The sequence below is a fragment of the Nuphar pumila genome, chromosome 10 (assembly GCF_984573655.1).
Source record: "Nuphar pumila chromosome 10, dmNupPumi1.hap1.1, whole genome shotgun sequence".
Lineage (NCBI taxonomy): Eukaryota > Viridiplantae > Streptophyta > Magnoliopsida > Nymphaeales > Nymphaeaceae > Nuphar > Nuphar pumila.
Genome location: NC_143258.1, coordinates 106,844,510 through 106,958,069, shown reverse-complemented (window position 1 = coordinate 106,958,069; position 113,560 = coordinate 106,844,510). Strand labels below are relative to the sequence as shown.

At 36.4% G+C, this 113,560-nt stretch overlaps 1 protein-coding gene across 1 annotated transcript; it reads right to left on the bottom strand.

Moving 5' to 3' along the window:
• Positions 1–29,044: 29,044 nt before the first annotated feature.
• LOC149827806 (uncharacterized) lies at positions 29,045–87,785 on the bottom strand. Its single transcript, XM_090019646.1, has 13 exons — positions 87,730–87,785; positions 84,586–87,495; positions 84,391–84,498; positions 84,216–84,316; positions 83,924–84,014; positions 83,483–83,593; positions 83,317–83,382; positions 81,734–81,793; positions 81,052–81,603; positions 80,215–80,334; positions 79,987–80,106; positions 29,856–30,020; positions 29,045–29,373 (listed from the first exon to the last, which is right to left on the bottom strand). Exons 2-12 carry the CDS (start codon positions 87,445–87,447, stop codon positions 29,955–29,957), a joined length of 4,257 nt encoding a protein of 1,418 aa, XP_089875772.1. The 5' UTR covers positions 87,448–87,495; positions 87,730–87,785; the 3' UTR covers positions 29,045–29,373; positions 29,856–29,954.
• Between the last annotated feature and the right edge of the window lie 25,775 nt (positions 87,786–113,560).

The window sequence follows — 113,560 nt, the reverse complement described above, 5'->3', positions numbered from 1 at the left end:
TGGATTTGTATGATCGATGTTGGACTCGTGTGGGTTCTATTTAGACCACTTCGGGTTAAAATCATGCATGCCTTGATCAAGCTCAGCCCCTTAATCTCAGCAACCAGAGAGCATGGCTTAGCCACATACTTGATCGTGTGTAGAAGAACAAATCATCCACACCTCTAAATGAGTGCAAGTCTTTTTTCAAGGTTGTGACTTTGGTGATATTTTTTTTTTTCGGGCTAGGCCGAGGGCCTATATATCACCCACCATACATTAGCAGACCTCCAGTTGGTAAAAGTCTTGAGGTCTTCCCTGCTTGTTCAAGGGCGCACCCAAACTTTGACCTTGTGGCAAGGGATGACCCCATCGGATTTCGAACTGTGGTCGTCCCATATTGAGTGACAAACCATGACGCACCTAGCTAGCAAGGCAAAGCCCTTGTAGGCACTTTTGTGATAATTCTAAACAAAAAAAAGGCTGCCCAACTAAATAAATAACCAATAAAATGCATTATTTGTCTATTGTGGTGCAGGGTTTTCAATGGATACCCTTTTTTATGAGGCTAATATCTAGGGGTGTCAACCGGCCCGGGTTTACCCGGACCCAACCCATATCAAACCTTATAGGGTCCGGGTATGGTGATAAATAAGAAGCCCCCATTAATACCCGGGTCCAGATCCAATGATCCTATTAATATATACATGGATTCGGATATAGTTTTTGAAGTTCTATACCAGACTCAGGCCTAACCCATGTTCTGATTAATTAGACCCATAATTTTTCAATGTAAAAATGATAAAAAAATATTATTTTATCGGGTATGGCCTTATTCATGTGTATGTAATTGAGTGTAAAGGGTTGAGTAGTTAGGAGGTTATGATTGGAGAGGAAATTGCACACTTTTAGTGTGCTGCTACACCTGATCACCTTCCATCTCTAGACGTGTCTAGAGATGGAAGGTGATCAGGTGCAGCGACTTCCTAACTTATCTTTAGAGTTATTGGACGATGATTTCTTTGTGGGTGTTGCGGGTTATCTTGATGCAACCCTACTGGAAGTATATGATAGAACAATTAATCAAGACAAGGTTCACTTTGCTCGGTTGTGTATCGAAGTCCCTGTTAAATTTTCTCTAGTTAAAGAGGTTGAGGTTATGTTAGAAAATGGTAGAACCTTTAAACAACCGGTTGTGTATGAATCAATCATATAATTTTGTTTAGTGTGCGGATCTGCGTATCATAGAGGGGGACATCATGTTCAAAAATCTAATCAATACCAGAAATCTCATACTCAAAGCTCTAATTAATGGACTTAAGTTAAGTCCAAAAAGGTACGAAAGAAGAAAGATCTCACTGCACCAACTGACTCATTTTCTTAAATGAAAGATTGGACTTTTCATATTCTACAAATAGAGGGTCTTATCCTAGTAAGGGCAGTTGGTCCAGATGGTATACCTATCGAGGCTTGAAAATGCTTGGGAGAGAAAGGTTTAGAATGGTTGATAAATCTTTTTAACAAGATTTGGCGGACAAATAAGATGCCTAATGAGTGGAGGAAGATTACTTTGGTGCTTCTATATAAGAATAAGGGTGATATACAAGATTGCACAAACTATCGTGGTATAAAACTCATGAGTCATACTATGAAACTTTGGGAGAGGGTGATTGAGTCTAGGTTGAGGAAGGTTGTCATGATATCGGAGAATCAATTTGATTTTATGCTTGGAAGATCAACTATGGAAGCTATACATCTTCTTAGACAACTTATTGAGAGAAATAGAGAGAGGAACAAAGATTTGCATATGGTTTTTATTGATTTGGAGAAGGCATACGATAGAGTACCTAGGGATGTTCTCTGGTGGACAATGATGAAGAAAGGTGTTTCTTTCAAGTACATTAGTATAATTAAGGATATGTATGAAGGAGTAGTAACCAATGTTCGCACTTGTGGAGGGGTGACAACCAATTTTCCTATAACGGTTGGGCTACATCAAGAATCTGCTTTAAGCCCTTTCCTATTTGCTATAGTGATGGATGAGCTTACGAGATCAATTCAAGAAAATGTGTCGTGGTGTATGTTGTTTGCTGATGATATTGTTTTGATTGATGAGTCTAGAGCTGGGGTTAAAACAGAATACATGAAATGTCGATTTAGTAAGCAATGAAGTAGTGATGGGAGTGTAGTGAAGCTTGGTGAGCAAGAAATACTGGTGGATGACTGATTCAAATATTTGGGATCTATCATGCAAAAGTATGGAGAAATTGATGGATATGTAAATCATAGGATAAAGGTTGGGTGGATGAAATGGAAAAGTGCAACTGGAGTGTTGTGCGATCGTAGAATGCCATTGCGGTTGAAGGGAAAGTTTTATAGGACAACTATTAGGCCCGCTTTACTATATCGTACGAAATGTTGGGCTGCCAAGAGACATCATATTCAAAAAATGAGTGTAGCTGAGATGCGTATGCTGAGATGGATGTGTGAAAATACAATAAAAGATAAGATTCGGAACGAGGAGATACAAAAGAAGGTAAGTGTTGCACCTATTGAAAATAAGATGAGAGAGAATCATTTACGGTGGTTTGGACATATTCGGTGAAGGCCTAATGATGCTCCAGTTAGAAGGATGGAGAAATGGGAAAATATTTTAGTTAAAAGAGGTTGGGGTAGGCCTAGGAAGACATGGATGGAGGTGATAGGAAAGGATATGAATGCTTTGAACCTCACCGAGGACATGGCATTGGATAGAAATGATTGGAGGAGAAGGATTCGTGTGGAAGACCCAGAATGATTTTCTTTTTTGGTTCATATCGCCGACCCTAATTGTTTTGGGATGAAGGCGTAGTTGTTGTTGTTGTATCCTAGGAAGGAGAAATGGAGAAATCCTTATCGGCTTTGTGTCATTTAGCCAGGAGGCAAGCCCCAGTCTTCCTCATTCAGTGTGCTCCTAAACTTAGGCTAAATACAAAAGCTTAAGCCTGGTTCTTTTTTTATAATGGTTAAAGTTAAAGTAAGTTGATTTAGCCATATACCTTTTTTGTTTTCAATTAACATGAATTTGAGAGCTTAGGCTGACAAAATGTACACTTTCTCTTTCTCTCTTTTTTTAATGTTGTTATTGTTTTATGTATATTATTTATTCAAATTTGTGCCAAATTATAACCTAAAATCGGATAGCACTTGACATAGTCAACTTGCGAAAGTCATAACTTCACAATCATATATCAAAATTCAATGATTTTTGATGCGTTGGAAAGCTGATTCAATTGTATTCATCTTTTATATTTGAAATTGTATGATAATCAAACAAATTTTTTTTTTGGCAAAATTGGTTACTTATTTAAATAAGTTTGATCTTATTTTTTATCTTAACTAAGATCATATTAATAATTGTTGATTAAAATTACATGTTTTTTCTAATTACAAATATAGATTATTTAAAATTTGATTTAACTAGATATGCTTAGATATTTTAATTGATTATTTATAATCTTATATACTAATTTAGAATATTGATTTGGTTTTGAAGATTCCATTTGCATATTTAAATTAATATGTTATATGGATTATGTATAAAAGTGTATAGCTTCTCTCATTACTAAGATTATTTCAAATAAATAAAAATAAAAATGAGATGTAGTTATTTTTCATAAAATAAAATAATAAAATTTATAATTAATTGTAATTATATGTGGATATGTCATACTCTATTGATTTTATTCCTTATAGTATTTAAATTTTATAAAATTTATTGGTTATTTTTAGTATCCTAACCTACTATGTTTTCCAACATGAAAAATCTCCTAGAGCGCACATCCACCCATTCGTCTCTACAAGTCTGATCTCTTACTTGAAGTTGAGGCGAACTCACTTTGCTCTTGAAGAAGGGCGGGCAAAGACTTGGTTCAACGTCATGAGCAATTAGGAGAGCACAGTTAAGAGACTTGATGAAAGTCTTGATCTCCCACTAGTCAAGAGCCCCACTTGACAAGCAGTCACTTAGGATATGAGATAACTCATTGAAAAGGTTTTTAGGGAGACGACATCCCTTCCCAACATGAACGATGAGCCTTTGTGAGATAGGAATGTCTATAAATCATGCAGGACAAGTTAAAGGATCAACAGTTGTAGGAGTTGATGCCCCAAAATTCTTTATGCCATGCAATTTCATTCTCGCCATAGACCTTGAAAATATCTTTGTTCTTTGCTTAGCAGGAGCGACCACACCACACCAGCTTCGCTCTTCTAGAGGAAGAAGAGGTCATCATGTCCATTACATCACTTCTTTTCCTACTCAATCCTCTACACTTTTGCTACTACTTTCTTCTTTATTCGTTTACTCTTTCTTTCCCTTATTCTTCGCTCATCTATTTCTTTCTTTCTTCTTCTTCTTCTCAATAGTATCAATGTTAGTAATCTGATTTTTTCATGAATATCGCTATATGGAATGATTTTTGAAAAGCTATTGTGTACCACTTTTGCAGGGATGTTGATGTCCCCCTGTTAATGTGAAACATGGATCCCATGCTAGGTGGGTCGCAATCCTGATGGATGATTGTGTCCCATCATTCAAACAATTTTAATGGTGTGTTTGATAGCACATTCCACACATTGTGCAGGATGCCACACACATGCAGTACGATGTCAACAACAAACAATGAATGCATCTATGGAATGATGTTTCATTGTTCTACCCCCCATTATGCTGGGAACAAGGACAACAGTGATGCGGGTTAAAAAAATAAATTGTTGGGAGGGGGTCACCCTCCCTCTCTCTCTCTTTCTTCCCCTCTCTCTTTCTTCTCCTTCTTCTTTTTCTTCATCTTCTCTCTCTTATTAGGGTTTCAATTAGGGCTCTTAATAAGAATTTTTTTATTAAGGATTTGAATAAAAAAATTTTATTTAGGATTTTTTGTATTTAGTTTGATTAGGGATTTTCCTTGATTTGATTAGGGCTTTGAATCAAATTTCTTTAATTAAGATTTTTTATATTTAATTTGATTAGGGCTTTCCTTTTATTTGATTATGGTTGTTCTTCTTTATTTTTATTTGATTAGATTTGAATTAGGGTTTTTATACTTAATTTTATGGTTTGCTTATGGTTTATTTGATTTTATGGTTTATTTGATTTTATGGTTTATTTTTCTTATAGTTTAGGATTTTTTGGTTTTATTGATAAAAAATTGGAAGTTTGGGAAATATTAGACTTATTCGGATTACACAAAATTCTTTTTGAAATTATGGGAACATCGTATGCAAGTTTAAACCATCCTTTGCCCGAAGAAAAGGTAAAGTCAAGACAGAGTTTAGATTTTCGTAGCTCAAATCGGACTGTCGCAGATTCAAATACATAATTAAAATAAAAATGTGTACAAGTACTAATCAAAAGAATAAATGAAATTGAAATAAATAGATCTGAAAAATACCTTTTTCAGACTCAGGTGTTCATTTAGTATTTAGGCTCCTTTTGTTTCGACAACACCTCCGCGTAGATACGAGGGTTCTTCAATGGCGTCGAGAAAGAGTGCTGACAGGGCTTGAGTATGTTTGTTCTGTAGGGCCAACACTTTAATATCTAATTTCCATATGACCAGGCTCTACAGGAAGGGTCCTATTTTTAGGTTTTTGGATGAGATATGGATTGCTAGATTCTCGAATATGGATCCAACCCAAATTGGTTCAGGCCTATCCCTAAATGAGGATAAAGCCTATCCAGAACAGTCGCTCATTTTTGGAAAACTTGCAGAAAAGGGGAAGACAATTAGAGATAAGATAGAGATAAATCAAATGGCTTATCCACATATTCGGTGCAGCGGACGACACTCTCATTTTGCCATCCCCAATAGCGGATGGTGTTCCCTTTTGTGGTCCCCTAAGCTACAGAGATGGGATAAGTTGGACAAGACTGGAAGATAAAAAAACATTTTGCCATCCCCAATACCGGATGACACTCCTATAGAATGGCACTCCTATCAGACATCACTCTTCAACAATATTATTATTTGTGCATCTTAGAAAAAATTGGGTGTCTATAGATGCTCCTCTTTATCATTAATCGATGTGATTTGATTTATAACAAAGAAATAAATACGCTCAAATTTTAAAATATAACTGGGTTGTCGAAATTGTGCTTAGTCTCATCGAATAAGGTCAGGTCAGTTTGAAAACTATTGTATTTTAAGGACCATTTGTGTCTCGCTGAATGAGGTTATTCTAGTATTTTTGGAGAAAAACTGGGTCACCGAGGCCATGATTGGTCTCATCGAACGAAGTCAGGCCAGTTTGAAAATTATTGGATTTTGGATACCATTTGGGTGTCAGCGAATGATGTTAGGCTAGTATTTGTAGAGAAAAAATAGGTCACTAAGATCGTAATTGATCTCGTCAAACGAGGTTGGGACAATTTAAAAACCACTTGGTTTGAGAGACCATTTAGGTCTTATCAAACAAGGTTAGGCCAGTGTTTTTAGAGAAAAACTAGGTCATCGAGACCATGATTGGTCTCGTCGAACGAGGTCGGGCCAGTTTGAAAGCCACTGGGTTTTGGAGAAGGTTTGGGTTCTACTAAACGAGGTCAAGCCAATATTTTTAGAGGAAAACTAGGCCGCCGAGAACATGATTAGTTTCATCGAACAAAGTCAGTCCTGTTTGAAAACCACTAGGTTTTAAGGACTATTTGGGTCTCGCCGAACGAGGTTGGGCGAGTGTTTTTGGAGGAAAACTGATTCACCGAGACTGTGATTGGTCTCACCGAATGAGGTTAGGTCAGTTTGAAAACCACTGGGTTTGGGAGAATGTTTGGGTCCTACCGAACGAGGTCAGGCTAGTATTTTTAGAGAAAAATTGGGTCGTCGAGATCGTGATTAGTCTCACCAAATGAGGTGGGGTCAGTTTGAAACCCACTAAGTTTTGGGAATCTTTTGGGTCCCCCTGAACAAGATCGGGCTAGTGTTTTTGAAAGAAAAGGAAAGCAGTACCACTGGGATGACAAGGGAAATTCCGCTTTCCAGGAATCAGGGGCAATCAAGAGGAGGTCGACCCAGACATGCGGCTCGCCATCCCCAAGTGAAACGACGATCATGGAATTTTGTCCCCTAAACTAGATGACAGTCCAGAAATGTCGTCCCATACTGGATGGCCATCTAAGAACATCATCCTGTGGGAAACCGATTTTTCTCGGTGAGGTATTTGACTTTCAGTAGGAGTGGATTTATTACTTTACATATTCGCTTTGTATGTTTGGGTTTTGTCTAATAGTGCATCAGGATCCCTGAGTTTTGTCATGGATTCGGCTACAGTTATTGTCACCCTTAAGAAGAATGATGTTGTTTCAATCAATCCTCGTCAAGTCCACACTCACCACCATATTTTTCAAGGGCGACTGGTAAAGAAGATATTTTTTCTTTCTTTTTTTAGTTATCATCTTCTTGTTTTTTTATGCTTTCCTTGTACAGATCAATCACAGATACAAGGGAGAGATCAGAAGTTTTTATTGTTTTGATGAATGGTATACTGAACTTTGAACAATTCACTAACAGTTCTTGAAGGATTTTGGAATTTATCATGCCTGTCAGTTATGAAAGATGCCAATCAATGGTGTCCTTCTTTCTGCCCTCATGGAATACTAGAACCCTCACACAAACACTTTTTGTCTCCCTTTTGGAGAGATGATCATCACCCTTGATGAAAGAATTCATCTTTTGGGACTGGTTTATTCCCCTTCCTGGCATCCTTTAGATGGTTTTATGATAAGTCACATTGCTATGAATTTCACAAAGCTCTTGTCTTCCTTATTTGGTCATTCATACTAGGACCTAGTCCATCCTTTGTGGGGCATACAAAATTGGTATCCTCATATCATACTTGAAGATCTCAAATCAGCCTTCCGACCTCGTACCCTCACATCTGTTGGTGCATGTGCAAAGAAGCATTTGTTGGGGCCTTTTACTTTTGTGTTATGGGGCTTCTGTCGTTTCCTGATGGTGATCATCTCATGGACCTCAAATAGATGTGTATGCTGAAGAGCTGGTATATTAATGGTCAACGCTTGTATATTGGCATGACCGTTCTAGCAACAATTTATAGGGGGGTGAGTAAGTTTTTTTATGTTGATATCTTGAAGTTTATTGCTTGCAAAGTTCTTCTTCAAATATGGTTCTTTGAGCACTTTCAATCTGAGCGACCTTATGATACCCTTCACTTGAAATCGATAGAGACCTGATATCGCCTTATTCGAGATCATGAAGGCTCCGACTTCTTTTGCTTTTACGAAGGTCTTCTAGAGTGCATGTCCCTTGATTCAATAATATAGGACATACTAGGTCATCATCGCTACTTCATTTTGAGGATTACTCACCGTCCCTTAGTGCTTCCAGATCCCTTTTTCAAAGTGATTTACTACTTAGCTCACTGTGTTTGCCAATTCTTTGCCTAACAAGAGGCCCCATAAAATGTTGTAACTGAGCAACCGTTCATCGAATTTTCTTTTGGTGATCAATGTGATTTTCATTTGGGATTTATTCGCAATTCATGGGATGAGATGATGCCTCTTGTTCATCGAATTTGTCATTTTACCACTGCAGTCTATGATGCGTGATGGTCAAATATATGCCCCTTGTTCATGCCAAAAGCGCCATGGGAGGAAGACTAGTTTTTTTGCCTTTTCTCTGTTCTTCCTTCAAATTTATCATTTATATAGACTTCACCCAAATTTCTTAATCAATGATATCTTTGAATTCTATTGCATTCCTCTTTTTGTTTTTTGTTTTTGTACCTGGGTGGATTTGGTCCATAACAAGAAAGACCATGATAGATTGGAAGATGGAACAATCGGTGATCATCCACATTAGGGGACGATGTAAAGAGAACATTGATCGCACGATGCCCAAAACACACACTATTTTTTAAGTGCCCGCATGGTAGAAAAAATAAAGAGAGAAAAGGGAAGGAGAAAAAGAAAAGAAAAGAGAAAAAAATGGAGGAAGAAAGAAGAAGAAGAAGAAAAAGGAAGGAGGAAAAGGAAAAATGAGAGGAATCTTGCGCAGGATGACCGTTGATCGAACTACGAGGAGACGACCCACAGGTATGTACTTGCTCATACCTCAAGCAAATGACAAAATATGATGTTGTTAGTGTTCCCGTGAGACAACGTATATGATACGTTATTTGTGGGAATGCAGAAAGAAGCGTCAAATGAGGTTGTCAAATGCTTCATCTGGTGCTTTTGGCTGCCAAACAAAACAAAAAGACAACAACGGTAGCTACGCAGTGCCGTTCGTTGCTACTGAACGCAAATTAATCACCAAAAAAAGGAATTGACAGCAACGGGAGTTGAGAATGGATGTGGGAAAGAAACCAACGGTAGCTAACGATGGCTTTACGGCGTCGTTCGCTACTGCTGGTGATGATACGTTCTCTACAAAGCTGATGTAACAACTGCAAATTTTGGAAATTATTAAATAATAAAAATATAAATTTTTTATATTTAATGTCAATATAGAATTTAAATATATGTTAAATTACCATTTAAGTAGAGTTTGAGAATTTATTGGATACAAAGTTAAAATAGGCTTGAATTTTACTTAGAATTTAAAGCTAATTTAAATAATGGATTTGGGTTGAATCTCAAGCTAAAAAATTATTTTGAATTGGGTTTTAATTTTTAATCAGATTTAATCTGGATTTAAGTTGGGTTTAATTTAAATCTAATTATGGAGTTCATTGTGAATTGAATTTTTGAGTTTTAATTTAGTTCGAATTTCAATTGATCGGGTTATTTGAAATTGGAGTCTTATTGAATTTGGATTTCAATTTTTTAAATTTAAATTCAAATTTAGACTTAATTCAGATTTAATAAATAGATTTTGGATATTATAATTGGATTTGGAATTTGATTTGAATTTTCATCTAAATTAAGATTTGATTGAATGTCAATTCGAATTTGTTGTCAAAGTGGATGCAGCTAGTGACATTTTGACTATGACCATTTCTCATAGTTTGAAGAAAGCTTGGGGTGGAATCAAAGATAGTTGTTTCGTTGCAAACTGTGTGGATTTCATCACAATGGCAAGCTCATGCTTGAATTTTTCATGGTCCAAGTTTTTGACATTGATGAAAAACTAGTGAGTTTTGTTATTGACTAAAGTGAGCTGTTACTAGGGTTGCTGAAAAAGGGAAATGTCTTTGGATAAAATTACACATATATGTTTTGTTGAACATTTCGGGTCTGGGTACAACACCATCTACCTAAGGACTGAGCTCATCGTGGGCGTCGATAGGTTGAGGAGAACGTTGAGCACCCGCACGTCGCATCCATGGCATCTACTGATACATATTTGCATTCAGGTTTAATTTTGTGAATAGGCCAACATGCTTTTCAAAGTTTTTGTGATCATTTCCCAAGCATGGTGACAAAACGTTTAAAACAGCATATATAGCGAGCACTGCACACCTAATTAGGTAGGTATGCTCAAGGCATTCTTTTTTCTTTTTTTTAGAGAAAAGGCAATTTAGGCCCAAAGCTGTAAAAAAACACAATCTAGGCCCAAAACAGGTGATGAGCTATCACCAAGGCCCATGAAAACATCACACACTTGTCCTTCTAACGCTGCAAAACCTGCTGTAAAAATGCAGCCCTGGCTGAGTTCACATTTTAGCCTATTTCACTCTCTGCACTCTCGACTTATTCTAAGCTGAACGAGCTTCTTGTTTATGGCTGAAGAACTTAAATTCATTCCTATGCGCCCAAACCTGTTTTCAGGTAGTAGCGACCCACCACCTCCATTTTTTTCCCTTCCTTACATTGCTGCTATGGGCATGTAGACCATGGTTTCAAAACATCATATGTAGTTCCTTGACCCAATCCCATTAAACGGGGAGGTGACTTGTAGTCTGGATAGCATGCCCACACAGTGGGCACCTGCTAGCTAAGCAACGGCTCGTTGAAGGCTGGAATCTGTAGTGGTTGTTCCATGTAGCACCACCCATCCTAGCAATAGCCGACCTTGGAGGCAAGTCGCCAGCTGGTGGAGTAGCTAGAAGTGGTGGCGCTTGAGTGAGAGGGGTGGAGAAGAAACCTGTGTTGCCGTGAGAGGCAGCGGGAGGATGCCCCTCTGTTGGGCCCTTGCCGCCGGAGGTGCTGTGGGAAGAGAAAGCAGGAAGCCACCGTTATAGACTCCATTTTCTCGTTTTCCCATTGGAGGTGGTCTTCACCATCAGATAATTGAAAACTTTCCAAAGTGCCTACTGATGCTCGGTCTCGCTGGCATGGAGACGTCCCAACTGCATCCGCCAATAGTGTTCTACCGTAGGTCTCTGCTGTTGAAAATTTTGATACTTGCGGTATGCATTCCTTGCTCCAAGCTGAAGCCAACGGGAAACTACCTTTGATACTCGTGGGGAGAATACTCGTGTGGAGTTTTGACATGGGCAATATAACAGAGCCATGGTCAAACGTGGTACCTCTTGACCTCTATTGAGACGTCCAAATCAAAGCATTGATTTTTCTCTTGTAAATAAATAAATAAAGAGTCCAGACCTGACCCTTGTGGGGAGAATACTCGGGGTATTGCTTTTTGTTTTTTTCGAAGAACCGAGTTCAGACATTTCCAGCTGAGTACTACTACATCATCCACACATATACCGATCACTTTTGAGGGTTGTACATGGAATATTATTACGCATGAAGTTCTTTGATAAAAAAATTGCAAATACAGGCATATTGTAAAAGGTCCCCTCTCCCGCGTATTTCCCTGCCAATCCTGTTACTGACCCGGTCTTGTCCAGAGTGTAAAACCATGATAGAGTCATAGTCTAACAGCAAAAAAACAAAGTCTTTTGGCTCCAAAATGTCAAACAGTCACTCCTATATATATTTGAACCCCCACAAGCCAAAAACCCACGCAACTACCAACTCCTCCATCCATCAAGTCCTCAACTCTGTCCTTCAATTCACAAAACCATCTGTCCTTTCACAGGTTTGAGCCACATCACCAACAGAGAAAACCAGCCCTCCTCTTTATCTACTGTTTGTTTGTGGAGATTCAATGGAGTTCTCAATGAGAAAAGTATTCGCAGTATTGGCAGTGACTTGTGTCCTCTTATGCATGTGGGTTCAGCCTCTTGAAGGGATCAGACCACTTGAAGAAATGAAGGAGAGAGAAAGAAGTTGGTTGCTGTTTGAGTTACTGCCAAAGGCCCCTGTGACTCCATCAGGGCCTTCATGCAAGACCACCGTCCCTGGAGGAAGCAAGCGTCCATGCTAACACATTAGGACGGCGCAGGATATGTAGATTACTTTCTTTTATTGGTTTTTCATCTTGTTTTTTTGCTCTTTCTCTGTCTTAAACATCCATTCATTTGTGTATATGGTCAAGATTTCGATATAGAAATAACAAAAAATTGAATTAATTCAAGTAATTGTCATAATGAGAAATAGCTTCTTTCTCACTTTTTTTTTTGAAAGGCAAGCTGGGATTAGGCCCCTACCAGATATCTCTTAAGCCCCATGTGGCAGAGGGATTCGAACCTGGGCCTTCAGCTTGGCACAGGACCCTACCAAATTAATTATTTCGCATCCAAGGATACGATCAATTAGTCACCTAATGGACCCACCTCCCTGCTTGATAAAACTCCGGGTCGAGGACATGACCACCAAGCCTTACATGCCCCAATCGTGGTAAAGAAACGGCAGCCCTCAAGCACCATCAGGATATGACCCTGGGCCTTCAGCTCGACACAGGACCCCGCTTTACCATATGGGTTGTTGAATGCTAAATTTTATCTTCTTTTGGAATTTCATGTCATCTGTAAAAAGTGATGGTCTTTTTGTTATTGTATATTTACCGAGGGGAAACCCAGTTCAGGTGGTGGGGGGCTTGGGAAAGATGACACCCTGCTACATGGCCTACCTTCAAGTAGTTAAAGGCCCTCATATGCACACCAGGGACCATCATGTTTTGGCCTTTAAGGCAAAAGACGTGCACTCCGGGTATCGAACCAATGACATGGTCTGCTTGACTGGTGCTTGTAGAGAATTGCATGGTTTTGATTTCCTTAACCATTGCATGTTACACCTCAAGCCCAAAAGACAAAATGGAAGGTTTTTTCTATTTGTTATGTTAACAAGAAGTTTGGTTATTTTCCAAATAAAAAAAATAAATGTTTGTATTACAAATTTTAAAAGTTTGTTCAAAAGAAAATGAAAAAAAACAATTCATACTTGAAAAGTAATGTGTGACTATTGCTCACAAGGGCTTCGCTTATCTGTAATTAGAGGCGACTTGTAAATGTTACCAAGTTGACAGTAAGCCACAAGTTCGAAACCCACGGGTGACTGGGCCATAAGGTTGAAGCTGGGAGATTTTCATGAGTTTTAGGTTTGTTAATTAGGGATGCCAATTAAATGGGGAACAAACTTTCTGCAGTTGGTACTTGGTATCATGGTCACAAAACGATCAACCTTATAATTCCTGCTTAATTTAGGGCACATTGATTCTTACTAGAACTCATTGCACCTCAAGCCAATGTCTCATGTTAGGTTTCAATGTTAAAAACGTGTATTTGGCTATTTAAAAAGTGGAAGCCTTCATCTTAATTTATCCATGGGAGTTTCAATCTAAGCATGATATTTAATTCTCCCACTATGAATTGTAATGGTAACGTCCTTCGATTTCAATACCTTATGACCCACCTACCTACCCGAGCCCTATAAAGTGGTCGCAGTGTTCTTTTGCCTACTGAAAAACAATGACATTTCTATATAGATCTTAGGTACGTAGTATCATCAAACAGCCTTTTCCCACTAGGTTCCCGACGCTAGAAAGGCTGGAATCAAGTTTGAAAGTAAAACTTTGATCAGAGATACCACCTAGCTGGACCTAAATTTATCAAAGAAAATCGGATCTCAGGCAATGCTCAATTCTTTTATCAATAACAAATTTGCTGGACAACTAGAAGCTGACTACATCTTTGCCAGTATATGATGCAAATTCGGGGAGAAGCTTCTCAATCAGCACATTAAGATGAAACTTTCCATAAGCTTTTTTTGTACTCATCACCAAATTTATAAATGGGTCGGACTTCATTCAGATCCAGTTGCATTTCTGAGTCAACCTCAGGTTATATAGCCTAATTAATCAGATTCAGGGTCGGATGAGAAAAGAGCAATATTGAAACTAAATCCAGTTAGCTAAGCATGCATGTTTTATGCAAAATTGGGTTAGTTACGTGGTTAGCCTGTCATATTTGGATTCAATTTGAACTCAAGATTCAAATTCGAATGTAAATCTACATACCAATCAGTAACCGATTCTTAATTGGATTCATTTTGCTTTACTGAATCTGACAAATCAGATTTGAATCCAGTCATATATCAGATCTAAATCCAATCATATATAGTTGCATAACCTATACTACATAGTATTAAATTTAATAATTAAATTACAAAAATTAATCTTAATAAGTCTACCATTTTTTTAGTTCTTAGATTCAATTTGGGACACCCTATGGCCACACTAGATCTAGTACCTGAATCCAATATATCTCACTTAGTCATAACAATTATAGTACAAATGGTGTATTATATATCATATATAATTCTTCATTACAAAACATGCATCAAATAAACTTGCATATATCCAAGTGTTATATAAATATTTGAGTATGATATTTTTTTCACATGTTATGAGTTATTTTTTAAATAATGATGTTGACTTTTTCATCATTTAATCTTCAAGTATAAGCTTTTTCACACATGTTATGGGTTATTTTTCACATAGCTAATGTGCATTTTTCATCATTATATAAATCATGATTCTTTTCACATATATTATGAGTTAAGCCATAATATCATGAGATTTTACATACTCTAGTTGGATTTTTCCTTTATAATATATCTTAATCATGAGGATATTTACATACTACATTATTTTTTATCATCATGCACTCATTTTACATAATTATATGGGTTTTCATCATGTCAAAATTTCAATCATAACCCTTAATGTGCAATGTATACAAAAAAATTTATTTCAGTTTTCACCATCCACTGCATCCTCAATTATGCAGTATATAACTCAAGAGCACACCATGGTGAATTATTTTATAGATACATCATAAGTTTGTTATATTTATTTCAATACATCATAATATGGGTCTCAGTTTCATAATTAGTCATGAGATTTCTTATGTCTCTTTCATGAATATACCACAGAACATCATTATGTACTATAGATTTTTATCAACTCATGAATTCATGATAAATTATGATTTGTCATACGTGACAAATGCTCTCGTTTTTCAAGATTTCACCATAGACAATACTTTTGTTACCCATGTGCATCATCATCACATGCAATATGCTTTAACTCTCATCAGGTTAACCACCAATGATTTTTTATTGATATATCAAAATCGAAATAGTCACTAAAAATATTAATACAATTATATTGCATACCATGCATAAAGCTTCTAAAGTATGAAAAAAAATTATTCATGCATTTATACCAGCAAACTATAGGGAGCATGATTAATAATAATTATTTATCATCATATGCAAATAAATAACTACATACATATGCAAATTATAATTTAGCTCTCACTTTATTAACATATTGCAATTAAGCAATATGTGCACATTAAGACGTCATAAACTAGAAGCAATATGCATTAGTAATAAAGTTAAAGTCCTCATATCCATATTCAATTTGGATATGCACCAAATTCATATTCAATGAAAGTTATCTTTTTCAATACCATTTGAGTATGCTAAACATGCTAAGCTCATTCACTTTTCAAGGCTTTAATCATATCAAATATGATAATAAGCAATCAAACCACAAGTATGTCAATATATAAGTTTAAATTCATTAACGGATCCAAACAAAAACCTATATTCAAAGACAATGTTTTCAAGCTTTTGGGATATGAACAGAAAGCTTTTAGAGAGTTATCTTTTATCCGTGCATGAATCTTGAGAAAATAATGGTAAGACCATGTTGATGACAAGGCTTGCTGATAATAAGTTAGCTGACCACAAGTCATGGTGACAACAAGTGGTGTCATGATGACAAGTGGGCCATTCTTGATGACAAGTGGGTCATTCCTAACAAGAAGTCTTTTATTCATGATAACAAGTCTACTTTTGGGCCAATGATGATGACCAATTCATTCCTTACGACAATTCAAAGATTAATAAGGACAATTAACTTGTCATCTCCAATAAGTTAAAACTACTTGGCAATGACTTCCTATCTAAATGTGTGTGGTTTAGTGTGTTGAAAAGCTAATATTATATACTTTCATTTATAATTTATTTGTAAAACCAAATTCGATCTTTTTTATGATAAAAAATACACTCAAAGTGACCCTTACCTAAAAAACAAAAATTGTACTGAACAAGTCATCTTGTTTTGATAATAACTTCCTACACCTAGGTGATTTTGTTTGAAACCTCTAGTTTAATTCATCTTTTAGATGACGACCTCACCTGGCCAAAATCTTGCTGTATATTTAAGGTCATTGATTGATGAACTAAAAGTATTGTGGGATGACGGTGTTACCACATATGATGCCCACAAAAAACAAAATTTTAATATGAAGGTCGTTGTTCTATGGACAATAAGTGACTTTCCTGCATATGATATGTTATCTGGTTGAAGCACACATGGGAGGTTGACATGTCCGTACTGCATGGCAGATACAAAAACTTTTAGATTGACGCATGGAAGGATTAGCATAGGATTAGCGACGAATTTAGGTCGTCGCTAATCCACAGGTTTCTTGTAGTGTTCGGCATGGTCCATTTGCTAGGGATCGACTGTTGGATCATCACAATCGGATCAAGAAATATAATTTTTTATGCTTAAATATTTATGAAAATTCTAAGTCATTGATTTTCAACCCTTAAAAGATACTTCTTATACATTGTAATTGGATGATCCAAGAGTTTGTTTCTATAAAACAAGCGACTAGATCACATCCGTATGATGAATTTTTTGAAAAAAAAGTAAAAAAACCTATGGAAATCTTGGTTCATAGCATTCAACATATTTGGTTGGTAAACATATTTCAATAGTGCGTAGGTGCATGATCACTTTCGAACATGACCAAAATTAACTTGCACTGAGCTTCCACCGTGCACGCGATGGATGCTTAGCATCATTATTTCCACATAAACACTTTTAGCATCGACAAAAAGTCGCCGCTAAAGGTCCTATACCTTTAGCAGCCACTTTTTGTCTCAGCTAAAGGTGTTATTTGATGCAAACTTGCACTGAGCGTTCATCGCGTGAGTTTATTCCGGTCATGTTTGAAAGTGATCATGCACCTACACATTTTCGTGTGTGTGTGTGTGTGTGTGTGTGTGTGTGTGTGTGTGTGTGTGTGTGCGTGTGGACCCACACCCATGTTTTGAAATTCCCATGTTGCACCTGCACCTATGTGACATATCAGTCACATGTTAACAACCGAATTCTCAAATTCCTCAATAATTTGTGGTTCTAGATTATCATTAACTATATGTAACAGACTAAATTTGTCTAAGTAGATTACGCCAGGTTGTTTTCATACTCTTATTGTATAAGGTTAAGGTGTCATTGGCTAGGTTTTTAGCTGCGTATCAATGCAAACAATCACTAATACTTGAAGAGTCACATAAATAACCTCATTTTGGACTATTTTAATTTTATTATAATTTTTTTTTGCTCCCCTTTAAGTACAATCCTGGATCCGCCACTGCTGATCATTCCTGTATTTTCAAGTTATTTTCAATTTTTCTTAGATTATTTTAGAAATTCATAGCTAATTTGTAGTTTTTAATATATATTCCTGCAAATCCGGCTTCATGTTTGCATCAATTTCCCTCCAAAGCTCCATGGGCCTAATCTGCATGCTGAACTTTTCTTTTTCCTTAATTTCCTTTTAGGAAAACTTAAATAGGCGTTTCAACTCTTTTTTTTTTCTTTGTCATTTCACAGTATTTTTCCTTCTCTGTTTTTAATATCTTTTGCATTGTGAATAAAAAAAAACTTCTAGCACATTCTGCTCATAGTGCAGCCTATATCTTACAAAGATACATGTATGATCCGATACATAAGTTTGTCACACAAGTGCAGATTTTTTTTTAATAGGACACAAGGACATGGATTTTTTAATTGTTAAATATTAACAAAAATTCTTATTATTTAATATATAAAATATATTTTTAGAAATATTATGAAATTGTTTGGAAAATAATAAAATAGTGTCTGCACGTTCAGGTATGTCAAAACATGTCAAGTCGTATCTCCCTGGACACGGACCACAAATGATTTGTCACTGTGACATAGGTTATAGTTTGAGAGAGAGAGTCGAACAAATCATATTTTTTCTCTCTTTTTTTTGTGGAATTCAGCATTGTAAAGAGGGGGAATTTTCAATAGACTTTCTTAACGATGCCAACTAAAAGGGCAACGGACCTTCCTTTCGGGAGTTGGTAGCATGGTCATTCTCTTAGAGTGCATGGTCTAAAATACATATCTTGCGTGTATGACAACCCTAGATCTGAAATATATTTTGTATTGTTAATTATGATACGAGGCATTAAAGTGGATACGAGTCTTCAGGTGATCAATCCATATTCATGGTCATGTGTTACTCATTAATTTGAATCTTATTTGAATTTGAATTTGAGTGTAATACCTATGATTTTTTATAATTAATAAGTATTAAAAATATGAATTTATATTTTAAATAAGGCAAAAAAATAGAAATTTAATTAATGTTAACTTGAGATTTAATTTGTGTATTATAAAGACTCAAAATTTAATCAAGGGATGAAATCATATTTAAATTCAAAGTTAATTTAGATTAAATTAAATATGAAATTTAATTTAATTCGAGAGAAATTTAAAGTAAAATTGGATTTTTATTTGGATATGCATTTTAGTAAATGGGCATGGATTGGGTTAGGTTTTACTTAAATGAGTTTGGATCTTGGTTGGGTTGAGATCCAAAGTAGAAAAGCTCTTAGGATTTAAATTTAGAAATTTAATGAAATGTAAAATTGAAATAAACTACAATTGATAAAATTGTAGGAGTCCAATGGGTTGGATGCCCCCCTATGTGGGCCCAACCAAATGGAATCTCCTATATTGCCAAAAAAAACAAAAAAAAAACTGGAAATTTTTAGGAAAGACCTCCTTAAACCTCAAGTCAAAGAAGGCGAGAACTTACCTAAAAAGAAATAAGTCTATATAAGTCATAAGAGCTAACTTTGAGATTATTTTAAAGTTTAATATTGTTGGTAGTAAGCATCCCTAGGGTAGGACCTCCCACCCTAATGGGCTCTTTTAAATATAGCTGGAACCTCTTCAAGCGGCAAGCCTTACGAATATTAAAACATACTAAATAAATTGAAATGGCTTAAAAACTAGAGTTCTCAAAATGTATATTAAATATTTTATGATAAGGAAGGATAACAAAATTTGTAATAGGTTAAGTTAGAAAGTTTTGTTTAGAATGGGATAGGAAATCTTGGGCTGGAAATAAGTGAGAGAAAAAGAAACCATAAAATTTATAAAATGGAAGAGGGCTCACACGGCCTCTCTATTTTGTCTCTTTTTTTCTCTTTACTCTCTCTCCAATTTTCTCTCCTCTTCCCTTGTTTTTCTTCTCTTCATCTCAGGTCCGGACCCTCTTTTTCTCTAAGAAAGTGGTCTTCATCGAAGCGAAGAAGTAGCCGCGAAGCAAAAGAACCAGCCTGCGTGTCTTGGCTTTTGGTTTTTGTATATTCAAGGTAAGGGTTTCTAATCCAATACATGTAGACTAGAACTCATATGCACAAGCATACTTCAATTTAAAACCTTTTACAAAACTCGTATATCAGTACAAACACAACCGGGACTGAAACACCAAAATCAATTTTGGAAAAAACCTTGATATCGGTGCTAAAAGAAGGTTTTTACCAAACACAATTTTGAGTAAACTCAATATCAAATCTAATCAATTTTGACCACGATACAAACTTGATTTGTCACATGTAAATCTGAATTATGAAAAAAAAGGTTTTAGAAAATTTTACGAGATGTTTTGGTGGCATTGGAGTTGGATCGGATTTTGTTTGTGAAACCAATACCCGACTACATGAACTGGTCCATACATAGATCAGTCATGCAAGTGCGACTGTAATAGGACTCAGATCAGTCCATGGCTGCACTGGGGCTGATCAATGGTCTAAAAAAATTGTTTTTTGACAATCTGGACATCCCATGTACTTGTAAGTGACCATCGAATAGGTCTCTTCAGTTTGAGTTGGGTTAAAGGCACAAAATGTATTTGCATCGTCACCATCTTCGAATAAAGTATTTTCTACGGTATCATCTTGAATAGTGCATAGTAGAGTAGCATCCAACACTCCAGTAACTCCCATCATATGAAATGGGTTCAACGTCTAATTATAAAACCCTTAGAAGAAAAGGATGAACCAAAATATAGCTACTATACGAAAACTAGGCACAAAGAACCAGCCAGACTAACCTAGTTGATAAATCATGAATACGGAAACAAAAACAGCAATTGGAGCAGAGAATGTGATTACATTATAAGGTCATAATTGAACAGATCGAGCAAGTTTGAATTCATGTAACATGAATCCTATTAGTCCGAAAGCACTGTGGAGAGCGACAAAAGTCCACAGACTGCCTAATTGGCACCAACAAGTAAAATCTCCTTGTGCTTTTGGGACCTATAGTAGCAATAAAGAATGTGCTAAACTATTAGTAGGGTTAGAAACTGCAGCGGTTAGGAAATTGTAGCCTTTCAAATAAGAACTAGCCAATCCATGGGTATACCATGAAGTTACAAAGGTTGTATATGTGAACCACCCTCCTAAAGCGAAATAGGTACAACGAAAGAGAAATTATAAAAATGAAAATACTGATCATAATAACTATAAGTATAGAAAAGAGAAAGAGCCCTATTTTTGTAGTTCCTACATTACACTTGGGGCTTATTGGCAAAAAGGGATCAATTTATATAGTACTTTATAGTTACGTTGGCGACTATATCAATGTGTCATTGTCTCAATAAATAGAGAAATTCTCATTGAAGTTCAATATGAATCTTTGGGCACTTATCATGAGATTTATGATCACTATCTAGTAGTAAGAAGTATAAAAAAGGGAATGCTTTGTATATACATTCGAACCACTCTTGGTCATATTTCTTTTTATCGAGAAATAGAAGAAGCCGTATAGGGGTTTTGTTGGTCCTATTCATATTCATACCGTACCTGATATGTGATATCCATCATAATCTAGTTCGGTTTGTCTGATATCATAATTCTTGAATTTGTAAGTGAATCAAGATTGAGGAAAGGAAGTCTTAGTATCACTGACTCAAGCCCATTGTCGAATCCTACTCATCAGAATATGGAGGTACTTATGGCAGAATAGGCCAATCTAGTCTTTCACAATAAAGTGATAGATGAAACTGCCATAAAATGACTTATTAGCATATTAATAGATCATTTCGGAATAGCCTATACATCACACATTCTGGATCAAGTAAAAACTCTAGGTTTTCATCAAGCCATTGCTACATCCATTTCAGTAGGAATTGATGTTTTTTTAACACCACCTTAGTTCAAGATGTTGAACAACAAAGTTTGATTTTGTGAAAGCACCATCATTATGGGAATGTACACATTGTAGAAAAATTACTTCAATCAATTGAGATATGGTATGCTAGAAGTGAATATTTGAGACAAGAAATGAATCTTAATTTTAGGATGAATGATCCTTCTAATCTAGTCTATATAATGTCCTGCTCTGGAGCCAGAGGAAATGCATTTCACGTACACCAATTAGTAGGCATGACAGGATTAATGTTAGACCCTCAAGGACAAATGATTGATTTACCCATTCAAAGCAACTACAAGAAAAGTGTTAATTAGCGACAAAAATTTGCGATGGATTTTTCTGTCGTAAATTTGCGATGGATTAGCGAGAGAAAACTATCTGTCGCTAACATTCAAAATATTTGCAAAATTAATGACGGGAAAAAATTTCGTCGCGAATCTGTCTAATTAGCGACGGATTCGTGATGAAAAAATTGTCTCAGATCCGTTGCAGCTTAACGACGGATCAGCGGCAGAAATTTTCTCTCTAATCTGTTGCTAATTAGCGCTGGATTTTGCGACAGAAAAATTCAGTGGTTAATTTTCATTTAAACTGAACAACCTAAGGCACGAAATTCACCCTCTCTCTCTCTCGTTACAGAGTGGCTTTGGATGTCGATGGTGGTGGTGGATCACTTCGGAAAAAAAACACAAGAAGAGGAACCCTACCATTTCTTCTTCTTCTTCTGTGCTTTGTGGGTGGTGATTGTTGGTTGTGCGCAGAGAAGAGCAGGATCGACATCAACATGTCTGGGTGGGACGTGGGTGCCATCTTCTACAGCGACCACACCCAATTCCCCTCTGAAGGGCAGAAACGCCATGGCTCCCAGTCCAGGCACGCCGCTCTCGTGAAGTTCAAGTAGTTCATCCGAAGCTTCACTAGCATCAAGATCTTCGATCGTTTCCTCTCCTACCGATCTTCTTTTCCCCATAATTTTTACTGTATTTTTCGCTCAATCGACTGATAGGACACCTGGAGTTTTCCTAGAGAGAGTCTCATTCAAAACCCCAAATTCCTCCTTGTCGAAATGGAAGATCTCGACTCGTTCGATGTTGATCTCACTTCGGAGATCCGGAAGCAGCCTGCTGATTATTTACCCTTGGTGCTCATTTCTTTCAAGATACCCGTTTTCCCTTTTGCCTCCCATTCTGTTTGCTGGTTTGTTTGTTGATGTTGATTAGATGGTTGCAGTTTGAAACGGCTGCTGCCAAGGTTCACGCGAGTTTGCGGTCCAAGGTAGCTGGGGAGACTGGGGAAATAGAAGAACCCAACATAGGGGATGTGCAGATTCTGCTGTCTTCTAAGGAGGATCCTTTGTCGATGCTGTCGCTTGGGGTTTGTACAAAAATTCATTTATTGCCTTACACTTTTTTTGGGTCATTCTTTTATTGGTTGGTTGATTTTGATCTTGGTATTGTATAGGCTGACTACATCTCGAAGCTTGTTAAGATTTCTGGAATCTCAATTGCTGCATCGAGAACAAAGGCGAAGGCGACATATGTGACATTGTTATGTAAGAACTGCAAGAATGTGAGGATTGTCCCTTGCCGTACTGGGCTTGGTGGAGCCATAGTTCCTCGTTCATGCGACCATGTTCCCCAGGTATCGATTTGTATTGGTTTTGCTTCCTATTTCTTTTCAAGTTTCTGTTGTATTCTAAGAATTTTTTTTCTGAACAAGATCTGTATGAATGATTGGCGTCTTCTTTTTTCCAATTATTTAGCCTGGGGAAGAGCCTTGCCCCATTGATCCCTGGATTGTTGTTCCTGATAAAAGCAAATATGTCGATCAACAGACGCTGAAGTTGCTGGAGAACCCTGAGGTAGATAAACCTCTTCTCTTTCTTCATGTATTACTGATTATTTTATTTTTTGAGACTACTTCTTGCTGGTTTTTGAAATCATGGTAACAATCCTGATTACTGATGATTGTTTGGTTCTTTACAAGTTCTACATATGTCCCATCTTTTTAGCAATATCTATAAGAATCTTTCCTTTTCACTTCCCGATTCATTAGGGAACTATGATTGTATGGAGGTGCTATGAATGAACTTACCAAGGTGGATAATACCTGAAAGTTTAGCGGCAAGATTGTTTGCCACTTGCTAGTCATGATTGGTTCTAAATGCACTATAGTTATTCATAAAGCTAATAAGAAAATGACTCTTTTACTCATCGGGATTCAATTCTGTTTGTGCTATTTGGTTCTTTCTGAAATAATTACACTTGTTGGAATTTCATGTTTGTGTTACCATAATTAAAGTTGGTTAATTTTTTAGGTTATTTATCCTTGTATGCACCATGTTAAAAAGCCATTTTGAAATTTTCTCCCTTTTCTGCATAGTGGGGATCAGGTGCAATGGTATTGCACAAAATACAATGTGATGCCCCACCTCGCTCATGTTGCTGGGCCCAACAAATACAATGTGATGCCCCCACCTCGTCTGATCCTGTACCGTCCAGAGCAACGTCGCCCGCATCCTCAACGTTGGCCGCACGGCGGCTGAGCCACCGCCTGCCGTTAAAGAGGTACGCCTCGGCTTGAGGCGCGCATCGCCTCAAGGCGTATGAGACGCATGCCTCAGGGCTCTTTTTTTAAATTTTTTTTTTAATTTTGTGACGGATTAGCGACGGATAATATCCGTCACTAATGCTTTAGCAAACTAAATAAGTGCTTATTTAGCAACGGATTAGCGACGGCGATGATCCGTCGCGAATTCGAGACGGATTGGCAACAGATAAATTCTGTCGCAGTTTAGCGACTAGGATTATGCGACAAACTCTTTTAGTCATTAATCCGTTGCTAATCCATCGCTAAACACGTTAGCGACAGATTTTGCGACGGATCAGCAAAAATTACTTAGAAAGGACACTCCCCCAAAAAAAAGGAAATTTAGAAAGTAGGCACTCCCAATTCACCACCAATGCATACACACTCAAGTAGAAGAGCTCACCCAAGCTTAGAATGTTCAAATGGAGCATTTATATTGTTTTTCGCCTAAAACCCCATCCAGGCCTGCGCCTGATAGGTCATCTGGAACAAAATAGGCTCTGCGCCAGATAGACTGATCTTGAATCGTTGATTGGGCCTCGTCTTCAGATAGACTGATCTCAAATTCGAATTTATAGTGTTTTCCACCTAAAATAACTGATTGTATTTTATTTTGGTAAATAGATAACTGTGTCCCATTTGCCACCTTCCTTGGGACTAAAATGCGTTGTAGCACCATTGATACACTTGGGGACAACTTAGTTTAAGAATGTTAAGCATAAGGGGGCGTCTAAGACTCCTCTGGAAAATTGTGTATTACATCTATAAATACAATGGAACCTCTAATCTCAGTGTGAAACTGAGATAGAGATAAATATTCTTCACCATGGATGTAGATCTATTTTGTATCAAACCACATTAAATCATGTGTTTTATGTGTGATATTTTAAAGAGCCATCTATCTATGAGGTGGATGGTGTTAGCTTGACATCTCGAATCATTGATGGGACGAGCCTGTGAAGATGTATGCAAATTCTTTAGGCTTTGCCATGGTAATTATCCAAATAATTATAAAGAGCAACACTCCCATGCTAATTATTTACTGAAAAGACTAATCGCAAATTCCTCATTACACAAGCCCACATGCCCACAAGGGCTCCGCTCATTTTGGTAGGGGCAACATGTGAATGTTAACTAGTTGATGGGACATCACAAGCTCGAAACTCACAAGTTGCATCCCTTGCTGTAAGCTTGAAACTAGGCTGGTGGGCCGGGGGGACCTCCTGAGGCCAGCCAATGTGCAGCCAATGATGGGGTTTTCCCTTGGCTTAGCAAAAAAAAAAGGAAAGACATTACACATCTCACTTCATAGAAATGTGCATGGGCCCCACTTTTAAGGCTTGGAAGTGAGATGCACGGTTCCTAAGTTTACGGCATGGGTTCAAGACTTGAACCTGAAGCTGACTGATCAGTATCACGATTTTGTCGTTCAAATGAATATATCTCAAAAAGACCATGCTGCATTTATTTGTATCAAGAATTTCCTAAGAAAAACTTATAGTTTGATATTTGATTTTTTTTTACCACCACGGGGATTGCCCGCATGGCCAGCAGCGTGGTTGAAATGGTGCTGCCCCCCCCCCCCCCCCCCCCCCCCCCCCCCAATGCACCGGCTTATCCATAGCTTTCAGAGGTAGGCCACATAAGGCAGGGTGGTCGTGGGGGCTCCACCCGGGTTTTTCCTTCGGGAGGGAGGGTTTCTCGTCATAAAAAATAGATATTTGAATTTTTTTTTTTTTTGAAATTTTTTTCTTTTATAAATTTAAATAATTTATTTTGTTTGTCTACCATGCGACTTTTATGGTAAAACCAAGAAAGATGTCAGATTTCCTAACAGATTTCACATTATATGTAGCGTCGCTGCATCGTGGGCATGCAGCGACCTGCCTGAGCCATCCATCTTGGCATTTCTAGAGATGGGTGCGGTGTCCATCTCCAGAAATGTTGAGATACAGATGGTCAGCGGCAGTGGAGCTGCATGTTAAGCATACATTGCCGCTGCATAAAAAATGACCTCTTCCTTGGTTGAATTTGGTGGTACCTAAGATCTGGGGGCAGGGGAAAGCCCTACAAGGGTCTTTTCCTGTCTAAATGAAAAAAAAAAAACGAAAAAGAAACCTCACACATTTTTGTTGAAGGTTCTCTAGTCAATACCATCATTGGCTTGAAAGACTTGCTCATGGTTAAACTGACTTTGTAGGAAAGGCTTGCACTTTTCTCCACTTGAGTCTACAAAGGCTTCGATGAAACAAAAAACTTTGAATAATCTTGCCACCTTCTGGATTTGGGGTAGGGGTGCAAATGGAACAAGTTTGGTGGACCTTTGATCCGAATCAAGCACTTTATTTATGGATATGAATCATTAAAGATTTGAAAGAGTATTGAAATGAGTTTGTATTTTTCGCATTAGGATATTTTTTGGATTTGGATCAGTGTTTCGTATTGAATCTGTGTTCAGTAGGGATGGCAGTGGACCGGGGGAAAGCGGGGCCCCGCCCCGCCCCGTTTGGACCGGGGATGAAGGGTATGAAACGGGGATGGAGGCGGGGATGAAGGTTAAAATCCATCCCCGTCCGGGGGTGGAGGCGGGGATGGACTGGCACGTTCCCCCGCCCCGCCCCGCCCCGCCCCATCCCCGCCCCGGCCCCGCCCCGGCCCATCCCCGCCCCGCCCCCGGCCCATCCCCGTCCCGGCCCCGCCCCATCCCCGCCCCCAACTCAGATGAACTGTTTACTAACCCTAACTCCCTTCCCTAATTTCCTAACCCTGGAGCCGGGCGACGTTACTGTGCACGTAGGACGCCGGGTTCTCGATAGCGTACCGGACTCCGGCCTGGGCGGCGAGGTGCATCACGTGGGTGAAGGCGACGAGGTCGAAGAGCTTGGCCAGGAGCCGGGCGTCGTTGATGTCGCCGGCGATGACGAAGACGCCGTGGTCGCCGAGGATTCGACGGCGGGCCTTCTTGAGCGAGGGGTCGTAGTAGTCGTTGAAGTTGTCGAGGCCGACGACACCGTCACCGCGCTTCCGGAGGGCGAGCGAGACGTGGGTGCCGACAAAGCCAGCGGCGCCGGTGACGAGCACGCTCATCCCGCGGGGTCGGGGACGGGGGCGGGGTCGGGACGGGGACGGGGCGGGGGCGGGGCGGGGACGGGGACGGGGTCGGGACGGGGACGGGGCGGGGGCGGGGCGGGGACGGGGACGGGGCGGGGACGGGGACGGGGCGGGGGTGGAGGACATGAAACGGGGATGAAGGCGGGGGTGGAGGATAAAATTTTGAGGCGGGGCGGGGGTGGAAACCTTGTCCCCCGCCCCGCCCCACTGCCATCCCTAGTGTTCAGATTCAGATGTAATCTAGTTCGTTTGCACAATTTACATGTAAAAAACTTTTATTTTAGTCGTCATTTATCAGGTCTAATACCATATGTACTTTAGATCTGGGTTCCATCTTACATCATAACTTATTGGGATTAGGATTGACTGCAGAAGATTTGGATTTGAATCAGGAAAAGGATGCACCCTGTGCCCTTTCAAGAATCGGGTCCAGATCTATGATCCACATACCTTTGGTTTCAGATCTAACCTGAGCCCATTTGAGAATCGGATCCAAATTTGTTGTCCACATACATTCAGGATAACATCCAACCTGATATCTTTTGAGAATCGGGTCCAGATCCATGGTCCACAGACCTTCAAGATAAGATAAGACATGAGCCCTTTCAAGAATTGGGTCCAAATCCATTGTCCAAACACCTCCATGATATGATCCAACTCAAACCCTTTCGAGAATAGAGTCCAAATCTGTGATCCACACACCGTCAAGATAAGATCTAACCTGGGCCCTTTTTGAGAATCAAGTCTAGATCCATGGTGCATACACCCTAAGGAAAATATCTAACCTAAGCCTTTTTGAGAATCAGATCCAGATCACCTTCATGATAAGATCTAACACGAGCCCTTTCGAGGATCGGGTCAAGATATGTGGTCCACACACCTTCAGTATAAGATCTAACCCGAGCCCTTTCAAGAATCGGGTCAAGATCTGTGGTCTAAACACCTTCAGGATAAGATCTAACTCCAACCCTTTCAAGAATCGGGTCAAGATCTGTGGTCTAAACACCTTCAGGATAAGATCTAACTTGAACCCTTTCAAGAATCGGGTCAAGATCCGTAGTCCACATGCCTCCAAGGCTTTTGCCCTACGCAATACTCTCAAGCTAAAGGCTCTAATGGCCCCAAAGGGGGTTGGCGTAGTAGGGTCCAGCCTTGGCCACTAAACGGATGGTCCAAGTTCGTTCCCATGGGTGTCTCCTCTCTGCGCAAGCCAATGCCCAGCATAGGATCCAAGAATGGGGGTCCTAGCCTCAGAGTTTTATGCCACCAGCACGATGACCAAGTATGGCAGGCCGAGCCAATGTGACCAGTTCTACGTGCTGGCTGGGGTTTATTCCGGTTATAAATCCAAAAAAAAAAAAAAAGGCTCTGATGAATTAGTCTTAGGGCAAGCCTGACTACATTATGGTTCCAAGTGGTGGATAGCTAGCTCGAATGACATGAGTAAAATGGCTTTAAATGTGATTTCAAAACTCACGAAGACAACATAACCTAGATTCACGCAGGCCTGGACAAGGACACCTGTCATGGAAAAGGACGGTGGATACCACTTTTTTGTTTTTTTCAAGTGTCCAGGGTATCCTGTCCTCTCCCCTGTTTCAGGGGAGGGCATTTCCCACTCATTCATGCGTCCTGCGTTTGCATGGGCGCACATGGGTCCCACGGGACCCGACTACAACCACTCTTACCCCACCCCTCCCAACGTAAATTGATATCGAACCACAAACAGTGAAAATATCATTTATTTGCTCATTTCCAAGGACACCATGTCAAGAAACACAATCGCTCCACTTCCTAATAATTAACATAAAATATTATAATATAACATTTGTAACAGATGACACCATTTATTTGCTCATAAAAACATTACAAAAAAAATTCAAAACAGAAGCTCCCACAGGAAAAAAAACAACAAGGCAAAAAAGGGAGTGAAATCAAGAACAGGCACGTAGAGGAATCGAATGAGAACCAAAAAGGGAGTGAAATCAAGAACAGGCACGTAAAGGAATCGAATGAGAACCAAGAGTGAAGCACAAAGGCATAATCATATGAGTGGCGAGTCTCCTAACTCCTGAAAATACAAAGACAAGGAAAACTCTTTATAAGAATTCTAATAGGAAAAAAAACAGTGCAAATAAATGAATTAAGAGGAGGCTTTTCTCTGGACATAAAAAAACCACTCGTTCAATTATTCACACCCAAGGCAGAATTACGCAGTGTACCTCTTCGAATGCAAACAAAATGAGCATGATCAAGGGTGGGAAATTGCATTATTTTTTTATTTTTTGAATACCAACTCTAAAAACAGCTAGAAATTTCTGTTTTCGTTTTTCTAAAACCAATTTACAATTTTTTCTAGGCAAGATATGAAAATTTACTAAAATCCAGATTGGTCCACACTTATTGGTACCGAAAGGCCATGGATCATGGCTAGTAGATTATATTCATTGTTGAAAGAGATCCAAGCTCATCAAACTTTTATATTTTCCGTCTAGCTAACAAATCAGGCGGACATGATGTAGACCAAAGAACTAAAGAAGAGGACGCTAATACCTGCATTCCTGGACAGGGCACATCCTGAAATCTGATTTCACTTGATAGATGCACGCATAACCTTACAGCTTCCAGAATGACAGCCTTAATATTTACAAGTCATTGTATTTTGAAGAGATTTTTGAGTTTCACAACCAGCCTCCACTCGTCATTATTCAAATCTTCCTGCATATTCCATTAAACCAACAAAGACGTCAAGGTATACTCTATAATAATCACAATTCGGAAAGAGTACAGCAACCCGTATAATAAAAAAAAGTATCCACGAAGCCTGGACACATTTAAAAGAAAGAAATCACACATATGGAAGAAAAAAAATCAAAATGAGCATGCAGGTGTTTCCTGGAATGTGTACGGGAAAGTCAGCAAATGAACATGCAGGTGTTGCCTGAACTGAGTACAGACCTTCCCCCCTCTTTCATTAGAGAATCATGATGCTGGTTTTATTATTCACTCTACAAAAAGGACAGCAAGAACCTAAACTTTAAGGGTATGGATATAGAAGAGGGACTTCCCAATAACTCATAGGAAGCGGAAGCAGAAGCCCCATTTCACATCAAAGGAGACTCTGCAGCTGAGAATGAGAACATGGGAAAAGAAAAAGGTTGCCTACCTTGAAAGATTCAGATTGGTGAGAGATAAGAATAACAATTCAACTATTAAAAAACAAACATCTAATAGAGCCATCATCATCAGCTGATAAAGGCTGTTGAAATTGTAGTGAACCAAGCCAGATTTATACAAGATTACTCAAACCAAATGCACAAACTTGAAGCACACACTAGGCTAGAAACCACCAGATGAACTATCAAAGCATGCTCAAGACTCTCATGTCCCACATGGATTACTGTATACTAGAATCCTCCAGCCAATCCAATGAGCAGAACAGTCAATGTTACCACCTCACATAGACACTAAGGCAAAACTGACCAGTGTTGCAAAAAATTGTATCGCAAAGCATATCATTTCATACGTCCTTAATGTTACTATTTAGGGGCAATTTCATCTTTCAATACTTTATATGCATATTATCATTTCTTGTATTCTATAGGGTTAGCTTTGTCATAGAAATGTTTTACTTGTAATATAACTTGACTTCTTACCCCAGAACATTTGATTCCATATGTTTTGATCTCCAGCCTAAAACATCAAATGGACACTCTCCCCTAGGGGCTGTCAAGTGTACGGGATCTACTCACAATTTTGTGCGAGAAGACCTAGTGCCAAGACTCAAATGCAAACCACATTCGCATCCTCAATTCAATGTCATGGTAGGAGATGGAAGTCATCTCAAGTGTGGGCAGATTTGCACAGATGTAGAGTTAAATTTGCAAGGGTCTCAATTCATTCTTAACTTATTTGTTCTTCCAATGCCCGGGGCAGACATTGTTTTGGGAATGTGTTAGTTGAAGTCCTTAGAGAGCGTAATATGGGACTCCTTGAACATGGAAATGGCATTCATCAAGGCGGGAAAGTCCATGATTTTGAAAGCTAATGACACTCAAGGTGGAGAGGTCGTAGATGGTGAAGAAGCTCTTAGAATATATAGAGCTACTCACATGGCCATGTTGAGTGAGACACCATCAAATACGAATTCACTCTTGATTACTTACAATTAGGACCTCTACTCTCTTCCCCTTAAGAATGCTTATAGAATTTAATATACCTTTGCTTCCCAATGTGTAGCATTGTCCACTTGACTCTTGGATGAACTCGGTTTCTTCCAAGCTTAGCTCTTCCTCTTCTTCCGAGTTTTCATCCAACTCGTCCTCTATAACCATTAAACATTTAAGTGCTTTCAACTTGCACTTGTGACCCGCTTTTCATTCCTCTTTGCATACAAAACAAAGCTCCTTCCGTTTTAACTCATCTATTTGGGCTTGGGAGAGACGTTCGGTTCTAGTGTTTGTACCTTCCCGAAATTACACTTCCTTGTTCGGCATTGGTTTTGAATTTGGCTTTGTATCGGAATTCGGATTTGAGAAACTCTTGCGAATTCCCTACATTCTTCTTTGCTTCTGTTCAATAACCCTTGATTGCATGTAACACTCTTCAAGTGTATGAGGGTTTTGAGTGAGTAGCTCATTCCGGATCTCTTCTTTTAATCATCTAAGGAATGCACTCAATAGAGCATCATCGTTCCAAGCATCACATAAGGAACAAAGATGCTCAAATTGAGCTTGATATTCTTGGACCGTTCCCATTTGTTTAATTTGTTTCATTTAAACACCATAGTTCATATAAGGAGTACGTCTAAAGCGCTTGAGCAACTCCCACTCTAGCACGTCCAAGTTGGTGTTAAAATGTATCATTCGACAATTGTAATATTATATATATTTTATATATATAAAGGATAATACATATTCATATATGGTATATATGCATATGTATTATCCTAATTATATATATAAAATATATATTTATCTATTTATAGGCATAGGGGTAGTTTAGACATTTCATAGTTTTTACGCTTTGTAATTTTATTTTTAATTTTCTTTTTTATTTTTCCCTTTTTTGTGGTTTGCGCCACCTAGGGAGGCTCCCCAAAGAGTCGTTGGGGAGCCCCCAACGGCCACAAATGTGATCGTTGGGGGCTCCCAACGACCACAAATGTGACCGTTGGGGGCTCCCAATGACTCCTTTGGGAGCCCCCTTGGTGGCCCTTCTCTTGTGTTATAAATAGGGGTCTCCCCCTTTGTATTCTTTACTCCTTAGAGGAGCTTATGCTCCATTGTATGGGGTTTATACCCCCTTCTTCCTTCTTCTTCAATAATATTCAACTTATGACTTTATGTCATATTTTTGCCCCTTGTGTGGGTTTATGTGTTAGCACATTATGTGCTTGTGTTGTTCCCTTTAATAGGTTTATTCGCACTTCATGTGCATGTGTATGGGTTCTTTATTGAACCTAATGTATTCAAAGCCACTTTCTAACATGGTATCAGAGCCAAGTTGAGATCGAGTTGCTCTTTGGTGCATCGGGAAGCGTGGTATTCAAGAAAAATTTAAAGAAAAATGGTGAAGTATTTATTTCTCTCTCTTTTCTTTCTTAAAGTTATTAGGTATGCATTCTATTTCCTTAAGTATTGTATGAAGAATTTAATATGTTTTTTTTATGTGTACTCTTTGTCATTATGTCTTTTTATAAAAATTTGAGTTACTTGATACTCTATTGAATCTTTTTCGTATACATACTTTTTCGTATGTTTTTCTTTGAAAAAATTGAAAATGATAACTTGTTTGGCGAAAAAAAATTAGATATATGATTGCTCAAAACTTAATGGGTCGGTAAAGATTTATGACCATTGAAGCCTTGAATTTATATTTTAAATCTAACTTTGTTTATAAGAATACCTTTTATATATGGTAAGTCTTTAAAGAAAGGTATGTTAAGATTAAAATATTTGTGAGATGTAGTTTTTCGAAATATGCTAAATTCCTTAATAAGTTTTGATTCACTTACCCAATGTGTCCTTTTTATATGAGCAACATTTAATTAAGAAAGTTTTTTTATATAATTCCGGTTGAATTAAGTTTTAAAATAGTCTTATGGAATATGGTGATTTTCTTTGCATCTTTATACTCTTAAAAGATTTTTCAATTTGATTTAAAGAGCTTGTCTCATTATAAAATTTATGGTCTTCACTAATGTTTGTTGCGTACTTATTACATTAGGAGTTCGTAATAATCTATTAAGTCATGTTTTTTGATAAAACTTAAAAGCTTTTGAATTTTTCCTCAATAAATGTTTAATTTTATAGATTTATGCCATAGTACAATCTTACTTTATCATAAGGTTTTTTTAACAAATCTATTATTCTTCTTTGTTGGAATTTCTCTCACTTTAGTGGAGTTTCCCCCTTCTTTGGGAATTTTGTGTGTTTTGAGCTCTCTTTAAGGAGCCTTTCGGTCCTTATAATCTTCTTGTCAGTATATACTCTTTTATGAAGATTTCATGGTTGTTGTGAGAAGATTGTTTGTGAGTATCTTTTTCCTTGCATAATATCCTTCAACGATTCATTAATACTTGTAACTCTTTGTGGATCTTTTGAGATTGGTTGTGAGCATCATTTTTTAAGTTACAATAGTGGATTTCATAAGATTTTTCAAACTTCACCATCTTTATGAATGCCTATATTGGCCTAAGTTTGTTATTTGCTTATTCAAGATTATTGTCATTTAAAAATCTTGCATTGCATAAAAGTGCATCTATTATCATTTGGTGTGCATTTAATTGCACTTTATATCTATCATAGTTGAGGCTTGTTTTTGACTTTTTGATTATTCCAAATCGGTTCTTACGCATGATGTTGCTTAATATTTCATAATTGTGTTAGTTGCATAATAAGTCTTTTTTGTATAAATGACTTCTTTTGAAGATTAAGCATAATTCATGTTTATGAAAAATTGTTGTTATAAAGCATATTATTGTGATTGATTATATTAGACCTTTGATTCAATTTTTAATCGGTCCTCTTTTCTTTGAAAAATGATTCCTAAAGTGTTTATTGCCTTTTTGTAGCATTTATATTTGTCCATCACATGTTTCTTTAATGCATCATTGTTTTGGCCTTATTATTGTTTTATTAGAGATGTTTGTTGAGGTGAGTTATGGACACCTCGTGTTATATCATTTTAGATTGTCCAAATTGCCATATTATAGATGGTGGTTGAGGTGAGTTATGGGCACCTTGGGACTCTAGAATGATTTGGTATATGATCTCTAATTATGAGTGTGACACTCGTTGTTATGTCTTTTTAGATTGTCCACTTAGCATATTATAGATGGGGGTTGAGGTGAGTTATGGGCACCTTGGGACTCTAGAATGATTTGGTATATGAGTGTGTCACTAGTTTGATGTTGGCCATTGATCTTATGGATGCTCTTATTTATATATAAATGTGATGGATATATGATGTTTGAAACCTTAAAATATTTTAAGGTATATTGAAATCAAGGTTTTAGGGATTATTGCCCAACCTTCCATTGTTTATGAAAATTATGAGTGCATTTGCACATTTGTGATTTTGTGCTTTTTGTCAGTGTTTTAAAACTCGTTGACTCGGCTGACTCGGCTCGGCTCGCCCCTCCAGCGAGTCAACCCGGCAAGGCAAACTCGGTTTGCCAAAACTCGGCCTTGACTCGGGCTTGACTCGGCCTGACTCGGCTTGACTCGGCTTGACTCGGCCTGACTCGGGCGAGTTTTGGGATGTTTGAAATTTGTTTTTTGAGTTTCAAATTACAGTTTCGAAATATATAAGTACATATATTTTAACAAGGGTTACCCCCAGATTTTGTATAAAATAAAAATAAAAATCATTTAAAGATAAAAAAGCATTTAAATCCATAGAATAAAATCACCATGTTGTTCGAACTACTGTTCACCCTGTGTTATCAACTTATTCTAGCAAAATATTTTAAAGAAATGATTCTCACTATATATGGTGGGTCAACTGTGCCTATGGGAAGTCACATTTAGGTTTCATCATCCATTTGTTATGTGAACAAGCATTGTACATATTCAAATATTAGTAGTCTTTTTATAGTTGTGCCATTAATATATTTCCTGCATAGTTTTATAGATGAGAAAATTGCTTATTTATGTTGATATTGGGCATTCTGTAAACTTTCAATATGCACATATATCCCTGTTTTACATTTATGGATTTGTTAGAGAGGGAATTAAAACTTTTAAAACAAGCTAGCATATATGATTGGCCATTTTAGGAACCTTAGGTAGTAGCAGACTGAACTCATGGTGACCAAATCCTCTAATTCAAGTCATGAATTAGTCAAAGTGCTTGTATAGATATCAAATTCAATTATTCAAGCAAACCTCTATAGCTCTTTGCAGTTGTTTTTATATTCTTACAGACATTTGGAGACTATGTTTACTCAAAAACATGGTTTTAGACAAATTATATATTGTTTTTCTTTTAAAATCAAAAGTTAACAAAACCCGGTCCGAGTCACCGAGTTGACCCGCCGAGTCACGAGTCAATAAAGAACGAGTCGAGTTCCGAGTCACGGGTTTTAAAACCTTGCTTTTTGTGCACAAGTGTTCCATATGTTCTTGGTGTGCGTATGTTCACACATTTATTTTCAAGAATATTGTTCTATCGGTTGTTGTATCTTGTTGAAGATACTTTTACATAGTTTATTCAAAAATGTTATTTTTATGGGTATTCTTTTTTGAAGAATATTGTTTTATTGATTCAAGGTTTGATTTATATATATGTTTGTCATTACAAGTTTGATTACCTCAAAAGTCTTCTCCTTTTATGCCCCTTATCTAAGTGTCATCATATGTAGACAAGAATTTTATTACACATTTGTGTGTTGGTAACTCTTTGTTGGCTTTTGCTCTCTTGGTCTAGTAGCTGAACACACTTGTCTTGAGTGTTATTTTATGTAGACAAGGCACGTTGATTCACACCATGGTGTGTGATTTTAGTCCATGTTGGCGTTTGTGTCCTTGCTCTAGTCGCTGAGATGTATACCCATGGTTGGCTTATTTCACTCATTTCAAGTGTCATCTTATGTAGACAAGAGATGTATTGTGTTTTAGCTCATGGTTGGCTTGTTACTCTTGTTCTAGTAGCTGAACATACTTGGTTTTGAGTGTATTTTTACGTAGACAAGAGATGCTTTTGGTCCATGTTGGCGTGTATTCTCTTGTTCTTGTCGTAGATGCACTCATTTCAAGTATTATTTTGCACAAGAGACTCTTTTGCACACCTTTGTGTGTGTCTTTGGCCTTTAATGACATTGTATTTATGTTCTTGATCTAGTAGCTTATACACTTGATTTATAGGTTTTGGAGGACTAATGAGGTAGTTGTTTGTAATGGATGAACTATTGTTGAAATTTGCAAAATTTCATTCATGACTTGTGTTTTAAGATATTCAAGTGAATCATATTTTTGATATGCATATTTTAAAATCAAGTTGATTTTTTGGCATTTAATCTATATATTAAGTGCTTATGGTATTTTGGCCACTTTTGTATGCAAAATGTGTCCTTTTTGTCAATTGAGTGAGATTTTCCTAAATGGGTAAGATTCTCTACTCAAATAACACTATTCGTTTTGCCTCGTAAATGGATTTAAAACCTTGTGAACTCTTGTGTTTATTTTTCGTCTAAAGTATGCTTGGAGACTTCGTTTCTCTTATTTGGCACTTCATTACATGTTTGAAGCATGTTCATTAATGATTCCTTTACGTATTAATTCATTTCATGATAATATATGCATATGTTATTTATGGCTTTTTAGGATCGCATTCAATAAAGTATATGTTGCTTATGCCTCTTCGTAGGATTATTGTGGTGTCCCTTAGTGGACTATTTTGTTATTCTCCCATTATGGGGTTGTGTTTGTCCAATATTGGACCTTATGAATGCATTATGCATTCTTGCAATATGTTTTCGCTCACTCTTTAAACATGATATATGATTTTGAAAACTTTGGTTTTCTAAATTTTCTTTTCATGCTAAAGTAATTATCCTATTATGCATAAATTTTGCACCTTGTTAGGAATGTTCTTTTTTGAGTAAAGTGCAAAGATATTTTTTACTTGTTCTTTGTTGTTGTTCCTCAGGATCTTGAAGATAAGAGGAAAAGAAGTACCTTGGATAGATCATGGAAGGTGCTCATCGTTAAAGACATTGGAGGGAGACATTTACAATGGCATTCGTCCTGAAGGCTCTTGAAGCCTTGAGATTCTTCCTCTTGCTTTCTTCAATCTTTTCGTTCCCCCACGCAAAAAGCTTGAGGGGGGGTGTTAAAATGTATCATTCGACAATTGTAATATTATATATATTTTATATATATAAAGGATAATACATATTCATATATGGTATATATGCATATGTATTATCCTAATTATATATATAAAATATATATTTATCTATTTATAGGCATAGGGGTAGTTTAGACATTTCACAGTTTTTACGCATATTCCATTTGGAATATGTTTGTAATTTTATTTTTAATTTTCTTTTTTATTTTTCCCTTTTTTGTGGTTTGCGCCACCTAGGGAGGCTCCCCAAAGAGTCGTTGGGGAGCCCCCAACGGTCACAAATGTGATCGTTGGGGGCTCCCAACGACTCCTTTGGGAGCCCCCTTGGTGGCCCCTCTCTTGTGTTATAAATAGGGGTCTCCCCCTTTGTATTCTTTACTCCTTAGAGGAGCTTATGCTCCATTGTATGGGGTTTATACCCCCTTCTTCCTTCTTCTTCAATAATATTCAACTTATGACTTTATGTCATATTTTTGCCCCTTGTGTGGGTTTATGTGTTAGCACATTATGTGCTTGTGTTGTTCCCTTTAATAGGTTTATTCGCACTTCATGTGCATGTGTATGGGTTCTTTATTGAACCTAATGTATTCAAAGTCACTTTCTAACAGTTGGTTGACCATGTCTTTGATCATACCAACAAAACCACCTTAGAGCTTCGCCTTCTAGGTTCATGACCGCGCACTTCACCTTGTGCTCTTGTTCAACATTATGGCTTATAAAATATTGCCTAACCTTATAAATCTAATCCAATGACTCCTTGTCGAAAAAGATTGAAAATAACACTTTGACGAACCGTAACATGGGTTGAGCATACTCATGACATTCATTTCGCATGTGCGGGTAATTTGGGGTATGCGATGCATCATACAATGAGTGAACATGATTCATGCCCAGACCTATATCATCATATGCCCCATAGGGTTGAGCATTGAGCTCAAATGCATGCCCTTCCGAATGCAAACTCGACTGGACCGATCCTGGCTTACTTTTGTTGTGCCGGTCATTCTAATTAAATTCAACATGTGCGGGCACACCGTGTGTGTGCACGCCCTGCTGAAGCTCATGTTGATCAAATCTGAAATACGCAAAGGCGCGTGGCACATAGGCCTATTGCAAGGCATGGCCTTGCGCATTGCTGCTTTGCACATGCACACGAGGTGCGTAGGCGCTCTGCGCTTGTGCATCATGCGTATAGAAATTGCGCATGAGCACGCGTGCGTCGCAGGTGCCCTGCGCATAGGCGTCGTGTGTGTGTCATGCGCTACCTGCGCATAGGACTTATGCAGTTGTGCTTTGTGTGCTGACTCACTGTCTGTCTCTGCACCCTGTGCAACTGCATCTAAATCCTGCATTTGGTTGTTTGTCGTTGGCCTTGAGTTTGCTCAACAACAATGCCAATTGTTGTGGCACTCTAGTCATCTGGTTGCACTCTAGTCATCTGGTTCTCGATCCAGCTCATCCTGTTGTCCAGTGCAGTCACCTTAGGCTCCTTCCAGATTTTCCTCGAATCGTTGTTGCAACTGCTAAAGTGCTGCATCCTTCAACGGAGTAGCCTTCGGCGACATGGTGCTCTGATACCACTTGTTGCGCCTCATTGATGACGCTTCCCAAGATCACACACCGTAGGGGCTGTTTTACAAGCGCACGTAAGCACAGAGGAAAAACCAATAGTCGGCGCACACAGGCGCGCGTTTTGTCACTACAATTGCTTGTGCATGCAAGCGCAATATACAAAATCGTTGGATCTGGCGCACACAGGCGCTAAGGCATGCAGTGTGGCGCACGCAGGCTCACACAAGAATGTGACGCACATAGGTACGTATAATCTGGATAGCGCACTCGCAAGTGCAAACAAATTGCAAAGGCATTGCCTAAGTCCTACAGATGCCTTCGGTCTCACGCACAGTTGCAGATGATGTGGTGTGGCAGTGCGCAAGTACTCCATCAGGCGCAAGGGATGATCTGCGGTTTCAAGAAGCAAATCACCTCAATTCTGCAGAAAAGATATGTGCACTCGGCAATTAACGTGAACAATAGAGAAAGATGATCGATCAAGTGTGATTTCACTCATCTGAATAATCAGATTAGACAATCAAGAGTTATAAACTCTTACATGTGTCGAGGCGATGTTCAAATGAGTCGATCAGCTGAAGACGTCCACGATCCGCATGTGATTGGACCGAAGAAGAGGCTGCAGATGAAATCAGATGATAGATGCACCACTTGACCCTTCAAGATCACGAATTGATCTATCTAAAGTGATCTAGTTCTATTCGATCTATTCTAAGAATTAAGATCTACTCCAGAGACTAAAGACTAAAGAGAAAATGATGATTTCATTCAATTTTCCAATCTCCTTATTTTTACACAAGATAGCACTATTTATAGTACTTACAACATAATGTGCCCTCTAGGGATGGGCGACCCACAGATCAAATCTTGTTGGCCACGATCTTATGCGCGAACTTGAGATTGTGCCCTCTCTATCCCGCTCGTTGCTGGTTGGCCTGTGCGTAATGTAATATAGTGTATTTTCACACTTAGTCATTTTGAGATTTTTCGAAAATTTGGCTAAGTATAGAGGAAAAATCGATAGATTCTCGATTTTAGGCCAATACTTTTGAGTCTGGGCTTGCCCCAGGTCTCATTGGCAAGGCCTAAATGAGCCATTTAAAACGTGAGAAAAAGTTTTATTTTCAATCTTTTAAATTTGAGCGAAATTCGAGTTATGTTCAGACGAATTTCAGAGGCGAAATTCAAGTTATATATCATTGGATGCATCTCAAAATTATGAGCATAATGATATTTTACTTTTTCGAATTCAGGCTATGGTTAGACCAAAAATTCCCATTTTTCAAAAAAGGACCGGCTCGACGGGTCAAGTCCGAATTTGGATCGGGCTGGATCCAATGCTTATGATCCAAATTAATATGGATTTGGACTCTATACAAGACCCATATTAATCTGGAATTGATCTATCCCATGACCCAATTGGATTTTGGATATGGATTTGGATCTTGGATTTGGATCTAGATCCAAAATCCATGCCTAACAAAAATCCAGCTTTAAATTCACTTGTTATATTTAATTTGAAGTTATTTAGTGTTAAGAAGACTCCCAGAGGGATAAGGTGCCTTCTGGAAGTTTTTGGGTATTTATTTATTAATAATTAATTAATTAATTTTAATTAATTCATAAATTCACTTTTGGTTAGTTGATTAGGACTCCTAAGTAGAATCATAAATGGTCTTTAGAAAGCTAAAGAAGGTTTGAGAAATTTTAATTGAATTAGGAAAGAAGCTTGGAAAAGTCAACTTTAGAGTTTTAAAATTTTTGGAAAGTGAGTGAGAGTCCCATAAGGGGAGAGCTCTCTCTCCGGCCCATTTATAAGGAACTGGAAGGATAAGGCCCTTTTCACATATTTATAGCAGAGAGAGAAGGAAAAAGAGAAAAGAGAGAAAGAGTGAGAAAGAGAGGAAAAGAGGAAGGAGGAGGATGAAGAAGGCTTTTTCTCCAAACTACCCATCCGATTTTAGTTTTCATTTGATCTACGGTTAAGGTACGGGTGTTCTCTCTTGTCTCGGATGAGAGAAAGAGCCTAAGTAAGCTTTAAGCAATGTTTTTATGAAGAACCATGGATTCTATCTTGATCTTTCATGGTTTAATCCATGGGAATCGATACAGGAAGGTTAGATTACGTGAGATTTATATTCCTACGATATTTATATATATATATATATATATATATATATATATAAGCATGTATACGTATGCATATATATGTTTTTGACTTGTATGGATACTTTGCACAGGTCTGGACAATTTTGTCCCATGCTTTTAGCGGGTAGATCTCGACAAATCTGGCCACTGTGATGATGGGCAGATCTGGCCAGATTTGAGTCCCTAGCCGTTCTGGACAGATCTGTCCCCTGGACAAGTGTATATATATGGACAGGTGGACACGGGGCTATGGTTCTTAAAACTGAACCAGATCTATGAAAATAAAATGGTGCATATTCAGTTAAAATGAAATATAAGAAATTTTTGGTGTTTTGGTCACAGGACAGTCTGTTGTTCAGTCTCAGACAACTGTCCAGATTTGTGTTGGACCGTTGTTGAAGTGGAAAACATTAATCACACACACACACATATATATATATATATATATATATAATGACTCCAGCCGACTGATCGGCTGGACTGGTATACTGTTAAAAATAAATAGATCTTTTTCCTAAAAAAAAAAAATTTGTATAAGCATGGTTTATGAATTTGAGCATACCTAAATGTATATATTTGGATTATGGATTCGTGAATGATTCTGCATGAATGCAAAGTGCATGAGTATGCATATGCCCAAGCAGTGGCGGAGCCAGGGGTGGGCGGTCGCCCACCCCAAAATTAGAAACCGAAAAAAAAAAATCGAATAAGTGTCAGGTATAATATCAGTAATAGTTTTTTGCACATTATCCAATAATTTTGTTACTTTACCTTATATTTTTACATACATTAGCTTAAAAGAGTCTTTGATTAGCCCATAAATGAATTGATTCGGACCTAAATTCACACAGGTCTGGACTGTAGTCCGACCTGTATGCAGCCTTAGACTCTCTCTTTCGCTCTCTCTATATGTCTCTCTCCCTCTGCCACCAAGGCCGAAATAGAACAGGAGAAGACGACCATCTCTCTCTCTGAAACCGATGGCCTGCACCATCAATTTTCGGCGTCTAGATGAAGGGCTGGGAGACCAGAACAGCAACAAGCGGAAGAGATCGGCTGCAGACGACGGTGGTCAGCCCCTCACCATGGAGATCGATGACCACCTATCTTCGAAGAGGGCAGCCCTCCCTTCCGCCGAGGACCTGGACAGACCCACCTTCGGCAAGCCCACCTACGATGGAGTCATCGCTGGGAACTTCTGGCATTATCCCTGAGACCCGAAGTCTGCCCACCCAACGAAAAACTTCTGGCTCCGCCACTGTGCCCAAGTACGCACACCTAAATGAAAGTTCACAAGGTATGACTGTGATTGGATTTATATATATGCATAAAGTGATGATACTGAATAGGCATGCACACGTGCCATACAAATCTATTTTCTTTTTTTTGGCACATGTAAATGCTAAACCTGTTTTTCAGCCTACTTAATTTACCTTTTTTATTGCTGAACTGACTGACAGCCTAGCCGAGTTGTGCTTGGCTGGGCAAGATCAGTCTCTGCCAAGCCCAGCCAGTCGGCTGGGCAAGGGTAGGTCTGGCAGCACTGCCAGGTGCTAACAGACTCTACTAGGCCCAGCCGATTGGCTGGGCAGGTGTTTGCTTTTAGAAGAAAAAAAGGATATAGATTATTTCTAAAATAAAAAGAGGGGTTTAGCTTTAAAATAATTTTTTTATGCTTGCTGGACAGTCGACCTGCCAGGCCCTGGTGGTTGATACACAGGCCCGGACTGGGCTTGTGTAGGGGCTGCCAAACCAGCCGACTGAGTCGGCTGGGTTGGAGCCGGCCCCAGCCGACTGGGTCGGCTGGGTGCAGATGATATTCCAAATTTCTTTTTTTGTGTGTGTGGCAAGCTTTTGTCTATGTTCGGATGTTATTCCATGTCTAACTTATGCTTATAAATTTCAAATTTGGTACTTACCAAATTCTTTTCCGTTCATGCACATCCTTTATGTATTTATGAATCTGGAACAAAATTTCAGCAGGCATGATAAATTCCAAAAAAAACTTATTGGAATTAGACTTGGTTTTATGCCTGCAAAAGAATGGAATTTTGCACATGCCTACACATTGACAGACTATGCTTAATCAAAGTATGATTGTAAAGTGCTTTTGATTGTATTTTTGCATTAAATGATTGCATGAGTGTTCACATGTTTAATTAAAATGATTCATGAATAAAAGCATGCATTTGACTTGAATATGAGAATTGAATGAAAGCATGCATTTAACATGAATGTGTGAACTCATGCATATGCATATGAATATTGTTGTTTCATGCACATCTCTATATTGGCATACATGATTGTGCATTGAGAAGCATGTGAAATGAATGTGACATGTTATTCATGATTTTTGCATAAGAATGCATCGATGATCAAAATGGATCATCGTAGGTTGTGCGAGCCTTGAGCATGTGTTGCTCCTTGTTTAATTGTTATACATTGCAAAAATCAAAACTTGATATTAATGTTCTAATTGCATTGTTCTGTGTTGCCACGGGCGGTGGTCCTGTGAAGAATTTCACACATAGATTTGTGAACCTGTGTTATTAATTTTGAATGGTAATTTGCAAAATAAGAAAATTGAATTAATAACAAGATAAATGAAGAGAACAGTATAATCTATGTTTCCTCAATGTTCTTTCTTTAGTAAGAAAATCTTGGACACTGCGGTTTGGGAGAACTGTGAAGATATTAAAACTCCGTGTGCATTGTTGTGCCTCTGAACCCGATATTGAGGTTTTTCTCCTGACCATGGTTTTAGAGAGAGTCTTCTATTTTACTTGGGACTGGTGCGTAGACACAACTGTTGTTTTGGTATACCAAGAAAGTGACACTTATGGATGTAGAGGTCCTTGGAGTCCCGACATTAGATGTGGAGGTCTAATATTCTGAAGGTTGTTTCGGTCGATGGCTAAGTTTAGAACCCAGTAATAAAATACAACTTGTGTGTTAAGTTACTCTAAGAACCCTACTTGACCTCGAGAATTCTTACATGTTTGGAGTATCCACAGGCAACGGTAATAAAAAAGAGAAACTTAAATGGTGTGCATCCTAATAGAAACATGCATATAATAAGAGAACTTGATAAAGATAATAATTTATTCATGCATGTGCACTGACATCATGCATTTTCCTATTATGCATTAGATCATGCATATTTACTTGTGCCTTACTTATGATGTATGCTTGATTGCATGATATTGTAATCTGTTACATAATGAATGTATTATGAAAATTGATTTAGTAGTAGCCTTCTAAAATATTGCATGAATCTTATTTATGTTCTTTTTGCTTATTTGATTAATTAAAAGGATTCATACACAGAATTTTTTTAATTTCTGACACCCCTACTTTTATGTTTTTCGCAACCTTAGAGGCCCATTGAGGCGACTTGCTTTTGAGATGAACTACGAGCGGACTACATGACTGTTTAACAGATTCTCTTGGACAACATGACTTTTTTCTTTTCATTTGATTTTATTCACTTTGATATTTTGCATTTGCCGCAGACTTTGTCATTTATAATTAATAAAGTTGGCTTGGTTTGGTGTGGAAGATGGGTGTAAGATCTCTTGTGGTTATGGTTGTGTTAGAACTGTAAAGGCTTCTGGTCTCTAGGAGTGTTTTCTGCAATTGTTTAAAAAAAATGGCACTTTTGAACGGTTATGAGTTGGGGTCGTTACACGTAAACTGCTCACTCGGGTAGCTATGGGTGTGCGCAACTGTGTTGTCCGCATGTGCGTAGCCGGGTGTGCATCACACGTGTGTGTATCCGTATCCCTGAATCCTATTTTTTGAAAATTGTTGTTCGTACGACCTGTATCCATGTCATTCCATTTTCATATATGTATCTATGTGACATAGCTTTGCATGCATTTCTGAAGGAATCGGGACTCTGATTTTGATGAAACAAAATTTGATTCACAAGTATTGAATGAGTAGAATATCGCCTCAAAATTTCAACCTCAAACAATGCACAAACTATCTATAGCAGATCAATCTTCTAGATATATTTCTGCAAATACTGATACCTATTACAAAATAATTTTTTTCTCTTGTTCGGTTATTTTTCACCGGAATCCAGTCGCACATGGCCAGAATTCACGTCTCAACACTACTATGTGTCTATGAGAGTGGTTGGAATGGAAGCTCGATACGACCTCTTAGAGTCAAGAGAGCACCTCCATTTACCTGAATTCACTCTCAAGACGGAAAATCACTCGAAGATGACTATAAATCACCAGAATTTAACAATACTTCAACACCCTAATTTTTTACCAGTTCAATCAGATCTACTTCAATTTTACTAAACTCCACTGAATCTCACTCCAATTCAATCGAATTTCAGAGAATCCATACCTCTAATAGTTTATCTAGCTTCAACTTCACAATCTACTTGGAAAAACATATGAAAATGAAGAGCTCACAGATTTTTTGCTTCTATTCTTCACAATTTTGATAGACCGACTTGGATCTTTGGCTGATCTTAGTAGATTCACATATGATCTGATCCTTCACTTCAATATAAGTTCAATCAATGGCTGATCTTGTTAAATTGTAATATCAAATCAATGTAATTATATATATATTTTATATATTTATTTATTTCTTGTAATAGTCGTAGGGGTAGTTTAGTCTTTTTACACATTCAATTTTTTAATATGTTTGTAATTATTTTCTTTTTATTCCTTTCCCTTTTTCTTTTATTTTTTCCCTTTTATTGTAATAGGTGGTGTACACCTTGGAGGGGCCCATAATCTAGTCGTTGGGCCCCTTCCAACGGTCACATTTGTGACAGTTGGAGAGGCTCCAACGACTAGAAGTGGAGCCCCTCCAAGGCCTCCACTCCTCTATAAAAAGGTGTATTTCCCTCCTTGTTTTCTTATGGCTTTGAGTCAAAGCCCAAGTGCTCAATAAAGTTTTTCTAATATGTTTATGCTTTTGTGCATTTGTGAGATTTAGTGGGTTGCGCCTTTGTGCACAAGTGTTCTAAGAGTTCTTATTGTGCATGTGTGCCGAGTTTATTATCAAGAATATTAAGGTCTTGATCATAGTATCTTGTTAGAGATACTTTAATATGGTATCAGAGTAAGGTTGGAGAAAGAAAGATCGTGTGGATTCTCACTTTTTTGGGTGCCTCGAGAAGTGTGCTTCAATTTTTTGGTGATTAAAGTGGATCCTCTTGTTCATCCAATATTTTAGAAGACTCTTCTATCAAGAAAGGTCTAAAAATCCTTTGTGGTACGTATTCTTTTTCATCATCTCTCCTCTCTAATGGGTGAAAAAGACTCATTTTTCTCTCGGCTTCAAACTCAATGGGTCCAACTATCACGTTTGGGCCGGAAACATGGAGGCTGATATTAAAGGGAAAGAGCTTTGGGGCTATGTCCAAGGCTCGATTCCCGAACCGGAGCCAAAGATAACCTTGATGGAGAAAGGAGAAATAAAAATCCTTGAAGGCGAAGAAAGAGCCAAGGCTCTTGAAGACTACACCAAAAAGCATGAAGAATGGGAGATGAGGAATTTTAAAATCCTCTCATGGATTTTTTTCATTCGTAGAAACAAGAATTAACGCCAATATTATCAAGTTTTAAAAAAAAAATTCTCAAGCGTGGGAATACCTTGAGAAGATGTACACCTCCAAGGACTTGTCCCATAAGTACTATCTCCAAAAGAGGGTGTTAACTCTTCATCAAGGGGATATGACTATAAGAGAGTATTTTGTCGAACTCTCTTCTATTTGAGACGAGCTTGCAATGCTCGAACCCAAGTGGAGTGGAGAAGCCATAGAGCTTCGCCATGAAGAATTGGGAGAAAATAGATTTTTCAACTTTTTGAATGGACTTAGACCCGAATTCGAACAAATTCGGTCTTCTCTTTTGTCTGCCTTCACTTCCCCCTCTCTTAAAGATGTAATTATTAAACTAAGTGGGGAAGAGACTCGGATGGGTATAAGCAAGAACAACCCAAGTATTCTAGCTACACCTTCCAATAATGAAGAAAATAAAGGTGTTAATGTCGTATCAAGACCGAAGAGCAACTTAAGGACCTACAAGCTGTTAAAATGTATCATCCAACATTTGTAATATTATATATATTTTATATATATAAAGTATAATACATATTCATATATGGTATATATGCATATGTATTATCCTAATTATATATATAAAATATATATTTCTCTATTTTAGGCAATAGGGGTAATTTAGTCATTTTACGCATATTCTATTTCGGAATATGATTGTAATTCTTTCTTTTATCTTTTTGTTTTTATTTTTTAAAATATGATTTTTGTGGTTTGCGCCACATTGGAGGACTCCCCAAAAGAGTCGTTGGGGAGCCCCCAACGGTCACAAATGTGACCGTTGGGGGCTCCCAACGACTCCTTTGGGAGCCCCCAATGTGGCTCCTCAAAGGGTTATAAATAGGGGCTCTTCCCCTTTGAATTCTCTACTTCTTGAGGGAGCTTATGCTCCATTGTAATGGGGTTTTTACCCCTTTTCCATTTATTCTTCAATGATATGTAACTTATGACTTTATGTCATATTTTTCCCTTTTTTGGGTTTCATGTATTAGCACATTATGTGCTTATGTTGTTCCCTTTAATGGGTATGTTTGCACTTCACGTGCATAGGTATGGGTTCATTATTGAATCCAATGCATTCCAAGTCACTTTCTAACATGCATTATTGCATGTTTATTATTTATATGTTTTTTGCATATTTTGTTCAAGTGTTGTGAGAGTGCCATCGTGCACTTCTTTTATAAAGTATTTGTGCTCGTATGTGTATTGTCTCTTCGTAGACAATTTAACATGGTATCAGAGCCCGGTTGAGATCGAGTTGCTATGTGGTGCATCGGGAAGCGTGGTGTTCAAGAATTTTAAAGAAAAATGGTGAAGTATTCGTTTCTCTCTATTGTTTTCTTTTATATAGTTATTCGGTATGCTTTCTACTTCTTAGAAGTATTGTATGAAGAATTTAATATGTTCTTTATGTGAGGTCTTTGTCATTAAGTCCTTTTATAAAAAATTGAGTTACTTGCTACTCCATTGAATCTTTTTCGTATGTTTTTCTTTGAAAAATTTTAAATGATAACTTGTTTTGCGAAAAATTAGATATATGATTGCTCAAAATTAGATTTAAATGGATCGGTAAAAATTTATGACCATTGGAACTTTGAATTTACATTTTAAATCTAACATTGTTTATGAGAATACCTTTATATGAATGTTTAGTATTTAAAGAAAGGTATGATAAGATTAAAATATTTGAAATATAGTTTTTTGAAAAATGTTTGTCATATATGAAAAATTCCATATTATGTTCTCTTACCAAATGTGTCCGTTTTATATGAGCAACATTTAATTAAGAAAGTTTTAAATGGTCTTATGGAATGTGGTGATTTTCTTTTCATCTTTACACTCTTAAGGATGTTTTCAACATTTAGAGAGCTCTCTCTCTTTTCAATAAGAGATATTTATATTTTTATGTTGTGTTGTCTCTTGTGGGTTTGGGTGTTTGCCCTTTTGTTTGTTCATTAGTGAATATTGTAAGTGCTTAATAATCTATTAAGTCATGTTTTAAGTCATGTTTTTTGAAGTACTTTAATGGAGTAGGTAATAATCTATTAAGTCATGTTTTTTTATAAAACTTAAGAATTTTTAAATTTTCCCTCAATAAATGTTTTTATTTATGCCATAGTACAATCTTATTTTATCATAAGGTTTTTAAATCTATTTTGTTGAGATTTCTTCCACTTTAAATGGAGTTTTCCCCTTCGTTGGGAATGTTATTTATGTTTAAGCTCTCCTTAAGGAGCCTTTCGGTCCTTATAATCGTCTTGTGAGTATATACTCTTTTGTGAAGACCTCATGGTTGTTTATGAGTATCATTTTTAAGTTGCAATAGTAGATAAGCTTTTCGAACTTCACCATCTTTATGAATGCCTATATTGGCCTAAGTTTGTTATTTTCGAACTTCACCAACTTCACCGCTTAATTGCACCTTATATCTTTCATAGTTAAGGCTTGTTTGTTCCAAATCGGTTCGTACACATGATATTGCTTAATATTTCATGTTATGTTTGTTGCATAATAAAGCCTTTTTGATGTATAAGACTTCTTTTGAAGATTAAGCATAATTTGTGTTTATGCAAAATTGTTTTGGTGGATTATATTGGACCTTTGATTCAATTTGTTAATCGGTCCTCTTTGTAAAAACCTTTTGGAAAATGATTTCTTATGTGTTTATTGTCCTTTTGTGGCATTTATAGTTGTCCATCACATGTTATTTTATGCATCATTTATTTGGCCCTTTTATTGTTGTATTAGAGATAATTGTTAAGGAGAGTTAAGGGCATCTTGTGTTATGTCATTTTAGATTGTCCACTTGCCATATTATAGATGGTGATTGAGGTGAGTTATGGGCACCTTAGGACTCTAAAATGATTTGATATATGATCTTTAATTATGAGGGTGTCACTCATTGTTATGTTATTTTTAGTTTGTCCACTTACCATATTATAGATGGTGGTTGAGGTGAGTTATGGGCACCTTGGGACTCTAGAATGATTTGCTATATGAGTGTGTCACTCGTTTGGTGTGGCCATTGATATTATGGATGCTTCTATGTAAATGTGATGGACATATGGTGTTTGAAACCTTAAATGTTTTAAGGTATATTTAAAATCAAGGTGTTTTGGGATTATAGCCCAACCTTTTATTTTAAGAATCTTATGAGTGCATTTGCACATTTGTGATTCCGTGTGTTGTGCTCTTTGTGCACAAGTGTTCTAAAAGCATTCTTATTGTGCATTCATGGTGGGTTTATTATCAAGAATATTAAGGTCTTGATCGTTGTATCTTGTTGGAGATACTTTTACATGGCAATAAATTTATGATTTTGTGGTCTTGTGTTTTTTCACAAGTATTCTAAGTGTTCTTGGTGTGTGTATATTCACACATTTGTTCTCAAGAATTTTATTTTATCGATTATAGTATCTTGTTGAAGATATTTTTTACATACATATTATTGCTATGAGAGTTCATTTTAAAAAAAGGAGTATTGTTTTATTCAAGGTTTATTTTCATTACAGGTTTATTGCCTCAAAAGTCTTTTCCTTTTAAAGCCCATTATCTAAGTGTTATCATATGTAGACAAGAATTTTATTACACCTTCGTGTGTTTTTTTGGCCTTTGTTGGCTTTTGCTCTCTTGGTCTAGTAGCTGAACACACTTGTCTTGAGTGTTATCATATGTAGACAAGACACGTTGATACACACCATCGTGTGTGGTCTTAGTCCATGTTGGCGTTTGTGTTCTTGTTCTAGTCGCTTAGATGTATGCCCATGGTTGGCTTATTTCACTCATTTCAAGTGCCATCTTATGTAGACAAGAGATGTATTATGTTTTAGCCCATGGTTGGCTTATTACTCTTGTTCTAGTAGCTGAACATACTTGGTTTTAAGTGTATTTTTACGTAGACAAGAGATACTATTTAGTCCATGTTGGCATGTATGCTCTTGTTCTTGTCGTAGATGCACTTATTTCAAGTATTATTATATGTAGACAAGAGGTTCTTTTACACACCTTTGTGTGTCTTTGGCCTTTAATGGCTTCATATTCTTGATCTAGTAGCTTATACACTTGATTTATGGTTTTTGGAGGACTAATGAGGAAGTTGTTTGTAATGGATAAACTATTGTTGAAATTTGCAAAATTTCATTCATGACTTGTGTTTTTTAAGTAAATCATATTTTTGATATGCATATCAAGTTGATTTCTTAGCATTTAATATATATATTAAGTGCTTATGGTTTTTTGTCACCCTTATATGCAAAATGTGTAGTTTGTCAATTAAAGTGTGACTTTCATAAATGTTTAAAAAAAAAAAAAATCTTGTGAACTCTTGTGTTTATTTTGCCTAAAGTATGCTTGGAGACTTCGTTTCTCTTATTTGGCACTTCATTACATGTTTGAAGCATGATCATTAATGAGTTCTTTGAGGATTAATTCATTTAATGATAAGTATGTGCATATGCTCTTTATGGTCTTTTTTGGGCTCTCATTCAATAAAGCATATGTATGTTATACCTCTTCGTAGGATTCTTGTGGTATCCCTTAGTGGATCTTTTTGTTATTCCCCATTATGGGGTTATACTTGTCCAATGGTGGACCTTATGAATGCACTATGCATTCTTGCAATCTAGTTTTGCATATTTTTTTTGCTTCCGCTCATTTTGTTTTAACATGATGTATAATTTAGAAACTTTGGTTTTCTAAAAATTTTTTTTTCGGTTCATTCTATAGTAACCATCATATTATGCATACTTTTTGCACTTTGTTAGGAATGTTCCTTTTTGAGTAAAGTGCAAAGATATTGTTTACTTGTTCTTTGTTGTTTTCCTTTCTCAGGATCTTGAAGATAGGAGGAAAAGAAGTCCCTTGGATAGAAGGTGCTCATCGATAAAGACATTGGAGGAAGACATTTACAATGACATTCGTTCTGAAGGCTCTTGAAGCTTTGAGATTCTTCTTCTTGCCGTCTTCAACCTTTTCGTTCCCCCACGGAAAGCTTGAGGGGGGGTGTTAAAATGTATCATCCAACATTTGTAATATTATATATATTTTATATATATAAAGTATAATACATATTCATATATGGTATATATGCATATGTATTATCCTAATTATATATATAAAATATATATTTCTCTATTTTAGGCAATAGGGGTAATTTAGTCATTTTACGCATATTCTATTTCGGAATATGATTGTAATTCTTTCTTTTATCTTTTTGTTTTTATTTTTTAAAATATGATTTTTGTGGTTTGCGCCACATTGGAGGACTCCCCAAAAGAGTCGTTGGGGAGCCCCCAACGGTCACAAATGTGACCGTTGGGGGCTCCCAACGACTCCTTTGGGAGCCCCCAATGTGGCTCCTCAAAGGGTTATAAATAGGGGCTCTTCCCCTTTGAATTCTCTACTTCTTGAGGGAGCTTATGCTCCATTGTAATGGGGTTTTTACCCCTTTTCCATTTATTCTTCAATGATATGTAACTTATGACTTTATGTCATATTTTTCCCTTTTTTGGGTTTCATGTATTAGCACATTATGTGCTTATGTTGTTCCCTTTAATGGGTATGTTTGCACTTCACGTGCATAGGTATGGGTTCATTATTGAATCCAATGCATTCCAAGTCACTTTCTAACATGCATTATTGCATGTTTATTATTTATATGCTTTTTGCATATTTTGTTCAAGTGTTGTGAGAGTGTCATCGTGCACTTCTTTTATAAAGTATTTGTGCTCGTATGTGTATTGTCTCTTCGTAGACAATTTAACACAAGCCTCCTCACTTCAAGAATCAAAACTCAAGTGGTCAAGGAGGGAAGAGAGACTATAGCAAGCTTACATGCCACTTTTGTAAGGAACCGGGGCATATTAAACCTATTTGCCCAAAGTGGAAAAAGTTGTTTGTCATGGCAACTACATCCCAACCTCAAAAGGAAGAGTGCTTATCATCTTCAAATGGAGGTCTTTCGCTACAACAAATCGTAGATGCACTTCAACCTCTTCTAAAAGGGGCTATTTTCGGAGCCGCCATGTCAACCTCTTCTCCTCCCGGTAAGACCTCTTGGCTTCTTGATTCGAGGGCTTCTTTTCACATGATCCCAAGTTTTAGTTCTTTTTCCGAATACTCAAAAAATCCCTCTACATCATTTGTTTCAACCGCGGATGGAACATCTCTTGAAGTAAAAGGAATAAAAAAATTTGAAAAACAAGGGTTTTTTATTCTAAAAAATAGATTTATACCCAAGTTAAACTTAAATTTACTTTCCCGTTTCACAACCCTCGAATCATGGGTGTGATATAAAGTTTTCATCTAACAAATGTTGGATACAAGATCGTTGGTCAGGGAGATTGATTGGGGAAAGCTCTAGGAAGGGCGATCTATACTATGTTGATTCCCTCATAATTCCAAAGAACCCATTTTGTAATGTTGTCCAACAAAAGAATATTAATATGTGGCACAAGAGACTTGGACATCCAAATATTGTAAAAATTTCTCATTTACCTTTTGTTAAAAGTCTATGTAAAAGTGATTTCACTTGTAACGACTGTATACTTGGGAAAATGAAAAAATTGCCTTTTTGTTAAAGATCTATGTTTACAACAAGACCTTTTGAAATTGTTCATTCCGATGTATGGGACCGACACATGTTTTATCAAAAGGAGACTTTGCCTATTATGTCATCTTTGTTGACGACTATACGAGATATTGTTGGATTTATGTTCTTAAGCACAAATATGAAGTTTTCTCAATTTTTAAAACCTATTATATAATGATTAAAAATCAATTTAATGAGAATCTAAAAATTTTTAGAACTGGTATTCAAAAATTATCTTGAAAGTCATGGTATTCTTCACCAAAGATCTTGTCCAAAAAACCCTCAACAAAATGGATTAGCCGAAAGGAAGCATAGACATATAATAGAGACAACCCGAACATTACTTGTTTCTCAAAACATCCCAAAAGGTTTTGGGGCTGAAGCGGCTTTAGCATCTGTCCATCTGATAAATAGGCTACCTTCTAAAAACTTGAACAATATCTCACCCTTTGAAAAATTGTATACCAAAGAACCCGATTATAGTCGGTTAAGAATATTCGGTTGTAAATGCTTCGTTCTTACTAACAAGAACGACAAACTTTCACCGAAAATCCATTGCCTGCGCCTTTCTTGGATATTCAAAAACCCAAAAAGGGTTTCGTTGTTATGATATCAAGAATGATAAGTTATATGTTTCCAGAAATGTGAGTTTTCTAGAAAATGTTAATGGTTTTGAAAAGAGTGAACCTTGTGAAGAAAATATGGATTATTCTTTTTTATTTGAAATGTTAGCACTTGATGATGATAGTGATGATGAAAACACTCATAATGACGTGAATGTTCCTTTTCATCCACCTATCTATCAACATAGTAACGAAGGGGTATCAAGAGATCCTATAATCTATAACCATAGAGCGAGAAATAATTTTAGGAGTGCAATTGAAAAATACAGTGAACCTAGTTGTTCCAATTCAACAAATGATAAAAACCTATGAAGAAATGAGAGAAGTAGGAAGGTGTCTTCTAGGTTTATCTCATATGATTCATTTACTCCTAAACATAGAGTCTGTCTTAGTGTCATTCATTTCTATATAGAACCCAAAAACATCGAAGAAGCTAGAAAGAATGATGAATGGCTGAAAGCAATGGATTGTGAGCTTTCAGCTCTCAACAGGGCAAAAACTTGAGAATTTCAAGATCTTCCTAAAGGTAAGAAAGCAATATGGTGTAGATGGATATTTAAGGTAAAAACTAAGAGCAATCGATCTCTTGAAAGATATAAAGCTCGGTTAGTTGCAAAGGGATATAGTCAAGAGTACAGGATTCACTATGAAGAAATGTTTGCCCCTGTCGCCCGAATGGTCATTGTTCGATGTCTCATCATCGTTGTCTCAATTAATAAATGGAACATCTATCAAATTGATGTTAAAAACGCCTTCCTAAATGGTGATCTGAATGAAGAGGTATATATGCATGCTCCACAAGGAATGGAGACTCCTGAAGGGAAAGTGTTTCGCCTTCGAAAAGCACTTTAAGGTTTAAAACAAGCCCCCAAAGCTTGGTATGATAGATTTAACTCTGTAATGTTAGAAAATGGATTTTCTTCTCGTTTCACTGACACTGCCTTATTTGTTAGAAAAACTAATGTAGGGATTGTCATTCTACTTTTGTATGTGGATGATATGCTTATAACCAAAAGTGATTCTAAAGGGGTTAAAAACATAAAATCAATTTTGAATGATAGGTTTGAAATGTCTGATTTGGGGTTTCTAACTTATTTTTTGGGTATTGAAGTAGCATATTCTCATAGAGGATATTTTTTATCTCAAACTAAGCTTGCCTCAGAGATTATTGACAGGTCAGATATTATAGATGATAAGGTTTGTGAAACTCCTACTATGGTAGGAGCCAAAATGAGGATTGATGATGGTATCTCTCTCATTGATCTCACTCCCTATAGATAGTTAGTGGGATCATTAATGTATCTAAGTATTACCAGACCAGATATATCTCATGCAGTTCATACTGCAAGTCAGTTTCAGCATGCTCCAACATTAGTTCACATGAGTGTCATCTTGCGGGTCGTAAGATACATAAAGGGTACACTAAATAAGGGAGTTTTTTTGTCCTCCTCTTCTGAATTAAAATTAATTGCTTATACTGACTCTGACTGGGGGAGGTGACCCAAATAATCGTCACTCCACCACTGGTTTTTGTGTATTCTTAGGAGACTCGATGATCTCATGGAGATGCAAGAAGCAGCAAAAAGTGTCTCTATCCTCAACCAAAGCTGAATATTGTGCCATGGCAACTACTACCATGAAAATTGTATGGATTCATCAGGTGTTAGCAGACATAGGAATCACAATAGAAGGGCCCACCAAACTATGTTGTGATAATAAGAGTGTAATATATATTGCCAAAAATCATACGCTTCATGAGCGGACTAAACATATTAAGATGGACTGTCACTATGTTCGGGAAGCCTATCTGAAAGGAGTCATGGAACTTCCATATGTCACTTCAGAATATCAGTTGGCAGATTTCTTCACCAAAGCACTGTGTTCTCCGCGGTTCAACTTCCTTCTTGGCAAACTTTCGGTCATCATGCCTTAAGTTTGAGGGGGGTGTTAAATTGTAATATCAAATCAATGTAATTATATATATAGTTTATATATATATATGAAGATACATGCACATATATATGAACCACATATATATTTCATATATATGTACATGTACCTACATATATATATATATATAGATATATATTTCTTGTAATAGTCATAGGAGTAGTTTAGTCTTTTTACACATTCATTTTTTGAATATGTTTGTAATTATTTTCTTTTTATTCCTTTCTCTTTTTCTTTTATTTTTTCCCTTTTATTGTAAGAGGTGGTGTACACCTTGGAGGGGGCCACAATCTAGTCGTTGGGCACCTTTCAACGATCACATTTGTGACCGTTGGAGGGGCTCCAACGACTAGAAGTGGAGCCCCTCCAAGGCTTTCACTCCTCTATAAAAAGGTGTATTCCCCTCCTTGTTTTCTTATGGCTTTGAGTCAAAGCCCAAGTGCTTAATAAAGTTTTTATAATATTTGTATGCCTTTGTGCATTTGTGAGATTTAGTGGGTTGTGCCTTTGTGCACAAGTGTTCTAAGAGTTCTTATTGTGCATGTGTGCCGAGTTTATTATCAAGAATATTAAAGTCTTGATCATAGTATCTTGTTAGAGATACTTTCATAGATCTCACACTAATTTGCAGTGCTCCAATTTTCGAATCTAACGTGGAAAATCGGCCATCATATAGGAATCAACTATTGATTTCTTTGATTTGTCGTCAATCTAGTGAGTTTCACCTAAAAAAAATGTGTAGATCTGCCACTTGCTGCTAGAATTCACTTGAAATTGAGCTAGATCACAAATTTTTAGGTATTTTTGGGTTGAATTTTGGCTAGAAATAGAAATCAGTATTGCTGTTTTTTGGAGTTTTGATGTAGGATGAAGGTAGATCTAAGTAGAATGATGATGATACATAAGTGTATAGGATCAGATGTTCGGATACCAAATGTTATAAGCCTCAAAATTGTAACCTTAGATCTAGTTGGAAAAGGAGGGAGATGAAGGACCTAGGTGAGGAAATTACGGAGAAAGTGGAAAAGTGAAGCTAAAATGTGGGAAAGAAAATCCCTATACTAGGCTATCCTAGCACTAGGGTCAATTCTTGACTAGTTTTCCTTATTGTAAGGCCAATCCTACTATGATGGAACTAGAGATCCGAAGGCACTCAAAGTGTGCTCTATTGATTAATTGTCCAAAAGATTACAAAATGAAGGCTAGTGGTCTAAGCCATGGCTTCTAAGAGTGCCCTGCTGATTATTTCTCACACCCTCCACATGGGTTACAGCTCCTAATACAAGAATATCCCCAACCCAAGATTCAATTACAAGATCCTTGATCTCACAAGCTAAATGGACCCAAATACATATCTCATGGTCAAATATAAGTGGTTTGATGCTATGAGAATCCTAGATTGCACAATAGCATCTATCCCTTGAGATTAGGGAAGGAACATGGAACTAGCCGTATTTAAAAACCATTTGAAGATAACTCATCATACTTGCAGCCTCATTAACTTGTATAAAATCTGCATTTTCTGGTTCATTTTGTGCTTTGGATCCAAAGAAGAAGAAGGCGGTGTATTACATTCAAGAGAGAGAGAGATCTCAAAACAAAATAATAAACATTATCCATAAAATTATATGCCTAGAAGTCATATATTGTTTGGAGACTACACGAAAACACTTATACCCCTTTCCGACCCTTGGGATATCCAGTAAAGTTTCTCAACAAAAAGGCCTACCTCCAACACATCAACAAGAAAAGATATTGAATCTATTGGGCTGTGACTATGAAATTAAATACAAGGGGAGAAACACATATTAGCTAATACTTTGGCTAAAAGACTAGGAGAGAATTCTCTCATGATCATTTCTAAAGTTACTTGTCAAATGGGGGAAAGATTGAATCACGCTCAAAGTGAAGATGAGAAGATTCAACAAACTATTAGGGAGTTGCTTGAAGACCCTAATAGTCATCCCTATTATCATGAAGATAAATTTGTGTTGCCTAATGACTCACTTGTTCTCAAAGAAATATTGGAACATTTCCATAATTCTAGAGAAAGAGGTCAGAAGGGAGTTCACAAAACTTGACAAAGAGTTAAGGCAGAGTTGTATTGGCCAAATATGAAACAAGATATCAAGAAATGTGTGTGAATGTCTGGTATGTCAAGCCAATAAGTATAAAGGTATCCGACTTTCCGAATTGCTTCAAGCAATACCAATTCCTTCACACGCATGGGACGATATAAGTATAGACTTCATTGAGAAGCTTCCTTCTTCATAGAGGAAAGAAGTGATCTTTGTGGTAGTAGACAGACTTACAAAGTTTGCCCACTTCATGGCATTGCCAAGTACTTACTCCGTTCAGATGGTGGCACGGGCCTTTCTTGAGAATGTATCTAAACTATATGGGATGCCAAAAACTATTATTTGCGACAGGGACCCAATTTTCTTGAGTAGGTTTTGGAAGGAATACTTCATTTTGATGGGCACCAAGATGTGTTATAGTACAGTAAATCACCCTCAAACCGATGGGCAGACCGAAGTGGTCAATAGATCACTTGAGACATATTTGAGGTGCTTCACAAGTGAGAAGCAAAATATGTAGGTCAAGTACTTACCATAGGTTGAATGGTGTTATAACACTTCTTTTCATTTTTCCATGAGAATGACGTCATATGAGGCCCTATATGGTCAACTATCTCCTCAACCAATTCTCTATGAAGATGGCACGACCAAGTCTTCCATGGTCGATAGGCAATTGAGACAAAGAGATGAGATTTTAAGGCTTTTGAAACAAAATCTCGAAAAAGCTCAAAACCGAATGCAGCAAGTTTACAATCGACAAGGGAAAGATAGGGAATTTAAAGTTGGTGATTGGGTTTGGCTCAAAAGAAATCCACATGGTCAGTTATCTCTAAGCAAAACTGTGATCACAAAACTCACGTCGAGATACTTTGGTCCTTTTTGAATTCTTGATCGCATTGGTCAAGTTGCCTACAAGTTGAAACTTCCACCGGAGGTGTTACTGAATCCGGTTTTGCATGTATCAAGGTTAAAGGCCTATCATAGCCCTACTCCTCTTGAGGAAACCTCCACAGTTATTTCATGGTATTGAAGACTCAAAAGAAGAGATGTTGCAACATTATAGTAAAGAAACACTTGATAGAATAGGACAATGAAGGAGAAGCCACCGCTACTTGGAGTGGGATTTCGATGTCTGTAAGAAATACCCAGGCTTCCTTCCTCGAGGACTGGAAAGTTTTCAAGAGGGAGTGAATAATGCACACCCGGCTACGCACACGAGGACAGCACAGGCACGTGCGCACCCACAGCCACCCGAGTGATAAGTTTGCGCATAGGTCGGCCAGTAGCGAGACGTGGTCCCAAGTTCATGCATAAGATCGTGGCCAGCAAGATTTGATGTGTGGGCCGCCCATCCCTAGAGGGCGCATTATGTTGTAATGCACTATAAAAAGTGCTATCTTGTGTAAAAATTAAGGAGATTGGAAAATTGAATGAAATCATCATTTTCTCTTTAGTCTTTAGTCTCTAGAGTAGATCTTAGTTCTTAGAGTAGGCCGAATAGAAGTAGATCACTTTAGATAGATCAATCTGTGATCTTGAAAAGTCAAGTAGCGCATTGATCATTCAATTTCAGTGGCAGCCTCTTCTTCGGTTCAATCGCACACAGATCGTGGACGTCTTCAACTGATTGACTCATTTGAACATCGTCTCGACGCATCTAAGAGTTTATAACTCTTGATCATCTAATTCAAGTATTCAGATGAGTGCAATCACACTTGATCGATCCTCTTTCTCTATTGTTCACGTTAATTGTTGAGTGCATGTATCTTTTCTGCATAATTGAGGTGATTTGTGCTTCAGAACCACAGATCATCCCTTATGCCTGATCGGGTGCATGCGCATTGTTGCACCACATCATCTGCAGTTGTGCGCGAGACTGAAGGCATCAGCAGGACTTAGGCGTTGCCTCTACAATATGTTCGCACCTGCGAGTGCGCTATCCAGACTATGTGCGCATGCATGCGTCGCATTCTTCTTGTGCCCGCCTGCGTGCGCGGCTTCATATTGAGCGCATGCGTGTGCAGTTTCACGGTGAGCGCATGCACCTGAGCTTGTGTGCGCATGCATGCGCCTGAGCTTGTTGTGTGTGCTAGATCCAAAGATTGTGTATATTACGGCTGCGCGCACAAGCAGTTGCAGTGATAGAATGCGCGCCTACGTGCACCGGCTGTCAGTTTCTCCTCTACGCCTATGTGCGCTTGTTAAACATGCCCTGCGGCTTGTGATCCTAGGAAGCCTCATCAACGAGGCACAACACGTGTGTGCAAATCTTGTTCATGTTGTTTATATATGGGTTGGATTAACCAAACAGGACCACTTCCTTGTAATGAAATCAAATGTGCATGAATACAATGCCACTAAGGGCTACAAAGAGTGCACAAAACACACAAGCCTCTAACGGGCAAAATACAATAAGCCACAAGGGCTAGCACAATCAACTCACAAAGAGTATAAGAAAGAGAGAATACACAAAAATATAAAAAATAATATGTATTGAAATGCTTGAAACAGGCATAAAAGAGAGAGGCAAGGAGCCTCTTTAAATAGGCCACAAGAGGGCTCTTAGAGCTCTTAGAGCCCTTGGAGAGCTCCCAACGCCTATAAATATAGCCATTTGGATGTTCCCAATGGCTCTAAGGGCCTTTTAATATAAGGTCCTTTCACTTTAGTGAAAGGACAAACAAAGAAAAGAATAAAAAAAGAAAAGGAAGAATTACAATGTTGCCCCTAATGGGCAGCTACTATTACATAAGAAGGAAAAGACTAAAATGCCCCTAGAGGGCAGTAATAATTACATCAAAAATATATACATATAAATGTATATATATAAAGGTATATACATATATAAAGAGTAGAGCGTAGGTGCTTGAACATTAGGTGTCTACGATATGTGCTTGATGGATTTTTTTGCTCTTCCAGTGTTTTTTTTGCAATTCTGACCCCATAAATGTATTGGGCATGGTCGATTTACGAGGAATCCACACCTGGATCATGTGTTTTCGATGAAAAAATGATATTTAGAGCCTCAAAATTTTACAAAGATTTTGGATCATTGATTTTTCAAACATTATAAAAATCCACCCAATGTGTCGGAATCGAACACTTTAAGAGTTGATCCCTATAAAATCAAGTACATAGAACACATCTGTACGGTCAAAATTTAAAAATAAAATGAAAAAAAACTGAAAAACCCATCAAGAACGTATCGCAAGCACCTATACTCTAGTCCATATATAAATATGTATATATTTTAACACCCTCCCTCAAAATGACACTGAGATCACCGAAAGTGTGCCTAGAAGGAAGGAGAACCCGGGAGATGGCAAAGCTTTGGTGAAGAAATGTGCAAGTTGACATTTGGATGTGACATAAGGAAGTTCAATAATGTTCTTCAAAAATTCATTATGAACATAATGGTAATTCATCTTTATGTGCTTTGTCCGTTCATAAAATGTGTGATTGCTAGCAATGTAGATCGCGCTTTTGTTGTTGCAACACATCTTTGAAGGAGTAGAGATGGTGACTCCCATGTTAAACATACTCCGCAACCATATAATTTCAGTGGTAGTAGTCGTCATCGCCCTATATTCAACTTCAGTAGAAGACAGTAACATCGTCTGGTGTTTCTTACATCCCCATGGTATCAGCAAATCACCAAGAAAAACACAATATCCTGTTATAGAAATATGATCATTGGGGTGACCACCTCAATCAGAGTCAGTATAAGCAACTAAATTAGGAGATGAAGAAGAGGATAAGGAAAGTCCTTTTGACATTGTCTCCTTTAGATATCTGATAATACGCATGACAGTTGCCATATAAACAGTGATAGGTGCGTGTTGAAATTGACTTGCACTATGAACCAAGGTTGTTTGTATTGTGTTGTATCGTATGATATGGCACGATACGTATCGTTACTTTTTGGTCTAACGATACGATACACACTCGTATCGCGATACCCAATTGGGTGTATCGACCCATATCGTACAATACACCCTGTACCGTACGATACGGGTCTGGCACACTTTAAAAGACCCAAAAATAGGTCTTTTCGTTTGGATTTGAAATCCCTCTTAAGGGCTGACTTCTACACATGTGTAGAGGCTCTTGGAAGGAAACTCATGCACCCTAAGTTCCATGAGATCAATTTGAGGGTTGATTCTTGCATAAGGGAGAGGGCTTTTACGATTTTCTCAAAAGTGCATGTTCACCCATTTTTCTATTCAAGGAAGTAGGTTAAGATAAAAAATTCCTATTCTTTGCTTGTTATTGAGTGTTTTTGGTGGAAGATGGCATCGGAGGATCCGGCATGGCAATGGTGCACTTAAGTAACAAGTGAAAACCGATTAAGAATCAAATGCAACTATTGTCAAAATAGTTTTTCAGGTGATATTTCTCAGTTGAAGCATCATTTAGTCGGGACACATCATAATGTGCAAGCATGTACGTCAAAGAAATTGTCAGATGTAAAATAGCAATGACAACAATTACTTGATGATTTGTGAGGAAAAAGACAAAAGAGATGAATGAGGTAGAAATGGGGTATGTGGAGCCCGGAGAGGATGTGTATTACGAAGATGAACTCCCTACTTATGATCCTATAACCCATAGCATAGGATCAAAAGTAAGAAGTTCTACAGCAAAAGGAAAAGGTATGACTGATGTCAGTAGTGTCGCAGGCACAAAAAGAAGAGGAGAAAGAAGAAGAGCAGGAGGGAGTTCTTCAATAAGAGAACTAGAAGGTAGAGCTAGAGGCTCTATTAGGAGCTTTTTCCCTCATAGGACTGCCCAAGGGGCACAGCCCGACATTTATACTGCTACGACTCCTTAGCATTTAGTCGAGCAAGCGGATGTCATGGTTGAAAGTGGTTGTATGATACCTGCATTCCTTTCAATGCGATAAATTTCTTTCATTTTTAGGTCATGGCAGATGTCAACCAGTATTGGGCCTGGATACAAGATGCATTTATATCATACTTTAAGAGGAAAGATTTTAGATGCTGATGTGAATGAAGTAAAAGCTTATTCTGATGAGATTGGACAGTCATGGAAAGAGACTAGGTATAGCATCATGGCAGATGGGTGAATAGATAGAAAGTCAAGGACCTTGATAAAAAATTTTGTTTATTGCCCCAAAGAAACCATGTTTTTTAAATCAATTGACTTGTTTGATACACCCAAGAAAACAGATGTATTGTTAAGGGTTTTTTACCAGGTTGTAGAAGAGGTTTAGCCTTAAAACATTGTACAGTTCATTACTGATAATGCGTCAAATTATAGGGCAACAGGTAAAAAATTGGCAGAAAATTTTGGGTCATTCTTTTGGACCCCGTGTGCTGCCCTCATGCTTAAGGACATTGGCAGCATGGATGAGGTATATCAAATAGTTGAATACTGTCAAGAAAATACTAAATTTATTTACAATCATACATGGGTTTTGAGCCTAATGAGAAAGTATGTTAGTAGTGTTGAGTTGATTCGTAGTGCAGTTACTAGATTTGTTAAGAATTTTTTGACTGCAAAGTTTAGTAAAGAATAAAGTTGCACAAAAAAATTTATTTTCATCAGATGAATGGAATGCATATCCCCATACACAAAAAAGAAAGCCTAGAGAAATTGTAGATATTGTATTCAGAAGTGAATTATGGGATTCATGAGTGAAGTTATTGAAAATAAATATACTTTTGGTGAAGGTGTTTCGATTGGTTGATAGTGAAGACAGACCAGCTGTGGGTTATCTCTATTAGACCATTAGAGATAATTTGAAGGGGAAGAAAATATTTTACATACCTATATGGAACATCATTGATCATAGGTGGATTGGGCAACTTCATCAATCTTTTCATGCTGCAACATACTATTTAAATTCTGCATTTAGATACTTTGCTACTTTTAAAATGGACAAAGAAGTCAACAAGGGACTTTTGGATTGCATCGAAATGTTGAACCCCGGTTATATCATTCAAGATCAAATTCACAAGGAAATAAAAACTTATGATAATGCATTGTATGATATGGGGAGACCTGCACCAGTGCGAAACCGTGCCACAATGCATCCAGGTAATTTATTTTGTCTATTTCAATTTTAATTTCAAATTGTTATTTTGTTATGATGTTTTGTATGATTGTATATCTATTATTGTTTTCAAACTTATGGTAGGCCAAGTTTAAAAGTAATCTTCCAAATCTAAGAGCTTGTCATTCGCATTCTAAGCCAAAAATGTAGTGCAAATGGATGCAAGAAAAACTAGAGTGTCTTCGAGCAAATTCATACCAAAAGAAGAAACAGATTGGAGCACAAAAGGCTCAATGAGCTCGTCTACGTTTGCTACAACTTACAATTGAGGCAGAGGTATATAAAATTGTAAAGTTTATTTGTTAGTTTCATTCAAAACTCAACTAATTTTAATTTTTTCATGTCAGCTTTTTAGGCAAATCGAAAAGTTATCAGCAAAGAGGCACAAAGAGCAATTTGATCCCATCAGTTTAAAGCATTTTGATGAAATTGATGCATGGGTTGAAGAAGAAGCAGAGGCGCTTTTAAATGAAGACGACATTCAATGGATTAACATGAAAGGAGCATGAGAGGTAGATGATGAAGACCCCACGTATCTTAGGAATGATGTGGATGTCAAAGAAGGAGAAGAGGAAGAAGATAATGAAGATGATTATGATTATGATTATTGATGTATCATGTATTCATGTTTTATTAAAAAAATTGTTCTTATGAGATGTTTTTGTTTATGTAATATGGAAATATGACTCTTATGGTATGTAATAGAGACATAAATGCTTCATAATGTGATTTCATGCATGTAGTTTGTGCAATTCATCATTATTTCATGTGATATGATCTTTTAGAATTTTTACTAATTTTTTATGACTTTTTTTATTTTTCTTGATTTTCTTGATTTTTTTGGATTTTTTGAATTTTTTATTTAAAATTTATGATACGATACGATATAGTGTTACTATTGGGACGACCGATTCAAGTAACGATACGCTACTTACAACCTTGTTTTGAACAACATGTGACAGGTCTGGCCCAGTGATAGCGAAATATGTAAAAGACTCAATCAACTGACGATAAGGAGTATGATTAATGTTATCAAAAACGCGCCTTGAGGCGCGGCCCTCTGTGCCTCAAGGCTCAAGCCTGAGGTGCAAGAACAAAATTTCTTTTTTTTTTAAGATTTCTAAGACATAATCAACAAGATTTTTGTAGGTTAATCTCATATATTTTTCAGTTATTTCAGTTATGTAATCGGTTTCTTAGTATATTTTAACTTTTGTTGGTTAATCTCATATATTTTCTAGTTATGTAATCAGTTTTTATATGTTACTTAAAGTAACTTACTTTTATATATTAATCTCATATTTTTTAGAATAATCTCATATATTTTAACTTTTGTAGGTTAATCTCATATATTTTCCAGTTATTTCAGTTATGTAATCAGTTTCTTAGTATATTTTAACTTTTGTTGGTTAATCTCATATATTTTCCAGTTATGTAATCAGTTTTTTAGTTACTTTTATAAAGTTAATCTCATGTTTTTTTAAATAATCTCATATATTTTAACTTTTGTAGGTTAATCTCATATATTTTCCAGTTATTTCAGTTATGTTTGTAGGTTAATCTCATATATTTTCCAGTTATTTCAGTTATGTTTGTTGGTTAATCTCATATATTTTCTAATTATGTAATCAGTTTTTAGTTACTTTTACATGTTAATCTCATATTTTTTAGTACTTATTTGAGATTTTTTATTTCTTATTGGTTGTTATTTCATCAATAAAGCATTTCTTCATTTATTTATATTTTTAGATATTTTTTTATAATTTTTTTAAAGTTTTCAAAAAAATTTGAGGCTTACGCTTTACGCCTCACCTCGGTTTTTGGTGGAGCGCCTCGCTATGCCTCAACACTTTTCACAACACTCAGTAAGATCTTTTAAAGGAGTTTTACCATTGGCCCTCATCTTTGCATTGATCATCGCAAGAATATCCACCTTTTCGTCAATTAGTACATATTTACCAATTATATCTTATGCAAGTTTCATCTGAAAGAGTACATTCTGTATAGAGGAATCTGCAACTTCAATACCTAAAAAATGCCTTAGAAATCCAAGGTCAAACATATCAAATTTTTCTTTAAGAACATTCTTAATTGTTTCAATGTCTTTCTTATTACTTCCAATGATTATCATATCATCAACATATAATAAAAAAATTAGTTATACTGTTACCCGCATTTCTAACAAAAAGAGCGGTATCAGTATAACAAGAGACAAATCCACTATCAATAACAATTTTACTAAAACGGCCATACTAATCCTTTAGAGCTTGCTTAAGACCATAAAAGGCTTTTTTATGTTTAAGAACTTTCTCTTTTTTAATATCAAACCTAGGCGGAGGATCCAAATAGATCTCTTCCGAGAGATCCCATTTAGAAAAGCATTTTTGGCATTTAATTGGTAAACAAGCCATTGTTTTATGGATGCTAAGGCAATTATAAAGTCATAACACTAGTCATCCTAGTAATAGACACAAAGGTTTCATCATAATCAATATCATACTCATGTGAATATTCCTTTGCAACTAGCCTAGCTTTATATCTTTCTAAGAAACCATCACTCTTAGTCTTTACTTTATAAACCCAACCCATCAACACCCAATAGTCTTTTTTGCTAACGGTAAATTTACTTCTTCCCATATATTGGCTTTGCTAAAAGTTTCTAATTTTAATTTCATAGCATCTACCCAATATGAATATTGTTTGGTTTCATGGAAGTTAGTGGGTTTGTGATAGGCATGGAGCATCATCAAATCAAACAAGCCCTATATCTCAGGGAAAAAGAATCTAGGACACAAACCTTTGAGGAGGCCTAAAGGTCCTAGGAATTTTTCTAAGACTAAAGATTCCTCTAGATGTTATTCTAATGGGAGATTTTGTGAATAGTTCTCAAAAACATTCACGCCGGGTATACACACGAACTTCATTGGAGTTCTCATTAAGGGAATTATCCCTCTAAGGGGACTAACCCATCAATATGAAGATAATCATTACCACATTCAATGTCATTGATAGATGCAGTTGAATCATTTCTAGGCAACAAATCAAAAAGGAAAGAATAATCCACTTCCTCCTTGGGTTCACTTTGTTCAAAACCATTTTGATCTTGTAGAAATAGCATGTTTCTTTAAATATAAAGTTTATTATTCTTAAGATCATAACATTTATATCCTTTTTAATTTTCACCATAGCCTATGAAAACACGTTCAAGAGCTTTTGGTAAAAGTTTATCCTTTCCTTTGAAAAGAACAAAACATTTGCAACAAAAAATTCTCAATCTTTTGAAATTACGAGATATTTTAAACAATTTTTCAAAAGAAGAAATATTTTTAAGAGAAGATTAAGGCATTCTATTGATAAGATATAAAGAGGTAAGGGTGGTTCGGCCCAAAAGGATTTTAAAACATTTTTTTAAATAAAGAGAGTTCTAATTGTTTCAACAATGTTGCTTTCTTTCTGTAAGTTCATTTTGTTGAGGAGTTTTGGGACAAGATCTTTGACGAATAATTTTATTTTATTTGACATATATTTACCACCCGAATCGGATCTAAAAATAGATATATTAGTATGAAATTGGTTTTTGATAAGAATACGAAATTCTTTAAAGATGAAAAAAATATTGGATTTGAACCTAAGTATATCTAAGTACACCTAGTATAATCATCAACAAAGAAATATCCTCTCTTTGACATGAACAGCGCCGGTCCCCATACATCCAAATGCACCAACTCGGAGGGTCTTTTATAAACAAAGCTTCTATTAGGAAAATGAGAAGAATGTATTTTTCCAAGAATACAATCATTGCAAGTAAATTCTTTTTAATTACAAAATTTTTCTAAGAATGGAAAGAGATACAATTTTAAGGCACTTGGATGACCAAGTCTTTTGTGCCAAGTCATAACATCCTTAGATTGAACATGATTATAAAAAGATTTGGAAGGTAATATAAAAAAATCCATATAGAAGAGGTCCCCTCTCCGATGGCTTTGCCCAATCAGCTTTCCGGACCAAAGATCCTGCACAAAGTAATCTCTAGGTGAAAAAGAGAGACTGCAACCATGATCGGATATTTAAGAAACCGAAAAAAAAACATAAAGTTTTGAAATAATTCTAATTTTTTGAACAAAAAACTCTTGATTTGTTCAAAAAAAATTCAAGGTTTCCTATTCCTTTTGAAAAGAAGTCATCACGGTGTATATGTCTGACCCGATCCATTTATATATTGGATCGGGTCCAGACCCAATTGGTGTATATGTATATTAACATGTTCAAAGGGGTATTTTCGTACCCTAGTTTTTACTTTACTTAATACATTAAATAGAACGATAGGGTCAGTCGATTTTTGACTGAACCCCTTTCTCTAAAACCTCTCTCTCTTCCATCTCTCTCTCTCTCTCTCTCCTCTCTCTCTTTCTCTATGAGAGGCAAGGTGGAGATCAAAGGCTTCTTTCTTTCATGGTATCAGAGCAACGTGACGACTGTGCCTGAAGAACTGCTTTTGTTTCACGGTGGCTCGATTTCACGGTAAAAGACAAAAGCTTTTCACGGTGAGTTCGTGATTTTAAATCGACCCTCTCTGGAAATATTCACGGTGAGTTCGTGATTCTGAAATATATATCTCTGAGTTCGTGATTCTGAAACTGTTGCTTCGTGGGTTCTGGAAATCGACCCTTTCTGGAAGTATTCACGGTGAGTTCGTGATTCTGAAAAAGATATTTCTGAGTTCGTGATTTTGAAACTGTTGTTTCGTGGGTTCTGGAAGTATTTCTGCTGTGTGAAAAATTTTTCTGAGTTCGTGATTCTGAAATATATATCTCTGAGTTCGTGATTCTGAAACTGCTGCTTTGTGGGTTCTGGAAATCGACCCTTTCTGGAAGTATTCACGATGAGTTCGTGATTCTGAAAAAGATATTTCTGAGTTCGTGATTCTAAAACTGTTGTTTTTGTGGGTTCTGGAACTGCTGTGTGTCAGCCGAGTGCCCTGTCAGCCGAGACCTCGGCTGTGATATACCTAAAACTTTGTTCGTGATTCTAAAACTGGTGTTTTCGTGGGTTCTGGAACTGCTGTATCTCCCATCTCTGCTGATCTATACCTAAGTGTCAGTCGAGTGCCCTGTCAGTCGAGACCTCGGCTGTGATATACCTAAAACTCTGTTAGCCGAGTCCTCTGTTGTGATATACCTAAGTGTCAGTCCAGGTTTCCATGGATTCCTCTTATGGACAGTCATGTCTGTCCTTAAGCTTTCTCGGTCAGCTAGTCTCTGAAAAATTGAATAACTTCAATTTCTTAACCTGGAAAAGACAGATCATTCCATTTATAAAGAGTCAGGACCTCTCTGGTCATCTGGATGGATCTGTTCCACCGCCTCCAGAATTCCTCTCACGGGAAAAGGCGGACGATAAAGGAGAACAATCTGTTGTTCTTCTTAAGAACCCAAAATATGTTACTTGGATGAAGAGGGATCAATCGTTAGTGACCTACATCACTTCAACTCTCTCACAGGAAGTCCTCATTGCACTTTCTGATGATTGTTCGGCCAAGGAACTGTGGGATGAGTTAGTTTAGACGTATTCACAAATTTCTGAGGCAAGAATTATGTATCTTAAGCGAGAGTTTCAAATGCTTAAGAAAGATTCCATGTCTGTTATGGAATACTTGAACAAAATGAAAGGCATCACGGACCAACTGGCTGTTGTTGAGTGTCTTGTCAGTGAAAAGGATAAAGTACAACAAACCTTGAGTGGATTGGGGTCAGACTATCATGTTATGACGACTAACTTATTATGTTTACCAGAACTTCCAAAGTTTGAAGATCTTCGTGCGAAATTATCGCAATATGAGATGACTCTGAAAGGATCTTCTGAAGATTCTCATGGGAATTCAGGAACACAAGATGTGCTGGCTATGGGAATGAATTATGGCCGAGGACGAGGAAGTTCTTTTCGAGGAAAAGGAGGCCAAGGGAGAAACACCTATGGAGGTCGTGGCATACTTCCGACACCCAATATACAAGGACAAAGACCCATTCCCACTTGTTTTCTATGCAACAAGAAAGGACACATTAAAGCAAATTGTTGATTTAATCCTCAAAACAAAGGAAAAACTCCACAAGCAGAGTCTAGGAAGGATGGAGAAGTAAAGGAGTTGTTGTTGGCAGCCTTGGCAAGATTGAATATGAAGCAAAATGATAAAGGAATTTGGTATGTCGACTCTGGAGCAGCTACTCATGTCACAGGTGATGCAGGTAAACTCTTGACTCTTACTCCTTATGTTGGTAAGAATAGCATAGTCACAGGAGATGGATCTCATCACTCAATCTCACATACTGGAAATGCCATTATACCAATGTCAAAGTCCTCTCTTAAACTTCCAAGTGTCATCCATGCACCTAATATTCAAAAGAACATTGTTTCTGTCTCAAAACTTGTTGATGATGCCAATGCTTCAGTTGAATTTACTCACTCTTCTGTTTATGTCAAGGATCTTCGCACGAGGAAGACATTCGCTGAAGGAAAACGATGGGGCAACATGTATATCTTAAAGAAGATCCTTCCTCCATTCATTCCGACTATTCATCCTTGAAGCCTCACCAACGTCAATTTTTTTATTCTGATTTTATATTTAATATTTTTGAATGTAATAAGCCAAAACTTTGGCATAGTCGTCTTGGCCATTGTGGTCGTCATTTTATTGAAAAATTTGTCTTGAATAATTTTATTCCCAAGTCCAGTCTCAGTTCAGAGGTCGTTGATACAAAGTGTTCTAGTTGTCTTTTATGTAAGAGTCATGTCTTACCATTTGCTTCTATCAATAAAAGAGCTTCAAGGCCATTTGAGGTCATTTGTTCAGATGTCTGGGGTCCTGCCCCAATTACTTCCCTTTCTAGCAGTAAATACTATCTTATTTTCATTGATAGTTACTCACGTTACACTTGGGTATTTTTTATGAAGCACAAATCAGAAGTTTTTGGATTGTTCCAAAGATTTCATTCTTTTGTTCAAAATCCTTTCTCTACCAACATTCTCAATTTCCAGTGTGATGGAGGAGGTGAATTCTCCTCGAATGACTTTGTTGGTTTCCTTCAACATAATGGGATAAAGAGAAGAGTGTCTTGCCCGCATACACCTCAACAAAATGGGATTGCTGAGAGGAAGCATCGACATATTATAGAGACTGTAATGAGCATGATGCACGAGAGCAATCTTCCTGTATCATTATGGACTGAGGCCTTTCACTCCACAGTCCATGTGATAAATCGATTGCCCATGAGTATCTTAAAAAATAAGTCCCCATATTTCTCTCTTTTTGGCATACAACCTGATTACCATGCATTACGTGTGTTTGGGTCTGTTTGCTATGTTCACATTGACAGCTCACTCAGACACAAGTTCCAAGATAAAGCCTTAAAATGCAGGTTTATAGGATATGCAGAAGACTACAAAGGGTACAGGTGCTATGATCCTCTGAGTAGGTGTGTCAAGGTATCAAGGAATGTAATTTTCGATGAGATGAACTTTGATGCTCAGGATGCTAATTCAACCCTTCATGCTGATAACTCAAGCCCCAACATTGAGGTATACTACCCATGGTTAAATTCAGAACTTTTTTCAAATGGTAAAGTAGACTGTCCAGAAAATTGCAGTCGGAAGGAAACACATGAGGAATCAGCAAATGGAACTCAAACGGAAGAAATTGTTCCAGATGTCTTGGAACCAGCAAGGTATAAAGGTATTGTGTACACCCGGCGAGAGAAAGAGCCCTCATTCGTCTCTTGTATGAGTACAGATCCATCTTCACAGACAATGGATATCAGAAGATCCTCACGGATTCGACATCCACTTGACAGGTGAATAAGTTATAAAAAAAATTCATTGGATTTTCAGTTGTTCTTGACATCCATAAGTAAAGAGGAAGAGCCCCTCATGTTCTATCAAGCTGCGAGTTCTCGAAGATGGGTAGAAGCCATGAATGAAGAAATGGAAGCTCTACATGAATGTGGAACATGGTAGATTGTACCCAGGCCACAAAACAGAAATGTTGTTGGGTCAAAATGGGTGCACAAGATAAAGTATAAACCAGACGGGAGCATTGAAAAATACAAGGCTAGACTTGTAGCCAAGGGATTTACACAAGAGGAAGGCCAAGACTTTGATGAAACTTTCAGTCCTGTAGTTAAAATGGGGATCATTCGCATTGTGTTGGGTTTAGCCATTAAATATGGATGGACATTGAGCCAACTGGATGTAAAAAATGCTTTTCTGCACGGGGATTTAAAAGAAGTTTACATGGAACAACCCACTGGATATGCAGAACGAGAAGCCAAAGAATATGTATGCAAGTTAAAGAGAGCACTCTATGGTTTGAAACAAGCCTCTCGTTCCTGGTTCGACAGTTTTTCTCTAGAGATACAACGGCATGGCTTCTCTCGGTCCCTTCTGGATCACTCATTATTTATTCACAATGAACAAGGAGTCACTACTTTACTATTAATATATGTAGATGACATCATCATCACAGGGAACAGTAAAAGTCACATTGAGCAGGTGAAGAAGTTATTAAATCAGAGATTTAAGATGAAAGATTTGGGAGAGCTGCGATATTTTCTTGGGGTAGAAGTTGATAAAAGAAATGATACACACCCTTACTCAGCACAAATACACGTTGGACATTCTCAGCAGAGCAAGCATGACGGATTGTAAGTCGTTGACAACTCCAAGTGTCAAAAGAAGGGGACATATATGAAGATCCCACTAAGTATCGCAGCTTAGTTGGCATGTTGCAATATCTGACTTTTACTAGACCTGATATAGTATATTCAGTTAATCAGGTATCCCAGTTTATGCATGAACCTCATATGTCACATATGGAGGCAGTCAAACGTATACTTCGTTACCTGAAGGGTACAATTGGTGATGGGCTGGTATACAAGAAAAGGGAATTAGATCCAGGCGGGGGCCATGAGATCGTCACTTATGTTGATGCTGATTGGGCGGGTGATCCAGACGAACGACGATCAGTATTCGGTTATTGCAGCTTCATTGGGCCAAACTTGATATCCTGGAGCAGTAGAAAACAAAAGGCGGTTGCTAGATCGAGCACTGAGGCTGAATACAGATCCATGGCCACTGTCACGGCCGAGGCTACATGGATAAGACATCTCCTGACAGAAATGGGAGAACCGATTGCTCGGTCACTGTTGTTGTGTGACAATCAAAGTGCCATCAACATGTCCTTCAATCCCATCCACCATAGTCGAGCAAAGCACATTGAAATAGATCAACATTTTATTAGAAAAAAAGTTGAAGATAAAGAGATTGAGCCTATGTACGTGCCAACTGAAAAACAAGTTGCTGACATTCTCACTAAAGGGTTGACGAAGGACAGATTTTGGTTTCTGAAAAGCAAGTTGTACATGGTTCAGCACCATGCACAACTTGAGGGAGGCTGAAAAGAAGTCATCACGGTGTATATGTCTGACCCGATCCATTTATATATTGGATCGGGTCCAGACCCAATTGGTGTATATGTATATTAACATGTTCAAAGGGGTATTTTCGTACCCTAGTTTTTACTTTACTTAATACATTAAATAGAACGATAGGGTCAGCCGATTATTGACTGAACCCCTTTCTCTAAAACCTCTCTCTCTTCTCTCTTCTCTCTTCTCTCTTCTCTCTTCTCTCTCTCTCCTCTCTCTCTTTCTCTGTGACAGGCAAGGTGGAGATCGAAGGCTCCTTTCTTTCACCTTTAACATCCAAGGATGTACAATCGGTGGTAGAAACAAAGGATTTAAAAGAATTTGTACTTTGTTCGAATAAAAGGGAGGCATTCGGAGTAATATGAAAAGAAGCACTTGATTCAAGAATCCAAGAAGACATATCGGGAGGTGATGAGACTGCGACACCACAAGTAGATCGAGTAAAAGAGTTGTTCATAAATTGTTGGAGAATTTCCGTAAGTTGAGGAATGGATTCTCTAATGCTTTCATCCCTCTTTGATTTTTCATTTGCTTTGGATGTCTTCTCTCCAATAGAAGCCACTTTCCACTTAAGCTTGGGACAATCAGATTTGATATGTCCCGACTCATTACAAAGATGGCACACAATTTTTATTCTTCCACCATAGTTATTCCTCCCAAAATGTGGAGGCTTATATCTTTTACATTGTTTCCCGGTTTAGAAATTGCATGTACTTCATCAACTTCCTTATTCATAGAAAGGTGAGTCTCTTCTTGGCAAAACTCGACAAGTACTTCATTAAGAGGAGTAGAGGTTCTATGGAGCAAAGATCCTCTTATTTGCTCAAATTCGGGACAGAGGCCGTGAAGAAATTGAAAGAATTATTTTTTCTTCATTTGTTATTGCCTCATCTCAATAGCTCCTTCAACCCATTGAGGTTCAAAAAGAGTATGTTCATCCCATAATGAGGATAAAGTGTTATAATAGTCACGAATAGTCATATCTCTTTGCTTTGTAGATCTTATTTTTTCTTGTAAGAAAAAATACCTAGCAAGGTCCTTTTGTGTGTACATAAAGGACCAAGCTTCGTTGGCTTTTCTAAACTTAGCAAGATTTGCAAAAATTTTTAGGTTCAATGTTGTTCATAAACCATGTAAATATCTTAGCATGTTCACTTTCTCAATCCTCCAATTTGGATTAATATTCTTGAATAGCCTTTTCCTTTTATTCATCTAAAGCTTTCTCTTGACCTTCTTCATTTTTTGTGAGTTTCAATTTGGGTACAGTCCCAAAGTTTCTTTCCTTTGAGGTTGTTCTCCATAACGGCCATCCACGTCATGTAGTTGGTTCCATTCAATTTGAATGAAAGATCAATCTTTGCAATGTTGTTGGCCATGACGAGAAAGAAAGAGAAGAGAGCTGAAGAAAAGAGATTTCTTGAAGATTAGAACCATTACAAGCACTTCAATCAATAAGGCCCAAGGGTGTAGACACCCAAGGACTCTGATACCATGTAATGAAATCAAATATGCACTAATACAATGCCACTAAGGGCTACAAAGAGTTCACAAAACACACAAGCCTATAATGGGCAAAATACAATAAGACACAAGGGCTCAACTCACAAAGAGTATAAGAGAGGGAGAAAGACAACACAAAAATATTAAAAATAATATGTATTGAAAGGCTTGAAACAAGCATAAAAGAGAGAGCCAAGGAGCCGCTTTAAATAGGCCACAAGAGGGCTCTTAGAGCCCTTGGAGAGCTCCAAACGGCTAAAAAGTATAGCCATTTGGATGTCCCCAATGGCTCTAAGGGCCTTTTACAATAAGGTCCTTTCGCTTTAGTGAAAGGACAAACAAAGAAAAGAATAAAAAAAGAAAAAGAAGAATTACAATGCAGTCCCTAATGGATAGCTACTATAACATAAGGAAAAGACTAAAATGCCCATAGAGGGCATTACTAATTACATCAAAATATATATACATATAAATCTATGTCACATGGGTGCGGGTGCGGGTGCGGCACAATTTTAAAATTTTTGGACACGGGGGCTCGGCAAAAAAAAAAATATATATATATATATATATATATATATATATATATATATATATATATATATATATATATATATATAATTTTATTTTATTTTTAAAATGCCACAGGTGTCTGTGCAATCACAGACTGTGACTGTGACTGTGCACAGGCACAGCACTGTGCACTGTGCACAGGCACAGCACTGTGCACTGTGCACAGGCACAGCACTGTGCACTGTGCACAGTCACAGACTGTGCACAGTGCAAAGACTGTGCACACTGCAAAGACTGCACAGTCACAGTGCCTTTTTTATATATATTTTTTTAAATAAAAAATATAAAAAAATAGTTTTTTAGGGACATTTTTGGACTCGGTCAAAGTTGACCGAGTCCAAAATGTGGACGGACTCGGCCTGGACTCGTTGACCGAGTCCGGGCCGAGTCCGAAGCCGCACCCGAGTCCGCACCCGTGTCGGGGCGTGTCGACTCGGGTGCGGCACCTCCTTAGCCGAGTCCGTGTGACATAGATATAAATGTATATATATAAAGGTACATACATATATAAATATGTATATGTTTTAACATTCATATGGATATAGTCCAACCCAAACATGCAGATTAACTTTTTCCAGTTTTTTCCTTGATTTACATCTAAAAATATGTTGAATACAGGTGGATGTTGTTATCTTGGATACTTGGATCTCTGCCAGATCCAAAAGTTTTTAAAGCTTCTTTTTTCAGAATCATATTAATATGAACAACAAAAGAGGGTCGTCTCCTCCCCATTTTAGGTTTGTTTTATTCCCAGGTAAAGGAGTTTTTTTAGTGGAAGTGGAGGAGGCATCCTCTTCTTTCTTTATAAAAAGGAAGCCCACCCCTAGGTGTAATATCGTGTATTTTTCTATAATATTAAATTCTGAAACTTCATAAAATTTAACTAAGTGTTTCGTAAAGTCGATAGAAATCCTCGATTTTAGGTGGCGTCAGTTGAGTCTGGGCGTGGCCCAGGACCCATTAACAAGACCTAAACGAGCCAATTAAGATTTGGTAAAAAGATTTTATTTTTGACCTTTAAAATCAAGCGAAATTAGGGTTAAATTCAGGCAAAATTCGAAGGCGAAATTCAAGTAATATATCATTAGATGTCTCAAAATTCTAAAAACATTGATATTTTGTTTTTCTGAATTCGGGCTACGGTTGGCCCGAAAAACGCATTTTTTAAAAAATGACCCGCTTGGATGTGGCCGGTTCTGGATTGGATCAAATCTGATCCGATCCATATGATCCAAGTTGATATGGATCTGGACCCAATCTAAGACCCATATTAATCAATATCTGGTCCAATTTGAGATCTATATGGATATTAGATATGGATTTGGATCTTGGATCAGATCCAGATCCAAAATCCAAGTCCAATACATTTAAAGTTTCAAATTCAATATAAAGGTTTAATTGATGAAATTTGAAGTTTAAAAAAGACTCCCAGAGGGGTGAGATGCCCTGTGAAACTTTTTGGAAGTTAATTATTTAATAATTAATTAATTAATTCCGAAAATTTATTTTTGGATACGGTGGAGTTCTATAATTTCTACCTAATCAAGAAGAGATTCTAGAGGGGCATCACCCTCTAGAAAGACTCAAAAAATAATAATAAAAATAATAAAAATAAATTAAGAGATAAAAGTAGTTAAAAAAAGAGAGAGACTTGTAGAACTCTATCCTCAACCACATCCGGACTCTAGAGGGGTGTCACCCTCTAAAGGAGCCGGCTCTATAAAAACTCAAAAAAAAAAAAGAGAAAGAAAGAGAGAAAGAGGGAGAGAGAGAAAATCGTGGGAGAGGAGAGAGAAAGAGAAAAGAGGAAGGAAAGAAGGAAAAGGACTTCCTTCCGTTCCGATCGTCCAACGTTATTTTCGGTCTCTTTTTCCGTTTTTAAACGAAGGTATGGGTTCCTTTCTTGATTCGAACGGAGAGAAATAGTTTAAATCAGATTTGTGTGGGGATTCTAGATGGAAAAATAATAAATCTGATTTTTCTTTACATGTTCTATCACATGCCTTGATGCACTTAGGCATGAAACCCTATTTTTACAAACACATGGCTTATTTCTCCTGTTTTTCATGTTTTAAATATTGATTTTTCTTTGCAACAGCATGTTGTCTATATGTATATATGTTTATATACATATGCTGATATTTATATAAGTATATATGTATCTTGGAATCGACCATGTTTGGACCAGCCAACGCAGTTTTGGTTTGGGCCAAATGTGACCCCAAACCAGGCCTGCCGCAGGCCCTAATATATATATATATATGTGTGTGTGTGTGTGTGTGTGTGTGTGTGTGTGTGTGCATGGGACTGATTATGCGAGGTCTGGTTTGGACTACCAGACTTGTCGCAGATTCCAGCATGATGCCGTTGTAAATGTTGTGTTTTTCAAACTAATCGATTTAAGTGCTTACGTATCCAGCATATTCACATGTCACAGCTTTGCTACCTTTATTGTTAAAAAAAAAAAAAGAATCTTATTTATGTTCAAGTGCTAGTATGCTGTTTATCAATGGATTGAGTGGTTCATTACTGCAACCGTACATGTATTTTTTTTAGTTAGATCTGTTAAATGTTACATATATGTGCAGCTGAAAATAAATTTTTTGTTTCTGTTGCTATCAGATCTGTCAGGCATATGAGTATGCAGATCTGGAGCATCTATATATACATGTATGCAGATCTACTCTAGCAGGCAGATTCGGTGCCGATTTGCTGAGCTTAAGCTCGTTGTCCTGGTCAGATCTGCTGCGCTTTTGCACATGCAGATCTTATGTAGATCAGACAGGGATTTTGCACATGCAGATCTGGTCTGATCTGTCATGTACTTACCTCCCTTTCACAACAACAACTACGCCTTCATCCCAAAACAATTGGGGTCAGCGATATGAACCAAAAAAGAAATTCATTTTGGGTCTTCCACATGAATCCTTTTCCTCCAATCATTTCTATCCAATGCCATGTCCTCGGTGAGGTTCAAAGCATTCATATCCTTTCCTATCATCTCCATCCAAGTCTTCCTAGGCCTACCCCGACCTCTTTTAACTAATATATTTTCCCATTTCTCCAACCTTCTAACTGGAGCATCATTAGGCCTTCGCCGAATATGTCCAAACCACCGTAAACGATTCTCTCGCATCTTATTTTCAATGGGTGCAACACCTACCTTCTTACGTATCTCCTCGTTTTGAATCTTATCTTTTATTGTATTTCCACACATCCATCTAAGCATCCGCATCTCAGCTACACTCATTTTTTGAATATGATGTCTCTTGGCAGCCCAACATTCCGTACCATATAGAACCGATTTTTCTGTTATAATGCATGGCAGCATTAATTTATATTTGTCAGCCCTGTTAATGTTGCTCAGCATAGCTACTTCGAGGCTGTCATAATTGCTTTTATATCAAAATCGTATTTGATGTCATTGGGTTAGTTAAAATTGTATTTAATGTTGTCTTATGCCCTGCTGAAATTCGGATTTGTTTAAGAAATTGTTTATGTGAATTAATCTCAAAACCGAGGTGAAATCAAACCTGGACTTGGTTGTTACACTTGTGTTAAGCCTGTCCAGAAGTTTGTATATTAGTGGTTTGGTTGGCTGTTATGCCGAGAATGAAAATAAACCAAAATCGGGTTAGGCCATTAATGCCGATTTGATAAAGATCAATGTCTTTTGGCCGGGGTACATAAACTGACCCCTGTGTGGGTCAAGAACAGGCTATCCGTGTTTGTTTTCTAACAATGAGATGGATGTCAGTAGGTTGATCGATGTTGTCCTATGGGTTGGCATCGAAACATCCTTGATATCATAAATTTTTTATCCACATTGGCTCCCTGATAAAATATTTTCTGCATGTTGTCATGATTAGCTAAATTTTTAATTGTTTCTTAATGCTACCCGGTGATTTATTCTAATGTTGTTAAATATGCTCTGTTTATGATTTTTTTTGGTGGGTTGTTATAGGGCCGAACAATGCTGCACATTTTTTTGCAACATTGTCTGTTGCCCACTACCATTGGCTACATGTTCATGCATGAAAAACATGCATGGAAACTGTGTAGTCCAACTTGTAGCCATGGTGAAGACAATGGACAAAAATATTAAAGCAACACAAGCAAAAAGCTTGTTCCAGAAGCAAGTATTGACAGAAAACCATACCCTATAGTTCTCTTTGAGCACATCAATAGACCTCCTCGAGATCTGACTAACAAGTTCATCCTCAATCAAAAAATGCCTACCAAACATCTTCTGAGCTTCCTCAGGGTTGCTTCCAACAATCTGCAAAATAAAATGTAGTCAGCATATGATCAGACAAATAAAAGAAAAAGAAATGGAAGTCTAATTTACACCAAATCATATTAATGCATCTACAATGCTGCACTTTACCTTCACAGCAACCTTTTGGCCTTTCTTGGCAATATCAGCATGTTTGTGGTTATCCTCAATAGAAGCAATTCTTCCGATGGAAATAAACTCTCTTGAAGGTATACAAATTGGAGTACCAACCTAAACCCAACACATACACGTAGTTATCAAACATAGTATTGCTCATACATTTAGATTAGAAAATTATTCACTGGTTTGTTTGTATAAGCTATGGTTTCTAATGAGTAGTTCACAATCTGCCTTAAAGACTCTACTTCCAATTTACGGCTCAACATTTCAGTTAATATTTCAAACTTACAAGATACTTCTCATAGAAGCAATTCTTCCAATGGAAATAAAGTCTCTTGAAGGTATACAAATTAGAGTAGGGCCAAAGAAGGACTGTTACCATTGAGGTTTTCTCCTTCGCAGAACAGTGTTAACTGTTAAGTTTCTCCATGAGTTTGATTTGAGGCAGGATAATAATCGACAAGCAAGATGTCGTTTTCACCATTGGTGGAAGTCTCTTTTGTTTTTGGATACTTTGATAGGTCTCCCAAATCCAACACATAGATGTAGTCATCAAACATAGCATTGCTCATACATTTAGATTAGAAAGTTGTAAGACCAATTCACCGGTTTATTTGTATAAGCTATGTCTCTAAATTCATAAGTAGCTCAAAATCAAACTTAAAGTCTCTTCTTTCCAATTTATGGCTCAACATTTTAGTTAACGTTTTCAATCTTATATGAGATACTTCTCATGAAGGTCATAATGGATAGAGGCATTAAAAGCACAACAGGTTATCAAAAATGATTTATAGAGGGTAAGATTTTGAGAAAATGGAGAGCACAAACCTTTAAAATTCCTTCAAGAACATCAACCCCCAGGACAATTGGATCCTTCGAGTTAAAAACACAATTAGGCACAATTTTAAGAACACATGGAAAAACTGCTTCATCAGCTGCCTCCTTCTTCCTCTCCTCTTTAAGGTTGTTGATGTATGCTGTGAACTGGTCAAACAAGTGATAGATAATATCTGCCATAAATATCTTGACACCAGTCTCATCTGCAAGTTCCTTAGCCTCGGAAGTTACTTTGACATCAAATGCCAAAATAATGGCATATTCCTTCTTCCTTTCCAGCATAACACTGGCTCTCATAACATCCTTCTTGTGTACTGGACCAATATTTATCCCACTAACCGGAATCTTAACACTTTTTAAGAATTCTAATAAAGCTTCCAATGAGCCAAGAGTTGAAGCTTGCACACACACACCCTCACCACTTTTGTCAATTCTTTTCAGGATATTCTCCATGTCCGCCATTGTTTCTTTTTTTATTTCCTCCAAATCATCATCAGGCCCGACCACATACAATTGGGTACCTGCAATAGCATGTTCAAGGCCCTGCAAGACATAGGAATTGTATATATACTTTAGTAGCATAGAGTGTTAAGCATTTCAAGATTGTACCATGTTCAACACTATGCATGATAGCATTGACAACTATGAAGAGGAAAGCAGAAAAGGAAGTCACCTGTGCAGAAATCTTGATTCCTTGTGCAGCTTTGAGCTCTTTGTGATGCTGATATGTTCCCTGCAGTGTAGAGACAAATATGATGAAAATAAACTACTAATCTTCATTTTTCTCCTTTTTAAGCCAAAGATGATAGAAACCTTAATACAAAATAATAAAAAGAGGTTCAGGGTACCTCAGCTGTTCATTAACATATAATCTAGCAATATTCTATAACTGTGATTTTGTTACTTCTGAAACAATTTTCATTTGCAATGATGTTCCAATATTAAGATGTGTAAGAGGTCCCCTTATATTGTAACATCACATTTCAAATACTTGGGTTCTATCTATGCATTTCACAGTATTGACCATTTTATCATATTGAGACATACCCGGTGTTTAAAACCCAAAGGTCGCAACTTGTCTCAGCATGGGTTGACTCATGACTTGGCCGAGTCATGAAGAATTTCAAATTTTGTAATTTACATAATATGAAAATACATATAGTATGATTGTTGTATATTATATTATCAATGTATGTATATACTTTTTATACATAATATATGTAGCAGGAGGGTTGTAAAAATGTATGTAGTATGTATATACATACATACATACACACATTTTCACAACCCTCCTGCTTCATATATATATAATAAACCAACAAAACTCAGTGTGATGCAGCTTCACTTGCCCAAGTGCAACCTAGTGTTGCTGGCTCCCAAGTCCATTCACTGGGTTAACCTAGTAAATGAACAAATCGGGCCAAATCAAATGATTCAACGAGTTTGCAAGGTTTTAAAACATTGGGTGTACCCAAACTACCTTTAGAAGACTAAACTGAGAAAACATCACCTTTCAAGAAACAACAATCAACTCACATGAAACAAAAAAAAGATTGTTGCAAGATCATAATGAGCAACAACACATCATGGTTCTGCCATGCGTGTAATAACAGCCTATAGTCAGGAATTAAGTCGACAATAAAAATAGAAACTAAAAGTCATTTTCTCGGCCTCCATGGTTGTTTGTAATTGTATTGTTTGACAATCTCGAAAGCACCAAAAAGCAGTAGAAAAAATCGTGGTGTCTGCTGGACCTTGAGAGTAATGAATTCCTGCAGATCTTGGAAGCATAGGGAACTAGCATACACATGAAAATCTTAACAGGGAATTCTAGTATCATCCTCACACATGTATATCAGATTGAAATACTGAACTAAAGCACAAAGAAATAACTAAAACAAAATCTAAATTTTGTGATAATGTTGAGAGGAAAATTTCATTATTGTGATAGTGATGGGTTGATAGCGACTTCATCCTCAATCAAACAAATAATACTGCTACATTCTAAAGAAATTCTAAACCTATGAAATTTTACATAAAATGGACTTAAATATATGGAATTTACATAAAATGCACTTTATTTAAGTTTAGTTCAGCAACTCCTTGCATACCCAACTCCCTCAGTCTGACATGAGGCCTATAACTTTGACAGAATACCTTCAAATGAAAGGAGCATCATAGAAAGATTTCGGGCAATTGATTTTTGTAAAATGCCTGCCAAAAGAAAAAGAATGCATGCATAGAACTTCTGCATACCTTAACTCTTAGCTCCTTCATTGGATGAGGTGTCAGTAAAGCTCGAATATTTGTTACAATAGGACCCTGATAATAAGAAAGAATGGGATATGCATGATCTAAAGTGAAGCACAAAAAACTAACAAATGATCTTGAAACCAAAGACAAACAGAGTGCAATGAATTACCAGCATACCACACACAACAATCTGATCTCCCTCATGAAGCACGCCATTAACTAAGACAACATCAATTGTCGTCCCTAGCCCTTCAATAACCTTAACCTCCAGGACAGTGCACTGTGGAACAGTTTCACAAAAGCAACATCAAGAAGTAATAAGAATAAATTAAAATAAGAGCTAACAAAGATGAGTGTGATGCCTATGACAAGAAATGATAAGAAGCACTCATGAGTATCTCAAAAGAGCCCTAGAATTTTCCTTTCCTGTTTTCTGATATAGACTTCTGGATTTAAAAGGAAAAATTACTACAATGCAAATAAATAAAGAAATTGAAAACAAGCAGTAACAAACATTTAAATGAACAGTAATTCACAAACTAAATTGTCGAATACATGACAGTTCTGTTCTGACATAGCACTCTTACTCATACGAAGAACTGTAGTATACCTCTATTTCACTGATGAACATGAGCTTCTGTTCCATCCTTTTCTGTGTCAGCTGAACCAACAACATGAGAAGATCAGGAATGCCTTCACCACTGGAACACCAGAAACATTGAATACGAATAAGTTAAGACTAATAGTGGTATCTTAAATACTAGACACCTCCATACTTTTGTTTTGCTTGTGTTTAATTGCATCGTCAAATATTTTTAGCTCAAGTTGGTTCCAAGAATGCAGGATGAATCTAAGGAGAATCCAGGCAAGTATAACTGCTGCTATGGACCAGTGGCACATACCTAATCGCACTTGTGGGCACAATACTGACATATTTTGCAACTTCTTTATTTTTGTAGTACAACTCAGAGTTCAATCCTTGCTCCTTCAACTGAGTGATGATCTAATATAAAAGAAAAAAGTAGATGAAAAAAATGCACAACTTACATCAAAATTCTAGAAAGATAAGGAACTGACCTGATTAAGCCTTGTCTCAAACTCTACCATCACGTCTTTGGACTGTTGTTTAAGGACTTTTTGAATTGGCCCATTAAGAACACTTTTCCACCCATATAACCTATCCACCTTTACATCCAGAGCAAGTATTACAACAGATCACAGAAAGTTATGAGCAAAAACATCTAATCAGCTTGAAAAAGTAAGCACATTTACCTTATTCAAGGCAACAACAAAAGGTGTCTTGCGAAATTTTAAAAGATTCAGAGATTCGATTGTCTGTGGTTCTAGCCCGTGCATTATGTCAATAACCAAAATTGCAATATCACATAAACTTGTACCACGTGACCTCAAATTCGTGAAGGACTCATGCCCTGGAGTGTCAATTACCAATAAACCCGGTACCCTTAAGTCTGCACTAGCTTTTAACTCTTTGGTCCTCTCCCTTATGTTTTCCATCGGGAAATAGGTCGCACCAATCTGTTGTGTAATGCCTCCAGCCTCACCTTCCTGAACATTTGTGTGCCGGATGCAATCAAGGAGTTTAGTCTTACCAGTATCAACGTGACCAAGGATACAACAGATTGGAGAACGTAGATCACTAGCAGTCCTTTTGGCAAGAGCCTCTTCTTTCCGCTGCTCCCTTGTCTTCACTGCTTCTTTCCTTTTATTGACCTCTGCAGCTTCACCACTGTTTTCCTCTTCTTCATTTTCACTGACATTGCCAGAAGCAACAGGCTTCACTGGTGCAGCAGGAAGCTTCGCTGGAGCAGCAGATGACACACCATCTTTTGTACTGGAAGGATGTGCACTAGATGCAGTGATCGCTTTGGAAGATACTGAATCCACAGATGGGCCCATCACACGCTTTGTGCCTTTCTTCACCACAGGATCACCCTCCTCCTCTGAAAATGCACTTTTAACAGGCAAGACAACATCTGCATCCCAACTTTTTGCATCCCATTCATCCTCATCCTCTTCATCATCATTCTCTTGCTCAGGTTCATGATCAACTTCTAGCTCATTCACATTTTCCACATCCAACTGTTCATCTTCAACAATCTTCTCAACATCCAATTGTTCCGACATTGGCACAATGTCATGCTGATCTTCAACCATTTCTTCTACTTCTACAACCTTTTCCGAAACACTGGCATCCACTTGAGCAGAGGGAGGTTTTTTCTTCTTGTTCTCATACTTTGGCTTTTTTGCTACACCACCACCATCAGTGGGAAGCCCACCTTGAGCAAGAAACTGCTCTCTCATGAGTGCCAACCGGCGAGCTTCTTCCTTTTGCTTACCTGTCAAAAGCTTACCTTCTTGCTTTTTCTTCTGAAGTTTTTCCTTTTCTCTCTCTTTCTTCCGACGCTTAGCCTCCTCCTTCTGCCTTTCAAGCTCTTCAAGGCGAAGCCGTTCCTCTTCTTCCTTCCTCAATCTTTCCTCCTCCTCTCGTTTCTTCTTCTCTTCTTCTTCTTTCAACTTTGCCAGCCTTTCTTGCATTTCTCTAACATGCTTGGGGACCTTTTTATCTGAGACTTTATTCTTCTTATCCTGTGCTTCTTCCTTTATTACCGTGCCTTGGTTTTCATCTGCACCAGCTGCAGCAGCTGCTGCTGCTTTTTTCTCCTTTTCCTTCTCTTTCTTCTTCTTTTTCTTTTTTGCAGCTGCAGATTCTTCAGCCTCAACTTCAGCATCCATTGTTATAACTGGTTCAATGATTCCTAACTGAGCTTCCACCTCCCCAGGATCAGGTTTTGCAGAAGGTAGGCCATCACTAACAGGTTCATTTTTTGTGACCACAGGAGTGGGTTTTGCAGCTGGTGGAGCCTCACCAAGTTCAGCAAGAATTTTATCAAGATCATCCTCCTCTTGCGCTGTTCTTCCACTCTTCTTCTTCTTCTTTTGCTTCTTAGTTGCAAGACCTGAGTCACGTTGATCTCCGCTTCCCTGTGCATCAACTGCCCTACCAAAGTCATCCTCTCCCTTACTATTACTTGCAGGAACATCAGCCGCAACTGCAGTCTCCTCTTCTACGGGAATCATATCATAACCAGCGGAAGAGATCAAACTACTTTTCTTAGACTTAGACTTCTTTTTGCCGGAGAAAACAATTGTAGGTTCATCATCTTCTTGTTCAATGGATTTCTCTTCACCAATAGGTGCATCAATTTTTTCAATTGACTCAGGAAACGCGCCACTGCTGGCCTTCTTTCCCTTTTTCTTCCCCACCAACAAAGCTTCTGCGTCTTCCCTGATGTCATTTTCATGCTGTATTTCATCCACTGAAGTTGACTTTTCATCTCTGCTTGAAAATTCATTATCAGGAGATTTGGTCATGGTAGTTCCGCCTAGAGTCTCAGTAGTTTTAGCTCTAGAACCTTTCTTCTTTTTCTTTCCTGTAAAAACAATGCCTTCTGTCTCATCATCCACTTCTGCACCCTTTTCTGCTTGTGATGGTTCCTGCAGACTTGCTTCCCCATCATCATATGAAGCAAACAAGGAAAATGCATCCATTTGTGAAGCCTTCTTTGATGATTTTTTCTTAGTTGGTTTAGCAAACATAGCAGCATCTATATCATCCAGAGCACCAACATTATCTGTTTTCTCTTGCAAATCACCATCAACTTCCTTTGACTTTTTACCTGCACCTGCAGCCTCCATGTCTTGTTCTTCTCCTTGTATTGACTCGCTTTTCACAGAACCACCAACATCAAATTCATCGTCATCAACCTTAAAATCCTTCTTCCCTTTCTTTCCTTTCTTCTTCCCAGACTCTGCCTCGTCAATGTTCTCCATAGGCGCTTTCTTCCCTTTCTTATCTTTCTGATTCTTGTTAGGGAAGACCACATCATCAGCTGAACCAGTTAATTCTTCAGTTTTCTGATTAAGTTGATGCTTGTCATTTGCAGTTTGTTTATCCCTCATCCCTTGTTCTTGATCATCTATGGATTCAGTTGCGATCGAGTATTCATCATCATCGATTACATTATCTTTCTTCCTGTTTTTCTTGCCAACAGCAGCACTCCTGACTGGAGGCTCTTCTTCATCAGTCCCCGCAGCAGGCTTTTTCCTACCCATTGCAAACAGACCCTTTTGTACCCACTAACCGAGAGACAAAAGATTCAGCTGCCATCATCAGAGAAATAAAGACAATCATAACCTGTCTTTAGGTTCAATTTAGCAAAAAAAGAAAAAACTGATAAAATGAATATGGATTGGCTGCCTTTTTAACGAAAACTAATTCAACAAATTGATTGAAATTCATCAGAAACAGCAAAATCTAGGCAATTACACAGGAAGAGTAGCAGTTTAGAGAGAGAAACTGAGAGAGAGAGAGAGAAACCGAGAGAGATAGCGTACCTTCTCTTCTTCTCGCTGCAACAATCCGACATAGAGGAAGAGAACGAAAAGGGGAAGGGCAAGAGAGCGAGAACTTCCTCTTTTATACTTTCCCTTGGCGCAGGGTGGGCATCGAGCCGGCCCGGACCGCTATTGAACCGGCTGGTTTGGGCCGACCCGTTGGGAAAACTCCGCCCGTTAGGCTCATCGCCTGAATCGGGCCGGGCCGGGCCTATTATATAATATGTAATTTTGCATCTCAATTTTTTTAAAATAAGAAGTGAGGTTTTCACTAGAAAAATTTAGAAAATGGGTCAAAAATAAGATCTAAATTTAAGAGTTTTGAGTCTTTTGAGGTTCATCCTTCAAGGTTGCGTGCATTTTTTCTGTTGAGCAAGGATCAACCGCACCAAGAGCTTGAAATCTTTACTTGTGGGTCTTCAGCTTGCACGAGTGTATGTGGCTGATACCTAGATCTTAATATAAAAAAAATGAGTTTGATGGCTTAAGCCATCAAAGCTCAAAAAAAGAAAAAACAAACATGATATACTATAGTTAGAGAATTCTAAACTTATAAAAATATAATAAATAAATAAAAATAAAAAGTAAAATGCATCAAACTTAGGTAGCCCTTTCTATGTTGTTAACGAGTGAAGTGGAATAGGGGCAGCACTTCGGCTAAGTGCGGGCTTCCAATGAACAGTGAGATCAAGGATCTAGATCTTAGGCTAAGTTAAGTAGGTTCAACTAATCTAGGTGGGCTAGGTCTAGTTCTACATGGATTTCTGCAGGATAAAGATGTAAATAAGATTTGAATTCTAGATGCGGGAATAAGGGGTGAACCCCTATTTATAATTTTTTTAGTAGGTCTGGATAAGTTCTTTCAATATCCAGGTTGTGCATTTTTAGATCCATCAAAAGTTGACATGAATGGCTCCTATTGGCCAGTGTGATTGGTCCAAACTACTTTAACCTAGATTTAGGAGATGAGATTTGATAAGTGCTTTCTGATTTGAGAATATTTCAATCTCAATTTGGAAAAGGGGTCGAGATATGATATGTACAGATATGGTATGTACAGTCTTTCCAAGAAGCATGCCTTCCAAAGTTGACAAAAAAATGTTGATGATAGATAGTGTTGTCAATAAATAGTGATGACAACACATAACGATAATCTCAAAACTACTAACAACAATTCAATTATCGTTTGCAATTTACTAATGACAATCCATAATTGTTAGGAAATTAACTAAAATAAACATGATATGTTAACTTGTTTTGGTCATAACTTCCTATATGAATGTCATATTGAGGCATGGTTTGGTGTGTTGTAGAGATAAAATCCTAATATTTAATTTATTTTTTAAGTAAAAAAAGTAATTTGATCGTTTTGATGATTAAAAATGTGCTCAAAGTGAGACCTACCTGAAAAATAATTTTTTTACTAAATAAGTCCTCTTGTTTTAGTCATAACTTTTTACTCTAATGTCAAATTAATCTGATTTTTGGCTCGTTGGAAAGTTGGCATCTTCTATTTAATTTTTTTTTTAAATCATAAAAATATCATTTTGAAATCTAAAAATAATATCAAAATCAACTTTGTTCTGAAGTAAACCAACAACATAAATCTCTTGCATATAAGAAATGTCTTGATCCAAAATAAGGTGTCTATAATAATATATATTATATATAATATAATATAATATATATTACATATAATATTATGTTATATATATTATACATTATATAAATTATGAATTACATTTTATGTTATATATAGAGAGAAATGTGTAGCTGCTCAATCAAAACGGGATTGTGTTGGTTGTTGGATCTTATTTAGATCCAATTAGGGTATTTAAGTACTCCTTTTATCCCTAAAACACGCAGCTCCCTATCTCTTCTCCCTCTCGTCGCCCCTTTGCCCATACCTTTGTTGCATCATCAATGCACCATCATCGTCGCATAGTCAACGCACCATTGTCAAACATTTGTTATGTCATCAACCCCTCCGTGCACCATTGTTGGACCTTCACAACACCTTAGGTCAGCCTCTCTCACTCCCACTCTCGCTCAAACGATCTCTATACTTCTCTACAACCCTAGATCTCCCTCCCTCTCTCTCAATCAAATAATCTCTATGCCTCTCTCTATATGCAACTGGTGCTCTCCCTCCCTTTCTCTCTATCTCGAGTGCTTTATCTCTCAATCGAGCTCCCTTCCTCTCTCTGCCTCACACTTGATGTCTTTTTCTGAGAAGCAAAGGTAATTGTCATCATCTCCTTCACTACATCTCTGCTCATATTCTTGCCATTGCTTGATTTAGTAGGAATTGTGGGGCATTAAAAAAGGGAGACTTAGTGTTGATGATGTGATGCCCTATTATTTTATCTTGAAGCTCATGTATAAAGTTCTAATGCAAATGTTGGCCTAATAAATTACCTTGCAGTTGATCTTAAGTAGTTTATCCTCCTTGTCATGTGAGATTGAACATCATGGTAATTATTAGGTCATTCTCATATATGACCTAATAATAAATATGGTTTGTTCATAAACATGAGAAAAGTGTCGAATGAAAATGTTAAAGAAGCATCGAAAGTGTGAAATGGAGAACATCATTGAAAACAACAAAGCAAAACTGAAAGCATTACAAAATTATGCACACATTAGTTCTCTATTTCTAATAAAGAAATCCCAACCTGAATACATTAAAAAAAACAATGTTTTTTCATGACTTGAATGGTTCATCTTCGTTGTTGACAATAGTATTAGCTACTGAAACAATGCTTTGCTCTTGGATAAGCTTCTTTTCTCTGCAGATGACGCAAATTCTTTGTATGTTGATATCAGAGCTGAAGTTATGCTTTATTGAAGTTGGATCTACCTATTTTCTACTCAAGAGCCAGATTTTTGACGCAAAAACTATAAATTCTTAGTGGGCCTGATAAAGTATGCAAAACCCATAAGTCATAGTCAAACCTGATAGAATGGATGGACACTCAAAGAATACCTTCAAGTTTAGATCCAACCCGTGCCCTTTCGACAATCAGGTCCATATCCATGATCCACATACTTGTAGGTTCCGATCTCACCTAAGCCCTTTCAAGAATCGAGTCAAAATCTATGGTCCACACACCTTCAAGATAAGATCTAACCTGAACCCTTTCAAGAATTAGGTCAAGATCTCCCTAACTCAAACACTTTCAAGAATTGAAAAATGGCTGTACTATATGACAAAAAAATGTGTTTATCAAAAAACCCTATAATTTTTTTTAAATCTACTCGATGTCCAACATCACAGATGTACGATGTTAAAATGACTATTTTAACCTTTACATAGTAAATTTTCTCTAGTTATATAAATTTTCTCCCAAATATGTATCTAAGTATTGCATCCAAGATTTGTGATAGACTTTGTCACTGATTTTTGACTTAGAAAATGAAGGATTATGAAAAACACAAAAAAAGAACAAAGAAACTAAACATAAATATATTTTTGATGACACATAATTCGATGAACAAGTGCTGAGATACAACCCCGATAGTGTTCATAAAATAAAAGATGAGCATGCACTAATCTCGATTATTCTATGCTATTTTTTGTTCACCTACATCAGAAATCCAAAAAATAAAAAAAAAGATAGAGATAGGTCAGGACGTTATCTTTCCAATGCCACCAAGATAATCTTAATTTGATGAGCGATTGAGGAGAAACGTCCTCTAGAAGATAGATTGTTCGGCTCATAGATTAAAAACTCACCAGGTCAACCCGGTGACTCGGTTTGGATTGCCTAGTCACTGGGTAAAAAATGAGTACAAACTCATTTTTAAAAAAACCCGACTAAGTCATCGAGTTGATCTGGTCGAGTCATAGACAAGTCAATCGAGTCATGGGGCGAGTCAGTCGAGTCATAGACGAGTCATGCATATATATTCATATATAATATATTATATATAATTACATATATTATATGAAATATAATATAAATATTATGTATATTATATATAAAAATAAGATTATATATTAATAAAATTATGTATTAAATATATTATAAGTTGTCATATAATATATATTATATATAATATATTGACAAAATATTATAAAATATACACAATATATACATATATTTATATGTTTTATATAAAATATAAAGTTAACATGACCCAATTGAGTCATCAAGTTGACCCGGTCAAGTCACGAGTCATTCAAGGATGAGCTAAGTGATGAGTCAACGAGTTTTAAATCCATGGTTTGGTTGTTTCAGTCTGCAGAGCATGTTTATATTCTGATTTTGGAACTCAAAAATGAAAACCCTAGAGGGTTTTCGATTCTGACTCAAAACAGGAAAGTTATAAGTTTATGTCTCACTTTTTTTACTATAAAAACACAGGTTTTAGACATAGGACCAGAAATATACAAATTTGAGAATAAAAACTATTGTGCAAAAAATACGTGAATATGGGAATTTCTGCCTAAACATGCGAATTTCCTCCTATATATGAGATTTACTCTCAAATATGATTTTTTTTTCCTAAATATGCAACTTTTCTCCTAAATATATGAAATTTCTCATAAACATGCAAATTTTTTCCTAAATATGTGATTTTCCTCCCAAATATGAAAATTTCTTCTCAATTATATGATTTTCTTGCTAAATTACTAATTTTCTCCCAAATATTTAGGAGAAAATTCACATATTTGGGAGGTTGCATATTTGAGAAGAAAATTTGGGAGAAAATTCACATATTTAGAAGAAAATTTACATGTTTGAGAGAAAAACCTCATATTTAGGAGGAAATCACATATTTGGGAGAAAATTCACATATTCATATATTTGGGAGAAAATCACATATTTAAGACAAAAATCACATATTTGAGAAAAATTGCATATTTATGAGAAAATTAGCATGTTTAGGAGAAAATTTATATGTTTATGAGGAAATTCGCATATTCGAATATTTTTTGCAAAATAGTCTATGTTCTCAGGTTTATATCTCTCTGATCCGACATAAAAAAAACCTACATTTTTATAGTCATTAAAAAATTGAGATATATGCCTATAACTTTCCTATTTTGAATCAGAACCGAAAACCCCTATACGGTTTCCGTTTCTAAGTTCCAAAAATCAAAACAGAAGCATGCACTGTAAACCAAAACAACCGAACAATCTATCTTTCAGAAGAAGTTTCTCGCCAACCACTCATCAAATTAAGATGATCTTGGTAGCATTGAAAAGCTAATTGTTTGGTTTGTCTCTATCTTTTTTATTATCTTTCTGAAATTTTGGCATAGGTAGCAAAAAAATAGCATAGAGTAATTAGGATTGACGCAATCGTGTCTATTCATCTTCTATTTTAGGAACATTGTCAGAGTTGTATCTTAGTGCTCGTTCATCATTATTCAGCAAACCAAGTGTCGTTGGAATGATATTTTTGTCAAGTTTTTTATGTATTTTTTTGGAATCCTTCACTTTTTCTGTTGAAAAGCAGTGACAAAGTGTGTTATAGATCTTGGAATGCAATACTTGGGCATATATTTGGGAGAAAATTCACATATATAGAGGAAATTTACTATATAAAGGTTAAAATTGTTATTTTAATGTTGAACATTTGCGGTTTTGGATATCAGGTAGATTTTTAAAAATTATAGGGTTTTTTGGAAAACACATCAATTTTGTCATATCGTTCAAGATCTGTGGTCCGCCATCTTCAGGATAAGATCTAACCTGAGCCCTTTCGAGAATCAGGTCAAGATCCATAGTCCACACACCTTTATGATAAGATCTAGCCCGAGCCCTCTTGAGAATCAGGTCAAGATCCTTGGCCCACACACCTTTAGGATAAGATCTAACCCTAGCCCTTTCAAGAATCATGTCAAGATCCATGTTGCACAAACCTTTAAGTTCAGATCTAAGCCGAGTCTTTTAAAAAATTATATCTAGATCCATGATCCATAAACCTTAAGGTTAAGATCCAACTCGAGTCCTTTTGGGAATCGAGTCCAGATAGTGGTCCACACCTTCAGGATAAGATCCAACATGAGCCCTCTTAACACCAGGAATGGCAGTGGACTTGGGGCGTGGGTGGGGGACAAGGTCTCCACCCCCACCCCGTCTCAAAATTTTGCCTTCCATCCCCGCATGGGTTTTGATTTTAACCTTCATCCCCACCTCTGTCCCTGGTCTAAACGGGGCAGAACCTGTTTTTCCTCGATCCATTGTCATCCCTCAAGATTATTTTAGCATTTTACTAACGGGGATCGGGGATGGGGCGCAGCGAGGCTGGGCAAGGTGGGGTGGGAGAGAGCATAAGTGCATCCCCGTTTCATGTCCTCCATCCCCGGTCCAAACGGGGTGAGGTGGGGCAAGGCACCATTTTCCCCCGGTCCACTGCCATCCCTACTTGCCACATGATATTTTTTAAATATGTTTAGAATGATTCATGAGAACAATTAACTTGAGTATCGACTGATCCTCCTGAAAATACAAAGGCAAGCAAAACTCTTGATAAGAATTCTAATAGGATAAAAGCAGTGCAAATAAATGAACATGCCATAAATGAATTAAGAGAAAATGCTTTTCTCAGGACACACAAAAACCACTCGTTCGATCATTCATACCCAAGGCAGCATTACACAGTGAACCTGTCAGAATGCATACAAGACGAGCATGATCAAGGGCTGGAAATTGCATTATTTTTTACTTACGAAACACAAACTCTAGAAAGCAGCTAGAAATTTCTGTTTTCATTTATCTAAAACCAATTTACAAATATTTTTGTAAGATATGAGATTTTAATAAAATCCAGATTGGTTCACATATTGGTACTGATGGATCATGGTTAGTAGATTATATTCATTGTTGAAAGATATCCAAGCTCATCAAGCTTTTATATTTGCCATCTTGATAACAATTCAGGCGGACATGATGTCTAACCAAATAAAGAACTAAAGAAGAAGATGCTAATACTGTCACCAAATGGCATGGATCCCAATGGCACTGATCCCAACACACTTCCTAATGGTCTCTAAGAATCAAAACATTATACATTTAAAAGACAAATATCAAAATGTAAATAAATACTTTTATTCATAGTGAACATTAAAAGAAATATAAAATAAAATTACATTGAAGTCTCACTACAATACACTCAACGAAAAATAATGAAAAACCTTAATACTACCCATCACTCTCTCACTTTACAAAAGCACACACCCTCTCATATTTATAGAGGAGAAAAGAAAGGGAAAGACTTCAAATTGGAGAGAGAGCTCCCAACGGCTAAAATTCTAGCCGTTGGGAGCAAGTGAGACTAGTTTGACTTCTCTCATATATATATATATATATATATATATATATATATATATATATTATATATTAAAAATTTATAATATATATTATTATATTATACTAATATATATATATATTAGTATAATATATATATACATATATTACATTAATCTTAACACCACCCCTCAAACTTACAATGTTTCACTGTCAGTTTGAAATTACAAAAAAAGAAACCCATTAGACAAGATGCCTTTATAGACTTCATCAAGTTTGTCCATTTAACTCCTTCAAGGAGTGCTCAATCATATGCTATATTACATAAAAGATTTTCAATATCATCAATCATTGATATTCTTGAAATATCTTTAGAATCATTCATCCCACTAATATTTGAAGAACCTGTAAAGAGAGCAAAAAAACAAATAAGAGTAATCTAACAAGAAATAACTATATATATATATTATGGAGAGAAGATGGCCAAGCATACAAGTATAAGATACGTACAAAATAAATCAATTTTAACATTTTTCAAAATCATTTAAAGTAAGAATTTTAAACAGTCATTAACTATAAACATGATAGTCATTGTCAAACTCTATCATAATAAAATAATATTACAAAAGATAAAAACAATAAAAATCATGCAGATATATATTTATCTTAAAAGGCATTAATGAATCATAAATTTTTTATCATTATTAATACTATGAAGAAATAACTCAATAATAAACCACCTTTATATATCGGAAGATATAAATAGGCATGGATCAATTAGAAGTAATATTAAAAACAATTAATGCATATATAATTAAACCATGAAATAATTTAGAATTAATAAAAAGTTACATATGAATCAATTAATAAATAAACAAACTTTCAAGAACACATACTTGAAAATAAGCAAAAAATAAGAGAATCCCAATGCGAATTCACACAAGTAAAATAAAAGCACCCACGCACTCAAGAGCAATCAAATGCACACAATAGCCACTATATGCATACACATACAAGATTTAACTAATGAAATGCTTAAAAAAGTATGTAATAAAATATGCAAAATTTATAAAGAATAAAGTGCAAAAGCACATATAAGTCCAAGCATTGACAACATAAAGATACAAAAGTACAATACAAGCACAAAATTGTGTAAGTATAAGTCCACTATGCGACAATACAAAGAGCCAACAAAGGGCAACATAAGCAAAAAATATATTTGTTCGTTAAATATATGCTTGAAAACAAAAACATAGCCTTATATAAATTATGCAAGATAATTAATTATTGGATAACTCATGCAATTAAAGCATATACAATCCAAAATGCATGAAAATATTTCAACAACTATTTATCATAAAAGAGAAAATGTGTTTAGACAAATTACGAATAGATTTTAAAAAATCTCAAACATCTGAATGAATTTTGCAAATTTCAACATTGGTTTAACTACCACAAGCAATCACCTCCTAGGCTTCCAAACCTCAAATATTAAGTGTATCAACGACTAGAATAAGAGCATAAACATTATGCCACTAAAGGGCTAAAGACACACACAAAGGTGTGCATAAACATCTCTTGTCTACATATAATGACACTTAAAACTAAGTGTATCAACATCTAGAACAAGAGCATAATGTCACCGAATGGCTAAAAAATATACACAAATGTGTAAATAAACATCGCTTGTCTACATATAATGACAAAAAAAACAAATGTATCAACTACTAGATTAAGAGTATAATGCTAACAATGGACTAAAGTCACACATGAAGGTGTAAATAAACATCTCTTGTCTACATATAATGATACTTAAATAAGAGGCATAAAAAGGAGAAGACACCCGAGGTAAGAAGGTTTGTAATAAAAATACATTAATGTTATAAAAAAATATCAATTTTTAACAATTTTTTGAAACATCATGGTTTCAAAAAATAGATAACCATTACAAATAAACCGAGTTAAGTATCCATAATAATAGTGGCCAAACAACAAATGAGTGAAACACCACACTTAGATTTAGAGATCAAACAACTATCAATTAAAGTCAAACCATAAGTTGACAATCTAAACTGACATAAAATGAGGTGCACACAACTCACCCCAACAAACATATTTGAACCAACAAAAGCATATATAGATTTAGAGGCCAATCAACTAATAATCAGATAAAAAATTGGTGTCAACATGACACACATAAACTTTGATAATTGCATATTGATAAGATGACATGAGGTGCATACACAACTCATCTCAGCGACTAACTCTGACCCAACAAGGCCAAAAGAGATGATACATCATATAAAATTCTGTGATGGACAATCCAAATGTCATAAAAAGGATAATACATATTCACATAATTCATTTTTCAAATAGGTGAGTTCATATCAAATATCCAATTTGAAAGAATAAGTTTCAATTCAAATCCAATAAAGCTGGGTAACAAACCTTATCATAAAAATTTGTGCATTCATATGCATGATAATATTTTAATTAATAAAATTATATGTAATTCATGATATGTTATGATAATTTTCACAAATTTTAATGAGTCATGCCCAATATAGGCACTCTACATAGAGAAATGATCATAAATATACAAATAATAAACAAGTGCACTAAGTATATCAAATATAAAAGGTCAACATGTCTCATTAAAGAGACAAGAGCACATATGATAAGAGGTTAGAGCTAAATCATAAGTCTACTATGAGACAATTGAGAGCAAACATGTAAAAATATGCAAAGGTCGACATATATAAAATTTTTAAGAAAAATATCAAAGTGTGTGAGAGAGAAACCATTAGGAGTTGCAAGAGTGCGTAAGTTTTCAAATCAATAAATCATCAATGGATAAAAAATACATAAATCTACTAAGGACTAAATGCTAAGTATAAAAAAAAGAAATAAGTTTTAACAATGCTCAAGAGGAAGCATAAGCACAATAACCCACTAAGAGAAGGATACAACCCACAATAGAAAAACACATTTAATATTTTAAAATATGCATTCGAGTAAATGATAACAAGCCATGCTTAATACTCATAAAAAATACTTGAGGTATATACCAAGAGATTTCACAAGTCATTAATTTTGAAAAACAACCTTAATAAGTTTATAATGATAGGGTCATATTACTCACATGTACATGAAATAACATATTCATATGGCAATAGAGAAAATCTCTATGAGAGCATAATATCTTGGTCTCATAATTAACCATAACCTAAAGAAACATCTCAATATAGTAACAATTCCAATGTAATCCATGTATACACATATATTAAGGAAAACATGAAATTCAATATTTTGTAAAACATGAACACATATAGAGTTTTAAGAAATGACATATCTTTGAAAAAATATAGTTTTTCACTATATATTCATAATTAAAAAGCATATATTTCATATATCAAAAGATAATAATCTCTATATATTCTAATTTCAAAAGAAAATCATGTAATATTAACATAACCCATTAAAAAAAACCATCTACAATACATATAAATGTAGAAAGATAAAAAATACATAGTATAATGTGAAAATCTTGAGTCCATACCATTCATAAGTACAAATCCTTTCTAAGACCATGATGCCATAGTTCAGATACCATGTTATGAAATAGCATGGATCCCAACATGTCCTATAATGGTCTCCAAGAATCAAAACATTATGCATTTAAAAGACACATCAAAATGTAAATAAATACTTTTATTCATAATAGACATTAAAAGAAATACAAAATAAAATTGCATTGAAGTTTCACAACAATGCACTCAACAAAAAATAATGAAAAACCCTAATACTATCCATCACTCTCTCACTTTACAAAGGTACACACCCTACCATATTTATAGAAAAGAAAAGAAAAAAAAAAAAGAGGAGGAAAGGCCTCAAATGGGAGGGACAACTCTCAGCGACTGGAATTCTAGCCATTGGGAGCAAGTCAAACTAGTTTGACTAGCTCCCAACGGCTAGAGTTCTAGCCGTTGGGAGTAAGTCAAAGCCAATTTGACTTTTTCCATATATATATTATATATATATTAAAAAATATACACAATATATATAATTATATTATATATATTATTATAATATATATATATATTAAACAATATATACATATATTACATTAATCTTAACAAATACCTGCATTCTTGGATAGGGACCATCCTAAAATGGGATTTCACTTGATAGTTGCACGCATAACCTTACAACTTCCATAATGACAACCTTAATATTTACAAGTCATTGTATTTTGAAGAGATTTTTGAGTTTCACAAGCAGCCTCCACTCATCATTACTCAAATCTTTCTGCATATTCAATTAAACCAACAAAAACATCAAGGTGTAGTCTATAATAATCACAATTCGGAAAGAGTACACCAATCGCATAAGAAAATAAAAGCATCCATGAAGCCTGAACACATTTAAAATAAAGAACTCACACATATGAAAGAAAAAAAAATCAAAATGAGCATACAAGTGTTTCTTGGAATGTGTACGGGAAAGTCGGCAAATGAACATGCAGGTGTTGCCTGAGTACAGACCTTCCCCTCTTTCATTAGAGAATCATGATGCTGGTTTTATTATTCACTCACGAGGTCTACAAAAAGGATAGCAAGAACCTAAACTTTAAGGGTATGGATATAGAAGAGGGGCTGCTCAAGAACTCATAGGAAGCAGAAACACCATTTTCACATCAAAGAGGATTATGAAGTTGAGAATGAGAACATGGGAACAGAAAAAGGTTGGCTACCTTGATAGATTCAGATTAGTGAGAGACAAGAATAACAATTCAACTATTAAAAAACAAACAACCAATAGTCATCAGCTGCTAAAGGTTGCTGAAATTTTAGTGAACCAAGCCAGATTTATAAAAGATTACTCAAAAACCAAATGTACAAACCTGAAGCACACACTAGAAACCTCTAGATGATCTCACTATCAAAGCATGCTCAAGACTCTCATGTCCCACATGGATTACTGCACACTAGAATCCTCAAGCCAATCCAATGAGCAGAGCAGTCAATGTTGTCACCTCACATGGACACTAAGGCAAAACTGACCATTGTTGCAAAAATTGTATTGCAAAGAATATCATTTCATATGTCCTTAATGTTACTATTTAGGGGCAATTTCATCTTTCGATACTTTATATGCATATACCATTTCTTGTATTCTATAGGGTTTGCTTTGTCATAGAAATGTTTTACTTGTAATATATGCCTTTGAACGTGAGGAGGGAGTATCAAGCCTGACACGTTTCCACCCATATTAGAGAAAATATAAAGGGATCACCCTTTTTGCTCTCTCTCTCTCTCTAACACTCAATGTCAGGTTGTAACTACGAGACAAAGAAGATCAGGTATGCTTTTTTACTTTCTTTTTTTCTCTTCTTCGTTTATTCTTCCTTGTGCTCTTCTTTTCTTTTCTTTTTCCACTATTTTCTTTTAATTTTTCTTGTTTTTGTTTTCTCTTCTTTTTCTTCCTTCGCCGACCTCACGCCCTCTACCCTCTTCTTTTTCCCCTTTTTTTTCCTTGTTTTTTTTGTTTTTTTCTTCCTCCGCTCACCTCACTTCCTCCACCCTCTTATTTTCTTTCATGTTTCCCCTTTCCTTTTTTACACATTTTTCATTTTTTTCATCTTTTATTTTTTTCTTCTTTTTTCTTCTCCTTTTCTTCTTCTTCACCCTCTCGCCCCTCCGGTTATATATATATATATATATATATATATATATATATATATATGCCTTTTTTATCTTAAAACTTGTAGTTTTAGCTGTTTGACATCATTAAATTTCTCACAAAATATTGTTTAATGTACACTTGCATTGCAGGGGGTTTGGGCAAGCATCTTATCAAGCCATATGAGGTGTATTCAACCACCTCGTTATGACCTTAAAAATTAATTAAAGAGTTTTTTATAAGAAATCTAACATTTATTGTAAAATAATTGAAGCCTTTTAGTAAAAATTAAACTTGTACATTTTTTTATTTCACATACCTCTTGGATGACATATGTCAAACATCTCCATCACATTATTAGTTGCATACTCTACAAATTCTTCTTTTATTAGTCGTATTTCCTAGTCATGGTCTTTCCCTCCTTGTAAAAAATATTTATTGTATTAAATTAGTAAAATAAATGTGTTTATTGCAACTCCTTAAATGTCATTTATAAAACTCAAAGTTCTTATTGGTAACTTTTTAATATGCACAAGTATCACAACAATAAGTAGCACAAGATAAGAAAACATGCAACTATATACTAAAATAAAAAAGTAAATAATTATGTATTTTTACTAACAATAACCTATGAGAACATACAAATTTTCACGTAAAAAAGGATTCAATTCATACACACACAAAAAACACATTCAACATATGAAAGATTAAGCACTAAAAGATCCAACTTGGTTTTAAAGTAAGATTAAGAACAAAACTAATATAACATATCTCACCTAATTAAAATAGCATCATGAGTTTTGATTCAAATCTCAATTCATCAGTAAATTGAAAACATGCATGACTCGTGTTTGGCTTTCAAAGATCTGGTTGAGAAAAAAAAATCACACATGAAATAGATGAACATGTCATGGTTTGGGCTATAGTGTTTAGTATCAGTTGTGCATATATAATTGGTCAAGTTATTTTCCAAATCACCATTTGGAATGCAATGCCTTATAGGGCAAACAATGCAAAAAAAAAGCTAAACCTGATAACCAACTACAACTCTCATAAGAAACAAGAGAAATAGCATCCATTCATATCTCAATTTAAAAGAGCAATATATGCAAACACAAGAAGAAAAACCCTAAATGAGACCTCCTTTTAATGAACAATGAAGGATGTTTGAACAAAACAATTTGGAATTAGGGTTCGTTTGCTCAAAAAGAGAATATTCACAACTCACAAAATTCTGAGAATATATATATATATATATATATATATATATATATATATATATATAGAGAGAGAGAGAGAGAGAGAGAGAGAGTAGGTGCTTGCAATACATGCTTGGTGGGTTTTTCTGCTCTTTTAGTGCTTTTTTTTATGCAGTTTTGACCCCATAAATGTGTTGGGCATTGTCGGTTTATGAGGAATCCACACCTGGATCATGTGTTTTCGATGAAAAAAATGATATTTGAAGCCTTAAAAATTTACAAAGATTTTGAACCGTTGATTTTTCAAACCTTATAAAACCCATGCATGTGTCAGAATCGAATACTTCATGTAATGCCATAAAATTCTAACTAAAAAATATGTGTCAATTTTTTTTTTAAATCACAAAAAAAATATTCTTTTAGTTTGAGTCAAACAAATTGGGCAAGTTATAGGTATTTGGAACAACGAATCACACCATGCAAAAATTGAAATCATTTATTCAATAATTAATTTATTCATGGTAAAACAATCAGAGTGATAAACATTAAAAATAACAAATGTCAATAGTATTGAAAAAGATCAGATGGTTTGCATGGAATCCCGCAGCAATCTCGCACCCACTCTATAGTTCATTTCACAGTGTCTGTAAAATAGTAATATCAGAGGGTCAGACTCCCCCTCGAGTCTCAGTAGAAAATTACATTGACATTGTATGCATACACAACAACAAGCATACATATACATGCATAAACTAGTACGTAAGTCAATAAATAATCATCCAATCATCTGAATAACTATAAGAGTTGAATTCAGGAAAATTGTTAATACATATCATAATGTAACAATAGTATCATCATCAAAGGTATCAAAACGTCAAAGACATGAGCATAAATACAATTGCATAAAACCTAAAATGAGACTACTCCACTAATACTTTATTTCACTTGCTTATAGAGTGACCGGCTCAGGCACACGAGAAGTGCACAAGCTCAACCCATAGGGTTGCATATATATTCATCCCGTTATGTCAAACTTTTTGTCGGGATGACATTGGGCATCACCACCCTCATTCAGTATGTTTTTGGTTCACTTTTGAAACACATGCTCAACATTCATACAAGTATTCATTTAACAAAAGCAACCAATACACTCATAAAATGTAAACATATGTATTCTCATACATACATATGTATGATTTCATATATATATATTTTTCACATATATATACATGTATTCATTTTTTCGTTTTCAACTTCCATATATATGTATCTATTTATATCCTTCATATATATATATATATATACATATATATATATATATCTTACCTGTCCCGATATCTATATCGGTTGCCTCCCAGTTTTTTTTTATATTCGCGAAATGGTTCAACGAAACCGAGCTGGCTGCACCTAAGCAGGCGTAGTAGCTGCCGCCCACCCTACTCAATATGACAAACTAAGTATGTTGTGTTCAGCAGGGTGCAACGACCTGTTGTACTGCAAACGAGATAGTCGACTGCAGTTTGGCGGGCCCCAGTCGATCTGCCATAGTTACTTCTTTTTTTTCTTTTTTTTTTCTTTTTACTTGACTGCGGCAGTCCTGGTGAAACCAGTAGGCTGGGGGTCGTGCAGACCCAACCTACCTATTTATGACATGTTGTTGTGAGCAGCAGCAGCACCCAACTGTCATGTGTTGCACTTGGCATAGATCTAGGCCGGGCCAAGTTAGATCAGCCTGGTCTGGTCAGGTCTGACAGACACAAAGGTAAGGGGCTGGGTCGTTCAGGCCCAGTCCATCTCTTGCTCAAACACATATATACAGGTTTGCAAAAACACATATATATATCTTTATTGTTATTGTTTTTATTATTATTATTATTATTATTATTATTATTATTTTTAAAGGTTTTAACATGTAGCGTCCCAGCACATGGTCATGTGCACTAAGAACTCTGATGTAAAACTTATAGATTTGAACATGATGACTCAACACCGAATGTGATTTTGCATTCCATTATTTTTTTAAAAAAGGTTTTAACATGTATACCGTCCCAGCACATGGTCATATGCACTAATAGCTCTGATGTAAAACCTACTGAACATGATGACTCAACACCGAATGTGATTTTGCATTCCATTATCTTTTTTAAAGCCTTTCTCAATACTCTACGTAGCAATCCATCAAGAACAATATAACCTTATTATTAGCATGAATCATATGCATCAGATTTAAATCAAATCCAACATCTATGCATAATAAAAATTATCACATATATTGCTATATAATAAATCTTAGGTTTTTGAGGCTTTTTCTCAAAAACATCTTTCTTGAAACCACTATACAAATCATATCAACCTTTTAAGAGACCTTAGCCCGTCAATTATAACATGAATCACAGACATTAAATACTGATTTAACATAAATAAAACAACAATGAATCCTTTAAAATCATTAAATATACTTTATACACATGGATCTTGGTTTTTCGGCCTTTTCTCAAAAACGTTTTCTCCAAAAAATTTAATACATCATGTAAAGCTTTTAAACTCTTTAAAATAAATTCATGGCTGATGTTTAGATCATAACCAGATCTAAAACATCCCATATGAATAAGCACTCTTGGTGCCATGCATACAAACAAAACAATGTAACACCTACCTAAAATAAAAATCGGTTTGGAGAAGAATGAAGAACACGTTGCTGCAGAACCAATGGTTGCAACCCATGCTACAAAGTATACCTAAAAGGCGTGAAAGAGGAGAGGAAGGAGGTAAGAAGAGTGAAGCGAGCTATCTTTACGTGAACCCTAAAGAGGGTAGAAAATGAAAGATTACAAAGAAGAAAACAAATAAGGCATACTATGTTGGAAAAAACTAAAATGGAAAGAGGAAGGGTTCTCTTTCCTAATTAATAAGAGCCTTATATATTTTAACATGATTGTGAATCACGTTAATTCCTTCATTGATTTCATATCCTTTAAAAAATATAGAACATGTTTAAGGTAAGACATCCTCCTACCTTTTTTTTTATTTCTCTTTCTTTGTTCTTTCCTTATTATACATTCTTTTTATTTTTTTCAGCCATGCTTACATGGCGGCTAATCTTGAAAAAATGTGAATCTCAAAAGGTGAGTCAATGCTTACCTTAATGAGATTTTTTTCTTTTTTTTATTCCTTCTTTCCCTCCTTGCTTTCCCTAATTATGATTTTTTTTTAATTCTACCTTAGTTAACAAAAAAGAAAACGTACTATTTGGAGAATGTCTCCATGTTTTAAAAACTGAAATTTTGAAATCTCGAATCCATATCATGTATCTCATTTTGAATGCCAATGTTTGATTTACCTTATTTTTCTTTTTGACTTTATTTTCATTTGACAAAACGTGTATTTTTGCAAGTAGCTAAAGTTTTGTCAAAAAGAAAATGTAACACTTTCCTTACATAAATTGCGTGTGTGGTGGGATCTGAACTCAAATCATCTCTCAAAGAGGCAACAAACCTCTCTACAACACTACTGCTCTTTTCATTATAATTACTGTCTATATTAATTTATTTGTATGCATATAGGAGTTAAAGTTTTGTCAAAAAGAAAATGTAGTACATCACTACATAAACTGTGTGCGGTGGGATTTAAACTCATGTCATCTCCCAAAGAGGCAACGAACCTCTCCATAACACTACTATTTTCATTATAATTTATGTCTTAATAAATTTATTTATATGTATATAGGTTTTCTAATGGATCTTGGATTTGGGTTGAGATCACTTAATACTTTGGATCTTCTAAAAATCTAATCAAATCTCCAACTAAATTTCAGATCTTGGTTGGAATACACAATATTTTGGACCTATTAAAAATCCAATCAAAATCTTAATTGGATTTCAGATCCATCTAAGATCCAAATCCACTTGCCATATCCAAATCCATATATTGGATTTGATATGACTCTATTAGGATCTAAGATCCATTTGGATCCAATTCATTCAAAACAATATCATATTATCATATTTATTCTGAAGGAAAATTTACTTTTATTTATTTCAATAATTGTCAAAAAAATTCAGGTTTTACAATTCAAGAGCTGATCCCTATAAAATCAAGTACATAGATTATATCTGTACGGTCAGAATTTCAAAATAAAATAAAATAAAAACTAAAAAACTCATCAAACATGTATCATAAGCACCTAATGTTCAAACACCTATGCTCTACTATATATATATATAAAGAGAGAGAGAGAGACTCGTACTAAGAGGCAAGAAAAGAAAGACTAAACGACTTTTAGAAAAATAAAAAGGCATGTTGCCATCAATGCACACACTTGCCAACATAATTCACGTTACGGGAATATGTGAAACATTACCTTTTTTAGTGAATACCTTTTTAGTATATAAGGAGTGAGCTCCTCCTCAATACATATACCTCGAGTCACACCTCATAAACAACAACGGATCACTGTTGCGCCTCAAGGCATGAAGGCTCGCCTTGCATCTGAGGCGTGCAAGCATAGGTACTTAACAACATTGAAAAAATTAATAAGTGGAAGTTGTTTTGGCTTAATCTGATAGCGTAAATATGCTTAACATGACTAGTTCAAAAAGGATCGACCATTAGATTTTGTTCTTACTATAAAAAAATATTTTTTTAGATCATAAATTCTGATGTGATATAAGTTTTGGACTTTTAAAGTCCATGAAATGGCAACTCCCTAGATTGAGGGGTAAGCCCTCAGAGTTTTACGTTGATAGGACAACAATTGCAAGTACGGAGAGTTGAGACTGCATGACTAGGTCACTATGCCGAGGGTAGTTTCTCCTAGGAAAATTTAATCCCCAAGGGATGTTGGCGTATTGGGGATGGACCTTGGTTATCATAAGGGTGGTTACAGTTCAATCCTTGTGGGTGTCACCTCTGTGCACAAGTCGATGCCCAACATAGGCTCTGGGAGCAAGGTTCCGAGCTAGCCACAGAGTTTTTGCCTTGAGGTGTAGATTTATGATCTACTCCCTCATTCACAAGCCTTGGGTTTCTCCATGTAACTAAATAAAAAACCCATGAAAAGGTGGGCTTATGCATTAGAATTGTAAGATCCAAAAGCAGATCTTGACTAAATGAACCATGTAATTAAGTCAAATGTATGAGGTTAGATGTACCAATGAGAGAGAGAGAGAGAGAGATGGCAATATAATCTGGATCATCCAACTATGGATAATTGGATGGTCCACATAAATTTGCATATTTTGGATCATCCAAGTGGTGGATTCTCTTTCTCTAAAAGAGAGTAGGGGATAACTGCCAACCCCTTATCAACAAAAAATAGTCTCAGGAACAAGGTTGAAAAAATAGTCACAAGAATGATGCTGCATAACACAAGATACACAATATATAATCACACACAAATGATTTAATCAAAGAAAAAAAATAAAATAGGCTATTAAACATTCAAAGATAACTCAAAAAACCATGCAATTCTTCTATAAAATAACTAACTCATGCCAATGTTTCAAAAAAGTAACTGATTCAAGCCGTTGTTTAAAAAAAATAACAGATTCAGTCGTTAAAGATATGATAACCAAAAAACTCATCATCGATGATTTTTTGTCAATGAATCATTGCCAATAATTCACTAAAAATGGTTGCCAAAGATTATTGTCAGAGAGAATCACATTGGGGACTACAAAAAACTCTAATTTATGCGAAAATGGCCCTCAGGTGCAACATTTGATATTTTATACAATGAAGGTCACATTTAATGATCACACTAAAATCCACTAATAAGAAAGAAATTCATATTGTATTTATCTCTAATATTTGCAATGTATCAGAAAATCTATAAATTCATTAAGAAATCTGCATATATTCACAATGACATGATTTGCGAAGTTAGTACCTAATTTGCAAACTTTTGTTCTAAGTACAAACCTCATAGAAATTCACAACGTATTGTGTGCGCAGATTAGGTACTAACTTCACAATATTTGTGAATTTCCTTAAGGATCATTTACAAAATTTGCATATGTAGATTGAAGTTTGCACAACTGGTTATGCGAACTTCCTATAACTTAAACCTATTGAAACTTCATAAATATTGCACATGAGATTCATAAATTTTTTGAAGACTTAAATGTGAACCTTCTCATATTTTTGTGAATGTCCCTACTAGAATTAAATATAACACTTCATTATTTAAAATGACATTTTGATATTTAAAAAGCAACGAATCACATTTTAAGGTTTGTTTTCACATTTAAAAAGAGATGATTAACATATCATTAATGGCTAAAACAATAAGAGAAATATGTCATGGCTGAGACAAAAAAGATTTTAAAGAATATAGGAGGTGAAGATGCTAAGGTGGTGAATGATGTTGATGGTCTTCAGCCAAAGGAAAATGCCCAGTTATGGAGAGTGCCACAGACGAGTCTGAGGAGGTGGAAGATGAGTCATTGGTAGAACAAGTGCATGCTCTGAGTCAGATTGTAGGATTTATAGGCTCAAGAGTCGGATTGCAGAGGATGTTGTTTTGCCTCAATCATATGCTCGAGAGAAGAGAAGATATGTAGACAAAAATAGTAATATGACTGACATTAAGAAGTCCAAGATTGATCTCACTGATGTTGCACCTTTCTCTATTTTATCTATTAATGACCCTATGCGACGTAGTCTGCCGAACCCTAGTAGTGCACTTCAGAATTCAGGATGCACATCTTTCAATTCTATAAAAAGTCCATGCATGAACAAATATGTCTCCCAATGAACATGTGCATCATTCCAACCCTTTGTCTCTGTGAACTCCAAAACTTGAACCAGTTGATGGTAATTTTCATAAAGTTTGTACTGAAGTTCCAAGTGTGAATAAATGATTGTATGAGTAGGTTTATTTTTTAATGAATGAAATGACTAAATAATTGTAAGAACAGGTTCATTTTTTAATAAATGGAATGAATATATGTATGAGCAAGTTCATTTTTGAATAAATGAAATAAAGCTGCATGAGCAGGTTATTTTCATGTGGATCTCGCAAGTTTCAAAAAGTTTAAGTTACACGAAGTTTGTATATTAGGTTTGTGAACTTCGCATTATGTATGTGAAGTTATTTTGCAAAGTTTCAACCATGAAGAAAATCACATATATGGTTATGCGAACTTTGAACTACATATACGAATTTAGTGAAAAATTTATGAAGTTTCTATAGGTTTCAGTTATTGAAAGTTCGTATATATGGTTAAGTGAATTTCATGTTATATATGCGAATTTAGTATGATATTTGCAATATTTTGAGGTTTCAGTTTAACAAGAGGTTCGCAAATTTGGTATGAGGTCCACAAAAAAACATGTGAATCTACATTTAAGTGAGTGTTTGCGATAGCCGATGAGTGGACTGATATATCACGCGAACCTCAGAAGGTCTGCTATGCAAAGGTTAAAATGGTGTTTTTAAAGTTGAACATTTGCGATTTTGGATATCGGTCAGATTTTAAAAAATTATAGGGTCTTTTTGAAAAACATGTTATTTTTGTCGTACAATACGATCATTTTTCATTATAACAATGGAGGCTGATAAGTCCATCAATCCACACTGTTGTCCATGTACTAGTGGACAACAATCACCGCTGCTCATGCTTCCTCAAGTGGAACTCCAGGTTGAAGAGTTACTCAAAATGTTGCCAAGATATCACTAGGAAGGGTTTCATAATAAGGAGTGTAATAGGTCAATCTATAATCTTTAACCCAACTCATAGAATCGATGACTGCATCTTTGGATTGTGATGCAGTGCTAGTACATCACCTCAAGGATATGGGAAAAAGGATTATCCTAGATCTATACTATGGAATTGATGGTGATTTTAAAAAGAGGATTTGTCATTATTATTCGTTGTTGCTAAAAGAAAATTATTGCTAATTGGTTTAGAACCTTTTTTGCCGATAGTTGCTTCTCCCTCGTGCCATATTTGTTCATATATGATTTTAGATAATGTAGTTAAATGACAAAGAATTTCTGTGTAAAAATATGATAGGGATAACTCCACATAATTTCAAAATTCAATTTGAGAGCTACATGAAACACATAAGCTAGATGATAGAATGGAGAAGCCTAAGATGTAGTTCATACCCAAAGTTATTCGACAGATTTGGAATCCTATATATCCACTCATTTCGTAATATGCTATGCAATATGAAAGCAAGATATAAATCTTTTTCTCTTCCTACATAAAACTAAATATACCAATCTTTCTATTACAAATTTAGGAATTGTGGTAGTGGTTGAACTAGATCAAACTAGATTCTAAATTATGAATAGGATAGGATTGACAAAACCATCTATTATATTGTTGCTAGCACATTCTCTTGAAAGAGAGGGGTGCCTTCAAGAAGGTGGACACATAAGGTGTGTAGCACTCCTCTCTTTCAAGAAGATTTGGCATGCCAAGCCCTTGGAGGGTACTTTGTTTTGCATCGAATCAAACCACATTCTCCATCATTTGTGCGAACCCCTCTCAATTTCTTTTAAATTCACTCTTGCGGGTGGGTGTACAACCTAAGTAAGAGACTTACTATGTGCTTAGATCCACCAATTAGTAGGTATAAGGATTATTATTAGATCCCCAAGGACAAATGATTGATTTACCAATTGAAAGCATATTGTTGCACATAGAACTAATTGTGGAACTACCTAAGATATTTCCCTGAGTCTTCAACAGAGGTCCGAAAAGAATTTTGATCAAAACATGGGTAGGTCGTGTACTAGCAAATAATTAATGTATATCTATATCTACAGTTTACTGTCACCAGAAATAAAGATGTTGGGATTGGACTCACCAAACCATTTGTGAGCTCTTGGGCACAGCCAGATATATGTTCAAACCTGTCATTTGCCGAAGTGCATCTTGGATGAATGGATTGTGTGTATGGCTGGAGTCCCAGTCATGGTGGCCTGGTTGAATTGAGAGAAGCAGTATGTATTAATGTAGGCAAATCCATTGGAGAACCAGAGACTCAAATAACATCAACTTTTCATACCATATTCTGTTGAAAAAGGAAGCGCAAACCGAATGCAACCACTTTCCAAACGGAGGCAATGACAACAAAGTACCTAGAAGAAGAACACTTCTATGTCTTACACATACCACATATAATAACTCCTTCCACCCAACTCTAAAATAAAACCCTTATCATCCAAGGGATACCACAGAAATATATATATATACTTTGATTCACAAGAGCAAAAAATAATAAAGAAAATAAAGAACACAATAAGAGAGAGGCACACACCAATTTTAACGTGGAAAACCCTCTCAAAATGAGAGGTAAAAACCACGGGGTTGAGAGCAACCCAACAACAACTCTACTATATGATATAAAGAATGACTACAAAAGGGCATACACAATGTTTACTCACAATAAGCCCACAAATCACCACAATAGAGAAACATCAAAGCAAATAAAGAGGTAAAAGTGAAAGAGTATCACCTAATCAATAGTGATGACCTTCCCACAAAAAGCCCTCTTTCTCTTGCCCTAATCTTTACAAAACAAGAAGGAAATAAAAAAAGATGAAGAACACCAACCAAAGCTTTTCTTCTTACTTTCTCCTTCTCTCCCACTCTCTTTCTCACAATCTTGTGGAAGCCCCACACAAAACAAAAAAGAAGAAACCCTCTTTCTTCTCTCTCTTTCTCTCTTTTCTTCAAAGAGCCAAAAAAATAAAACTCAAAGTGACTCTCCAAGCCAAAAAGCCATCATGCCCTCTTTTACCTTTTTCTTTCTTTTTTCACTTTTTCAATTTTAGTCCCTCCTTTCTTACTATTTTCCTCCTTTTTCAAGCCTTTTAAAAGATATGGTGAAGTGCCTCTTCACCTTCCTTCCGGGTCCTCCACATGGAGGGAACCCAAATCCAACATATTCACTAGTGTTGCACAACATATATGAGCTCCTTCTTAGAATTTGGTTCATCCCAAACACACTCATGATGGATATCTTGTTGTTCTCTGCAAGGACTATTGAGAGTTAAGATATTATAAAGTGAATATTCCACCAAAATAAAATGATGGATGATCATATATGCAAGGATCATGGCTGGGAATTACTCTATTTTGTTTCTCTAATAAAGAAGCAAAACATAATCAATTTGAATTAGGGACAACTATTTGAAATCTTAATAAAAACACCTTTGTTATCTCATGGATTGAGGCAACTATTCAATCAAATCATTTGCCTTCACGTAGGGTTCTGTGGATCTTTTCCCATCTTATATAATGTCTGCACCATATAATTTTGCTGTACTTTGCAGTTACAGTCAATGCAGAAACAAGCGTGAAGAGCTCTGAAGTGGTACCATGTAAAAGAAGGCGAGAAACAAAAACAAAAGAGGGACGATGAAGTAACATAATTTATTCATCCACCAGAATGCATTTCGTGTTTGACTTGTTTTCAACTATTCTTTGTGTCTGATCAGGATCTTCACATCATCTATCAGTTGCACTTTTAGCTTTTAATTATGCGTGGACCGGACAATATGATTCTAAATCCTGTACTAGTTATCCCTCAACTTTTTTTTGAATTTATAACCCGAAGAAACCTCACTGACCTGGTCGTGCTGGCTCAGCCGCCGGTGGCCTAAAACTCAGGCTAGAACCCATGAAATATGCAAACTAATAAATAAATAGATAGAACTTGCAACGTTGTACTGAGTTGTACGTGGTCCTTCAGCATTGAACTTTGTACTGAGTTGTACGTGGGTTAGTTTGGTTTGTTACATAGAACTTGCAACGTTGATTAGCCTAGGAAATCGAGGGTTTGGTTCAGACCCAGGTGGAACCAGACCTTGCCTCTATTTTTTGGGGTTATTGGGACCAAACCCGGATATAATCAAACCCACCACAAGAGAAACCATACCCGAACCTGACAAGAACATGAACCAGACCCAGGCCATACCCAGTAAAACAATATTTTTTATATTTTTTACATTAAAAAATTATGGGTCTTAATCAGGACTAAGGTTAGGCCCGAGCCTGGTATAAAATTTCACAAACTATACCAGGGTCCATGTATTAATTGGACCTTCATTTCTAGACCCGGGTCTCAATCAGGTCTTCTTATTTATCACCATACCATGACCCTATAGGGTTTGGTCCAGGTCGGGTCTGGGTAAACCCGACCCGTTGACACCCCTAGCCACCAGGAAGAGAATAAGACTACAACCCAACTTATAAAGTGGGTTCACCACCACTTGCGTCATTGCCTAAATACTTGGTTACAACATCCCAGCTATGTTGCTGGTAATAGAAGTATGCCCTTCTTGCTTACTGACGGACAACACACACTCCCACGACAAGTTTTCCATGAAGACGAGCTCAGGACTCCATCCATAAACTCCAGCAATGACGACTGTACCGTCCGCTGCTGAAAGAGTTGCACTAGAACCCCGTTGTAAGGCATTACCCTCATTTGGGCTTAAAAAATGTGCTTTTAGATATTTTACAAACAAAATTTATGGCTTTATCTCTTGCTCCAAATCAACGCCCTTCCCCCACTCCAAAACCCTTGCTCTCCCTCATTCTCCATACCCTCGTTTGGGCTCGACAACAGTGCATCACTGTAACGCCACCCAGGTGGGTTATGCTGCCCACCTGAGGCGGTTATGAGAGGAGGAGGGGCGTTACCCCTCTCCCTCTCCCACGAATGGAAAGC

Bases quoted from the DNA above. Each gene is read 5' to 3' on its own strand.
- LOC149827806 (XM_090019646.1), bottom strand. From the start codon at position 87,447: ATGGGTAGGAAAAAGCCTGCTGCGGGGACTGATGAAGAAGAGCCTCCA. The intron at 84,499-84,585 runs GTAAATGTGCTT...CTGGATGTAAAG, and splicing joins TTGTTGTTGCCTTGAATAAG to GTGGATAGGTTATATGGGTG. The intron at 81,794-83,316 runs GTATGCAGAAGT...TCTACACTGCAG, and splicing joins TGAAGGAGCTAAGAGTTAAG to GGAACATATCAGCATCACAA.